The sequence below is a fragment of the Arachis hypogaea genome, chromosome 9 (assembly GCF_003086295.3).
Source record: "Arachis hypogaea cultivar Tifrunner chromosome 9, arahy.Tifrunner.gnm2.J5K5, whole genome shotgun sequence".
NCBI classification, from domain to species: Eukaryota; Viridiplantae; Streptophyta; class Magnoliopsida; order Fabales; family Fabaceae; genus Arachis; species Arachis hypogaea.
In genome coordinates this window covers 119,343,096-119,447,392 of record NC_092044.1, presented here as the reverse complement: position 1 = coordinate 119,447,392, position 104,297 = coordinate 119,343,096, and the positions used below count along the sequence as shown (strand labels likewise).

The 104,297-nt window shown below is 33.1% G+C and overlaps 6 protein-coding genes and 1 long non-coding RNA gene across 11 annotated transcripts; 4 read left to right on the top strand and 3 right to left on the bottom strand.

The window, feature by feature from the left end:
- Positions 1-11,963: 11,963 nt before the first annotated feature.
- On the top strand, positions 11,964-18,501 carry LOC112712645 (uncharacterized). Of its 5 annotated transcripts, none has more exons than XR_003157865.3 (6): positions 11,964-12,173; positions 12,372-12,423; positions 12,555-12,596; positions 12,976-13,094; positions 15,795-15,846; positions 18,254-18,501. It is a non-coding gene; the product is annotated as an uncharacterized lncRNA (long non-coding RNA). The 5 variants fall into 5 exon arrangements; XR_011866133.1 differs by lacking the exon at positions 18,254-18,501 and adding an exon at positions 17,053-17,451; XR_011866134.1 differs by lacking the exon at positions 18,254-18,501 and adding an exon at positions 14,715-14,793 and having other exon boundaries at positions 15,795-16,111.
- Positions 18,502-21,456: 2,955 nt separating this feature from the next.
- LOC112712644 (lysM domain receptor-like kinase 3) lies at positions 21,457-23,373 on the bottom strand. Its single transcript, XM_025765564.3, has one exon. The coding sequence runs from the start codon at positions 23,022-23,024 to the stop codon at positions 21,708-21,710; it is 1,317 nt and encodes a 438-aa protein (XP_025621349.1). The 5' UTR covers positions 23,025-23,373; the 3' UTR covers positions 21,457-21,707.
- A 1,533-nt stretch (positions 23,374-24,906) lies between these two features.
- LOC140175250 (uncharacterized) lies at positions 24,907-28,913 on the bottom strand. Its single transcript, XM_072202213.1, has 3 exons — positions 28,780-28,913; positions 25,980-26,335; positions 24,907-25,680 (listed from the first exon to the last, which is right to left on the bottom strand). The coding sequence occupies exons 2-3, from the start codon at positions 26,322-26,324 to the stop codon at positions 24,907-24,909; spliced, it is 1,119 nt and encodes a 372-aa protein (XP_072058314.1). The 5' UTR covers positions 26,325-26,335; positions 28,780-28,913.
- LOC112709647 (uncharacterized) lies at positions 26,701-28,199 on the bottom strand. The gene is made up of 3 exons (XM_025761529.1): positions 27,552-28,199; positions 27,242-27,467; positions 26,701-27,158 (listed from the first exon to the last, which is right to left on the bottom strand). The coding sequence occupies exons 1-3, from the start codon at positions 28,197-28,199 to the stop codon at positions 26,701-26,703; spliced, it is 1,332 nt and encodes a 443-aa protein (XP_025617314.1).
- A 16,498-nt stretch (positions 28,914-45,411) lies between the features above and the next one.
- On the top strand, positions 45,412-65,346 carry LOC112712640 (galactose-binding lectin-like). Its single transcript, XM_025765561.3, has 2 exons — positions 45,412-45,556; positions 64,443-65,346. The coding sequence occupies exons 1-2, from the start codon at positions 45,497-45,499 to the stop codon at positions 65,202-65,204; spliced, it is 822 nt and encodes a 273-aa protein (XP_025621346.1). The 5' UTR covers positions 45,412-45,496; the 3' UTR covers positions 65,205-65,346.
- Positions 61,515-62,577, top strand: LOC112712643 (galactose-binding lectin-like). Its single transcript, XM_025765563.3, has one exon. The coding sequence runs from the start codon at positions 61,643-61,645 to the stop codon at positions 62,459-62,461; it is 819 nt and encodes a 272-aa protein (XP_025621348.1). The 5' UTR covers positions 61,515-61,642; the 3' UTR covers positions 62,462-62,577.
- A 14,276-nt stretch (positions 65,347-79,622) lies between the features above and the next one.
- Positions 79,623-80,737, top strand: LOC112712642 (galactose-binding lectin-like). The gene has a single exon (XM_025765562.3). The coding sequence runs from the start codon at positions 79,763-79,765 to the stop codon at positions 80,579-80,581; it is 819 nt and encodes a 272-aa protein (XP_025621347.1). The 5' UTR covers positions 79,623-79,762; the 3' UTR covers positions 80,582-80,737.
- Positions 80,738-104,297: the final 23,560 nt, after the last annotated feature.

Here is a 104,297-nt window from a genome sequence, read left to right as displayed (position 1 = left end):
CTAATCTGTAGGACTAAGCCTAGCTAAGTACCGACTTTCACGTAAGAAGTCGGTATCAACCACGACTTGCTCTAAAGAAGTCGGACATGAGATTAGCTGGCAGATAAACACTCAATTCAAATGAGTAACCGCCCCTAAAATCTCTCTAACCGCTTCATAAAGCCATATCTTAACCTCCCTAAGATAATGGGACGGTTAACACCCTAAAGATACGGCACTACTCCAACGGTGGTTATTGGTTCACCACTATAAATACACTGACACCCCTCAGGTATCTCTAAGCCCAATACTCTCTAGACCTGCTCACACTCTTGCTAACTTAGGTATCGGAGTGTCTTTGCAGGTACCACCCCCCATTCATTCACTCACACAAGTCGGAAGGAGGCTCCAGTGTGCGATCCAGCTCGGAGACTACCAACCGCAGGTGACTGGGCCAACAAACGTCATCTATCCTACTAATCTCCGGTTACCCACCGTAACATTGGCGCCGTTGCCGGGGACCCGAGAGATCATCCCTTGATGGCTGACAGATCCCATGAAGAAGGCCATGTGGAAACAGATTCCGAACAAGAGAATCTGGACACAGGTAATAACAATGTGGACTTAGCCCTCCACCAGGAGGTTAACAATCAACAGAGAGAGGGCACCTCCGGGGTAAAAAACCCGAAGGCAAACTCCTCAGACGAGCGCGAATCAGAAAAAGGCGGACCATCCCACGTAACTGAACTAATGGGGTTAGTCCATAGCTGCCTGGAACAGTTAGAACAAGAGCGGGAGCAACAAAAGGAAACGGAGAAGTATCTAAAAGAGGAGATGGAACGGCGAAAAGAGTTAGAAAGAAAACTCTTAAAGCTGGAATCTTTCCTCAAAAATCGCAACTCCCGTGACGAACAGGAAGAGCCACCATTAGGGGGAGAGGATCCCTTTAGCGAGGACATAATGAGGGCTAAAGTTCTGAGGAACTTCAAAAGCCCTGATATGGACCTCTACGATGGAACTACGGATCCAAAGCATCATCTGAGCAATTTCAAAAGTCGGATGTACCTGGCTGATGCTTCCGACGCTACGCGATGCAAGGCCTTCCCGACCACTTTGTCAAAAGCAGCGATGAAGTGGTTCGATAGGCTTCCCCCGAGATCAATCACCAGCTTTGAAGACATCTCAAGGAAGTTTTTGATGAGGTTCTCAATTCAGAAAGACAAGGTAAAACATGCACCGAGCCTCCTGGGAATAAAACAGGAGGTCGGAGAATCTTTACGAGCCTATATGGAAATGTTCAACAAAGCATGTTTGGAGATCCAAGACCTGCCCACAGAGGCAGTCATAATGGGGCTGGTCAATGGGCTCAGAGAAGGTCCCTTCTCACAGTCCATATCTAAAAGACACCCCGTTTCTCTAAGTGATGTACAAGAAAGAGCTGAAAAGTACATCAATATGGAGGAGAATGCCAAATTAAGGGACCTGAGTTGGCGACCTGGACCCCCTCCCTCAACTAAAGAGAAGGAAAGGGAAGCCAGGAAAAAGGAAGAACTCGGTCTCGAGAGGCCGAGAAAATATCACTCTTATACTCCCCTGAAAGTTTCTATAGTGGATGTATACAGAGAGATTTGCAACACTGAAAGACTGCCACTCCCCAGACCCATTAAAAATAAAAAAGGGGGGAGCCGCAGCGATTACTGCGAGTACCATAAAATATATGGTCACTCCACAAACGACTGCTACGACCTCAAGAATGTGATAGAAAAGCTGGCTAGAGAAGGTCGGCTTGATAGATATCTCATAGAGAGGTCGGACAGCCATGGAAAGAGAAAGCGAGAGGATGTGGATAGAAGAGACCCACCGCTGCAAACTCCAGAGAGGCATATTCATATGATCTCAGAAGGGTTTGCGGGAGGAGGGCTTAATAAATCCTCTCGCAAAAGACATCTTAAAAGAGTCTACCAAGTCGGGGAAGAGTCACCCGACCTCCCTACTATTTCGTTCACAAAAGAAGATGGGCAAGGGATAATCCCTGGACACGATGATCCAGTGGTAGTAACTATGATCCTAGCAAATGCCCATCTCCGCAGAACCCTAGTAGACCAAGGAAGCTCGGCGGACATCCTTTTCAAGCCAGCTTTCGATAAGTTAGGGTTAGATGAGAAAGAGTTGAGAGCCTATCCCGATACCCTATATGGATTAGGGGACACGCCAATAAAACCACTAGGATTTTTGCCCCTTCACACCACTTTTGGAAAAGGGGAAAGATCAAGGACTCTGAGTGTAGACTTCATAGTCATTGATGAAGGGTCAGCCTATAATGCCTTAATTGGCAGGACTACCCTTAATCGGCTCGGAGCAGTGGTATCCACTCCCCACCTCTGCATGAAATTCCCGACCTCAGCGGGAATAGCAACGGTAAGAGGAGATCAAAAATTGGCGAGGAAATGCTACAATGAAAGCCTAAATCTGAGAGGAAAAGGCAAAGAAGTCCACACTATAGAGCTCGGTGGCGCAAGGGCCAGAGAAGAGCTGCGACCTCAACCGGGAGGAAAAACCGAGGAGATACAAGTCGGTGGGAGGAAGGAAAAAACACTTACATAGGAGCCAACCTAGGGGAAACCCTAAAACAAGGGTTGGCTGAACTCCTAAGAGCTAATTCCGACCTCTTCGCTTGGAAGGCTTCCGACATGCCCGGGATTGATCCCAAGCTCATGTCCCACAAGCTCTCGGTTTACCCAGGGTCCCGACCTGTACAACAAAGAAGACGCAAGCTCGGCATAGAACGAGCCCTAATAGTAGAAGAGCAAGTACAGGCGCTCCGGGAGGCCGGCTTCATTAGAGAGGTCAAGTACCCAACATGGCTAGCCAATATAGTGCTAGTCAAAAAACAGAATGGTAAATGGAGAATGTGCGTCGACTATACCGACCTAAATAAGGCATGTCCTAAGGACCCTTATCCCCTACCAAGTATTGATACCCTAGTGGACTCCAGCTCGGGGTACCAATACTTGTCGTTCATGGACGCCTACTCGGGATATAATCAAATCCCGATGTATGAGCCAGACCAGGAGAAAACATCATTCATCACACCCAAAGCCAACTATTGCTACGTGGTCATGCCATTCGGATTAAAGAATGCAGGAGCCACATATCAAAGGTTGATGAATAAAGTGTTTTCCCCCCACCTGGGGAGCCTAATGGAAGTATACGTCGACGACATGCTAGTAAAAACCAAGGAAGAAATCGACCTCTTATCCGACCTCTCACAAGTCTTTGACACCATAAGGTTGCATGGGATGAGACTAAATCCTACAAAATGCGCCTTCGCGGTGGAAGCAGGAAAATTTCTAGGATTTATACTAACACAAAGAGGGATTGAGGCCAATCCCGATAAATGTAGAGCCATCCTAGAAATGAAAAGTCCGACTTGTTTGAGAGAGGTCCAGCAGCTCAATGGCCGACTTGCAGTCCTCTCCAGGTTTTTGGCAGGATCGGCACTAAAATCCCTTCCACTATTTTCCTTATTAAAAAAGGGATGCCCATTCGAATGGACTCCGGAATGCGAGGAGGCGTTCCAAGAGTTCAAAAGGTTTTTAAGCCAACCTCCTATCCTAACCCGACCAGTACCAGGAAAAGACCTCGTTCTGTACTTATCCGTAGCAAACAGGGCTGTCTCGTCGGCCCTGATAAAAGAAGACGAGGTCGGACAACACCCAGTCTACTTCATCAGTAAGGTCCTACAAGGCCCTGAACTAAGGTACCACAAACTAGAAAAGTTTGCCTACTCCTTAGTAATAGCCTCACGAAGGCTACGACCTTACTTTCAAGCTCACACAATAAGAGTCCGTACAAACCAACCCATGAAGCAAATCCTCCAAAAGACGGATATTGCAGGGAGAATGGTTCAATGAGCAATAGAGCTCTCCGAGTTCGATCTGAGATATGAAACTCGGACAGCAATTAAAGCCCAATGCCTCGCCGACTTCGTGGCAGAATATGCAGGGGACCAAGAGGAAAAACCGACTACATGGGAACTCTATGTAGACGGATCCTCCAACAAAACGGGAAGCGGCGCAGGCATAATATTAGTAGATGAAAGAGGAACCCAAATAGAGGTTTCCTTAAAATTTGAATTTCCGGCTTCAAATAATCAGGCAGAATATGAAGCCTTGATAGCCGGACTAAAATTGGCAGAAGAAGTCGGTGCTACAAAAGTGATGATATACAGCGACTCACAGGTGGTGACCTCCCAAATAAGTGGAGAATATCAGGCAAAGGACCCTAATATGAAGAGGTATTTGGAAAAAACTTTGGAACACCTTGGGCGCTTTGCAGAAACCGAGGTCAAACACATAACTCGGGATCTAAACAGCAGAGCGGATGCCCTATCCAAATTAGCAAGTACCAAACCAGGAGGGAACAACAGAAGCCTGATTCAAGAAACCCTCCAAGAGCCCTCGATAGCAAAAACAGAAGATAAGCAAGAGGTACTTGAGGTAGTCGGTTTAAACCTCGGATGGATGAACCCCTTAGTCGAATACATGAAATTCGACATCCTCCCTACAGAGGAGAAAGAAGCTAAAAAGATCCGAAGAGAAGCACAACATTACACCTTGGTGAGAAATGTCCTCTACAGAAGGGGGATATCAACACCATTATTAAAGTGCGTACCGACCTCAAGAACCGCCGAGGTATTGGAGGAAGTACATAGTGGGATCTGCGGAAATCATCTCGGAGCAAGATCACTAGCCAGAAAAGTAATCCGAGCTGGATTCTACTGGCCGACCTTGCAAAAAGATACCACAGAATTTGTGAAAAAGTGTCAACCGTGTCAGATGCATGCAAATTTCCACGTGGCTCCCCCAGAAGAGCTCATTAGTATCACTTCTCCATGGCCTTTTGCAAAATGGGGAATGGATTTGTTAGGTCCTTTTCCCCAAGCGCCAGGACAAGTCAAATACTTGATCGTGGGAATAGATTACTTCACAAAGTGGATAGAAGCAGAACCATTAGCCACTATCACCGCTCAAAGAAGTCGCAGGTTCCTCTACAAAAATATCATCACAAGATATGGGATACCTTATTCCATTACTACGGATAATGGAACCCAATTCACCGACGCTACCTTCAGGAGCTTAGTGGCCAGTATGAAAATCAAACATCAGTTCACCTCGGTAGAACACCCACAGGCCAATGGGCAAGCCGAGGCAGCCAACAAAATTATACTGGCAGGACTAAAGAAGAGACTACAGGAAGCAAAGGGAGCTTGGGCTGAAGAGCTCCCTCAGGTGTTATGGGCCTATAGGACAACCCCCCAATCCGCCACAGGAGAAACACCTTTCTGACTAGTCTATGGTGTAGAAGCCATGATTCCAATAGAAATCAATGAGCAAAGCCCAAGGGTAATTCTCCATGACGAGGTCGGAAATGTACGGGGACACAAAGAGGAGCTCGACTTGCTCCCCGAAGTCCGAGAAGATGCCCAGATAAGAGAAGCGGCATTGAAACAAAGGATGACTACCAGGTACAACAAGAAAGTCATTCGAAGAACATTTGCCCCGGATGACTTGGTCCTAATCAGAAACGACATTGGAGTCAACAAATCAGGAGAAGGAAAGCTCGCCGCAAATTGGAAGGGACCATACAAAATCAAGGAAGTGTTAGGGAAAGGTTATTATAAAATAACCGACCTGAACAACATTGAGTTACCAAGATCGTGGCATGCTTGTAATATGAAAAGGTACTACAGTTAAAGCGAACTCTACTCCCTGATGTACTCTTTTCCCAACTTCATGATTTTTTCCCAAAAGGGTTTTTTCTGGAGAAGGGTTTTTAACGAGGCATCATAGTAGAGGCTAAAGGAAAATAGGCTATTTACACCCTTAGTAGCAAGAAGGTACCTCCTCAATTAATAAAGATCTTTTCATCTACAATATCTCTTATAACATCCTTCTTTATTTTTTCTAAGTCTTTCTACGAAACGCGCCGACTTAAGCTCGACAAAACGTGAAAATCTCATGCACCGACCTAGATGGTCGTCAGGATAAAACGACGAGGTACAAGTCGGCGTAAAGAGGTTGTATGAGTTGATCGTAAAAACTCGGGAACAATCCGACTCCTAAGTCGAGATGAGACCCGAGTAAATCGAACTCGGAAATACTCCGAGTAGATAAAAAACGCATCACAAAAATAACCTAAGTCATAAAAACTCACTAAAGCAAAGTTGAGTATAAAGGATAACAAAAAGAGATTGGAAAACCTAAGAAAAGTTTAAAGGCTGCATAAAAGCCCTTGAACGAAAAGGCTCGAAAAACAAGAAAAGCCAATAGAAAAGGTTTTCAGAAAAAGATCAAGAGGGTTTTCGAAATATCGAAATTAGAAAAGCATACATGCATGAGGTAACTTAAACCCTTATCCAAAAAAGGGCATTTATTTTGTTAATCTAAACCCTTATTCAAAAAGGGCACTTGCTGGAATATTTTGTTTACGGCCTTAAAAGGGCAAAGGAAATTGTTCAAGCGTCACCAAATAAATGAGTTTAAAAAAGGGGGGACTCACAGGCCGAGCCCCCATATAGCCATAAAAAATTCATTTTTTCAGAAGAGTAGAAGGATCACCACCACCAGACTCAGGAGGAGCGCCACCGGGACCAGGAAGAGAGGCTGAAGAGGAGGTCGGAGGAACAACTGAAGAGCTCGGAGCGTCTTCAGGACGAGGAGGGGACTCAATAATCCTCTGCCCCCGAGTCTTCAGTTCTGACTCGGAAACAACCACGGGGACAGGAGGATCCACGATAGCACCATCAATAACGACTTTATCAGGATGTAAAGGAGAAAGATCCAAGTCGGGAGCGATAACTCTGACTTGCTCCAGGAAAATTCTCCAAGACTCCTCGGCACCATCAGCAATAGAGTCCTCCAACTCGGCGTACGCATTCCGGGAATTCAGCAAATCCTTCCTCACAGACACAAGATCCTGAAATAAACTCTGGTAACTATCTTGTGCTGTCTTCCTCAAGTTCGCCTCCATAGTACATTGGGCCCGCAGCTTGCTCTCCTTCTCCCGGAGGCTATCTCTCTCCTCTCTCAATTTAGCTACCTCCTCCTTCAACTCCCTCTTATGACCCTGGTAAGCAAGAAGCCTCCCCTCCAACTCCTCAACCTTCGAGGTTACCCCCAAAGAGCTGAGGGGAGTCTTCTCAAATATATCCAAAAGCTTGCCACAAACACCCGCCGCCCGAAAACTCTCCTCAGCCAGAATGGTGAGGTGGTTTCGAATAGAAACATCATCCATGCTTATATGAGAATAGATGTTCTTTCGGACGAATGCAAGAGCATCCGCCATAACCCCACCATCAAAAGAAGAGCCAGACTCTAAAGTCTTACGCTTCTTCTTCTCTGGCTCAGAAAGAAGTCGGGCAGAAGGAAGTGGTCGGGACAAGCTGGAAGAAGAAATCACAATGGGCTAAGAGGGAGTCCCCACGTTTTGAGGAGGAGGAGGAGGAGGAGGATGAGGGGAGACGATTGCCCTGGCACCACCGGCCCTGGCCCGAGATTTTGCCTTAGCCTCCTGAACCCTCTGGTAAGATTCCTGAGCATTCTTCCTTGCCATATCTACAAAAAGAAATAAATTAGCAAAATTTACAAGTCGGCAAAAACTCAAAGAAACAAGTCGGAAATAGGAAATGCATTTACTACCTAGTTGCGACCGAACAAAGGTCGGCGTCCCCTGAAGGAATTTCCTAGTATCCAAGTATGGGACCCTCCCCCACGTTTCTCGAAAAAACCCCACAATGGCCGCCTCCACCTCGTCCAGGTCATCTAGACCATACTTTTCACAAGGGGAGGCCTCCAGCCAATAAAGGGGAAAGCGAGGGGAAGAATGCTCATCCAGGAAAAAGGGGTGGTGACCCTCTACAGCTTGCACTTTGAAAAAATAATTTTTGAAATCATGGAAGGATTCATCAAAAAGAGTGAAAATCCTCCGACCTTGTATGGCTCGGAAGGATACCCATTGTTGTTTGTTGTTTAGCCCACTAAAGGGCTTAGTCATATGGAAAAGAAAGAAGAAAATCCTCAAAGAAGTCGGAAAGTCCAAAGCGTGACTAACAAACTGATAAATCTTCAGAAAACCCCAAGAATTAGGGTGAAGTTGAGTAGGGGCAACTCGACAGTGGTGCAAAACAGATACTTCAAAATCCGAGAAAGGAAGGAAAACACCCAAGCGGGTGATCATACATTCATACATAAAGAAAAAATGAGGTGCCGCCTCATTGACTCTCCCAAAACAAACCCGGTCTTCCGGACCCGGGGTTATCAACTCATATTTTGGCTCGTCCTCCTCCGAAGTACAAAGCCTGTGATGAGTACGAAGATGAGTGATAAACTCAGCGTCGACCAAGGGTTCCTCCCCAAGGACCGTGACATCAACCCATTGAGAAAGAACATCTACAGAAGCCATTTTTTCTTTATATAAAAGGTAACAGAAACCTACAAAAAGAAAAAAGAAAAAGAAAATCAAAAAACACGGTCCCTAAAGAGAGGGGATGCGAAGCCGAAATCTACAGACCAACCTATCCACCCACAAAACAAAAGCATGCAAACATAAGGCATGACGTGAAAGAAGTAAAACTAACCTTCGTCCGAAAAGTGAAGGTTGGAAAAAGCAGAAATCTTCGAGCACCAAAATGCAGCACGAGCAAGGAAAGAAGAAGTTTGAAAGATTGCAGAAACGGAAAAATGAAAGAAAGGGAAAGTATTTATAAACATGCTAAGGGGCATAATGGTAAAAGCGGAGCAGTCATTAATGAGGTTGCATCGTTACCAAAGCCCTCAAATCCCTGAATACTTCCCCAACGGACACGACGCTTGAATTGACGTAACTGTCAAAAACAAAAGGTCGCGAAAATCACGTCGGTTTATAAGACCCATGTTTCCTCCAAATAAGTCGACTACGAACCCGAGTTAAATACTTGAACCCAAGCTCTAAGAGACTTTGGGCTCAAGTAGGGGCACTGTTCATACCCTGGCCCAATGTCAAAGGCCCAGGTCCAAATAAAAGGCCTAATCTGTAGGACTAAGCCTAGCTAAGTACCGACTTTCACGTAAGAAGTCGGTATCAACCACGACTTGCTCTAAAGAAGTCGGACATGAGATTAGCTGGCAGATAAACACTCAATTCAAATGAGTAACCGCCCCTAAAATCTCTCTAACCGCTTCATAAAGCCATATCTTAACCTCCCTAAGATAATGGGACGGTTAACACCCTAAAGATACGGCACTACTCCAACGGTGGTTATTGGTTCACCACTATAAATACACTGACACCCCTCAGGTATCTCTAAGCCCAATACTCTCTAGACCTGCTCACACTCTTGCTAACTTAGGCATCAGAGTGTCTTTGCAGGTACCACCCCCCATTCATTCACTCACACAAGTCGGAAGGAGGCTCCAGTGTGCGATCCAGCTCGGAGACTACCAACCGCAGGTGACTGGGCCAACAAACGTCATCTATCCTACTAATCTCCGGTTACCCACCGTAACATTGATAATTAATTTTAGTATATAAATAATATTTTTTATAAAAGTAATAAGTATTTTTTTAAAAAAATTAAAAAATCAATTATGCTATATATATATATATTAAAAATCAGCTAATAAATTAGTCAGTTTTATAAAATATATATTAAAAATAAATTAATCAAAATATGTATTTATATATAAATACATAATGAATAATTTAATATCTAATTTTTATTTTGTGCACTTAATATTTTGTTAAAATAATAAGAGAAAATGTCTAAGTTAGACAATAAAATTTAATCTAATTCCAAGATAATTCTCCAAAGTTTTAAATTTTTTCAGTCTTAACTTACGGATAAAGTTTGCTAAAAAGATCAACTCATCTTTGTTGAATTAATCCCCCTTGAGTAAAAAAAAAAAAAAAGAATGGATAATATTTTGAATTATAAGTGTTCTCTGTTTAATTTGTTGAAAAATAATTCTTTACTTTCAAGTTAAAGAAAGTATGTAAAGACTTTTTTAGGGTTCCTAACATCTTTTTAATGTAATGCATTATGCATGTCATTGAGTGAGAGCAAAGTAGAAATGGCAACATTATCTAAATTTATGGGTATTTATTTTATTTTTATCCGTTCGAAATAGGTATTTATTTGTCCCATATTGGAGTGGATTTTTAGGTAGAATGGGACGAATTTATATACTATCCACTCTTATCCATCCCGATATATATGTAATATATAATTTTAATATATAATATATATAATATATGTAAAATAATTAGTAAAATAATTAATAATATTATATTATATTTAAAATTTTATTTTAATTTATATTATATATATGATGCTAATTATATAAAATTTAAAATTTAATTTTATTTATTTAATTTTATTATTAAATTTTAATAATTATAGAAACAGAATAAATATCTACAGAAATAAATTAAAATTCAATCTGTTACTATTTATAAATAAAAATAAGACAAAATTTATACAAATTATTATAAGATAAATAAAATTAAATAGAACAAATTAAAAATTCGTCTCTACTCTCTTCGTTGCCACCCCTAAAGCAAAACAGTTTTCATTAACATAGTCAAACTCGTGATAGATATTTGTGTGATCAGTGGTCAGTTGGTCACAGCTGATAATAACTTGACCTAAAATCCTTTGACAATTTTTATACGGAAGATCGCATTAACTCAAAGTGTTGTTCAAATAATTAATATATTTTTCTAACAAAGCGGCTCCAAAATAGTGAGACCTTTAATCTCGAATTGTCAAACCGCTGTTATATTTGGCTTGAGGCAGGTTTGTGCGAGCTTAATTATTTGTCGGCTTGTTTGTGTTTTAAAATTTAAATTACTAATTTTGTTTTATCTGTTGTATTATTTCATCTCATATATATGAACAGTGAATCTAGAACTACCTATTTAAAGGGGGGCTTCCAATTAATAATGTCATTAGTGAAAATAATCATTGAATAAATATCTAAATTAATTTTCAAAGAATTTTATATCAGATAATTTAGACCTCAACAAATTAATCTTTCTATTATTTTGAAATAGGAGTGTGGAATTAATTTATCTTAAGAGTATAATTTTTAGGAATTTAACTCTCTTGTTTATAATAAAATTTGTTAAAAAATTATTTGTTTAATATATATATTAAAATTTAATTGAGAATGACAAGAGAATTAATGTGTACGACAAGAATAAATTTTTAAAGACGTTTAGAAAATAAAAATTTATTAAAAACTAAAATATTAGATATAATTTTTTTTAATTTCGGAGGCCAATTTAGGTGTTTCCCCATGATTATTTGATGATGCACTTGCATTTGCATTTGCATTCATTGAGGGTTTAAAACTAAAAAGGATACGCAGCTGATATTTGTGTCAATTGTACATATAATGAAGTGTTTATCTAAGATGAACTTAAAACTTGGGAAATGAATAGATTCGATGTAATATTAATCTGATATTTTATGCACAACAATACTTCCAAAATATGATAATGAAGATTGAACTATTAAAGACCATAATGACTTTATTCAGCAAATTAAAGTATAGTATCTTTATTGAATCAATTGATTTTATTAATATATATATTACATATATAAGGTCTCCTTTTTAAGTCTCTTCCAATTTTACTTGACATGTACTTTTTTTTGGGTTGAAACAACGGGGCTATATACAGCCCAAAAAAAAGATCAATTGCATATTAAACGGGCATAGCAATTTCTTATTTATTAAAACTAAGATGCTAATAACCTCCTTCTAAGACAAATTTTAAAAATAAAAATTGGGATCTAAATTTAGACTTTTTTTTAACTAGGCAATCAACATATTTATTGTCGTTGCTATATATATTTACAAAAAAAATATTTCAAGATTTTTTTTTTAATAACAGATATTTTTAAGTAAAGTATTTGGGTATTTATTAAGATCTTTCTTGTTATTAATCAAAGAAATGACAACTTGAGAATCACATTCTACCACTAACTTTCTTATTTTCAAATCCCACACTAGATCCATTCCTTTCAAAATGCCCCATAGTTCGGCCTTGTAAGCTAAACAGCGCCCAATCGGAAAAAAAAAGCCGTCGATCCACTTTTTGTCGCTGTATCTAAGGAGATCACCACATCTCCCTTTATCGCCGTTCCTTCCATGGTATAGTCTGTGTTCAATGCAACCCATTAAACTTGAGAACGATTCCATCTGAGTTGAATGGTTTTTTTTAGACTTTCAAAAGCTAAAATCTTCTTCCTGTTGAATGTTTCCCAAATTTCTTCTACCCTCTTTAAAATTTTTCTGCTTGCATGTAAGGGTCTTCGATAACCATTCTCATTGATTTCTCTGTTGCGCCAGTTTCACAGGTTCCAACTAGTGACAATGAAGACATCTTTTCAATTCATGCCTGGTGAGTTCCCAAGTTTATTGTTGAGGTTGAGAGAAACTCAATCCTTCAAATTGATTACAAAGAATGCTTGCACTGCCTCTGGTTTTATCATATTTATCCATATCCTTGACACAATTGGGCAATTTTTGAAGGCATACATTATGTCCTCAGTCTGAGTTCTGTAGCTATGACAGGTATCCTCTCCTCTAAAAACATGCTTTTCTTTGATTAGTTAACAATATGTTATGTAATAGTCTCCACACTAGAGTTTTTGACTTCTGAGGTCCTTCCTATTTCCAAACTTTAGTCCAATGGTTTTCTTGAGATTTTGTCCATTTCTCCAGTGCTTTGTATGTGGATCCAATGGAAAAGTCTCCATTTTTTTATGTGCTTTCAGCCCTTGGTGTCCTCGTCCTATTCAGGGGATGTTGGTGAAGAAGTTATAATCTTTGTCACCATGTCTTTCGATAAATACTCTTTAAGTTTATTAATATCTCATTCTCTTCTGTTGTTAATCCATTCTCAAACAGATAATTTAGTATCTGAAATATTTTGTGTTACAACTTCGAGCAGGTTATTGGTGTCTTCCATCCAGGGGTCTCACAAAAAATTTGTAGAGAATCCATCCTCAATGTGGCAAATTTTATTCTTTGTGTAATCAGGCTAAATTTTGACAAATTCTCTCCATAAAGGTGAGTCCGTACTTCTAGATCTTGGTTGAGTGATTTGTCTACTTCCACTGCAATATTTATGTCTTATAACCTTTGTCCATATAGGGTCTGGTTTTCTACTGAGTTGCTAGATGATCTTCATAAGGAAGGCATCATTCATAACATTGAGTTTTCTCAAACCCAATCCCCTTTCATGTTTCGGACTGCAAAGAGTTTTCCATCATATAGCATGTAGTCTCTTTTTATTTTAAGTGTCTCCCCATATAAAGCCTCTTTGTAGTTTCTCAATCTCATAGAAAATGCTCTTAAGCACTCTCCCATTTTGCATATCAAAATTCATCGTCAGACTAGTGGCCGATTGAGCTAACGTAATCCTTCTCGCAAGGGATAAGCGCTTACTTTTCTACCCTTTTCAGTTTACTTTGGACTCTTTCAATAATGGTCTTGAAATTATCTTTGCCTTTTCTATTGTTGTTTATCATGGCGCAAGATACCTTTTCAGGGCACTGCTCTCCTTGAATTCAATTTTACTAGTGATATCCTATTTGGTTTGAGGTGCTGTATTTTTGGAGAACACTATGGTGAATTTAACTTTATTGACTTTTATCCTTGTCGCTGTGTGGAAGTTATCCAATACTTCTTTAATTTTAGTGATCTAACTAGTAGAAGCTTCTGCGAACAGAAGGAGATCCTCCACGAACATTAGGTGAGAGATTTTTGGGCCATTTCTCCCCACCTTGATAGGGTTTTAGTTCCCAACATCCACTTCTTTTTTAATGTGCTGGGATAGATAATCTATGCAAATTATAAAGAGATAGGGAGATATGGGGTCTCCCTACCTCACACCCCTACTAGGTATGAAATCTTTGGTTTTGCTTCCATTCCACAAACATTGTAACTGACTGAATTGACCCCTCCCATAATGATGTTGATGAACTTGGTAGGGAGTTTGAAATTGATTAGCCTTTGCTTGATAAAACTCCAATTAATTCTGTATTAGATCTGGGTTATTCCAGGAATCCTTGATGTGTTCACACATCTTCCTGCTCAAGAGGTCCTAGTTATTTTTGTAAAAAGCATTTAGACAGTCATTCTCTCCTGGAGCTTTGAGAGAGCTTATGCTATAAAGTGTTTTTTTAATCTCCTTATCTATAGGGGTTATTTCCACTGCCCTGCAAGTAGATAAATTCATATCAGGATAAGGATTTGTCAAAATATGTGAACGAACTCTCATTACCTCTTTTTTGTAAAAATTAAGAAAGTAGTCCACTATGTGATTTTTCAATTGCTGCTCCTTTTCTATCCAATTGCTTTTCTGGTTTCTTAGTTTTAGGATTTTGTTTTTCCTCTTTCTGATGATATTTTTGTAAGGTAGAATCTAGTGTTCATGTTTCCCTCTGTGATCCATTGCTCTCTAAATTTCTATAGCTAAAAGATTTTTTCTTTATCTAGCATGTCATTCAAATTCTTCTGAAAAGATGTCTCAAGCTGATCTAAGAAAGGATTGTTTTCATAGGTGTGGTGTCTCTGGATGCCTGCCAATCTATTCATGATCCCCTTTTTACTTTGAAGATGTTTTCAAAAGTGTATCTATTCTAGTTGTTGAGTTATGTTCTAATATTGTTGAGGTTGCTAATGAAGGTATCATTCTTCTTCTAGTGCTGTCGAAGCAAATTATCATACTCAGGGTGTGTTGCCCACATAAGCTCGAATCTAAAGGGTATATTTTCGTTTCTGTCCATTCCTTATCCCTGAGTAATAAGGAGAGGGTGATGGTGAGAATTGGACCTAGGGAGACCATTAACCATCGGTCCTTGATAGAACAGTCTCCACTAGGGTTTGCAAGGACTCTGTTAAGTTTCTTGAAAATTCTATCCTATCTTCCCATTGCAGCCCTTTCCATGTATATCTCGAGCCCAAAAAGCCCAAGTCAATAAGGCCACAATTATTGATCCAAGCCGCAAAATTCCTATAGGCTCTGGTATCAGTGCTGCCACCGCCTTTCTTCTTTGTAATGTCTTTAATTTCATTGAAATCTCTTATGACAAGCCAATCCTTATTCATATATCCACAGTGTTTTGAATGAGAAGCCAAAGAGTTCTTCTATTTTGGTTTTGAGGGCTGGCATAGACTGTCGTGAGGCACCAGTCTTCTCTCATGAGGTTTTTTAACTTTTGTATGAATAAATTGTGGATGTTATTCAATTGGGGCAATATTGTACTCACCAGCATTTCAGCATATTCAAATGCAACCAGCAAACCCTTGTGCTTCTTCGATAGCTGAAACCCATGTTTCTAATGGTGTTAATAGCATTATCACCATTAATCCTTGTCTCCAGCAATATAACAATGTCAGACTTGTATTGTCTCATATATTCTTTGAAGGTGCACATAAAAGTCGTAGTAGCTGAACTTTTTACATTCCATGACATAATCATCATTGGGAAAAGTCAAAACATAAGGGCTAATTTAATTGCATGCCAGCAGTGTCCTCTCTATTCCATTCCTTGCTAGGCAGAGTATCAAAATCTACCCCTTCAACTAGCTTTGATATTTCTTTTTTAATCTTCGTAGCCACATCGTCTTCTCTGTTTACTTCTTGGTATATGGGGTCAGGTGTTTGTCTTCTTCTATTATTTGTTGTGTGTTTTTCTCTTTATTTATAACTTGTTTAATCTGTTCCTGAGTATCATCATTAACTTCTATCCAATTTTCTTTGTAGGTTGCTATTTGTTAGGTTCTAAGGACATTTATGGTTTCTATTTCTAGCTAAGGTTCGTTGTGAGTCCTTGTAACTGGTTTTTTTATCTTTATTTGGTTTGGTTTGGGAGCTTGTGTTTTTGGTCTTGTTTCCTCTTGTGGCTACTATTTGTTATTTTAGTTGGGGTCTAGCTTTTGATTTCTGTTGCTGGTTTAGGTAATTGTTGTTGTGGATTTTGTTAACTTTGTTGTTTGCTTGTGGTTCTTCAATTTCTTGTTGTGGTTCTTCTACTTCGAAGATACTGAATATTGATTTATTATCTTTCTTTTTTTCTGTGATCTTGCTATTCCTACTCCATTCTTATTGCTCTCCTCTTTTAATTCATTTTTCCCTTATCTGCCTCTGTACCACTATTTAGGGTCCAAAGTTATCCATGCTTTGAGTCATTATGGCTTTTTCTTTTTTCTTTCTTTTGGCTTCTTCATTTTTATCTTATTTCACTTGATTGTTGCCTCCCGCTTGGTCTTTATTGTTGGTTTCAGCTCCCACTTGATTATTCTCGGTATTAAGAATTACATTGGTTTGATCTTCTCTCTTTTTTCTCATCACATAGTTCTTTTGGTCATGATTGGCTTTACCGTATGCAAAATAAATCTGATGCTTTTGTATTTTATATGATAAAATTTTTTATTGACCATATATCTCCCAAATAAAGGTTTGGTTAGATCAACCTCGATACATAATCTAACAAATTTTTCTTTACAAAGATGAAAAGTATTATAATCAACTTTGCTGGTTTTTCCAATAAGATCTCATATCTTTCTCAAGATTTTGTCATTATAGAGTTCTACGAGGAGCCCTAGTAATCCAACCCATGCTATAATTTTATCTATGGTTGTGTTAAGAGACTTAAAATTTGGTTTCCATTGCCTAATAGCTAGGTAGTGATCGTATATTTTTCAGGGACCATCTAGAAATAGCATGATCTAGATCATCTTGAGCATAAAACGTGACTATGTAAAAGTTGTTTCCTAGATCAATAACTTCAATCCCACCAAATCTGCCCCACAAGGCTTCCAACCTCATCTTCATTGCAGTGTAGCCTAGTTTTCTTTCTAACAGTTTAACTATTAGGTACCTCCACCAGGATTTTCATAGTTCGTGTTCCGCGCTTCACTGATAAGAATATTAAAGAGATCTTTTCCAAAGTCCACTACTTTGATTTTCGATTTGCTAGTGTTGTCCTTCTTATTCCTATTTTCTTCTTTTTCAATTTTAGGGGCAATCTCACATTGAATGTCTTTTTTATTGGACATATCAATATATCATCATCTTCAGAGTCAACTAACCTGACCTCAGTCCCAGGTTCATTTCCACGAACCATGTTGACATAAGATCTTCTCCCTGATTTCAATTCATCTTGCATCCAGTCTTCAACTCTTGGGATGAGGATATTGGATCTAGTAAATCAATCTTTATCCCTTTTCACTTTCTTGATGCTTCATTGCAAGAGGTCATACTCTTATTCAGTGGTTTGGTGGTCGTTGGGTATGTTTTTTGACCTTTCATTAGTATTCATGAAGAAGGTAGAAGTCTGGCGATGAGAGATGTACGGAGAGAAAAGCAACCGTCAATTTTTTATCGTAGTGAATCAAAGAGTTATAATTAACTTAACCTATATTTTATTAGTTTTTATAGTTTTATTAAATTTTTAATTAGATTTTTATATTTTTTAATTAAATTTTTATATTATTTTTAATTTTTTAATTAGGTTCTTTTCATATTAAAAATGTTAAAATTAATAAAATATTTTTTTCAAAAATACATTCAATCAAACATCTATTTAGATTTTTAATTATAAATATCTTTAATTTATAAAAAATATTTAACTCTAATATTTTTTACACTAGGAACGACTTAATTATAAAATTAAAAATAATATAAAAATTAAAAAAAATAATTAAACCAAAAAATAATTTTCTAGTATCTGAAGACGAAAGGATTATACAAAAATAAAATATAAATAAATAATAAAAGAGTAAAATACTAATGGCGACTTGTATCACGTGAAACATATATCAAATAACTAAGAATAATATGTATATTCAAATTGACCTGACTCTGAGAGAAATTTTTTTAAATAAATAAAATAAATATATTATTTATTAAAATATATAATTTATTATATTTTTTATCTTGTTTACAGTGTAAACGAAATAAAAATGTACGTATCTTATTTACACTATAAGCGAGATAAGGTACAAAATGATGTGGTCGTATTATATTTATACACGTGGTGTATAATGATTTTATCTCGTTTACAATATAAACGAAATATGTATACTCTTATTTTGTTTATACTGTGGAAAAGATCTATATATATGTATTTCGTCTACAATGTTATTTGAGTCTTTATTACACTAAATCTTCAACCTTTTTTTCACTTCTACCTTTTTCTAATTATATTATCGCATTACTAGGAAATTATGGCGTGTGCCGATGTGCATAATGTGAACATCAACTGATTGAACGCGACATGACACATTTTTTGGGCAATCGACTTTGAAGTTAGTGTTGTTTTTTTATATTTATGTTAAAAAATATATGTGTAGCCTATTTTTATAGAAGTAGTATGCAATATATGTTAAGTGAATGAATATATTGTTAGTAATAATTTAAATAATAGGATATAATTTTGGGTATTATTAAAATAAATTTATTATTTAAATATTTATTTACGTTTGTTTTTTTTTAGACTAAGTTATTAAGTATATGTTTATTAATTTAGTTATTGATTATTTAACTAAATATTTTTAGTTAACTTAATTAAGTAACAAGATGTTTATATTTATTTCTAGTTATTATTATTTAAGTAAATATTTTTACTTAATATAAGTTAGAAGGAGATGGTTTATTGATGTTATTAATCAATTAACTAAATATTTTTATTTAAATTAAATTCTATAGATATTTATTAATTTAGTTATTAATTATTTATTATTTAAATTAATTTATAAGATAAATGTTTGTAGTTATTTATTAAATTAATTTGTTATGTAAATATTTATTGAAAAAATTTTTATTTTAAAATTTTATAGTTTTATAGGTTTATGCATTTTTTGTTCGAATTTTTTTATTGTTTATCAGGTTTTTTATTTGTTAAACTAACATTTAAGTACAAAATAAATGTCTTTTTGTGGAGTCTATTAGAAATAATCCACAGATCGTCTTGTGGAGTCGCATGTCATCTCAAATTAGTAAGAAAAAAAACTACGATTCGATGCTCTCAAATTCAATAATTGCAAAAGCAATAGGAAGAATATTGCTGTTGTCGTTTTGTACCACTGTAATAAACAAAATACTACCATATTTGCCATATTGGTACGTGCTATTGACAGAGATGAATGACTTGCAATGCTTGGATGCCTCCACACAGGCAAGGAAGGTCCAGAATACCTTATCAAACATGCTATAGTCGTGCACCATAAGGTGTCTATCATAGTACGGTACGGCCTTTAACTCACATATTGTTTCGGGACAACAATTTTGCAGTGCTTGCAGCAACCTAGGCACCTTATTACTCATCCCAATTGTCTTTTGTTTCGCCATCCAGACCTTTTTATACGATGGTTTGAAGTGATAATTTTGCCTAATAGCACCTTGTAGTGCAGAAATGTTGACGGATGGATTGGATTGTATCAATGGCAGGATGACATGGCAGATGAAACTATTGTCCAACTGTCGATTGTCCTGAGACATGGTTGGTGCTAAACACGTGTGCGCTCGCTCCTCCAACCTTATGCACCTCCCTAACGAAATAACACATACATGGCTGGCATTTATACAAAATATAACAGTGATAAATGATATTAATTACACCACAGTTAAACGAGACCTCACCAATATCCGAGATTCTGTCGGAGGACAACACGGAGACTCCACGGGCATCCAGTTGCATATTATCGGTAATGAACATGGTACTTTAGTCGGTCCGACTCTACTATTCGATACTCAACACTTCTGTTAATGTTATAATTTTTCACACCCTGCATCACTGCATCTCTACTCTTGAATCTATGATCAACCCAAAACTCCACACTACTGTCTAAGTCGTAATCGTCTTTGTCCGTGTTGAAAAATGGAGTTTTCTGATGCATCGCATCCAAATCCAACGTCTAATTGTGACTGAGTACAACTGATAAGGCCGAAATTGGGTACGGGACAGGAAAAAGATGCCGAACTGATGCCTCCACCGGCGTCTCGAGTACAAACTCCTCCTCCTCATAATCTTCAGAAAAACCACTATCATTGCTATTCGTACCATACTCCTCATCGGATTTCTCACCATCCACGTCCATGTCTTCCACTGGATTCGCAACATGTATCGGTGGTGATGCGAGAGGTGGGTCGTCCTGCACAAAATTCGAGTGGCCAGATCCACCGCCGCCAACATCACCGACCTCTACAGAAAGCTCCATAACTTGTTCTGTCATGATTCTCCCATGGATGTCAAACATGAGACGCACATGCTCGTCGTCATGGAACCAAAACAGACAAAACTAAAATACTCAATTTTCCATCGGTGCTATCAACCTATACCCCACCCTTTCTATCTCTTTTCTCCCGCTACTACCAATGCTACTCAATATCAGACTCTTCAGCTTGGACAAAGTACTAACTCGTCGGGTGCGCAACAGAATGGGATTATCACACTCAAGTATGATCTCAGTGTCACTGTTTCTCATATGTCAATTGGGATATATACTTACAACCACATATCCACCATCACTAGACATTTTGACTTATTTTTCGGAAGAAAAACGAAAGAGAGAAAGACGTGACATGTTTGTGAAGAATACAAATGATTGTATATATTTTTATAGCTGTTGATAATTTGTCATAATGTATCTCGTTTATACTATAAACGATATAATTCTTCACATATTTCATTGAGACCGTAAATAAAATAAATATGTCTAATGTTTTTGTGTCTTACTTTGTTTATAATATAAACGAGATAAAAGATACAATAGATTTTTATAAAAATATTATAAATTATATATATTGTTAAATAAAATATTTATTTTATTTGTTTAAAAAAATATCCGCCTCAGAGAGTAATTAACTAATTATATTGGCAAACTCCTTTATATTGTTGTAATCCAATACATCATCATCCATTCCCCACATCGTTATGGTCTTCTCTAGGGCAAGCTTTGTTAACGCTATTTAGTGTCCCAAACGGCACTCCTTTTTAATTAAATTTGAACGTAGCATGCAATGAAGAATCATTCCATTCAAAGGCAAAACCTGGTTGGTTAGCTCTCTAGATAATATGTCATGATTTTATTATTAATAGGTAAGAATATAAGATGGCCAATATTTTTTAATTAACGTTTATGTATTAAAGAAAAACTTTAGTCTAATCTGATTTTTTTGGTAAAAATTTATATACAATTGTCTTTATATAAAATTAATAGTTAAAAATAGTTAAATAATTTAATAATTAAAATTTTTTAAATAATAATTTAGTCAAATACATTAAATTATTTAATTATTTTTAATTATTAACATCACATGAAAATAATGTATAAAATTTTTTTTAATCACATGCTCAAACGAATTCATACATCTCAATCACACCATAACTCGTGTAATCTATCTAGCATTTACTGTAATATCATGAACCAAAATCTATAGGCTATATGTATAAATAATAATGTATAATATACTATACAAAGTCTTGCTCCTTTATGTCACCATTATGTTAAAAACAAGTATATATACAACTGTACATCTACCTATTCAGCACTTCTATCCATGTCACAATTAGTTTGAAAAAAAAAAAAACCCAAATCTAAAACTCAAATATAATAATAAAAAAATGGAGATTAATCAATTTTTTCAAAAGAAAAATAAATTAAAACGAAAAAATCACCGAGGCGCCAATGAGACCGTAAAGTCAATATCGGTTCCCATTTTCTCAACCCACTTCTGTGATTCCAAATACAACTTGGAAACTTCAACTGCGACCCGACCCATATCGGGTCTTTCATTCGGATCCTCCCCAACACATTCTAGCCCGACCCGAATCATCTTCTCTGCCACGTCAACAGGAAACGAATCCCTGAGCCTCTTATCTACCCACTTCCTCGCCCCGCCGTGCTCCTTCGCCGTCACCCTCGCCGAATCCACCACACTCACCCTCCGATAAGACTCGCCGTCATCGCCGTCGAATTCGAACCTCAACGCCTCATCGCCGCTCAGCAGCTCCAGAACCACCACTCCGAACGCGTACACGTCAGTCTTCTGCGTCGCAACGCCGGTGATCTGAAATTCCGGTGCCATGTACCCCCTCGTCCCCTCAAACTTCACCGTTCGGCTGCGGGACCTCCTCAATTTCTCGATGGAGCCGTCAGAGCCGCCATCAACGGCCTCGCCGCAGAGATCAGAGGTCCCGAAGTGGCAGATCTTGCCTCGGAGGACACCGTCCTCCGCCTCCGCCACCACGATGCTGGAGCTCTTGATGTGGTTATGTACGAATCCTGATCCAGCACAGGCACCGGAATCGGAGCCGGAGAAATTGTGAACATAATCGAGTCCGTGCGCGATATCGGATGCGATCTGCATCCTCGAAATCCACGTCGGCAAGTTCGTGAAGCTAGGGTTCCGGCGGCTGCGTAGGCAATCGGCGAGGCTGGCTCCGGGAACAAATTCATACACCAGATAGATGTAATTGCCGGAGACGGAAGCACCAAGGAGCTTGACAAGACTACTGTGGTGGCTCCGGCAGATCAACGCGAGACGGTGGCGGAGCTCCGGGATGTCCATGAGGCTTCGAAACTTGCGCTGAAAAACAACAACATCTCTGTCCCGAAGGGAGCATCGCCACGAAGAATTGGAAAGGCGGCGGTGGGATTCGGAGGTGAAATTGGCGGTTGCGGCAGCGATCTCGGAGATGTCGTAGATGTGAGGGTTCTCAGGGAGAGTGTTTTTGAGGCTGGAGAGGGAGGCGATGCTGCTTGAAATGGAATAAGATTTGGACCAATCGTTGTTATCTCTGTGGTTGAAAACGTAACTTGTTGATTCGGTGATGGCGACTTCGGAGGAGGATGAAGGGTAGTTAGTGTTTAGGGGTGGTGGTGCTGATGGAGAAGAAGTGGAGGTTGATCGTTGAGGTTGGGTTCTGCTTTTGTTTCTGAATCTGTTCATTGGTTGTACGGCGTTGGTGCTCTTCTTGGACTTGCACATGGAAACCTAATTCAAATATCAAAAGATCACAATTGCACGTTCTTTGTAAAAGGAAATTCAGCAAGGCAGGTTCGTGTTCTGTTTTGCTTTGTTTTTCGTTTCTTCATTGGCCAATTATCGTTACTCTTCTTTCTTCTATCTATGTTGTTCTATGTTTGGTGTGTGTCAACTTGGAACAAGGGACTCGTAGTCTTAGGGAAACTGTTTTGGCTGTTAAGTAAGTCGGTCAGTCAGTCGTGTCTGCTGTCTGCTAGGAGGCTACTCAGACCGTCAGACGTCTAAAACTTTTTTTAAATATTTTTATATTGTATTTTAATTAATTTTTTATAATTTATTCGATGTTTTTTATTCTATATTATTAAATTATCTAAAAAATTTTTTTAAAATTAATAAAAAAATATTTAATTTAAACTAAAATAAAAAAATAATAAATTAACTATTAAATTTTTTTAAAAATTATTTACATAAAAAAATATATCACAATTATCAAAATATATATATATATATATATATATATATATATTTTGCCAAGTCTCTCATGGTCATACCTATGATAACTAGTAATAGCTATAAAATATATTTTTAATAAAAAAATAATAAATATGTTCTATTTTATCCACATTAACTTATAGTTTAAATACTAAATATGGTAATATTTTTTTTTGTTAGTTTTATTTTTTTCTTTAATAAATATATTATAAAATTTAAAAATTTAAACTCAGTCTTAGTTGTATTGTCCAATTCATTGTCTGACCCCGTGCTCCATCCCCTATTCACTGACCTTAATAATCACACAAACCTTCTGAACAAAACTATATCACTAAGGCTTTGTTTGATTGGAAGGAAAGAAATAGAAAGGAAAGAAATAGAAAGGAAAGAAGAGAAAGGAAAGAAATTGAGTGGAATTTTATTTTCTCTTGAGTTGTTTGGATGAAAGGAAAATGAAGAGAAAGAAAAGAAAAGAAAGAGTAATTTCTTTTGTTTGGTTAGAAAGAAAATTAGGGAGAGAGAAGAATAAATTATTAGTAAATGACATTTTTGTCCTTATATTATAAAAAGAATAATTTATGTATATGAATTTATTATTTAATTTAAAATAATTAAAATAAAATAAAATAAAATATATTAATTCCAATAATAATTTAAAGATAGATTATGAATCATAGTTTTTTTATGTTACAATAAGTTTGAATCATACGAAATAAAATTATACATCATATAAAATATCACTTCATGCAATTTAAGACAAAATATAATGCATTGTTTAAATTATTAAAAAAATAACAACTCCAGTCCTATTCATGCAAAGCATGATAGATAGCTAATAGAAATTCTATTGAATTCTCTTCATACACATCAAAGATAAAAAAAGAAATTCTAAAACATGTGCTTGCTCTTTTAATAGTATATATATTTTGAAGGCTCTTTTAATAGTATATATATTTTGAAGGATTTGAAGTTTCATATATTTCATAGCTAACTTATAAATTTGTTACCTTCAACAAGAAAAATTATATCAACAACACAAATTAATCAACACCAAATACTTTGATATCACCTTTGAAATTTTAGCACTCTCAGTATAATCAATCACATAAATTCTTGTACTTCTCAACGGTCTATTAATCAAAGAGCCACTACAATAATACCAATATTATAATATGCACTTCCTGATGGATTAAATATACATTTCAGTCAATAAGCAAGATATATAACTATATATTCAAAATGCATAAGCCTATACCAACCGTAAACCTCTTTTAAGACTTTGATGAGTATATTAATTACAAAATATAGAGGCTTTACTATGATTATACAACATTAGATCCTAAAATCATAAACATGCACAAAATATATATTACCATTACTGATTGCGTTCCTCTTAAATTGCACCAGCTTCCTTCATTAAGTCGTATAATGCACCATGGCGATCTTCAAAGGGAACACCAAAAAATTCTCGTTTTGCTCTTTCATCTCTACAGAGAAAACGATAGCAACTCCAAAAGATCTCTTTGACAACACCCAATTTCTTTAACTCGTTGTACACATCATTTTCAGAGTAAACTCGAGTCCTACTTTGTTCTAAGAATGTAATTCCTCTCTCAACAGCTTGAGCTTGCATCTTGGCAACTTGAATTTGTTCTTCAGCTATCAGAACTTGTCTTTCAGCTAGCATAACTTGTTTTTCAGCTGTTTCCGCTTGCCTTTCAGCAGTTAATGCTTGCTTCGTAGCAACATCAAGTGATTTATCATAATAACTATTCCCATCCTTCAACATATCTGTCAATCCTTGGATACCTTTACTCATTCGTTCCATATCAGCTTCAAATAAACCACTCATTGGTGCTTTACGCTTAGCACCTCTATGATTCTCTTGTGTTCCGTTAGATTGATTTGAGTTACCTAAATTTGGGCTTTCCTCTGCAACAAAGCTAGTTGAATGAGTAGTAGGCTGCCAATCATTCCACTCACAGTCAAACCCCTGATATTCATCATCATTCAAATTAATTGGCTCCTTCATCTTGGCCATACTTTTGTTTCTTTCCTTGGCACTTCCAGCAAGATTTCCAGTTGCTCTGTCTTGACCGTATATAAAATATAGTTTATCATAATGTTTAATGAGAGTTCGCATCCACTTTTTTGCATCTGGTCTTGCCTATATAAAACACCAATGCATATATGTTAATTCAAATATACGGTTTTCTTTCCTTAAGTTGTCACTAGTTTCATAAATAAATATATACAAAAGCAATAGCTTCCTGAAAATCTAGTCCTCACATATAAGTTATTTGGATACATTTTTTAGATGAAGGAAGCATATATTGTGTGTAAATATGACTCTTGTGAAGAATTCTAATCATTTAGAATCACAGGGCAAAATAATTTCATACTGCAACTTATCCTGCGCAAAGGAATCTATAAACTTTAGAAGCAACTTATTATGATACTAATTACCTTAATTAAATCCGCCCAAACTTCAGGTTCAGCGGTAAAGAGTTTGGTATCTGGATTCCATGAAAATCCACTTAAGTTATGAAACAGATCATAACAAACTCCAAAGTGATCCTTCAAAGTCTTCAGTCTATTCTTAAGATTATCTTTACGAAGATGGTTTCCGAACGAAGCTTTTAGAGTTGCAAGGACGTTGTCATATGCAGTTGTTGTAAAAGTACCATCAACTCTGTTTCCTTTGCTACATTCCTCTATCAAAGCATCAAGAAAAGCTGCATCCATTTCTTCGGTCCATCTTAAATTGTCTTTGCTTGATGTGTCACCTTGAGATGCCATCTTTTTTGCCATTAGGCCTTAACCTGAAAAATTAAGAACTAAATTATAAAAACAATCTTCTATAAAATAAATTCAATGGAATAATAATGTAGAAAGTGTTAATAATGAATTCATCAATTAAGCAGGAATATTACATTCAGAAGTAATTCCTATAATACAAGTAATTTAATTAATTTCAGAAAATAATTATCATCATTAGTGAATGTTTCAACTGCACACTATATACATAGTAATGTCATGCTTTTCACGATACTCATGAGAATTACACCTTTCAAAATATTAATTTGACACTTAATACTCATAACAGTCACATGATATTCACACATTACATTTAATTTGGTTCAAAAAATTTCATTCCCCTTCATAAGGATGAAGTATCAAATAAATCTCATCTTTCCATTTGATAGTCAGCCCACATTTGAGCCGCCATGTTATCTCTAAGCGCTGCACCTCGCCTGTAATCTTCATTTACTTCTTCTCTTTCCTCATTAGTGGCTTCTGGATTATTATTTTGTAATTCTCGATCAACTTGAGAAATTAAGTGTTGGTCAGGATCCACACCCATCAAAAAGTTGTGGAGTATAATGCATGCTAGGACAATGTCAACCATAACCTCTATGTCATAATATGGTTCTGTACCACCTGCTATAATTGCAAATCTTTTTTTCAAAACTCCAAATGATCGTTCGATCACATTTCGTAACGAAGAATGACGGAGGTTAAATAATTCATATGCATTTTCAGGTTCACGGCCAGCAAACTCCTTTAAATGGTATCTTACGCCTCGATATGGAGTTATTAGAGCATGTTTAAGCATGAATCCAGCATCCCCAAGATAAAACTTTCCTAAAAAAAATCATATAGAAATACTATACTTTAGATATCACCACTTTATTTAAACATATGAAAGTTTTTTTTAATAGATAAACCTTTTGGAATTTTGAGCCTATCATCCCTTGATAGTGCACTTTTAAGAACTTTAGAGTCAGATGCGGTGCCTTCCCATCCTGCTAAAGCATATGTAAATTTCATATCAAAGCCACACGCAGCAAGTACATTCTGAGTTGGCCATTCTTTTCTACCACGAAATCTAGGTTGATCAGCTATTGGAACCTTGACTCTGACATGTGTACCATCAATGGCTCCAATACAGTCCTATATATATAACTTAATTAAAAAGAAAAATTTTGTACTGTATACTAATTATGATTGTCTACTTCAATGAACAACTAATCATACCTTAAAATATGGATAAAATCTATTGCTATGAAGAATCTCTGAAGGAATGGTTGTTCCGGAAGGTTGCTGAAGAAATTCTTCTTCAAGTGATATTACAGCTCTTAGAACAGCATGAAAATTACGACTGATTGTCTCTCCAGACCGGTGGAAGAAAAATGAAATGGTTCTATTTTTAACATTATGAGCTATAATGTATAAGAATCTAGCTACTTGCTCCTCAACTGTGACATGTATAGTATCTTTGACATGACCGGTTGCCCTTAATTTTGTGCATAACTCTAGAAAGGCATGTGGGCCCATTCGTAAAATATCACGACACCTATTAGTTTCGCGTAACTGTTGTAACAGAGTGGTTCGAATCTGTTCTCTCCCAATAATGTGATCTCTTATGGGTTTCTCAACTTTCTTGGCCATCACATTCAGTAAGTATAACATGTGTACAGTATAACACAGCATTGTTATTGTACAAAGTTGCTTATCCCTCTTCCAATTTTCTTTGAGAACAGTTAATAAATATTCTTGACCCTCAACAGTATATATAAGTCCCTGGTTACCTATGGAAACAGCTAATCTATGCTCTTGATTTTCAACTGTAATAGGATTCCATATTTGGAATAATGGAAAATCATCAAAGAAAATGTTTTCCATGCCGTACTTACAATTAATATTATGCAGTAAAATAACTTCTAATCTTCATCACCAACGTATATTACATGCCCAAACTACAAGAATAATCAAACCATGTTTAAAGAAAACAATGAATGAAAAGCAATTTTTTTTCTACATTCGTAATGAATTTTAGATTTGGATCCTGCAATACTATTTTTCGGGTACAAAAGCCAAAACTTAACGCATAACATTAACAACAACAGAATACCCAATGTGCATATGCAAAAGATTAAATACCCATATCTGAAATAGATAAAACCCTAACATTTTATTTATAACCAACAGATTTAAAAAGTTTTGGATTTTTTAGTATCACAACTTCTGATTTCTTAGTTATGACAGAACAAAACAAAATATAGCGCTCAAATCACAAGGCTGGTAGCTCAATGCAGAAAAGAAGGAATAAACTAAAAAGATAGAGACAGCAATACTATCAGTACAAATTAAAGAAGAAAAAATTTCAAGAACTACCATAGATTTCATACATGCAGAAGTAGTTTCACATATGAAACGAAAAAAAATTACAACTTTTTCACATCAGAGATCGTAAAACCCTAACCTGTTTGTGTAAACTTAGACTGAGAATAATTGTAGTGCAATGTTGATTGTAACAGCAAGATTGAAGAAGAAATACGCTTTGATTCTGTGGTGGAAGTAGAACCTGAACGCTTCTATGTGATGCTCAAAATCGCCATTTTTGCAGAAGAACTCTTCTATTTTTTGTTCTCCTTTTTTTTTATGAAAGGGCAAATATGAGATAATGCTTTTGGGTTTTCTTTTCCTTTCTGTTTTCCGTCCATAGTGGGAGTGAAAAAATTTGAGTGGGACCCACTCTGAATTCTAAACTATTTTAGTTTTCCATTAAAAATTTCATTCCAAACAAACAAGGGAAAATACATCTTTTCCCTCCCACTTCCTTCCTTTTATTTTCTTTCCGTTGGTTTTCATTCGAAACAAACAATCCTTAAGGCTTTGTTTGTTTCGAATGAAAACCAACGGAAAGAAAATAAAAGGAAGGAAGTGGGAGGGAAAAGATGTATTTTCCCTTGTTTGTTTGGAATGAAATTTTTAATGGAAAACTAAAATAGTTTAGAATTCAGAGTGGGTCCCACTCAATTAGCTTGGATTCTTCAGTTCATGTGTGGATTGATAGTTTCACTTATTTTATTATTTATATTTTGAAATAATTTATTAAAAATAAGAAGTATGATCATTCACGGTTAACTCTGTCATTTTTCTGTAATCTCCACAGCAGCTTTTCATTAGTTTTCACTTTTTCTCTTTTCACAGCGGGTCACAAATATCGTAATGTAAATGTCTGTAATGAGCGGTCTTCTACCTCATCGGCTATAGAGGATGCATTAACATCTATTTTCTCTTTTTTTAAAAAAAAAATATTTTATTTTTCCAAATCACCATTTAAATATTTACCCTTATCATGGGCTTTTCACCATGTTTAATCCAATAAACTCGAAGTCAAAGCTCCTTTAAAAATATCAGGTGTCCACAATTAATTGATAAATTCTTTGTAGGCACTATAGCTACAGTAAAATCATGGGTACCACAGAACGCACTTCTCTCTCTCTATATATATATATAACAAGTTCACACTTCTTAAAATTTTATAAATAAAAAAATAATTAATTTATATTTGTATAATATATAAAATAATTATTATATTATTATTATATTATAAATTAAGATTCATTAATTAATTTTTTTTTTATTTTTAATATAAACATTAGAAATAAATAAAATTTTTATAACTAAATGTAGTGTAACAAAATATATATAATATTAATTAGTTCTTAAAAAATTCTAAAAAAAATTTCTTTCATTTTAATAAAATAACTATTTATTAAAATAAATTAATTAATTATTTTCTTCTCATATATAATTTTTTTAAGACATAAAAATAATTAATTAGGATATTGGTTAAGATAATTAAAGTCACTATTTCTTTTAATTTAAAGAAAAATCCTAGTTAAATTTGGTATAGAAATTTCGAATTTGAAAACATTGATAAAAATTATGTTGAATTTTGATTTATTTGATTCTCATTTAAATTAATCACTACATAAGTTAAAGTTCTGTTTTGAAGTTATATTCGAGTTTTAATCTGATTTTTAAAGTTTCAATTTACTTAGTTTGATTTTTTAACTTAGGTATACGTGACTCATATTAGGGTTTTAAGTGTTTAGTTGTAAAAAAAAGTAAAAAAAATTTCAATTGTCACATCAAATAGTCGCTAGAATGTATAATGTAGCAGTTGTTAGTTCATCTCAGCATGTCGTTAATGATTTTGTGAGATAGTGACAAAAATAAGATTAGGAACCAATGTGAGTTATAACTATTAAGTTGAGAGACTAAATTGAGTAAATCGAAATTTTTGAAATTAGATTGAAACATAGTTGTTAGAACCGAACCAGTGATCGAACCGGTCAAGCTACCGGTTCATTGGTTTATTGGTTCAACCAATAAATCATTTATTGAACCGATAAAACCGGTCTCACGTAAATATAAAATATAAATAGTTAAAAACTTAAAATTAAAATTTGAAATACATATATTCACTAATATTTTATGAAAAATCAAGTTTCAACTTTTAAAAATAACTAATATAAAAAACCATAAAATTTTAATACTACAATAGTATCTTATTTTGACACAATAAAAAAATAATTAATTCACAAAGCCTATCATCTAACTATAATATCAGTAGATTTTAACACTAACATCAAAATAAATAACCTTAATCACAATACTAGCAATAAAATAGATCAAGTAAATTAATAAATTTTTAGTGAAATTTATATTTATATTAATAATGGTATATAATTAAAATATAATTAATTTTAAAAATAGAAAAAATAAAAATTAAATTAAATTAGATATTTATGTATACTATATAATTAGTATTTGTCAAATATAGTACTTAGAAGTGCAATGGCTAAGTGGCAAGCAGAGGTTGTTTTTGCTCCAAGGTTTTTGGTTCGAGACCTTGTGGAGACATTTTAAAAATTTTTTCAAGCAGACCAGTTTTATTCCTTAAACGGTGTGGATTTATATGGATATGATCTAATCTATGAACACCCCTAACTACTACTATAGGTTCGTATTTCAATCCATAGTTGTAAAAATCGAACTGGATCGGTTGGTTCGACCGAAAAACTAGTGAAACAGACTAGAATCTGACTAGAGTCTAGTTCAGTTTACTCCTTGGACCATTTAAGGAATAAAATCGGTGTGAACCGGTAAGAACCGGTGCAAACCGATCTAACCGAACTGGTCTGCTTGAAAATTTTTTTAAAATGTCTCATAAAAAAGGTTTTGTATATATCACATAAATATAAACGTTTTTTTTCTATGATCTTAAAAAATGTTTTGTAAGTCCCTAACCTTGTTATCGATTTTTGTAGTGTTAGCCCTCATATTATCAATTTGATTCATATATAATTCGGATGATAAATTATTGGTGACGTGCTTCCTTTTTTTACTGTGATATACTTGTTTATTATTATTATTATGTACATTAAAAAATAACAGGCCAAATTATTGCCATAACATAATAAAAGTATGAAAGTTTATCATTTTTCTCTAACAGAGGAAACAAAATTCTTTTCAATAGTTTATTTAACGTTTAGTAGAATAAAAATAAATTTTATTAGAATAAATTTTAGTACGAGTTTAATATTTTTATTCATCATAAAATATTTATAGAATTACTTGTAGATAAATTTTGGAAAAAAAAACCATGATTTTTAATTTTATTTTTAATTTTAAAATAAATTTTAATTTTTTTAATAATATTAATTTTTTACCGTATATAATTATTCAATTATTTTTTAATCATATATAAATAAATTAATCTTAATAAAAAAATTTTGTGTTATTCAATTATCTTTTTTAAAAAATAATTAATTATTAAAATAATTAAACTTTTCACAACAAAAATAATAAAAAAATTATGAACGAAAAAAATTAACCATCCTGCTAATTTTTTGTATTTTTATTCATATTTTAATTATAAACATAAATATAATTTAACTATATTATTTATGAAATGTGACTATAGATGTAGATAAAATTTAGTTATATTACTTATATATAGTTTCATTGTATTGTATTGCTTATAAAGTTAGATTATAATTATGACAATAGAATTGTTCTTGTATTTTTATATGTGTGATTAATTGGTGGTGTTAAAACATTACTCTTAATTATAAATAAGGTTTATAATTTAAAAAATCAAAGACTCAATTAAAAAGATACGAAAAAAATGATATTAAAATATTCTAACTCTTCAAAATAAAAATATTCGAAATTCAATTAAAAATTATTTAAAATTTAAACTCAATAAAAATTTATATTCAATGTGTTTTGTATTAAATATATTTAATAACCTATTATATCATATTGGTTGAAATTAGTTTTTATAATGTTAATTTTTTAATAATACTTTATTAAAAAATCATCTTTTCAAAATTTTTTAAAAACTAATTAATATTATATATATTTTGTTACATTACATCTTGTTATAAAAAATTTATTTATTTCTAATTCTTATATTAAAAATAAAAACAAAATTTAAATTAATAAATTTTAATCTATAATATAATAATAATATAATAATTATTTTATATATTATAAAAATAAAAATTAATTATTTTTTTATTTATAAAAATTTTAAGAGCTTATTATATATATATATTTATTTTAATAAATATGATATATTTTTTTATATAAATAATCTTTTAAAAAAAATTTAATAGTTAACCTATTACTTGTTTTGTTTTAATTTAAATTAAATATTTTTGTATTGTTTTTTATTGTTTTCTCCCGTGCTCCTCACGGAAACATTTACATGGTTGCGCTTCACACGTGTCTTCTCTTCCCGCCTCCAACTTCCCTTCCGACAAGGCCCGTATTACGAAGGTAACATGAAAGATGCAATGTGATACGTTATAATTTGACTATAAACACTATAAATTAGTTATCAATAATAAATATAAAAGCAAATCATAACGTTTTAATATGTTATTCTCCATTTAAATAAAATATTCGAAAAGTATAAGTGTATAACTATGATACCTCGTTCCAAATATAAAAAAAAAAGTAAAAAATTGTCTTTAATAAACAGATATTATAATTTATTTATTCTTTAATTTAAGAGTTAGAATACTTTTTACAAGTATTTATCCTTTTTGTTCTTTTGGTATCGAAATATAACTTATTTCGACAAAAAATTTGCAAATATTCACTAGAAGACAGGTTATATCGCAGTCACCCTTTATAAGAATAATTGGTACTTATCGTAGGACCGAACGTTTAAAACTTTTCTTTAGGCTCCAAAACTTTTAGATTTGTCTATGGCTAATCAACCTCTTCCAACACCATTTGAGCTTTTTTGAATAATAACGAAATTATAACAAGCCAATCAGCGCATGATAGAAGAAAATTAAAAAATGACAAATCAGATAGTTGAACTCACCAGTACTTAGATAACTAATGATGATGATCACAATGAACAAAACGAAGAAGAAGAAAATTCTAATCTAACTCACGTCTTAAAAATATAACAGACGAAGGGTTAACTAGCCAGTGAAAATGACGAATTGGACCTTATCTTTCTTATAACTATTCTTAATTAATTTTCATTCCTCTTCCTTTTCTGTAAATTTCTTTTTTAAATCATCTATTAAATTCTTCTTCTACTCCAAATCTTCTTTGAAATTCACTAACTCATCAATTTTCTCCAACATCTTTTTATACTTTTCCTCTTGACTCTAATCAATGCTCGCAATGCAAAAACCGAACACCTAAGCTAAAACACATAAAGAGATATAATATAACTTAGGGTTATCATTCATTTTACAAGTACCAAAGTCATACTTGAAGATATTGATTAATCGCAATATCTCCGACCTCATTAGACAAGATCATGTCAGAAGTTGACTGAAGAACTTCATTGGCAACAACCGAAAAAGAAAATTTCTTATTCCACACTGAGAAATCATCCCCACCCATTGCAAAATCGTGCAACCTCTCTTATTTACTTGTGAAAGCAGTAAACTCCTCCAAAGAAATTTCTTTTTCCTTCTCCGTTAAGTCCTCACATATATTTTCATGCATAAAGTCGCTTTTCTTTTTCTTAAAAATAATGTTTATTTTTGGAACTGGTTGATTAACTTCCGGCTCTGTATCCACCTTACCTGGGTTCGATGATGAACTCTCTTTTTCAATATTTTTGGTCTTCAAACGAGCTCTTAAATTTGCTGCTGAAACCCTGACAAATGTTCACCTACAAAAATCACAGAAAAATAATTTAAAAAATAGCACATACTCAAATTATAATACAATTTATAAACCCTTACTAAGATAGTTCACCAAAGACATTTTATCTTCTTTCTATAAAAACAAATTAAAAATGAAAATTAAATTTTCTCTATCAACAACCTCCCCCAGGTAACTTATTATGCATTCATTTTTGGCACTTATCTCTTCTGAACCCAAAATATATTGTGGTTGTGAATACCAAAAGAGAAAAAACTTTTCATTGAGGTGTTCTTTTAGATAAAAAAAAAATCATCTATTGATTTTATTTTAAGAAACATTACATTTCTTAAAAATCTTTGAAAGAGAATTTATATTATTTGAAAATAGTAAAATTAGGAGAGTTATTCAGATTAACCCAAACTCCTTTCTAGACCCCCTTAACTTGAAACAAAGAAAAAAATAACTCCACCGAAGGTTTTATTTCTAAAAATTCCATTAGAATTTCAAAACACTTTAACAAAGTCTAACCATTTAGATGAAGTTGTGAGGGAGTACAGTTCAATTGTTTTAACACATCAAATTCAAACTCAGTAAATGGCAGTTTCAGATGAAACTCTTCTAGTACATAACTGTATAACTGTATATGTAAAAATATTCAAAATTATTTTTTCTATGAAAAATACGATCTACTGCATAGTAACAATTCAACCCGCACCCTAAATATTTCTCTCACTATTTTTGATGCATCTATTTCACTTACACTATCCTTATTCATGAATAAAGATCCACAAATGTTTATATCTTCACTAATTCACTTATACGAACCATCATCATCATCTTTCTGTATTTCTTTTTCTTTTTTATCAACCATCATTTTTAGAGAACAAAAATAAAAAAAAAGATACAATAAATAAAAACTGTAACTCATCTCTTTTACTCATATTTTTATCACTTTTTTTTTTTAACATATTTTTAAGAAAGATAAATTATCTTTATAAAATCCTTCAAAATTTCAAGTAAATACAATGTCAAATTTAATGAAACCTGTTTAGTTCCATCACAAACTCATAATCGTTGCTTCATTTCAAACCAACGGCCCTGATTGCATTAGAAAATAGAACGGTGGCTTTTTTATATTCAATGACAAAACTTTTTTTTCATGAAAATTACTTATTTATTTCCTTTTTTCACTTATTTTTTATAAAGTAAGTTAAATTGGGAGCTCCATACTTATAACTAAAAGCGTTAAGTTATAACTCATCGTTTAAAGCTTAATATGCTTTATCAAATTATCACCAGACTAAATTTAGGGACTATGATATGACCTTTATAACTCGATTATAGATTATAATTCGGCTATAAACGCTATAGATTATTTATCAATATTAAGTACCAAAGTAAATCATAACATCCTAATATATATTATTTTCCATTTAAGTAAAATATTCTGAGAGTATAACCGTGGATACGTCGTCTCAAATATAAAAGAGAGATAAAAATTATCTTTGATATACAGATATACATAATTTATTATTTACTCATTAATTTAAATGTTAGAATATTTTATACAAGTATTCACTTCCTTTGTTTTTGGGTAAAGACGTAAAGTATACTTTTTGCCCCTAAAGTTTGGCAAAAGTTTTAAAAATACCCCTAAGTTTTATTTTGTTTCAATTTTACTCTAGAAGTTTTTGACTTGCATCAAATATACCATCGACGGCTAAATTTTCAAAAAATTTAAGACCAATCTAACAATAATACATGAAAATTATGCTTGATTTGTTTATGTTGAAGGTTATTCTTATGAAATTATTATTGAATTGGTCTTAAATTTTTTAAAAAATTAGCCATCAGAGATATATTTGATACAAATCGAAAACTTTTAAGATAAAATTAAAACAAAATAAAATTTAAAAATATTTTTAAATTTTTTATCAAATTTCAGAGAAAAAAAATATACTTTACCTTTATTTTTTTAATGACAAAGTATAACTTGTTTCGATAAAAAAAAAACTTGCATATAGTTGCCGAAAGATGGACTATATCACAGCTACCCTTTACAAGAATACCATGTTTTCAATTCATTCATGTGGAAATCATCTCCGAAGTGAGTCAAATATATATATATATATATATATATATATATATATATATATATATATATATATATATATATATATATAAAGTTGTATAAATAGAAGACTCTAGTATTAAAATAATTAGCTCAATAATAATTTATATATATATAATAAAATTAAATGTTGTATTGTGTATATATATACAAAGATAGAAAGAAGTATTAAAAATAAAGAGAGGGAGAATCACATTTGTTTATTGTTACAATCTCAATATAATAAAGATGATTAATATTGCTATTAATATTATATGTAAAGAGTAATAGAAAATAGAATTTAAAATACTTATAAAATAAAAGAAGAGAAAGAATTGTAGTAGAAATATAAGGAGAAGAGTATTTGATTGCAGCATAAAAGAGGATTGATTTATTTGTATGAAAAGGAAGGGAGAATAGTATTTTGTTCTGTTGTTATGTAACTTTCAGAGGCTTGGACCTCTAATTATAGATGTACATAGGATAGATTTTCAAATGCTTATTAAAAGCATTCTTTCTTGAGAATACTACACCGCCCTTCATAAATGGACATCCACGTAACAAATCTTATCTCAACAAGATGCAATGTTTTCAATGTTTGCACCAATTTTTTTTTTCTTTTATACCTTTCTTTTATATATTTTTCTTTATATAATAATATTATCACTCTTATGTTCTAAAAATGTCATTCTACACATAATTCTTTTTATATGAATTTGTTTTAATATATCATCAATGTAAAATAATTTTATATATATTTAATTATAAAATACTACGTCACTAAAAAAATAATTATATTTTAATTGTCTGAATGTTATCTAAAAAAAGTATAGTTAATGATTTTATAAAATATTTTATACTATCAATATATTAAAATTTATTTTTTTATATTATATATTTATATAAATTTATAAAAAAATAATATTATCAAAATAGGAGTATTAATATATATTTTTTATGGTATAAAAATGAATGGTATTATATGCATTATTTTTGTTCATACTTTTCTTGTGCATCTATCTTTTATTTTTTGTTAAAATAATTGATAAGAAGGAAAAAAAAGCTAAGAAGTTATTTTTTATTGTGTATAAAAATAGGTAAAGTATTATCTTGGTTCTTAATATTTGAGGTGAATTTTATTTTGGTTTCTAATATTTTAATCGTTCTATTTTTATTTTAAAATATTTAAAATGACATCAATGTTATCTCACCATCAAATTTCTCACTAATACTTAATGAAATTGATGTATTATTAATAACGCTTTTGTTAAAACTACGTTTGTTCAAGTTTTTCTCTTACTTTCACCCTCTCAACAAGCCTAAACTTCACTTTCTATTTCTTTTGCTTCCTTCTCAAACCTCCCTTAGAGGATTAATAGTGTAAAAGGGAGTAGGAGAATGAAATTTAGACTTGTTAAGAGGATGAAGATGAAAAGGGGTTGAGCAAATGTAACTTTAACAGAAGTATTATTAATAGTACATCAATTTTCATTATTATTAATAGTACATCAATTTTCGTTAAATATTAGTGAGAGATTTGACGGTAGGATAATATTGATGTCATTTTAAACATTTACTTATCTATCTATCTATCTACTTATCTACTTCTATCTACTCAATATATTAAAATTGGGTTTGCTTCCAATTAATAAAAGCGATGTGTCAATTCCTCATGAATTTTTTTTCCTCCAAAATAAAAATACTATTTTTCTATATAATGATATTTTTATTATTTATCAACTCCTTTTATTTCTATTTCTCCATTTATTAAATTTTTTTTTTCAATTATTGTTGTTTAATTTACTTTAGGTATAAAGTATTAAAATTTATTAGAAAATATAAGACAATTATTGTTATTATCCTTCGTATCTACTTAATATTCAATTATTGTTATTTATTTTATTTATTTAGAGTAATAATTAATTTATTGGTCATATTGTAATACTATTTGTATATTCTTCATTTCTCTTTAATTCAATTATTCAACTATTGTTATTTATTTTATTTAATTAGAGTAATAATTAAATTTATTATAGTTATAACAAGTCTCTACAATTATTTTTTAAGTATTAATATTATTAGTATATTGGTATATTTTTTTAAATATTGGCATATTATTAGTATATATAATGAGAAATAATAAAGTTTCTCTCATGTTTATTATTTAGAGAATTAATAATTTAGATATAAAATAAATTTTAATTAAATACTAAATTAATTACCTAAAATTGTTTGATTTTTCCATCACATACTAATGTTTAATTTTAATTAATATGTTTTATTTTCTATTTATATCTCTATTTATTAGTTATTGTATTCTTTATATTTACAGTAAATATTAAAGGTAAAAAAATAAAAAATAATATCAATTTGATTTGATATATTAGTGACGATCTTATTAAAATTATATAATTTTAATTTTATCACCTATATGGTACGGATTATTACATTTGTTTTGGGATAAAAATAGAACAATTAAAATATTAGGAATAAAAATAAGATTTATCCTAAATGTTGAGGAACCAAAATAGTACTTTACCCGTAAAAAACAATGGAACAATCAACATTTCTCATAAAAGATAAATCTTTTATTTTTTCTTACTTTTTATCGATCATTTTTAATATTAAAAATAAAAATATAAAAAAAATATACACAAAACTAATACATATACATATAAATTAGCATTTTTAATAGCCAATGAACTATAAATAGTCTTTCTATCTTTATCTACTTTTATCTAGAGATTTCAAGTTTAAATCTCACTCTTAATTTAAAAAAAAAAAGCCTAATATTCTTAATCGCTATATGACATTCCTACACACTATATTTTTTTTCCCTAAATGAGACAAGGAGAAAAATAATCAAACAAAAAGAAGAGAGAAAAGGTTTGCTTTAGCTGTAGCTTTCATGAATCGGAAATCAAAATGTCTCAAACACGAGCAAATTCAACCTTTTTTTTTGGGTCAGGGGACAAGCAAATTCAACTTCTCAAATTCTTTTGAGGGTGGGTCTGCGCCTAAGAGATACAACAACAGGAACGAAGCCCCAAGAATATGTAGGAAAGAGGCCAGCGACCTGGAAGTGGAAAATTACATTTAATATTCTGGGCTTATGGGCTTTAGCTGGGAGGTTGTCATTGAATAGCTTGGGCGTAAATATCACAGAACTAAAGGAGGATGACTTAGGCCAATAAAAAAAAGCGCCAACTCTGCTTCAGCCACTGCTACATAGATTCTAAGTTTCTAACTCATGTCCAAAAAAAAAAAAAACAAAAAACGATTCCAACTAGTGTTTACTTTTTGTTTTTGTCTTTGTATTTTTATTCCCATATCTGAACCTTACATTTTAACTTATCAAGCAATTAACCAACCGAGGTAAGCTCGCTCGTATGGTCAAGTAAGTGTTGTGGATTTAAATTTTATGTTATACATTCAGCAATTTATGTAGCAAAATTTTAAATAAAGTTTTAATCTATTACGAATTAGTTTTTGCTTATCGAGTTAGAGGATACTGTAGACAACAAATAAAAACTTATCAAGTGAACAGACATTTTTCTAATTTGTCATATGTACTTATTAAATACATTTTGGACACAATACTCATTGACACTCATTTGATTTACACATATTTTTTATGTCTAACCATATTTTAATAAAAAGATTTTACCGACATGATTGAACACACTTAATACCATCACGTATCAGCGTATCTAATCTTATTCTTAACATATATTTTTGAAATGAATTTAAAAATAATATATATAATTAATTATTAAAATTTAAATACTTTATATAATTTTAAAAAATATTTAAAAAATTAAAAAATTAATTTATATTTTAATATTAATAAAATATTAAAATATTATTATAATTTATTTAAATTTTTTTATATTTTTATATTTATTGTATTCCCATATTTTATAAAAATTTTAAATTTATATATCTATGTATTTTATACCATATCATATTTCGTATCTTTATTAATATTTGTGCATCATAAATTATAACTAATTTTTATTTGTATAGTTCTTCATTTTTTACTAGTCACGAGGACTACTCTTTTAAATAGGACCCGGCCATATGACCTAAGTTTTTAATGTTAAGACCTGGTTATTATAAATAAATGTTAAAAACTTAAAATATATATTGTAAGTCTGTGATAAGCTATGAAGCATCCATACTTTAATGAGTTATTATATTTGCGTGTTGGGTATATTTTGAATACAATATTTACTGACACTCGTTTGATACACATGTTTGTTGTGTCTAATTGTGCCTTAATAAAAAATAAAAAAAATTTTTGCCGAACACATTTTGACATATCTAAATACCATTACGTGTCAACGTGTCCAGTCTTATTCTTAACATATATTATTGAAATAAATTTAGATATATTATATATTATTATTTATTAAAACAAAAAGAGATTTTAAATACTTGATATAATTAAAATAAAATATTAAAAATAATTAAAAAAATTATTTATATTTTAATACAATAAAATATTAAAATATCAAAATATCAATACAATTTATCTAAAAAAGTACTTTATATTATATTATATATATATATATATATATATATATATATATATATATATATATATGTCTCCGTGTCTTATAAGATTTTAAAATTTGTGTATCGGCGTGTCACATAACACGTGTTATCAAATACTAAATTCATACTTGTATTTTTTCAACTGGGTTCATATGATAATTATGATGAAAAATATTGGAACACTATCAGAAATCTTTTTTATTATTAGTCAATTATTAATATTTAAAAATATAAAATAAAATATAATATTAAATTAAAAAAATAAAATACAATAACAACAACAATAAAGCCTTGTCTCATTAAGTGGGTCGGCTACATGAATCAAACGACGTTATTGTGCTCTGTCATGTATCATGTCTACAGAAAAATTGTTTACATGTAAATCTCGTTTGACCACCTCATGGATGGTCTTCTTAGGTCTTTCTCTGCCTTTCACCCCTTGTCCATCTTCCATCTCATCCACTCTCCTGACCGGGTGTTATGTCGGTCTTCTTCTCACATGTCCAAACCACTTGAGACGCGATTCAACCATCTTTTCCACAATGGGTGCTACTCCAACTCCCTCCCTAATATTTTCGTTCCTTATTTTATCCAATCGTGTATGACCACTCATCCATCTCAACATCTTCATCTCTACCACACTCAACTTATGTTCGTACTCCCCTTTGGCCGTCCAACACTCTGTACCATAAAGTATAGCCAGTCTTATAGCAGTGTGATAGACTTTACTTTTAAGTTTTAAAGACACTTTTTTGTCACATATAAAACCAGATGCACTCCGCCATTTTGACCAACCTGCTTGGATCCTATGATTTACATCCTGTTCAATCTCTCTATTATCAAGTATGATGCACCCAAGATACTTAAAACTTTTATCTTTTCGTAAGATGTTTTCTCTAATCTTCACATCGATATTAGGGTTTTCCCTTCTGAGACTGAACTTACATTCAATATATTCCGTCTTGCTACGGCTTATGCGCAGACCATACACTTCTAGAGCTTCTTTCCATAAGTCTAACTTCTTATTTAGGTCTTCCCTTAACTCTCCCATAAGGACGATATCATCGGCAAAAAGCATGCACCAAGGGACAGGCTCCTGGATATGCTCTATGAGTACTTCCAAGACTAATGTGAAAATGTATGGACTTAAGGATGATCCTTGGTGTAATTCTATACCAATAGAAAATTCATCTGTCACACCACTTTGAGTCTTCACACTAGTTGTGATCCCATCATACATGTCTTTAATTGCACGAATATATGCGATCCTTACTCTCCTCTTTTCTAAAACATTCCATAAGACCTCCTTTGGCACCCTATCATACGCTTTTTCCAAATCAATAAACACCATATGTAGATTCCTTTTATTACTACGATACCTTTCAATCATTCTTCTTAATAGGTATATCGCTTCGGTGGTGGATCTGCATGTCATAAATTTAAATTGGTTCTCTGTTACTTGTGTCTCTTTTCTCAACCTCCGTTCTATCACCCTTTTTCATAACTTCATGGTATGGCTCACGAGCTTGATTCCTCTATAGTTTTCGCAACTTTGTATATCCCCCTTATTCTTGTAGATAGGTACCAAGGTGTTCTTTCTTCACGCATCAGGCATCTTCTTTGACTTTAAAATATCATTAAAAAGCTTGGCTAACCAGTTGATGTTTTTTCCTCCAAGGCACTTCTAAACCTCAATCGAGATATTCTTAGGTCCTACTGCCCTGTCATTTTTCATCTGTTTTAGAGCCCCTCTTACCTCGAAATCTCGAATCCTTCGATAGTAACGGACCAAGGTTCGGAAGAGTCTTCTGTCCTTCATTAAATAACTCATAGAAGTAGCCCTTCTACCTTTCATTAATCTTCTTCTCTTGAACCAATACCTCTCTATCCTTATCCCTTATGCACTTAACCTGATCCAAATCTCTCGTTCTTCTTTCACAGCTCTTTGCGATTCTATATATACCTTTTTCTCCTTCTTTCGTACCCAAAGACTGGTAGAGACCCTCATATGCTCTTGTTCTTTCTTCACTTACAGCCACTTTTATCTCTTTCTTAGCTGCCTTATATTTTTCCCAATTATCTGCATTGCGACTTAAAGATCACTCTTTAAAGCACTCCCTTTTTATCTTTAACTTTTTTTGTACACTCACATTCCACCACCAGGACTCCTTGTCTCTTGGCTCTATTCCTTTAGATTCACCAAAACTTTCTTTTGCTGTTCTTCTAATAACTTCTGCCATCTCCCTCCACATCTCTTCTGTGCTTCCATTCCCATCCCACTTTGCCTCTTCTCCTACCCGTCTTAAGAAGCTTCTTTGTTCCTCCCCGTTCATCCGCCACCACCTCGTCCTTGAGTTCTTCGTATGATATCTTTTTCTCAATTTTTTCTCAATGCGAAAATCCATGACGAGCACCCTATGTTGTGTTGTCAAACTCTCTCCCGGGATAATTTTACAATTAATGCAAAATTTTTTGTTGACTATCTTCAATAAGAAGAAGTCGATTTGAAAGCTTGTCATGCCACTCTTATAGGTTATAAGATGTTTGTCTCTCTTTTAAAACATGTATTTGCGATGAGAAGGTCAAAGGTTGAGTAGAAGTTCAAAATAGTTTTACCCTCGGCATTGATCACCCCGAAACCATGGCCTCCGTGAATACTTTCATACCCAATCACTTCTCTTCTAACATGGCCCTTTAAATCTCCTCCTACGAAAATCTTATCTCCCGAAGGTATGTCTTAGACCAAACTCTCTAAATTCTCCCAAAACCTTATCTTGTGTTGTTTGTTCAATCCCACTTGAGTTGCATAGGCGCTAATCACATGAAAAGCACCTCCTTCCACCACAAGTTTGATAGAGATGATTCGATCTCTCATCCTCTTGACATCCACTACGTCATTCTTCCACTGTTTATCCACAATAATACCAACCCCATTCCTATTTTTCACATTTCCTGTGTATACCAAAGTTTGAAACCAGAAGTATCCAACTCCCTAACCTTCGCACCAACCTATTTTATTTTTTGTAGGCACATAATGTTGATCTTCCTCCTTGTCATGGTGTCCACCACCTCCATGGACTTTCCTATTAGAGTGCCTATCTTCCATGTTCCAAATCCCAACCTTTTGTCACTCTGACCTTTACCTTTTACTTTGTGAACTAGTTTATTTTCCCTCGTCCGTTCACGAAAACGCAGGAACCCTTGCTCATTTAACACTACATCCGAAAATCGATGCAGTAGCTTTTCCTCATTTGACACCATACTCGAGCCATACAGCGCGTTGTTTTCGGGTAACGACCTAGTTTTAGCGCAATAATGTCTTTGATTCATGTCCTGGAATTCGACTATATTTTTATGTTGATTGCCGAAGACCTAACACAACCCTCCTCCTTTATCCGGACTTGGGATCGGCTATATATCGTACCGCAAGTGTAACATAGGCGGAGTTAAATTATAAAATAAATAAATAAATGAATGAATAATTAAAAATAAAATTTTTAATAGTTTTCTAATATCTTTCCTTTTGTAAAATCTAAATGAATATGCATACATAATTATCGGAGAATATTAGAAGATCATAAAATTTATTAATTTTTGAGTATTAGTTAATCATTAATATTTAAAAATATGAAATAAAGTATATTTTTTGTTGTTCATGATATTCTCCAATCCAACAGATCAATGATTAATCTATTACGGATCGGAACTCCATTTAAGAGTCTGCTACTGGTTAATGAGTTGTTGCATGCACAAAGTGAGATTCAAATTCCCAATACTGCTTAAGCAGACCAATAAACTGACCACTCGACCAACCCAAATTAATTATGGGATAAAATATATTATTAAATTATTAAACTAAAATAATTAGATCGATAACTAAGTAATGATAAAAAATAATAGATTCTGATAGTTCTAATATTTTTCATAATTATTTTTTAGTGTGAATAATAAAAGAAGAAAATGAGAAGGAAAAAAAAAAGGAATTTATATATTAATAGAGAGGAAGAGTACACTCAAATGGGTATACATGTGTGTGTGTGTGGCACAGCAATAGTATTGAGCAATTAATTTCATGTCCAATAAATAACTACTGATATGAATATGATACGCCATCCAATATGCATTTGTCGGGCGTATTTATACTTGGGTAGTGTGAGACTGAGGTGGCATTGTTAAGCCCTGAGGTGTTGCCTTCCCATGCTGCATGATATACTCTGTTCTGATATACTTTTGATGGCCTCATGCATGCAAATTCAACTTTTTCCTCTATAAATACACGAACCAAATCCCAGTTGTAATCATCAAAACCATTCCAAACCAATCCTTATCCACCATGAAACCATTTTGTGTTTTTCTTACTTTCTTTCTCTTGCTAGCAGCAAGTAGTAAGAAGGTGAACTCAGCGGTCAATATACAACTCACGAAGGTGACGTCACTGTTCTTTCAAATGGCAATATACAACTCACGAACCTCAACAAGGTCAATAGCGTCGGCCGTGTTCTTTATGCAATGCCGGTCCGCATTTGGAGCAGTGCCACCGGCAATGTCGCCAGCTTCCTCACCTCCTTCTCTTTCGAGATGAAGGATATCAAAGATTATGATCCTGCCGACGGTATCATCTTTTTCATTGCACCGGAAGATACGCAGATTCCTGCCGGCAGTATTGGTGGTGGAACCTTAGGCGTCTCTGACACTAAAGGGGCGGGTCACTTTGTTGGAGTGGAATTTGATACCTATTCCAACAGTGAGTACAACGATCCACCCACTGATCACGTTGGAATTGATGTAAACAGTGTGGATTCGGTGAAGACCGTGCCATGGAATAGTGTGAGTGGAGCAGTGGTTCAAGTGACTGTGATATATGACTCTTCAACAAAGACATTGAGTGTTGCTGTGACCAACGAGAATGGCGATATTACCACCATTGCTCAAGTTGTTGATTTGAAGGCGAAGCTTCCGGAGAGGGTCAAGTTCGGTTTTTCTGCCTCCGGCTCCCTTGGCGGTCGTCAGATACATCTCATCCGTTCATGGTCTTTCACTTCAACCTTGATAACAACAACCAGAAGAAGCATCGACAATAACGAAAAGAAAATAATGAATATGGCAACTGCATGATTTGGTTTCTACAGAAAGACCAGACCTTTGTGTGTTATCAACTTTGTTTGTTTGTGTTTAATTAGGTTGTATGGTTCAATATTTCCACTAATCATGGTCTCACGGTTGACCGTTTAAATAAAATAACAGGTTTAGTTTGGTATTGTTTTTGTGCATGGATTGTGGGTGTGGGATTTTCGGTTGACTCTTGACTCTCATTCATCCTTTCACCAGGCCAATTATATATAAAAAAAAGTCTATGGCCAGCAATTTTGATATTTTTTAGTCAGTACTTATTCATTAAAATAAAGAAAAATAAATAATTTTTTATCGTTAGATATAATTTATATTATTAAAAATATTATTAATGACTAATTAATAATTACAAAATAATAAAATTCTGCCCTAACACTCCTCTAATATTAATACGACTTGTTTAAAGAATCAAGCAACATGTTTACTAAACTTTTGAAAAAAAAAGTTATATGAAATATATTGACAAATAGTTAAAAGGAGAGAATAAGTATAAAAATTAATTAAGTATATATAATCTTACAAAATAGTTTGTAACTTTTGTAATTAATATTTTTTCAAAGTGAATAACTATTTAAAGATGAAAGAGGATATTTTTGCAATTAGATAAGAATTAATGTGATAAATTTTTTACTTTTTAATATACGAAATTATAATAGATTTTTTAATTTTAATAAGTAATATTAATTTTAAAACACATCTTTTAAAAATATTTTCAAAAGTACATCTTTTATTATATATATATATATATTATTTTTTATATTTTATATTTTTTGAGTTAAAATTATTTTTATATTTTATATTTTATATTTTTTGTATTGCTTCCTTCTTTTTTCCTTCCACTTTCATGGCTAGACTTCACGCTAGCCGTCTTCAAACCTGTGTTATTCCTTGGTTTAGTGGGTCCCAACATGCCATGGCTTTGTATTGGAGCAATTGTTCCTCTCATGTCCGATTATACTGCAATTAAAGCAATAACAGTCCTAGAGTCTTTCATATTTGAGGCTTATCTAGATTTTGGGTTTGTCGTCTCTGTTCAAAGCGTTTATAGCAGCTCTGAATCTAAGAAAGTTCCTTTTGAGAGTTCCATCCTTCATATATAGGGTCTTCCACTTCTACCACCATTCCAACCATATCACCGATGGATTTGGCTGTATCTATATTCATGTGTTCAATCGGAATTTCGTGGAGCTGAGTTGACTCCTAAGATAAAGTTATGCTTTTGTTGCAGGATGGAAGCTTGGCTTAGTGATTGGAACTTGACTTTAAGGCATTGGTGAGTGATGTTTGCATTGTGATGATGGCTACAAGGGACATTATATGGAACGTGAGTGGTATGATGGTTGAGAAAAATGACTTGTTAGATTTTAGTGTTGGTTTACGTGTTGAGGAGAATGTCCCTCCATAAGGGAAAAATTTTGAAAGTTGCTTTTTTTATCAGTTCAACTTAGTAACAACCTTTTCCACAATCTTTTTGGGGGATGGGCATGCGCCAAAAGGGTACAACAACAAGAAAGAAGTCCCAAGAACATGTTTAGGAAAATAATTTCACTTAAGGTTCTGGGCCTATGGGCTTTGGCTGGGAGGTTGTCATTAAAGGCATAGAAGTAGAAGTTGGACAACTTGGTAACCCCAATAAAGATAAAGCACCAACTCTGCTTGAGCCACTGATAAGATAGAGAATTAAGTCTGGATATGAACCCTTTTTTAATTTTGTGTATAGAGTGGATGAGTTGTTATATGACCATAAAAAAAATCTAAATAACTTCTTTTTGGTACATAAGGTTTGGATTAACTTTAATAAATTAAAGCCTCCAATAACTTGATATATACTAGCTATTTGTGCTTCTTATTTTACGGAATTAACATATTAAATAGAGACTATTTTATGTGCTTCTTCTTAATATCAGCTACTTGTCTTATATATATATATATATATATATATATATATATATATATATATATATATATATATATATATTATTTTTTGACTTGTTAAAATTTACAAAGATCAAAATATCTCACAACATATACTTATGAGTTTTAACCAAATTGTGTCTATTTCGAAATATCACTTTATATGATGAAAAAGAATAGGGAATCAATGCTTTTTGCGAACAAATTGAGAAATCAACTAATGTTGGTTAAAATACATGATAAATATAAAAAAATATTAATCACGCACTTTTTTTTCCTGTTAAAAATAGATAGCATAACAACAGAATGAATTTTATACGACAAATTCCATAATTATTATTGAAAGTTGAAACCTCTTTAGACCAAAAAAAAAAAAAAAAAAATCAAGTAAATTCTAAACCGGGCCACAAGGTAGTGTACCTGATGTGTCGTAAATAAGATAAGAAATTTATTCCATTTGGCATTTATGTTCTCGTGGCCTATCACTGACTCGACCACCATTTTGTACCTCGTATTAGTTTTTATTTTGGGTTTGGTCTTTTGTGAGTTTGTCTATTAATTTCAAATGTACGACAGAAGCTCACAAATCAAAAAGATAAGAGAGAACCGCAGCCCCACTTCCACAAATTATTATTATTAGAATTTTATTAATTTGTATTTTATATTATAAAAAAATATTTTATAATTTTTTTTATTTTTTAATATATTAAATATATTATAAATAACAAAAAAGTTTTATTATTATATTTTTAGACTATATCCTAAATTAGTTAAATAATCATCATCATCATCATTTCAGTCCAGCTACATATCTAAGTATTTTTGCCAATTAAATTCAATCAAGTTGGTCCAAACTCATAAAAAAATCACTTTCATCAAATCAGCGTGTATACACGTGCGTTTCAATAACAAAAAACATATCCTCCTCCTCCTCATTCTCCTCCTCCTCCTCCTCTTTTTAAATTCGTGCACATAGGTTCTTTTTCTCACCATTATTAAATAATTTCGGTTCATTTTTTAGTTTATTTCAGTTCATTTATGTGTTATTTGAGATTCACCTGATGCTGCTGATAAGTATTGATCAAATCTTTTATTTCTTAAGTAATTTCGGTTCATTTCTTAGTTTATTTGAGGTTCATTTGGATCCAAAAATGAATTCGATGTGTTTGTGTTAATTGAGGTTCACTTGATGCTGCTAATAAGTATTAACCAAATTTTTTAGCAAACAAAAATAAATTATTCATTATTACTTTATTCAATTGCATCAGATTCCACTCTATTCTATTCAATTATCAATAAAAACACATCAAATTTATTTCTGAATCCAAATGAACTTTAATTAAACTAAGAAATGAACCGAAATTACTTAAAGAATAAAAAATTAGTCAATATTTATCAGCAATATCAAGTGAACCTCAATTAGCACACAAATAAATTGAAACAGTTAAAAATACTCAATCATTAACAAAAACACATCGAACTCATTTATGTATCCAAATGAACTTTAATTAAACTAAGAAATAAACCGAAATTACTTAAGGAATAAAAATTTGGTCAATACTTATCAGCAGCATCAAGTGAACCTCAATTAACATACAAATAATGAACAAAAATAAATTAAGAAATGAACCAAAATTATTTAATGATGACAGCAGAAAAAATCAAAACTAACAAAGACGTTTGCAAAATATTAGTATTATTGGTGATGACGATAGCAAGAAAAAGGAGGAGGAGGAGGAGGAGGAGGAAGAAGAAGAGGAGAAGGAGGAGGAGGAGACAAAGAAGAAGGGAAGAAGAAGAATTAACCTATGTGTGCGAATTTGGAAAAAGAAGAAGGAAGAGAAAGACGAGGAGAAAGAGAAAACAAAGAAAGAGAAGGAGAAGGAAATGGAAAAAAAAAGTGAAGGAAAAAAAGACGCATGATTTTTTTTTTTTTGTGACTAAAAAAGACGCATGATTTAAAAAGTTGTTATAATAATCTAATTAAATTTAATTAAATATTTTGTTTGAATGTAAAATTTTATTATTATTATTATTATTATTATTATTATTATTATTATTAAATGTCTTTATGTAAAATTCTTGAAGAAAGATAAATTTGGGAAAAGAATGAAAAAAGGTCAATAAGACAATCACCGGATAACATGAATTTTGGAGTATAATTTTTGAATTTTGAACGTATAGTTTTTGAATTTCTATTAATTTTTATTTTCTGGTTGTTCGATATTTTTTACTATCTCTCTAGTAAAATCATGTGTAGCTAAATATTTATTAAATTGTATTTAGAAGAGACACAGAAATTAAAAAATAGAAATTAAAATTAAATTAAATTTTTGTATTATATTTATTATAAAATATATTAGACTGAATTATGTTTAAATATTATATTTAATTTAAAATAAAAATAAAAATTAAAAAAATAAATTAAAAAATTTGAAAACCAAATAAAAATATTTCTTTTAAAACAATTATTAAAATTTCAGTGCTCTCATCTCAATTCTAATTTCTAAAAATAAATATTACCTTAAAAACCATCAAAATATCAACAATATTAGGCAGGTAGTGTAGGTCTTTCGGTAATTATTGTGTACTACAGCTAACTCCCATAGATTTTAATTAAAGAACAATATTAAGTTATCAATAAAATTTATTATTTTTATTTAATATTTGATCAAAAAATATTTTTATATTTAATTTTAAATTTTAAATTATAATTCAATAATAATAATAAAGTCTTATATATTTTATTATGACCTGAACGACATTGTTGAACCATATCATATATATATTTATTGTAAAATTATTTACACAATTTTTTTATCTTATAAAAATAAAATATTAATTTAAAATATTAATAAAAAGTGTTAACTTTCTTATATTTTTCTTAAGAGATATTCTCTACATCCAAACAATTTTAGCATTTAAGTTCATCTAAGTGATTTTAGGTCAAGCGCTTTTTCGGTTTTCTTCTTTCTTCGTGCTTCTTCTTTCCTGCGCTTTTCTTTACTCTGATACTACGTCTTCTCTGTCTTTTTCTTTTTTGCGTTTCTCGTCCTCCTCATTCTCCTCTTTTTTTTTTCGCGTTCCTTCTTCTTCACGTATTTTCTCCTTATCGTTGTTGTTATTGCTGCTATAATTTTTTTTCTTTTCTTCTTTCTCTCCTTGGTGAAGAAGTAGTAGAAAATGAGGATGAAGAGTTTTGAATTATGCAGAATAGAAATGAACCAAAATTATATTCAGAAATAAACTGAAATCATTAAGTAATTTCAATTTATTCTAAATATAATTTCAGTTCATTTCTGAATATAATTTCAATTCATTTTTGAGTGAATTATTTTGTTATGATTCTTCTTGTTTTACTATCTTTAGAGGAATAAAACTAAGAAAAAGAGAAGAAAAATCAAACAAAAAGGAATAAACAAGAAGAAAAAATTTCTCAAACTTCTCATCATGTCTTTTTTTTCTTGTCTTATTCATCTAATCAAATAAAGAAGAAGAAACACATAATGCTGCAAAATCACTTGATGGATTTGGGTGTGTTTTTTGTTCATGATTCAATTTTGTTTTTCTTCTTCGCGCACGCAGATTCTTCTTCTTCTTATTATCCTCTTTCGTTATCGTCATCACGAACAACACCAACATTTTGCTAACATCTTTATTGGTTCTGATTTTTTCTGCTGTCATCATTAAATAATTTCAGTTTATTTTTTTTAGTTTATTTTGGTTTATTTGTGAATTAATTTCGACTCATTTTAATTTCGGTTCACTTGTGAATAAAAAATTTGTTTAATACTTATCAGCAGCATTAAGTGAACTAAAATTAATATACAAATGAACCGACAATTAACGCACAAATGATCCGAAATAAATTAAGAAATGAATTGAAATTATTTAATGAAGGCAGCAAAAAAAATTAGAACTAATAAAGACGTTTGTAAAATGTTAGTGTTTTTAATGATGACGATAAAGAAGAAGAAAGATGAGGAAGAAAAGAAAGAGGAGGAAAAGAAGAAGGAAAGAAAAAAATATGTGTGTACAAATTTGGAAGAAGTTTGTGTGTGTTTTGTTGGAAGAAGAAGAAAAAAAAAAGAGGAGGAAAAGAAGAAAAGAAGAAGAATTTGTGCAAATTTAAAAGAAAAAAAAGAAGATAGACAAAGAAAAGAAAAAGAGAAAAAATACAGAGAAAAAAAAGAAAAAACGAAAGTGAGAATCATGCTCGTTTAATGAAAATAATTTTTGTTAGTGTTAAATCTATTTAAATAATAAACTTAAATAAAAAATACTTGATATGTAACAACTCTGTTTCCTTAATTAAAAATGAGTGAGTTCCTATGGTTATTGCATTGTAAGATTTTAGGTGGAAATTAACCCACTTCTGCCATGTACCATGTAAATCATGCTAGGTGCGTTATTTAGGGTCATTCGTAATGAATTCCAAATCCAAGTCCCATGTAAATTATGACAGGTACGGCGGTGTTGTTATTTTAAATCTTTCAGCCAGGATAATTACTTATTAATTCTTAATCAAGCTTTTAACTACAAAATATATATAAGAAGTTTGGATGTGTGGTTGAGCGAATGATTAATTTTCTTTTAATTAAGGTTTAGAATTTGTTTAGGTGAGTTTTTAATAAAATATTTTTTTGAATTTTTTTTAAATTTTATAAAAAAATAAAAGTAATTTTATATTTAGATATCTCATAAAAAAAATTTATTTATCAATTATGTTTAAGTATAATAATATAAAATATTTTTTTGTTTATTTATTACGTAAAATTTTTTTAAGAAAAAAGATTTTAAAAAAAATTATAATTTCTCAAAAAAATATTTTTTATTTTTTTAATACTTTTGCTTTTACTATTAGAAATATCAACTACACTAAAAATAAAAAAGATCTTTTTTTTATTAAAAAAATACCTTTTTATATTAACTTAATGACACCTAAATAAACAATAATTTAATAAAACTTTTTACTTTTCAAAAATAATTTATAAAAATTAGTTTTTAAAAATTATTTTTTTTAAGTTGTAGTATCTACATTTATTACATTAAATTAAAAATAATTTTTAATAAACATAAGTAACAACAAGTATATTTAGTAAAATAGTATATTTAAAAATAGTATAATAAATATTAATATAAAAATTAAATTTAGATATTAATTAATATATGATATTATATTATTAAATTTTTTAATTTTAATAAATATAAGCTAATTATAAAAAATTTTTACTTAAATATTTTTAAAAATACTTCTAACTTTTAAAAACAACAAGTACAAATACATTAATCTTTTAATTTATTACACGTAAATGAAGTGCTTGTGATTTTAAAAAATAGGACAATTTTTTTAAAAAGCTTTATTAAATTAAACCTAGTGTTGATATAGTTAGCTTAAAGATATTTTAATCCAACCACCCCCTATTAAAATGTGCTTAATTATAAACCAATAAAAATTTAGTACGAAGATTTTTTTATTTTATTTTATGCATGCAGATGGATTGAATGGCCTTTAATTGTAAATATTACAGTATCACAAACGCATCACTCATACTATATATTTATTAGTTTTTGTCAAATTTCAAACTTAAATGTAACATATTAAAAGACACTAATTTTTCACTTCAACTAAAATTTCTACTGACAGTTATCTTCAAATTAAAAAGATAACATATCACTTCTGCAAATTTTCTGAAGTGGTGGACCAGGGCATATGAAATTTTTTAGATACTTTTACACTTCTATGGTAAAAAAATTGCTATATGCAATATTAATGCATTAGGCATGAAAAGACGTCCATGTTCAATCCACTCGTTATGCTAAAAAGTTATCTTAAAAGGAAGAATTTTATATTAATTGGAAATACTAATGTAAAACGCGTTTTTATATCTGTAGATTAAAAAAACCCTCACGTTTCAATAATTTGCAGATTGTATATATATTCGTCGTACACGTGTCTTCAATTATTGTACCATTGCATATTTAATTTGAATATTAAATACAAAGGGAGAAAATATCTATGAAGACTGAAGTTGATGTAACAATAAACTATAGTCGTCAGTATTGAAATTATTAATAATCAAATATAGTGATGTAGTATATATAAACTTCAATTATTGAAGTCCAATCCTTTCAATAGATTTTAAATTCAAGGATCAATTTACTTGAAATGAAAATAAATAAGTATCAATTTGCGATCAAACTCGACTTATCTCTTCAAAAATATAGATATAATATTGACATGTTAAATATAAAATAAAGTTTAAAATTAAAATTTAATTTAATATAATTCTCATAGTGGTAAGAATCGAATCGGTGATTAAACCGGTCAGGTTACTAGTTTACTAATTTATTAGTTCAACCAATAAATCGCTAGTTCAACCAATAAAACCAATTTTACGTAAATAAAAAATATAAAATACTAAAAATAGTCATAACATTAAAAAATTTAAAATACATATCTTTAGTTCTTCACCAACATTTTAAAAAAACCAAATTTTAAAGTCTAAATATAACTAATACAAAGATAAACATGAAATTAGTTAGTACTAATACAATAATATCTTAATTAAACACAATAAAGATAACAATTCATAAACTAAATCCAAGGAGTGATTTCAAAGTCGGGAAATTACTCTTCATCTGACAAATATGGAGCTACATCCTAATTGGTTTCATTTTGATTTGCATTTTTCACATAATTATTAACTCTATCATCATCCCGATCATCTTCCAAATCCAATTGATCTAGCGTCATATATAATATTTCAGAAATCAAGATAAAAAATAATATAAAACATGTTATAAGGCATACAAAAATCATAGTTGATCATAATTCATAAATAAATAAAAGCATACCAAAATCATATAAAGCTGATTGAAGAGACATATTTGTAAAATGATTTCGTAAAACATCAACTTCTTCAGGAGTTAAAAATGGTGGTGAATCTTCCAGTATCCATTCCAAAAGATCCTCAAATGCATCAAGACAAATTGGATCATAAACTTGCATCAGGAGTTGATCCTTGTTCTTGCGAAAATGGTGTTTCTGATGGTATATTCACAGAAGCCATTCTAAAAGAATATAGAGTAGCAAAAGTATAAAATAATAGCAATCCTAAATTCCCTAATTCCTATTCCCTATTCAGCAAGACAGCAACCTTAAAGGCTTAAATAGTTAAATTCACAGCAACCTCTTAAATAGTTAAATTCACAGCACAAGGCCACAAGCATATTCATAACAGAACAGACAATATAAAAACATTAGTCATAACAGCTTCATATTCATAAATTTTTCAACAAGCATATTCAACACAGAACAAATCAACATAACAACATTATTCATAGTTTCAAGTTTTCAACAAGCATATTCATCCCAGGAATTTCAAGTTTTCACAACAGAATAGAACAACTCCTGATGCACTAGTCAAGGAAGTGCAGAATAGAACAACAAAAAATATTGTGAGAACAAGTTTTCGTAACAGAATAGAACAACTCGAGAAAAGAACATATCCTTTCAACTCCATAACAACAGAAAATATTGATGCATCAGTCAAGAAAGTGTAGAATATATCCTTTCAAGTTTTCACAACAGAATAGAACAAGTTTTCAACAAGCATAGAGCAGAACTGCAGAACAGAGGAGAACTGGAGAACAACATATTCAACTAACCTATTTGACAGAGCAGAAGAGCAAGGCAACGGCGAGGGCGAGGGTGCGGCAACGGTGATGAGAGACAGGGACGAAGCGGAGCCACGGGTCTGTACTCTGTTCTGTTCCTTCAGACTTCAGAGTTCAGAATCAGTGTCCGGTGGTGAGACGAAGGAGACAACGGCGGGCGGCTGGCGGCGGTGGCTGGGTGAGTGACACTGACGGAGTGAGGTGAGGTGGTGACGGGAAGGTTCGCCATTAGGGGATTACGGTTGGGGAAAAGTAGAAACTGATCGGGGTTTGGGGAAGAGAGCACTTTTTTTTTAATAAACCAAAACGACGTCGTTTTGGAAAATGAAGTAAAAAAAAGCTTCCGAACCGGTCAATTGATAAAAAACCATCGATTTTTCAGTTTTCATAAAAAACGGTCGGTTCAATCGATTTTCAACGGTTCTCTTTTTTGACGCCGAGACGTCCGCTTGGGTCACTAATCTTGGCGAGGTTAACAACTCCACTATGGTGAAAGTAGCCAAGAACCCACCTTGGTTAGCTAAGCCAAGGATGCACCTCTTACTCTTAAAAGAGTCTAGAGGAAAATAAGCACACAACTTATTTCAATATATAACTCAATCAATTCAACTCATAAACAAAAGGGGTACATACACATATTTATACTAGTAGGGGAGGGGGAACTTTCATGACTCGGGCGATGTGGGACTAACTCATAACACAATATAATAATATATGATAAACTAGACTACTTTAATTAATATTTCTAATAACCTAATAGATGCTCCTACATCATTCTCCCTGGGTTGGAAAGAGCTTCTGCATTATCCTCCCTGGGTTGAAAAAGGTTCATCTTGTATTGGCGAAAGATTGCATTGGTGAGTGCATTTGAAAGATGTGAAAAGGCATAGCTCAGCTTGATTCTTTTGACTATCTACATGTTGTAACGGAGTTAATACGATCTTCTTGTCATCTTTGATAAAGGAGTATGTATTTTTGAAACCATCATGAATAGCTTGACGATCATATTGCCAATGACGTCCTAACAGTAAATGACACGCGTCCATCGGGATGACGTCACACCATACTTTATCCTTGTATTTGCTTCCCATAGAAAATTGGACACAACATCATCTTGTTATTTTAACTTCATTCTCTTTTTTTAACCAATGCAACTTGTAAGGATGAGGATGTAACTCGGTTGGAAGCTTCAGTTTGTCTACCATATAATTTGAAACAACATTTTCACAACTTCCGCTGTCTATAATAACCTTGCAAACCTTCTCTTCAATAGTGCATCTTGTGTGAAAGATGTTGTGGCGTCGCCAACTCTCGTCTTCTATTACCCTTGCAGTATTCAAGTTTCGACAAACTACTAAAGCTTCTCCACAATCGGGTGGAACTTCTTCAATAGCATAGTCAACCTCACCTTCCTCCTCTTGCTCCTGAATTAGTTCTGCATTAACCTCTTCCTCGACAAGAGTGATAGCCCTTCGGTTTGGACAATCAGCAGCAATATGCCCAAAACCTTGACATTTGAAGCATTTTCTACCTGATGATACACGCTCCTTGTTGCCTTTAAAAAATTCTGTCTTCACTTTTTGTTGAACATCAAGGATGACTTTTTTGTCCTTCGGCGACTGAGTGTTATTCCTTTGTGTCTTTTGCTTTTCAATCTTTAATGACAACCTAATGACATCATCCAAGGTCCAATATGGTTGCAGCTGAACGACATCAGAAATTTCTGTGTTCAGTCCTCCAAGATAACGAGCGATATGATTGTTTGTTCTTCAGGCTCTTGAATGTCACACTTCATAAGCAGCTCTTCAAATTTCATTGTATATTCTTCCACAGATAACGACTTTTGCCTCAAATTATGAAATTTGATGAAGGTGTCTTGCCTGTAATGTTTAGGAAGAAACTTGCGCTTGAGCTCACGACGCATTTTATCCCATGTCTTGATCTTTCTTCTTCCTTCTCTTTCTCGCTGACGCTTGAGATTCTCCCGCCAAACTGATGCATGCTTCTTCAACTTGATTGCTACAAGCTTCACGCGCTTGTCGTCTGGAATGTCTTTCAACTCAAACACTCTTTCCACTATGCAAAGCCAGTCGATGAAATCATCAGGTTGGAGTCTCCATTCAAACTCAGGAATATCAATTTTGATTCCTAAGTCTTTAGCTTTTGTGTTGTTGTGTCGTGCTCTTCGTGTGGACAAATCTTCAGACGAATAAGAATAATGAAATGGATTTCCATTATCCTCTTCGCTAGAAGGACTGTCTTCAGTCTGGTTTCCATGATTATGTTGAGCAGCATCATATTTTGCAAGTTGCTCTTACAACTCCTTAACTTGACGGCGTAATTCCTCCACTTCAATTTCTTGAATAGTTCTACACTTTGGAGCCATCTTTTACTACTATGCAATATGCTTAGATGTTGATGTTGTGATGATGATGAGGATGCACAATGATGATAATGATGGAAATGAACAAAGATAAATCACCAACAGAAATACCACCAAAAGAAGAGAAAAGAACAATATTACCCAAACTTCGCAGCAGACAATCCGTTCTGATACCAAACTGACGCCGAGACGTCCGCTTGGGTCACCAATCTTGGCGAGATTAACAACCCCACTATGGTGAAAGTAGCCAAGAACCCACCTTGGTTGGCTAAACCAAGGATGCACCTCTTACTCTTAAAAGAGCCTAGAGGAAAATAAGCACAGAGCTTATTTCAATATATAACTCAATCAATTCAACTCATAAACAAAAGGGGTACATATGCATATTTATACTAGTAGGGGAGGGGAAACTTTCATGACTCAGGCGATGTGGGACTAACTCATAACACAATATAATAATATATGCTAAACTAGACTACTTTAATTAATATTTCTAATAACCTAATAGATGCTCCTGCATCATTTTTTATCCGATTATATTATTTAACCGAATCTATTAGAAATTCGGTTCATCGATTTTTCGGTCGAATCGACCGATCCGGTCTGATAATAATTCTAATCTAATTTAATTTTTTCGTATTTATTTATATTATTTGAATAATGTAATACTAGTCAATTTTCTATTTGTTGTATTAAAATATAAGCTCTTAGTATTTTTCTTAATTTAATCCAGTCCAATATTCATGTAAATGAGGATTGTCTGGATTGGTGTGCCGGTGATGACACTAGTGTGGCTAGTATTATTTGCGATAATTAATAAATGTTAAATAAGACAAGTTCTAATAGTATTTTTTGTCTCTCTAACATTACGGACACCGCATAATATCGAGAAGTTAAGCTACGATGATCAATGTCTGATCAATGTCTGACGCCCAATCAGCATCTGCAAAGGAGAAAATTCTTATTAAGTCCGTGCATGGATGAAAGATAATTCCTTGATCCGATCCAATGTCCCAGCTAGATATCGAAAAACACGCTTCATTGATTTTCAATGAGCTAGCAGATGTGTTTGCATGAATTAGCTTAGTTTGTTAACTGAGAAAGCGATTTCAGGTCTTGTTAGAATGCAATATTACAATGCAACCATTATGGAACGGTAATGAGTTGGATTTTCATATGCTTCATATCCATGATTAGAAAGCTTCTTTGATGTGATCATTGATGTTGGGGCAGGTTTGGCATTACTCATTCCTTCTCTCACTAAAGAGATCTTTGATGTAGTTGAATATTCCTAGATTTTTTAGAGAGAAAACACTGTTGAGTTTTTTCATGAGCTGAGCTATTAGCTTTTGATCATTGCCTGTAGCCAAAACATTATCTACATACATAAAAATTTATATATAGAAGACGATGAATGATGAACAAAAAGATAGGGGTCAATGGGGGTTATTTATCTAGAATATGGGGGAATCCCCTGTAACTCAATATCAATTAGCTTTCTAGCTTTCCTTCAATACTAGATCCCGTGTAACTTAGAAATCATACTACCAGCTGTATGGCCTGTACCTGCAAGCCCGTAAAAAGGGTTTTGGGTAAGAGATTCGAAGGGTTTTGGCCAAGGCAGCTTATCTTCCTCTAGCGGATAAAGTAGCTAAGCCCTAAGAAGCTAGATAGTTAGTTTATGGCTGAGGTTGCCATAGAGGAATCGAAGGCAGAGGTAGAGCTAAAAGACTTAAACGAAGCTAGCTCGGCGTCTAACTCAAACCTGATTGATGATAAATGAAGTGCTTGGCAAAGACTGTATATAGCTTATTTAATTTGCATACTTGAGGATTGTCATTCACAAAGCCTGGTGGTTGTTTAAGGTTAATAGTTTTGTTTAATTTTTCATTCAAAAATGAATTGTTAAAATCATACTGATATATAGGCCAATTAGAAAAAATAGATAAGGTTAAAATTACTCTAATAAAAGCTAGTTTAATCAGTGGACGGAAGACCTCATAAAAATTCACTCCTTCAATTTGATGATTGTGTCCATGTAACCAATCTTACTTTATATATAAGAACAGTGTCATTAGGATGTTTTTTTATGAAAAAAATCCATGTAGATCCAATACTATTTTATTGTTATCCCTTTTTAAATATAATTTTTTTTTACTATTTTTCTTTTTTTTAAGAAAAATTCTCATATATATATATATATATATATATATATATATATATATATATATATATATATATATATATATATATATATATATATATATACCATGAAGAAAGAGTAATTTTTCGGCATAAATTTATGATTGCAAATAAATAATTAAAGGAAAAGAATATATAATATAAAAAAAATTAACTAACATGTATTTTAATAGCACAAGTTAATATTAAAAATTAAATTTTTTTAATAAAACATATAGAATTTAAGTTTTTAATTCATATATTATGTATTTCTTAAAGTAAAATATTTAATTTTAAAAAACATTATGTACATACAAAAAATTAAGTATTATATATTTTTATAAATTATATATAATTTAATTTATATTTAATATATTTTATATTTTAATATGTATTTTATACTTAGAATAAGTTGAGTAAACATTTAAAATAATTGTTAATTTTATCTTATGAGAGCCACTTAGATAAAGACATTTAAAACATCTTTTTTTAAGATGTTTTTAATAATTAAAATTTAATATATATGATTAATTAAACCGTGTTATTTTTATCAAAATTAGGTCAGAAAAATTAATTTAATCGAAAAATAATAAATAAAATCTTTAATTAATTTTAATTAATATTATTTTTTTAATAAAAAATAATTATAATATCTTTATTATAAAAAATTATTAAAATATTTTTATTATATAATATTATTTTTGAGAATCCTAAATTATAACTCTTTACTTTTCCGTTGTTATAGGATTAGGATTTAGAGTTTTTAAAATATATATATATATATATATAAAATAAAAATATTTTAGTAATTTTTTATAAAAAATAATATTAATTTAATTCAGTTCAAGATTTGATTAACTATTTTTTAGTTAAATTAATTTGTTTGACTTAATTTTAATAAAAATAATACAATTTAATTGATTATATGTGTTAAATTTTAATTATTAAAAAATATTTAAAAAAAGTTATTTACGTAAATGGCTCCCTTATCATATACCTCTCATATTAAAAGGATATAATCTTTTTTATATATATAATATTTAGATTAAGATTAGTTTGATTTTGATGCCATTTTCTCCTCTAGTGGGTGTATAAATACATGAACTCCCCCCACTGGCAATCATCAAAACCATTCGAAACCACTAGTACTTAATATTGAAAATCCTCACTCAAATAACTCTCCCTCCCACCATGAAACCATTTTATGCTCTTCTTACTTTCTTCCTCTTGCTTGTAGTAGCAAGTAAGAAGGTGAACTCAGCATCCGAAACTGAAACAGTTTCCTTCAGCTTCAACTCTTTCGCCCAAGGTAACCCTGCAATAAATCTCCAAGGCGACGCCACCGTTCTTTCCGACGGCAATGTACAACTCACCAACCTCAAAAATTCCTATAGCGCCGGGCGTGTCCTATATGCCACGCCCGTGCGCCTTTGGGACAAAGCCACCGGCAATGTTGCCAGCTTCGTCACCTCGTTCTCTTTCCAGCTGACGGATCTGGAAGGTTATAATGCGGCCGACGGTATTATTTTCTTCGTCGCACCGGAAGATACGCAGATTCCGTCCGGCGGAGTTGGCGGCACCTTAGGGGTTGCGAGCTCTAACGGCGTCGGTCAATTTGTTGGTGTAGAGTTTGATTCCTACTCCAACTCTGAGTTCAAGGATCCACCCTATCAACACGTTGGAATCGATGTGAACACTCTGGTTTCGTCCAAGACTGTGGAATGGAAAAGAGTGAGTGGGTCAGTGGTGAAAGTGACTGTGATATATGATTCTCCATCAAAGACACTGAGTGTTGCTGTGATCAATGAGAGTGGCGATATTAATACCATCACTGAAGTTGTTGATTTGAAGGCGAAGCTTCCGGAAAAGGTCAAGTTTGGGTTTTCATCTGCTTCGTCGGTTGGGGGTCGTCAGGTTCATCTCATCCGTTCATGGTCTTTCATTTCAACCTTGAAGACAACAACAAGCATCAGCCGCAATGGAACAATAATGGATATTGCAACCGCATGATTTGGTCTACGCTAACTAGTACTTTAAAATAAAGAAACAGACCATATGTGTGTATCAGTATCGACTGTGTCTGTGGTTGGACGGTTGATTACTTAAATAACAACTTTGTTAGATAACTTGGTGCATTTAACTGTAGCTAATTAGTAATTTTTTTATTTTTTAAAAAAACATGAATTTAGATTATTATAAAAAATACTTAAAATTAAATTAAAAATTTAAAATTTTAAAAATATTTGCTCAATTAATTTACATTTTAACTTATCAAAAAATCATCCACGTCAATTTTTTTTGTGTCAACTTGCTCGATTAAGTAAGTATTGTGAATTCCAATTTTACTTTGTTCATGCAGCAAAACCTTAAATAGAATTTCGATCTGTCACGAATTAATTTTTGATTTATAAAATTGAAAAATACCGCAACCAACAAAAAAAACTTATCAAGCAAAAAGACACTTTTTTTAATTCAATTCAACTAGGTATCCTTTAAAAATGGTATAATATTCAGCCTTTTATTACAATAATTTAAAAAATAAATAAAATAAACACATCTAAAAATTATAAATAAATTTAGTGTCTTTTTAAAATTAAATATACATTTAAAATATAAACTAAATAAAACTAAAATTTAAAATTTAAATTTAAATTTTAAATTTCTGTTTTAAATTTAATATATTTAATTATTAATATATTACGATTTAAATATACATATAAAAATCAAATTAGTTAAAATCAAAATTCATTTTTCTATGTTGTGAAATACTCATAAACTCGTGTTGGCGCTGCTATTTCTTGGTATATAAATGGAAGCAGGCAGCTTGGTATCAATTCCTTGATTCCTCTTCTCATTAACCGCTCTCTCTTTTTTTTTTTTGCGTTTACAGTACTTTTTACTTTTTTTCTTCTCATAGATATTTTATTCTATTTTATTCTTTTTTCATTTTTTTTGTCATTTTAAGTTTTATTCTGTTGTTTTTCTATTTTTTTCATCACTTTTAAAATGCATTCTTATAATTTTATATGTGTTTATATTGTTTATTATGTTTTTGTGTACATATATAAATTTATATTTTAATTTTGGATATGTTTACACGTTGTTTATTATGTTCTTATGTATATATATAAATTTTTTTACATGAATTTTGGATGTGTTATAAAATATTTAGAGTGCATTCTTATAATTTTAGATGTGTATTTAAATTCAATTGTTTCTGTTTTTAATATATAATTTAGAACTACAATCACAATAATTTAGATGTGTTAATACATAATTTTAAATATATTTATGTTGTTTATTTAATTTTAGATGTGTTTTTGACATGAATTTTGAAGTCTGTTTATGTTATTTTTTATTTTTTTCTCTATTAATGAAAGGTAACATAATTTTGGATGTGTTTATGTTGTTCTTGTTTTATTTTTTTTCTGATTAATTAAAGGCAATATAATTTTGAATGTGTTTGTATTTAATTGGACCAGCTGAGCTTATAATGATATTCTTGTTTTAGATGTGTAGATAAAATACTAATGAGTTTTTTTATATGAAGCAAAAAAATCTTACTATATGAGAGAATAATATGGTCTCTACGAAAGAAAGAGAGAAAAAGTGTAAAGAGATCGGTGAAGATGACGTTATGAGAGAGGGAGATAATAAGGGAAATGCTTTATTATAGTGATAAAAAGTTAGAAATTTTTTAGTTAATAAAGTTTAAATTAAAAATGGTTCTTAAAAATAGGAAATATAATTAATTAAAAAAATTAAAATAATAAAATATTAAATTTAAAGACTAAATAAAGACTGAATTTTATTGTCCAAAAAACATTTTCCTTTTTAATTTACCATGTATACATATCATCACATTTTAAATACAATATTCACGAGCACTTCATTTAATTTACGCGTATTTTCTATGCTCAACTATATTTTAATAAAGAATTTTTACCGACAAGATTCAAGACACTTAAATACCATCGAAAATAGTAAGAAGGTGAACTCAGCGGAAACAGTTTCCTTCAACTTCAACTCTTTCAGCGAAGGAAACCCCGCGATAAATTTCCAAGGTGACGTCACTGTTCTTTCAAATGGCAATATACAACTCACGAACCTCAACAAGGTCAATAGCGTCAGCCGTGTTCTTTATGCCATGCCGGTCCGCATTTGGAGCAGTGCCACCGGCAATGTCGCCAGCTTCCTCACCTCCTTCTCTTTCGAGATGAAGGATTTCAAAGATTATGATCCTACCGACGGTATCATCTTTTTCATTGCACCGGAAGATACGCAGATTCCTGCCGGCAGTATTGGTGGTGGAACCTTAGGCGTCTCTGACACTAAAGGGGCGGGTCACTTTGTTGGAGTGGAGTTTGATACCTATTCCAACAGTGAGTACAACGATCCACCCACTGATCACGTTGGAATTGATGTAAACAGTGTGGATTCAGTGAAGACCGTGCCGTGGAATAGTGTGAGTGGAGCAGTGGTTCAAGTGACTGTGATATATGACTCTTCAACAAAGACATTGAGTGTTGCTGTGACCAACGAGAATGGCGATATTACCACCATTGCTCAAGTTGTTGATTTGAAGGCGAAGCTTCCGGAGAGGGTCAAGTTCGGTTTTTCTGCCTCCGGCTCCCTTGGCGGTCGTCAGATACATCTCATCCGTTCATGGTCTTTCACTTCAACCTTGATAACAACAACCAGAAGAAGCATCGACAATAACGAAAAGAAAATAATGAATATGGCAACTGCATGATTTGGTTTCTACAGAAAGACCAGACCTTTGTGTGTTATCAACTTTGTTTGTTTGTGTTTAATTAGGTTGTATGGTTCAATATTTCCACTAATCATGGTCTCACGGTTGACCGTTTAAATAAAATAACAGGTTTAGTTTGGTATTGTTTTTGTGCATGGATTGTGGGTGTGGGATTTTCGGTTGACTCTTGACTCTCATTCATCCTTTTATCAGGCCAATTATATTATGCCCAGATTCAATAATAAAGTCTGAAATATTAATTTAAAGTTTGCATGTTTTCCATAAATAATGACAATAAATATATTAAAAATTTAAAGTTTGCATGTTTTCCATAAAAAAATCAATAATATTAATAAGGTTGTTTAAAGAATCAAGCTACATGTTTACTAAATTTTTGAAACAAAAATAAATGAAATATATTGACAAATAATTAAAAGGAGAGAATAAGTATAAAAATTAATTAGGTATATATAATCTTACAAAATAGTTTGTAACTTTTGTATTTAACATTTTTTCAAAGTGAATAACTATTTAAAGATAAAAGAGCAAATTTTCCCAAGTATGTTATAGCACTAAGTTTGAAGCATAGGCTTGGGTTGGGGTTGAGACTTATTGTCATACCTTCGATTGTGTTCAAGACCTTAATTAACCATGTTTGGGAACTAGTTCAAAATAGGATAGTAAAGTCATCCAGGATGAAAAAAGAAACTAAATACAGATAGAATGGGATAAGGTAGTCCCTTTCTCATCCTCCTGGAGAATGCTAACTAACTATGAAAATGGATAATCCCATAACAAAAACTCAAAATCAAGATCAGTACTCTTTCTGGCCAGGCAATTTGCACACTTATTGCCTTTTCTATAGTTATGTACAAAAAAATTCTCCAATTAAGCTTTTTCAGCTCACTAATCCTTCTAATAAGAGAATTAGGGTGCCTTTCTAGTTTTCTTTCCCCATTCAATAACTTCACCACTCCCTTTGAGTCACATTCTACCATTATCTTCTTCATTCCCAATCTCCTTGCCAGGTTCAGCCCTTGTACAACGCCCTACAATTCGGTGATGAAGGCAGAGTTTCCAATCGTGTGAGTGAAGCCCGCAACCCACTTCCCATTCTCATCCCGCAGGAGGCCGCCGCAACCCGCCTTGCCCGCATTCGCCACCGACGCTCCATCCACGTTAAGCTTCAGCCAGCCCTTTGGCAGGGGTTTCCACGCCACCCGGCCCAGTCTTCTCGCCCGCACCTTTCCCACCAGGTAAGCTTTTTCAAAAGCTTTGTTAATTTCCTGAATTTCTTTGATGATTTCTCTGTATGGCTGGATTGGTCTTCTATAATTGTCTTCATGATTTTCCTTATTTCTCCAAAACCAGATTTTTGAGCATGTAACCATGTATATATCCTTCCAATCTATATTTTGATTCTGTCCCAATTGTTTTCTTAGGTTAGCTTCCACCCAATCTCCCCAATTAAGACTGAAGAATTTCTGTAATTCCATAGGATTAAGAAAATTAACCCAAATTGTTGACGCTTTAGGGCAATCTCTTAATAGGTGTAGAAGATCTTCTTGCACTCCTTGGCAAACCTTGCAGTATCCATTACCACCAAACAATCTTGCTATTATCTGGTTTGTAAGAGTTCTCTTATGCATAACAGTCCACATGAAAACCTTGACTCTTTGGGGGCCTTTCCAGCTCCATAGGTGACTCCAAATAGTTTTATTTGTTTTGCTCCAATTGTTTAGAGCTTTATAGGTCGATGCAATCGAGAAATCTCCATCCTCATTATGCTTCCACCCTTTTCTATCCTCATCTGCCTCAAAATGAGGAGGGTATGTTGCTGTAATTTTCTGGACAATCTCTTCTGGCAAATAGGTATTGAGTTTTCTCCGGTTCCATTCTCCATTCTCTTCCACCCATTCTGAGACAAGGCTATTGCTATCTGAAATCCGTGTTTTGGCACTTTCCTGAAGTGCTCCTGCCCCTTCAAGCCAGTGATCATGCCAAAATCTAGTACCCCTCCCATTCCCAATAAACTTCACAGTGTTTGCTTGAAAAGTTGGCCACATTTTGAGAACTTCTCTCCAGAAGCTTGAATCTGTGTTTCTACTTTGCGTGTCGTCATCAATTAGGTTTCCATCACAGTATTTGTGCTTGAGGACTTTCACCCACATCTGCTCTGGGTTTTCATCCATTTGCCATAAAATTTTGATAAGGAAAGCATCATTCATGGATGATAACTTCCTGAACCCCAATCCTCCTTTGTGCCTTGGGAGACACATAGTCTTCCATCCAATCAGGTGCAATCTTTTTTTATTTGGTTCGTCTCCCCATATGAAGTTTCTCTGAAGTCTTTCCACCTCCCTACAAACTCGCTTAGGTACCTTTTCGTGCTGCATCTGGTAGTTCAGAATAGGACTCATAGTTGATTGTGCAAGTGTTAGCCTTCCTGCCAAAGAAAGACACTTAGTCTTCCAGCCTTTAAGTTTGCTTTGAACCCTTCTCACTATATCCTTATACCTCTCCTTTCCTTCCCTTTTGTCAGAGATGCTCGCTCCCAAGTATTTGCCTAGCTCTTTCTATTCTTTAAATTTAGACAAATTTAGAATCTCCTCCCTTGTGCTTCCAGTCGTACCCTTAGAGAACACAATGGCAGTCTTATCTTCATTTATTTTCAACCCCGAAGCATTACAAAATGTTTCCAAAACACATTTTATTGTTGCCATTTGGTCTTGTGTTGCTTCTGCAAAAAGAAGGTTGTCCGCAAACATAAGATGGGATATTTTTGGTCCATCCCTACCTACCTCAATCGGCTTCCATTCCCCGTCCAGCACATTCTGTTCTATGAGGTGCGAGAGCTTGTCCATGCACATAACGAACAAGTAGGGCGAAATGGGATCCCCTTGTCGCAATCCTTTTCTTGGAATAAATTCTTCCGTCTTATTCCCATTCCAAATAACATTGAACGATACCGTACTCGCACATTGCATTATAATCTCGACCATCTTTTCTGGCAATTTGTATTTAGTTTCTTGTTTCTTTTTTTTGGGCGTTTTAGCCCCGTTTAAATATAAAAAAAAGGCATCCAGGATGAAAAGGAGGGTGGGAAGTTTATGGGATTGGGCTTCTGTTTGGGTTAGGTAAGGTTATAGGTCATATGTAGTATGTACACTTCTGTTGTGAGAGACAGACTGAGTTGATTCCTAAGATAAAGTTGTGCTTTTGTTGCAGGATGGAAGTTTTGCTTAGTGATTGGAACTTGACTTTAAGGCATTGGTGAGTGATGTTTGCATTGTGATGATGGCTACAAGGGACATTATATGGAACGTGAGTGGTATGATGGTTGAGAAAAATGACTTGTTAGATTTTAGTGTTGGTTTACGTGTTGAGGAGAATGTCCCTCCATAAGGGAAAAATTTTGAAAGTTGCTTTTTTTTTTATTTTTGGGGGATGGGCCTGCACCAAAAAGGTACAACAACAAGAAAGAAGTCCCAAGAACATGTATAGGAAAAAAAATTGCACTTAAGGTTCTTGGCCTATGGGCTTTGGCTGGGAGGTTGTCAACAGCTTGGGCGTATAGGGCATAGAATTAGAAGTTGGACAACTTGGTAAGCCCAATAAAAAAAAGCACCAACTCTGCTTGAGCCACTGATAAGATAGAGAACTAAGTCTGGATATGAACCGTTTTTTAATGTTGTGTATAGAGTGGATGAGTTGTTATATGACCATAAAAAAACTAAATAACTTCTTTTTGGTACATAAGGTTTGGATTAACTTTAATAAATTAAAGCCTCTAATAACTTGATATATACTAGCTATTTGTGCTTCTTATTTTACGGAATTAACATATTAAATAGAGACTATTTTATGTGCTTCTTCTTAATATCAGCTACTTGTCTTATATTTATATATATAAACTATTGTTTGACTTGTTAAAATTTACAAAGATCAAAATATCTCATAACATATACTTATGAGTAGTTTTAACCAAATTGTGTCTATTTCGAAATATCTCATAACATATATGATGAAAAAGAATAGGGAATCAGTGCTTTTTGTGAACAAATTGAGAATCAACTAATGTTGGTTAAAATACAAGACAAATATAAAAAAATATTAATCACCCACTTTTTCTTCCTGTTAAAAATAGATAGCATAACAACAGAATGAATTTTATACGACAAATTCCATAATTATTATTGAAACCTCTTTAGATAAAAAAAAAAAAATCAAGTGAATTCTAAACCGGGCCACATGGTAGTGTACCAGATGTGTCGTAGATAAGATAAATTTATTCCATTTGGCATTTATGTTCTTGTGGCCTATCACTGACTCAACCACCATTTTGTACCTCCTCTTAGTTTTTATTTTGGGTTTTGTCTTTTGTCTATTAATTTTAAAAGTACGACAGAAGCTCACAAATAAAAAAGATAAGAGACAACTTCCACAAATTATTATTATTATTATTATTATTTTGTGCTTTATATATATTATAAAAAAAATTTATAATTTTTTTTATGTTTTTAATGTATTAAATATATTATAAATATTAAAAAAGTTTTATTATTATATTTTTAAAATATATCCTAAATTAGTTAAATCATTATTATTATTATTATTATTATTATTATTATTATTATTATTATTATTATTATTATTATTATACGATAAATGACTGAATGCCTTTATATCGAAAATTTTTTTTATAAGACATAGATGTTGATCAAGAATATCTTTTCATACACATTGTCCGTGTCAAAATTCTTGAACAAAGATAAATTTGGGAAAACAACGAAAAAAAGTCAATAAGACAATAACCGGATAACAAGAATTTTGGAGTATAATTTTTGAATTCGGAACGTATAGTTTTTGAATTTCTATTCATTGTTATTTTAGATTCTTTCGCTCAGGATAATTATTAATTTTTTTTAAAGTTAGGAGTGAGATTCGAATTCGAAATTTTTAGATGAAAATAAAGAAATTATGTCATTTAAGCTATAATTTATTAATTAATTATTTATTAATTCTTAATCAAGCTTTTAACTACAAAATGTATATGTAAGAAGCGTGGATGTGTAGTTGAGCGAATGGTTAATCTTCTTTTAATTAAGGTTTAGGGCTTCTTTAGCTGAATTTCTAATCAAATATTTTTTTGAATTATTTTTTAAAAGATTTTATAAAAAAATAAAAATAATTTTATATTTTAATATTTCATACAAAAAAATTTATCTATCAATTATGATTTGAGTATAATAATATAAAAATATTTTTTATTTATTTTACGTGAAATTTTTTTAAAGAAAAAATATTTTAAAAAATATATAAATTGTAACTTCTCAAAAAAATATTTTTATTTTTACTATTACTAGAAATTTATTAAATACGCTAAAAAATAAAAAACATTTTTTCATTAGAAAAAATATTTTTTTATAGCAACTTAATGGCACCAAAACAAGTATTTAGTTTGGTAAAATTTTTACTTTTCAAAATTAATTTATAAAAACTAACTTTTAAAAATTAATTGTTTAAAAATTGTAGCATTTACATTTGTTAAATTAAATTAAAAATAACTTTTATTAATAAGCACATGTAACAACAAATGCATTTAGTAAAATAGTATATTTAAAAATACTATAATATATATTAATATAAAAATTAAATTTAGATATTAATTTAATGTATGAGGTTATATTATTATATATTTTAATTTTGATAACTACAAGCCAATTTTAAAAAGTTTTTATTTAGGTACTTTCAGAAACTCCCTTAACTTTTAAAAACGACAAGCACAAACACATGCACTAACCTTTTGATTTACTAAACGCAAGTGAGACGAAATGCCTTTTCAAAAAAATTTACCAAATTAAATCTAATTGTTAATATAGTTAGCTTAAAAAAATTTTAATCCAACCACCCACTATTAAAATGTGCTTAATTATAAACCAATAAAAATTTAGTACGAAGCTTTTTCTTTTTTATGCATGCAGATGGATTGAATAATGGTCTTATAAATTCTAAATATTACAGTATCACAAACGCATCACTCATATATATTTATTAATTTTTGTCAAATTTCAAACCTAAATGTAACATATTAAAAGACACTAATTTTTCACTTCAACTAAAATTTCTACTGACATTTATCTTCAAATTAAAAAGATAACATATTACTTTTGCAAATTTTCTGAAGTGGTGGACCAGGGCAAATGAAATTTTTGAGATACTTTTACACTTCTAAGGTAAAAAAAAAAAATAAAAAATTTGCTCTATGCAATATTAATGCATTAGGCAAGAAAAGACGTCGATGTTCAATCAACTCGTTATGCTAAAAAGTTATCTTAAAAGGAAGAATTTTTATATTAATTTGAAATACTAATGTAAAACACGTTTTTATATCTGTAGATTAAAAAGACCCTCAGGTTTCAATAATAATTTGCAGATTGTATATATATTCGTCGTACACGTGTCTTCAATTATTGTACCATTGCATATTTAATTTGAATATTATAATGCAAAGGGAGAAAATATCTATATGATGACAGAAGTTGATGTAATAATAAACTATAGTCGTCAATTATTGAAATTAATAATCAAATATAATATTCTGGTGATGTAGTTTATATAAAGTTATAAACTACAATTATTGAAGTCCAATCTTCAATCCTTTCAATAGATTTTAAATTCAAGGATCACTTTACTTGACATGAAAATAAAAAAGTATCAATTTGCGATCAAACTCGACTTATCTCTTCAAAAGTATAGATATAATATTGACATGTTAGATATAAAATAAAGTTTAAAATTGATATTTAATTTTATATAATTCTAATCTAATTTAATTTTTTCGTATTTATTTATCTTATATTATTTGAATAATGTAATACTAGTCAATTTTCTATTTGTTCTTTTAAAAATATAAGCTCTAAGTATTTTCCTTAATTTAATCCAGTCAAATATTCATGAAAATGAGGATTGCCTGGATTGGTGTATGTGACGGTGATGACACTGGTGTGGCTTAGTATCATTTTATTTTTGGCCGATTATTGCACAGGATCGTTCTCCCTTGCTTTCTTTGATGCTTTGATGAAGTGAAATAAAAATATTCTTTATAAAATAATATGATCAGATAATAATAAGAATGTAACACATGAAGTGTTTTTGTCATTTTGTCAAAGTTTTCTTTGTTAAGATTTCAAGCTATTCATGAAAGATGGTCTAATAATTTGGGATTTTATTGATTAAGATTTTTTTTTCAAAACTAGTATTTTTATTTGTAATAAAATTACGAGAATATAAATCTTTTAAAATTATGTTAATTTTATCCTGATATTATAGATTATGTCACAAAAAATTTATAAAATTAAATTATTTTTATAAAAAAGTTATAGGGGATAAAAGTCTCAGTCGACTAAAATGATTAGGATCTTTGTAGATTATAAAAAATTAAATAATATGATTTTTAGTTATTATTTTTATGTGAAAGAGTTTAGTTTTTTTATTAATAATTAATTTTAACATTTGTTTCTAAAATTTAATGTGTATATTTTATATTTGATTAAGTGTTAAGTTTATTGCACAAATAGAAATAATTAATTTCTATGCTTGATATTTAAAAATAATATTTTTTCTTTATTGTGTATATAAAAATATAATTAGATATTAGTACAAAAAAAATATATTGATAGTTATAAAATTAACTCAAAATTTTTTTAAAACAATTGAATCATTGATTCTAACTTTTAATCACAGTATTAGTATTCTCTCCAAATTATATGTAATAAATATTTGAAGGAAGAGAAGTGAAAATATAGATTAAAAAATAAGCATAAAAAATTTAAAACTAAATAAAAAAATATGCATATATTATTATTATTTAAATTATTATTTGAATTATATTATTTTGTTAATTTTATTTTTTTAGAACATAAAAATAGAGAAAAATAGAGAAGGAGAGAGAAAAAGAGAGAAAGAAGAAGAATGATCGAGAGAGAAAGTTTGTTAATTTTGGAAAGAGAAATTTTATTTTAATTTATCAAATTACTAATATAAAATATAAAATATAAATTATATATAGAGTGAAAAAGGTAGAGAAAAAAAAAAGAGCGAGGTAGATAAGGGAACGTAAAAGAGAGTTTATTAATTTTGGAAAAAATTATTTTCTCTCAATTTTAAAAAGAGAGTGTCATGTGACATATTTTGGTTATTAAATTAATTATAATATATAATATTTGATATAGTTATATTTTAATTTTAATATTTTAATTTAATTTAAATACAATTAGAAAATGTCATGTTACATATTTTAATTGTCAAATTTGTAATTAGTCATTAATAATATTATATAAGAGAGATAGAATGGATGAAGAAATGAGAGAAATAGAAAAAAAGGAGTGAAAAGAGGAGAGAATTCTTTAATTTTGAAATGAAAGATTTGATTTCAACTGGAATGAGGGAGTGGCATGTGGTACATTTTGGTTGTAAAATTAATAACATATAATAGATAGTTATAAAATTAACTCAAAATTATTTTTTTAAAACAATTGAATATTGATTCTTACTTTTAAACATAACATTAGTATTTTTTTAAATTATATGTAATAAATATTTGAAGGAAGAGAAGTAAAAATATAGATTAAAAATATAAGCAATAAAATTTTAAAATTAAATAAAAAAATGTATATAATAATAACATTATTATTATTTATTTGAATTATATTATGTTGTTAATTTTATTTTTTTTAGAATATAAAAGTAGAGAAAAATAGAGAACGAGAGAAAAGAGAGAAAGATAAAGAAGAAGAATAAAAGATTAAAAAGCTTCTCTGATGTGATCATTGATGTTGGGGCAGGTTTGGCATTACTCATTTCTGCTCTCACTAAGAGATCTTTGTTGTATTTGCTTTGAGATAGATGGTAAGCTCCTGAGAAAAACTTTACTGCTTCAATATCCAAGAAGTAGTTGAATATTCCTAGATTTTTTAGAGAGAAAACACTGTTGAGTTTTTGCATAAGCTGAGCTATTAGCTTTTGATCATTGCCTGTAACCAAAACATCATCTACATACATAAAAATATATATAGAAGACAATGAATGATGAACAAAAAGATAGGGGTTAGATCGAGTACTCTTAAAACCAAATTGTGCAAGGATTGATGATAAAGTAATGTACCAAGCTTGAAATGCTTGGTAAAGGCTGTATATAGCTTTATTTAATTTGCATACTCCAGATTGTCATTCACAAAGCCTGGTGGTTGTTTAAGGTAAATAGTTTTGTTTAATTTTTCATTCAAAAATGCATTGTCGAAATCATACTTACAGGGCGGAGCTACATACATAAATAGGGGGGCGGTGCCCCTTAATTTTAATTTTTTACATGTAAATTATATGTAAATTTCAGTTTAACCCTCTTTTAAAATTTTATTTTAGTCTTATTTTATTGTGTAAATATTTTTGACCCCTCTAATATTTCTTCTAACTCTGCCCCTGCATACTAATATATAGGCCAATTAGAAAAAAATAGCTAAGGTTAAAATTACTCTAATAAAAGCTAGTTTAATAAGTGGACGGAAGACCTCATAAAAATTCACTCCTTCAATTTGATGATTGTGTCCATGTTAACCAATCTTACTTTATATCTAAGAACATTGTCATTAGGATGTTTTTTTATGAAAAAAAATCCAATAATACTACTTTATTGTTATCCCTTTTTAAATATAATTTTTTTCCTACTATTTTCTTTTTTTTAAGAAAAATTCTCATATACACTATGAAGAAAGAGTAAATTTTTCTGCATTAATTTATGATCGCAAATAAATAATTAAAGAAAAAGAATATATAATAAAAAAGATTTAACTAACATGTATTTTAATAGCACAAGTTAATATTAACAATTAATTTTTTTAATAAAACATATATAGAATTTAAGTTTTGAATTCATATATTATGTATTTATTAAAGTAAAATATTTAATTTTAAAAAAATTATGTGTACACAAAAGATTAATTATTAAATTAGCTATATATATATATATAATTTACAGAAATTATTTTCTTTATGAAACTCTTGTTGGTGTATTAGTCGAATATGAGTGAAGGAGGTGTTTTGTCGGAGGATGGTGTCAAATACAACACGCCATAGACGTGGTGTCTGAGCAAGTTTGGCGGCGTGGCAGCTCTCCGTCAATACACCGGGGCATAAGCACAGTCAACACGCAGGGGGCGTGTTGATGTGGCGACAAGACAGAACACAGACAACATGTAGAGGACGTGTTGCTGTGGAACCTGTGAAGTAGTGCAGGTCGTTGTTGGGTTCCAAGACTGTAACAGCATCACGCGAAAAGCATGTTACAGACTTGTTTGCATGCAGGGAACATCTCCCACTCCAGTAACCAGTGCCCTAACACTAACACCCTTTATAAATTTAGTCTTCTTCTCCCTCCTCCATTGAATTGAAGCAAACAGAGAGTATGGTGAAGGTATTTAACAAAGAGAGCAAAAAAAGAAGAGCGTTTGAGTGTTAAAAAAGAGTGTAACGTGGTAGTTTGAAAAAAAAAAAGTAGGAGTGTGTAGTGTAGCGTGAGTAGTGGTTTAGAAAAAAAAAATTATTGAAAAAAATTTGTAGTGATTAAAAAAAATGGTACGTAATTATACGGCGTCTGATGAAAAACATATTATCAATTATTTGGAGCATTCAATTTATATAAGTTGATAAATTTTAATTTTTTATGTACTTAAGTTTTTTAAACATATATGAGGATTAATTTTTTGTATTTTATGAATATGTTAAAATAAAATTTGCATTTGTAAAATATAATTATATCTTGTTTTATATATAATTTTTTTTAGTATCCTATATCTTATTTTTATTTTTGAATACATAAAAATTTTGTTATGATTAAAGTAATGAATAAATAAATATTTTGATCTTTTTAAGGAAAACTATGCCAACATGTATTTTTAAAATATTAATAATAATAAATAGATAAATATATATAAAATATATATTGTTGTTAAATAATGAAAAAATAAATATTTTGACAAATAAATATTATTAAAAATTTTATTTACTTTGGAAAAAAATCATTTATATTTATTTATTTAAAAAAAGAAGTGTGACAATAAATATTTATTTATAATAGTTAAAGAAATAAATAAATGTTAATATATAATTTTTTTAATTACTTTTCTTAGAATAGAATTATTTATCCGTGTGTGTAACTAACAATTTGAATATTAATAAATACTTTAATAAATAAGATATTAAAATAAAAAGGTGAATATTAATTGCGATATTTATATTGATGTTGATGTATTGTTTGTAAGTATTATTATTTATTTAAACTAACAAATATATTTTTTTGATGCAGCCTAATAGGAATTTGTTGGTGCGTAAACTGGATCTACCACAGACATGGAATCCGATGGTCGAAAATTATCTATGCGCTACGAGATTCTACCACGTCTCTAGGATTGGGGTGATACGAGAATTTCACCCCATGTTAGCTACGCTTGTTGAAAGGTGGAGGTCTGAAACTCACACCTTTGTATTGCCGGTGGGTGAGATTACAGTGACATTAGAAGATGTCGCTCATATATTTGGCCTACACATTGATGGAGAGCCTGTGAGTGGATGGACAGATAGCAGTAAAGACTTCCTGCAGAACCAGAGCATCGCAATATTCGGTCGTGAACCAGAAATCAGTCATTCTTCAAAATCCTATATAAAGTTGGGCTGTGTTCGACGTATCAGAGACGCAGAGGCGTTGGACACTGAGGAGTCCATTAGGAGATATGTCAGATGTTAGATTTTTTGTTTGTTAGGGTCGACCCTATTTACGGATAAGTCGACCGCATATGCCCACGCGAAGTATCTACCGTTGCTTCGCGATTTCGAGCGGATCCAGCAAGTAAATCACGCTTGCGTTCGTGAGTCTCGGCACTCTTCCGCATAAAAGTTCATTTAACCTATAATATGTTGCTCGGACGAGCGTCAACATATGTAGATTACAGGCACCCTTCAACACTGAGTTAATGCACTCAACAAGGTTCGTTGTCATATGACCCCATCGATGTCCCTCGTCGAAAGCCAATACCCAATGTCTGAGTCCAATGACATCGCGCCACCTGGCATATGCCTCACCTCGCTCTTCCAACCTCTTATAGTTGATGTTGTACTCCTCTACTATTCTTGAATACCCTATGTTGACAGCAAACTTTTGCAAGTGAGGGACTTTGGATGCCCTGAGGAAGTTGCTGCCGATGTGCCTTATACAGAACATCCACCATGCTCTTGGATGTTGCCAGTCGCCTCCGAAATAATTTACTGCTGCCTGAATTGACTCATGCCGGTCTAAGACCATACCCACATCGTCTATTCTAACAACATGCATTCGCAGATTCCTAAGAAAGAAGAAGTACCACGCATTAGCTGTCTCCCCTTCCACCGAGGCAAAAGCGATAGGCACAATATTTTGATTCCCATCTTGTGCAACAGCGACCAAAAGTGTACCTTTGTATTTTCCGTGTAGGTGTGTGCCGTCAACTTGAATTAGGGGCTTGCAATGCCTGAATGCCCTTATGCATGGATTGAAACGCTAGAATACGCGATAAAGTATTTTTACACCGTGCGCCTCCTCATTCCCGTTGTAAGTGGTCGTGTTTCTATTTGGACAACTGAACTAGGCATCTTCTGAACCATGATCGAGAGCCACCATGGCAAGGCTTGGTAAGAATCCTCCCAACCACCAAAAACTTTCACTATGGACTTCTACTTTGCCAACTAAGTCTTTCGGTAACTGATGGTATAGTTGAACCTTGACTGGATTTTCGCTATTATAGATTTTACCTTGATGGACGGGTCTGTCTCGATCAATGGCGTTATAGCCTCAACAACGGTATCCGAGTCCAGCTTTGAATGATCCTATGAAATCATTTCCATTGTGTACGTGTGCTTACCGTTATATCTGCGGATCTCCCAACAACTTTTTTTCCATATCAAACTAGCTTGGCTAAACCAGTCGCACCCACATCCATACATCTTGCATTTTGCATAGAACGTCTATGGCTCAGACTCATGCACATCGTAGTCAACTCCTTTAGAGATAGTGTAACTTCTAATGGCTACGACGACCGACTTTCTAGAACTGTATTCCATTCCAATTCGGAACTCTCCGTCCTCAGGATCAGCAACGCTTACAGAAAGCAGAAATCATCGTTCATTAATCAATCCAAAGTTTAAATTAACAAAACCTTATTATTCAGTCATCACGTACCTATGTTTGCATATTCCAAAAATTCATGTGCGTGCATGGAGTTGAGATCCAACTCACGCATAAAAGGTGGCACATTCATCAGTTTACTTCTCGAGGGATGAACCACTACATTCTCCACTACTATCTTAACTTCTACATCACCATCCTTGTCTTCGTCGCTAGCTTCATAAGTGGCTTCGAAGTCGTCTTCACTGTCACTATTCATTCCTTCGTACACTGCATGTCTATCATCCTCTGTATCTAAATCATTTTGTATTTATCCCTTCTGCCTCTACGGTTTCAAACTCAACATACAGCTCAATCTGTGGCTGTCCCATCTGACTCTGTCGGTGAATTTGAAATATATTTTGCATACTCGCTTCGTCAGTGATTGGCATGGTATCAAACTGTATTAGTCCACCAAAAACTACAACCGGATTTCGGTACAGAATTCTGCTCACTCTCATTAATATACCGTTCTCCATGCTTTGACAGAGACCGTTCCGAAGCTCTATAAAAGTCATGGTGCATGGAACTACAAACAAAAACGAATTCTGGCACACAAAACTCACTCCCTCATGAGTATTCCGTATTATCTCACCATTACGATATACCACCAAGTTTGCGATACCCTCCATTACACTACCAACACACTCAGAGAATGCTCAAAGCACACTCTCATTCGGAATGAAAATGATACCAAACTTGGTCTTATATAGAGCGGAGCATTCAACATGCCCCCACGTACTACATTCCTCAGCCAATCACGTTTTGCCACGTGTCATCACGCCTCCGGCCTGCTGACTTAGCACGCCCCCCACGTGCTTGAAGCTTCACCCAATCACTCTTCGCCACGTGTCAGCACGCCCCTGACATGCTGACTCACCACGCCCCACGTGCTGCGTGGTTCTTCTAACTAGTCTCTGCCACGTGGCCTCCACGCCCCCATGTGGTGCCTGTAATACGCCCCCTGCGTGCTGGGCCTATCATCTGACATGTCCATCCATGTGTAAATATACTAAATTTTTCCATTTTCAATCAAAACATCTCTTTTTACTCGATAACCAAATTATAAGTTGAGTGAACATTTAAAATAATTGTTAATTTTATCATATACCTCTCATATGAAAAGGATATAATCTTTTTTATATATATAATATTTAGATTAAGATTAGTTTGATTTTGGTGCCATTTTCTCCCTCTGGTGGGTGTATAAATACATGAACTTCCCCCACGGGCAATCATCAAAACCATTCGAAACCACTAGTACTTAACATTGAAAATCCTCACTCAAATAACTCTCCCTCCCACCATGAAACCATTTTATGTTCTTCTTAGTTTCTTCCTCTTGCTTGTAGTAGCAAGTAAGAAGGTGAACTCAGCATCCGAAACTGAAACAGTTTCCTTCAGCTTCAACTCTTTCGCCCAAGGTAACCCCGCAATAAATCTCCAAGGCGACGCCACCGTTCATTCCGACGGCAATGTACAACTCACCAACCTCAAAAATTCCTATAGCGCCGGGCGTGTCCTATATGCCACGCCCGTGCGCCTTTGGGACAAAGCCACCGGCAATGTTGCCAGCTTCGTCACCTCGTTCTCTTTCCAGATGACGGATCTGGAAGGTTATAATGCGGCCGACGGTATTATTTTCTTCGTCGCACCGGAAGATACGCAGATTCCGTCCGGCGGAGTTGGCGGCACCTTAGGGGTTGCAAGCTCTAACGGCGTCGGTAAATTTGTTGGTGTAGAGTTTGATTCCTACTCCAACTCTGAGTTCAAGGATCCACCCTATCAACACATTGGAATCGATGTGAACACTCTGGTTTCGTCCAAGACTGTGGAATGGAAAAGAGTGAGTGGGTCAGTGGTGAAAGTGACTGTGATATATGATTCTCCATCAAAGACACTGAGTGTTGCTGTGATCAATGAGAGTGGCGATATTAATACCATCACTGAAGTTGTTGATTTGAAGGCGGAGCTTCCGGAAAAGGTCAAGTTCGGGTTTTCATCTGCTTCGTCGGTTGGCGGTCGTCAGATTCATCTCATCCGTTCATGGTCTTTCATTTCAACCTTGAAGACAACAACAAGCATCAGCAGCAATGGAAAAACAATGGATATTGCAACCGCATGATTTGGTCTACGCTAACTAGTACTTTAAAATAAAGAAACAGACCATATGTGTGTATCAGTATCGACTCTGTCTGTACGGTTCCATGTATACTTTCTCTTTCACTAATCAACTTGTGGGCGGACAGTTGATTATTTCAATCACAACTTTGTTACATAACTAGGTGCATTTAATGGTAGCTAATTAGTAATTTTTTTTAAAAAAACATGAATTTAATTTATTATATAAAAAATACTTGAAATTAAATAAAAAATTAAAATTTAAAAAATATTTAAAACTAAATAAAAATAAATATTTAAGATATTATAAAATAATATTCAAATTCTAATAAAAAATATTTAAAACGTAACAAAAAAAACATCTAAAATTTATTAAAAAAGTATTTTAAATTGTTTTAAAAAAATAAAAAATATAATAAATTAAGACATCTAAAAATATTTAAAAAATTCAAAAATTAAAAAAATATAAAGCTGTTAAAAGAACATTTAAAATCTAAAGAAAAGACACTTCTAAAATATTAAAAACAAAGAAACATCTAAATTCTTATAGAAAAAAAAACTGTAAAACTAGTAAAAAATAAAGAAATTACTTAGATAAAAATGGTTAAAATATCTTTTTTAAATATATTTTATAATAATTAAAATTTAATATATATAATCAATTAAATAGTATTATTTCTATTATCATAATTAGATTGGACAAATCGGTTTAGCCAAAAAATTAATGAATCAAATTTTAAACGGACTAAATTAATATTTTTTTTATAAAAAATGACCCAATAGTTCTGTTATAAAAAATAAATAAATTACTCACATACATCTAAAAGCATGACACCTACTTTTTTTCATGATGAGTTTTACGATATCTTTTACTATAATGTCTAAATTGTTTAACTTACTTTTAAAAGTAAAAGATAAAATATTTAAAATAAAAAATAAAATATTTAAAATTTATTAAATATTATTTATTTACTTTTTTAATAAGTTAGACACAATTTCCAAAGCATTATAGGATTCACCTTCTTTCATTATATGGCACCTAATAAAATTTACACCACAAATCCCCATTAATCATAACATTGATCCTTTCAATTCATTCAATCACGTCATGGGCAAGAAAAAGAAAGAAAGACCGAGAGAGAGAATTTGAGCTTCCATGAAATCGTAACCCTCACCAAAGTTTCTAACTTTGATATTTTGATATCTGTAATTCCAATAGAAAATTTAATCTGATAAAAATATTTATATTCTGTTTTTTTATATGTTAATATTATTTTTGTTTGGTAGAAGTTGACAATAACGTAACTCCTTTTTTCTTTAAATTTGGCCAATTAAAGTTCTAGGAGGTATAGACAATTTCTGATATTTTCTTTTTTAGCAACTCGGTCAAAAAACTTCTTCAAAATTTTCGTTGACTTTAATTTTGTATGGAGGTAGAAGGTTTGTTTTTAAAATTATAAGTTTTTAATTCATGAATGCTCAAAAGCTTAATGAGTAATTGCAAATAGTTTATGACTATCTAGACTGGTTGAATAACGAATTTGTGTTGAATTTGTGATTGTAAAAATAATTAAATTTGATGAATATGTGGTTGATTTTCTTAATGTTTGAGAATTGTCGAAATTGTGACTGTGAAAAAATTATGTGTATACTTTGGTAAAATAATGTAAGAATTGAGTACTGGTTTGGATTGAGATAAGTTAAGCAATGATGGAAGTAAGCAAGCCGTGAGGGTGGTGAAGTCTATTTTAAGCAGAGGTTCAACCAAGTTTTCATAAAAATATACAAAAAAGTAATTTTATTTTGGAAACCTGATTTATACGCTTATTTTAAAAAATGACTCTATCTTAGAAAAAGATTTGGTTTACATATTTACTCATAATTGAGAAAAGGATTTTTGTATTAAAAATTTGACTTATTAGAAATGACTTTTGAGAATTAAAAATAATTTGAAAGGGACTTTTGAAGGGTGATAAAGCCTGGATTTTAGAGGAAATGCCGTAGAAATTTTATAAAACTCCAAGTCTTGTTTAAAGCTTTATCTAAAAGAAAGTTGAGTTTAAAACTATATTATTTGCTTTCGGTTTGTTAAGAAAATAATAAATTATGCTATGATTTTAAATTGTGAGGAAAAGCATTTTGTTTTGAGATCTTTTATTAAAAAACTGAATTTTTTTAATTAAACGTTAAAGAAGTTTGGGTATATGGAAATTAAAGGTTTTAATGCTAAGATTGAAAGTATACCTATGTGGTGATGTGGAGGTAAGAGTGATTGATTATTTGGTGATGCGGAGGTATGTGTAATTAAGCGGTGATGCGGATGTACGTTTAATAATGTAGGTGATGTGGAAGTGTGTATATGTAATTGGTAATGTAGAGGTATAATAAAGAGAAAGAGAATGAAAAGTGCTAATGCGGAAGTGCCTGCCTGACTGATAGCCTAAGGTTGTTAATACGGGAATGTTCGCCTAACTGATAGCCTGTTTCTACCGTGATGTCAAGATATCCTAACTGACATACCCATGATGATACTTGCATTGTGCCTGATTGACACGATAAAGAAACCATATTCGGGGTTCGCCCCAAGTAACGTCGGGTTGCAGGTAGACAACCGACGCGTGAGCTCATCTCCTGCTTAGGACAGACATGCATCATATTATTTGCGTATTTACATTTGGTTGTGTTTTGCTTATTGTATTTTCTTTGTGATTGTGCTAGTTGTCTTATTATGTCTTGCTTGTGTGTTCAATTGGATCTTTGGTACTATTAGTCTACGTATTAAAGTGTTTAAGAATTATTGTTGTAAATGAGTTTTGTTTTAAGTTCATAAATTTTAATGAAAGCAATTAATTGTCTAAAGTAAAATTAGAATGTATTTTCAAAGGTTTGAGAAAAGAATAGTTTTATCGAGTAAAGTCAATTATTCACATTTTGTTCATTACTTTTACGGCATTCACTTTTCCCTACTAAAAACATGCGAGGACGACGTTCTCACCCCTCTACAGATATTTTCTTTCAGCAACAGGTTCAAGAATCCCTGACGTGGAGCCGCGACTGAACATCGGAGCTATATGTAATTATGTATTCGTATTTTCTGTAGTTGGTTTAGCCTTAGACTTTTTTCTCGCTATTTATTATCTTTTATTTTTTTAGAGGGGTAAGACTTGTATTTGAGATTCTTGGAATAAGTCTATATATATATATATATATATATATATATATATATATATATATATATATATATATATATATATATATATATATATATGTGAGTATATATATTTTTGTGATTAAGAGTTTTCAAGTAAAGATCTTTTGATTTTTTGAGTAAAATTTTGGTTCTTGTTCGCGAAGGCTCAATATTAAATAAAGATAGTATAAAATAAAAAGGTTTAGAGATAAGTAACGCCTAAACTTTTAGTACGATTATGAGGTGCTAAAAGTTAGGGTGTTACACATTTTTTTCTCAATTTCAATTATAATTTCCATCATTTTATTTTATTCTATCATGAATTATATTTATTGGTTAGGATATTGATGTAGCTTATTAGGTGAACAAAAATGTTTGATAACAAAAAAAAATTAACTAAAAATAGTCAGAATTTGTCTAATTTAAAATTTATTAATGTTAAATAAAATAAATTTTAACTTTTTTTTTCTTCTTAATATTATCGTATGTAAATTGATATATTATGAATCGATGATGTTATTCAATAATTTCTGTTTTGAATCATAAGTATTTATAATTGTTTTTAATACTTTTGAATAATTGACCAACATTTATGTACAGAATGCTTCTGATACGATTTGAGAGGAGGATCGGAGACCTGCGGGTTGGATCGGATGTTGGGTTGCCCAGATGGTGCGGAGGGGAGGTACCTGCAAAGACACTCCGACGCTCAAGTCAGAATAGATCTATGAGGTATAAGGTGTATGGAATGAATGAATACCTGGAAGGACTCAGGTCCTTTATTTATACGTGTTTGGTGGTTTATCTTATCTTATCTTATCTGGCTAGGATAAGAGTGATGTTTTGAATTCGAAAGTTGGTTAGGAGCTCCTAGAGGGCCGGTTCCCGGGCTTTCAGCGGGGCGAGTCGGGTTGGCCCGCTTTGCTTGGATCCGGGGTCGATCGTGGACCCGGGTCCGTGGCTCGGGTCCGTAACAGTTGCCCCCCGTAGCGGGAGAGCGACTGTGGTCGGTTTGTCGCTAGGAATTTTTTAGGGCGTTTTCCCGTCGTGGACCGGTGTCGACTTGTTTGTGGCGTGGAAGTCGTTTGGTCGGTCTCGTTTGGTAAAGGGCTCGCCTTGACCGTATTTAGGGTCTTCTGACGTGACCCTTCCGTGCCTGCTGCACCCGTCGCGTCTTTTGAGGTGTAATTGATTAGTTTGCTTTTCCGAGGGAGGCATTTATTGAGGGGGTGTTTTCCTTTTTTGCCCCCGCCAGTTTTTATTGCGTCCAGGGCCAGTTGTGTCTTTTCGCCTTTTTTGAAACCGTTTTTGTTTTAGCTTTTATTTCCCTCGTACGTTTTCTTTTCAAAGAGAACTCTTCATTTCCTGGAAAAACTGCTTAGTGGATTTTTGCTTTCTGGTGCTGTTTCTGCTCTCCTCATTTCCCTGTATTCCTTCGAGTTTTCTTTTACTTTTATCAGGTTGGTATTTTCTTTTTTGCTATTTCTTCCATATGTTTGTTTGTGTGCCTGTTTTCTGTTTTTGCCATGTTTTGTTCTGCCTGCTTTCCTTTTGTTTTTGCTGTGTTTGGCGTATTGAGTTTGGGGAAGGGGCTGAGCACCGCCATTTTCTGCTTTGCTTTGTAGTGGTGTTTTAGGTTTTTGTTTTTCGTAGTTGTGTCGAGTTGGTGGGCTGATGGTGGTGCTCTTCCCTGTTTTAGGTATGCAGCGTCGGAGAAACGAGAGTGTGGGTGCCCCTATTGCCCCTTCTAGGGGCGTCCCCAATCGCTATGGTTGGGTGACTAGCGATGTGTGGGGCGTTCCGTCGCGGATGACGGAGGGTGATCTCCAACGGCTCCGCGATCAGGGGACAATTTGTGGTGGCGGTGAAGAGGAAGGGCGATATGAGCTTGTGCTCCCTGACGCGGATGAGCGCGTCTGTTATTTAAACCTCCGTTCTCCTACCGTGCCGGACTGGATGTGGGTCTATGAATCCATGTTTACTCGGCTCGGAGTGCGGTTTCCCTTCTCCCCGTTTGTTCAGGGTCTACTTAGTCGGTGTTCCGTGGCACCGTCTCAGCTTCATCCGAACAGCTGGGCAGCCGTTCGGTGTTTTGAATTGGTGTGCCAATATCTCGACCTCCCGGCTTCCGTACCCGTTTTCCTTTTCCTTTTCTTGTGCACTCTTCCGACTAAGGAGGGGAAGCACAAGAAAGGGTATATGTCTTTCCGAGCTCAGCCTCATCGTCGGATTTTTGGTTTGTTCGAGGATTCCTTTCACGGGTTCAAGTGGGAGTATTTTAAGGTGCGTCCTGTTGAGGGTCACCGCCCGTTTTGGCTTACTTTGGAGGGCGAGCGCCGGTTTCCGACGTACTGGAATTTCGGTGCCGGGCCGTCGGTTTTGACTAAAGTTTCCTATGATGATATGTCTCGGGAGGATCAGGATATTGCCAGTGTTTTGTGGCATTTGTTTGGTGAACGTCCACTGAATCCTCGAGACGTTATGGGGGATCCTGAGGCTTGTCGGACATATATTGGTGTGTTTCCGTTTTTTTTTTTTAACTCCTCTCCTTGTTTTTCTTTTAGTTGAGATGGCTGGCGGATTGACGACTTTGGCGAGGTTGAAGGCCGCGTTGGTTCGGGAGGAGGGGGGTCGTCTCCTTCGACTCCTGTTTCGGGCCCGGCTGTGGATTTCCAAGCCATTCCTCAGGAGGTCGTTTCGTCGGGAGCGCCTACTGGTGTTGAGGTTCCTCCTGGATCGCCTGAGGTTGTCGTGATGACGGCTGCCGAGGCTTCTCGGAAGAGGGGTAGAACCGAGGAGCCGGGTAGTGAGACTTGAGGAGGAGGGTTTGATTCCTAGCGTGATGGACCGTCGTTTCGACGCTACGGGCTTTATTGATCAGCACTTAATGCCTGGGACAGAGTCATTTTTTGATGGTTGTGACGTCGCTGGCCAGGCTAAGTCGGTTTACCGTGCTCTTCTTCGCTCTGCTGTGGTTGTTCGGAAGGCTGAGCCTATGATGGCCCAGGTGGGTTTGTTGGAGAAGAAGCTTCGGCAGGCCCAGGCTGATGTGACCAAGTTAAAGGAGGAGCTTGTGACGGCCAAGACTGCGAAGGAGAAGGCGGAGAAGTCATCGGAGGATGCCGGGGCGGAGATTCTCCGACTTGCCGGTGTTGAGACTTCACTTCTTTCTCAGTTGGCTGAGGAGCGGAAGCGTTCTTCTGATGCGAGTTCTCAAGCTGCCTTGCTTCTCGCCGAGTCTGAGACTTTGAAGGCCGAGGTTGAGGCCCTGAAGAAGGAGAAAACGGCTTTGTTGGCTGATGCCAGGGATGCCGTTGCTGCTACCGAGGAGACGATGAAGGCGCATTTTTTGGTATTGGCCCCTGGCGTTGATGTGTCCGTAACGGGAGCTTTCAAGACCGTCCGTGAGGGTCGGATTGTTGACATCGAGTAGTTTTTCTTTGTATCTTTAGATTTTGAACTGTGTTTAAACTCTTTCCAATGGCTCGAGGGCCGTGACTTCGTTTTGTATGATATTTCTGACCATTTTTGGGTCTCCGTATTATCCGTTTTGGAGTGTTTTATTTGGCCGTTCGGGCTTTAGGTATTGTTTATCGTAACCGTTCGTTTGGTTGGTTTTTTGGATATCCGTGTGTTTGGGCCTGGGGGGTGATCAGTCCTCCAGTGGTGGCCGTGTCTTTGTTTCCGTGTTTGAGAAACGGTAATGGCTTGTAATGGAGATGAAATGGAAGTAACTTAAAAAACTTTACTTAAATGGTTGGGCCTCGTTAAAACCCTTCGTGAGGGAAAGAGTACCCGAGGTTCCAAAATGATACAAAAAGGAAAAAGAAGTAAAAAACGAATGGTGACTTTTTAAAAGATAAAGGGTGACTTATTTAAGTGTAGTATCTTCGTAAGTTGGCTGCGTTCCAAGTCCTTGGTATCTCGCTGCCGTCTAGTCGTTCGAGTTTATACGCTCCTTTCCCAATTATGGCCTTGACTATGTATGGTCCTTCCCAATTGGGGGTGAGTTTTCCTTCTCCTGGGGTCGGAAGGCCGATATCGTTTCGTCGTAGGACGAGGTCGTTGTCCGCGAATTCTCGTCGGATAACGCCGTGGTTGTACCTTGGGCTATGCTTCTTTCTTCGTCCACGAGATCTCGTTCTGCTTCTTCGTCGTTACCTCCGACCGTTCTTCTAGGGCTGGGGTCCCCGATTTCCACTGGGATGACTGCTTCTACACCGTATGTTAATCGGAAGGGCGTTTCTCCCGTGCTCGTTTGGGGTGTCGTCCGGTATGACCATAGGACTGATCCCAACTCGTCTGCCCATAGCCCCTTGGCTTCGTCAAGTCGTTTCTTAAGTCCTTTGACGATGATTTTGTTGGCGGATTCCACTTGTCCGTTTGTTTGGGGATGTTCTACCGAGCTGAAGCGATGGGATATATGCAATCCTTCTAGGAGTTCTCTGAATCTCTTGTCTGTGAACTGGGTTCCGTTGTCGGAGATGATGACTTCGGGGATTCCGAATCGGGTAATGATTTGCCGCCAGACGAATTTCCGACATTGAGTAGCCGTGATGGAGGCCAGGGGCTCGGCTTCAATCCATTTGGTGTAGTAGTCTATGGCGACGATGAGGTATCTGAGTTGGCCGGGTGCCGTGGGGAAGGGCCCGACGAGGTCGATTCCCCAACTGCCGAATGGCCGTTCAGCCGATATGATACTGAGTTGGTGTGGGGCGGCTTGGTGGATATTGGCGTGCTTTTGGCATTTGTCGCAGCTTTTTGTGAGTTGTATGGAATCTCGAATGATTGTGGGCCAGAAATAACCGGCCCTGACGATTTTTTGGGCTAGCATTTTTCCTCCGATGTGGTGACCGCAGCAGCCTTCGTGGATCTCGCGGAGTATGTATTCCGTCTCCCCGGGTTCTATACATTTAAATGGGGCTGCGAGAATCCGCGTTTGTATAGTTGTCCCGCTATGATGGTGTAGTTGGCGGCTTCTCTTTTTATTTTCTTCTCCTCTTTTGGATCTGGTGGTAGGACTCCGTCGCGGAGATATTGTAAGATCGGGTACGTCCAAGACTCCCGGTTTGAGGATGTTAGGTGTGCGTTGATTTCTGTTGATACCGAAGGCGACTTAACGACCTCCTGGATTAGCGATCTGTTGCCGTGTCCTGACTTCGTGCTGGCTAGCTTGGAAAGTAGGTCCGCCCTGGCGTTTCGCTCCCTGGGAACGTGATGTATGGAGACGTTTTCGAATCCTTCTTTTATTTCACTTACTTTTTTGAGGTATTGTTGGAGCAGGGGGTCCCGGGTTTGATAGCTCCCGTTGATTTGGGAGCATACCACCTGGGAATCGGTGTTAACTTCGAGTACCTTGGCGCCGACTTCCCGAGCTAGGTTTAGGCCTGCCAAAAGGGCCTCGTATTCTGCTTGGTTATTTGATACCGGAAAGTCGTATCTTATTGATTGTTCAATTGTGATCCCATTTTGGTTTTCGAGTATAATTCCGGCGCCTCCGTGAGTGGAGTTTGATGAGCCATCGACGTGTAGCTTCCATGGTTCGGGTGTCAGCTTGGTCGGAGTCATTTCGGCGATGAAGTCGGTCAAGGCTTGCGCTTTGATGGCGTTTCGGGGTTCGAACCTGATCTGGAATTGGGATAACTCGATGGACCATGCTAGCATTCTTCCTGCTAGGTCGGGTTTTTGTAACACTTGTTTGACCGTTTGGTCGGTTCGAACCGTTATGGGGTGAGCCTGGAAGTATTGTCGTAGTCGTCGGGATGCCGAGAGGAGTGCGAAAGCCAGTTTTTCTAGTCGTGAATAGCGAGCTTCTGTGTCTTGTAGCACCTTGCTTATGAAGTATATGGGCTTTTGTTCCTTTTTCTCGTTTTCCCGGACGAGTGCTGCTGCGATTGTTTCTTCCGTTATGGAGAGGTACAGGTATAGTGTTTCCCCTGTTTGAGGTTTTGCGAGGATTGGAGGTTCCGTTAGGACCTTCTTGAAGTGTTGGAAAGCTTCTTCGCATTCTGCCTCCCATTTGAAGGGGGTTCCTTTTTTCATAAGTTTGAAAAAAGGGATTGCCTTTTGTGCCGAAGCTCCGAGGAACCGGGATAGTGCGGTTAGTCGGCCGGTGAGCTTTTGGATTTCTTTGAGGTTTTTGGGACTTGTCATCTCGAGGACGGCACGGCATTTTTCCGGGTTTGCCTCAACTCCGCGTTGTGTGATCATGAACCCGAGGAATTTTCCTGCTTCCATTCCGAAAGCGCATTTTGTTGGGTTGAGTCGCATTTGGTGCTTTCGCAAGGTGTTCATTATGAGCTTTAGATCGTCGGTTAATTGTTCACCGGATTCCGTTTTGGCGAGCGTATCATCTATGTAGACTTCTATTTTGTTTCCGGTTAAGTTGCGAAATATTTTGTTAACGAGTCGCTGGTAGGTGGCTCCAGCGTTTTTCAAGCCGAAGGGCATTACTTTATAGCAGTAGGTTCCGTCTGGGGTGATGAATGCTGTCTTTTCTTCGTCTGGTTGGTGCATCGGGATCTGGTTGTAGCCGGAATATGCGTCCATGAAGCTGAGGTACCGGTGTCCGGATGCTGCATCTACTAGTCCGTCGATGTTTGGTAGGGGAAAGGCGTCTTTTGGGCATGCTTTGTTGAGATCTGTGTAATCAACGCACATTCGCCACTTCCCGTTAGACTTTTTAACTAATACGACGTTGGCTAGCCAGGTCGTGTAAGGGAGTTCTCGGATGAAGTTGGCTTCGAGTAGGGCTTTAACTTGTTTTTGGACCTCGGTGGCTCGGTCTGGTGACATTTTCCGTCTTTTTTGCGCCACGGGTTTGGCTAGGGGGTCTACTGCCAGATGGTGAGACATCAGGTCGGGACTTATTCCCGGCATATCGGCTGGTGTGAATGCGAATAGGTCTCTGTTTTGTTTCAAAAGTTGAGAGAGTTCTTCTTTGAGGTCGTGTGGGAGGTTTCTGTTGATGAACGTGTATTCATCTTTGGTTGGCCCTATTTGTAGTTTTTCCATGTCCCCTTCTGGTTCTGGTCTAGGTTGGCCGTCAAGCCGTGCGTCTAGGTCGGCAAGGAATATTCCGGCCGCGTCCCGGGATTTTTTCCTTAGGGCTAAGCTATTGTTGTCGCATTCGGCTGCAACTTCTCGGTCTCCGTGAATGGTTCCGATGGTGCCGTCATCGGCTTTGAATTTCATGAGAAGGTATTTGGTGAAGATGACTGCCGAGAAGTCGTTGATTGTTTTTCTCCCGAGAATGACGTTATAGGCTGTGGAGTCTTTTAGGACGACGAATTCGGATAGGATCGTCTTTCTTTGGTTGCTTGTTCCTATGGTGATGGGGAGAGTGACCGAGCCGTCTGGTTTGAGAAAGTTATCTCCGAGGCCCGTGACGCCGTGGCGATGCGTTTGGAGGTTGTCGTTGCGGAGCCCGAGTTTGTCGAAGGCTCCTCGGAAGAGGATGTTGGAGTCGGCACCTGTGTCCACGAGTATTCTTCTTACTAGTCCTGTTCCGATTCGGGCTGATATGACGAAGGGGGCATCTCCGGCCGAGGTGCCGTGCTGGCAGTCCTCGGGTAAGAAGGTTATCGTGCTGTCGGCCGTGGTGACTGGGTCGTGGTTTTTGACGGCCATTATCTTGAGGTCTTTTTTCATTGTTAGTTTTGACTTGTTTGGCACGTCCTTGCCCGTGATGACGTTCACTATGATGGTCGGGTCTTCTTCGGTGTTTTCTCTGGGTGGTTTTTGAGTTCTTGGGTTGCGTCCTTCTCTTTCTGGTGATTTGTCTCTGTCGGCGCGCCTTGGTTCTCTGATGATTTTGACGAACTCGGGGAGTTTGCCGTCTCGTATGGCTTGCTCAAGAGCGTCTTTAAGATCGTAACAATCTTGTGTTTTGTGGCCGTATCCGCGGTGATAGTCGCAGTAGAGGGTTTTGTTTCCTCCTGTCCTTTCCTTGAGTGGTCGGGCTCTGGGGATGATGCCTCGATCTGCTATTTGGTGGTATACCTCAGTTATTGGTGCTGTTAGGGGGGTGTAGTTGGAGAATTTTCCTATTCTTGGTGGTCTGTGGGTCGGTTTAAGGTGGTCTCGTTGGTTCTCTTTGGGTGGTGGGTTATGACGGGGAGTCGGGTTGCCGTGTTGGGTGGCGGCGTGCTGCCGCTTGTTGGCAGCGACGACCTGGCTGACTTCCTCGTCGTTGATGTAATCTTTGGCGACGTTCTGGATTTCGTGCATGGTCCATACTGGCTTGGTGGTGAGATGTTTGCGAAAATCTTCATTCATGAGTCCGTTAGTTAGGCAGAGGCTGGCAACGGAGTCCGTGAGTCCGTCGACCGTCAGGCATTCGTCGTTGAAGCGGTCGAGGTACTTTCTCGTGGATTCTTCTTGCCTTTGTGTGACCCCTAACAGGCTGATGGGGTGTTTGGCCTTGGTGATTCGGGTTGTGAACTGGGCCATGAATTTTCTTGTGATGTCGTGGAAGCTAGTTATGGATCCGTTCGGGAGGGCGTTGAACCATTTGATCGCCGGCCCGGCAAGGGTTACTGGGAAGGCTCTGCATCGGACTGCGTCGGATGCTCCTTCTAAGTTCATTCTGGCCTCGAAGGCCGTTAGGTGCTCTTGAGGGTCTTTAGTTCCATCGTATTTCATGTCGGTAGGTTTGTCAAAACCTCTGGGGAGTTTTGCTCTTAAGATTCCTTCCGTGAAGGGTGTAGCTCCCATTATGGTATGGTCGCTTCTCGTGCGTTTGGTGCTTCGGTATCGCCGGTCTTCGTCTGAATCATGTTGACGATTTAGATCCCGAGAATCGCTGCGATGGTGTTTCTTGTCGTATCGTCGTTCAGGCGATTTCTCGCGTCGGCGGTTGCGTGAGGTGCTGCGATCATCTCTCCTATTGTGTTGCCGGATTGGCGACCTGCCATGGTGAGATCTTGACCTGGAAGTTGCATGGCTTCCATGCTCGTTATTGTGTTTTTCTTTGTTGTTTAGCTTGCCTTCAAGTTCTTGGACCCGGAGACAGAGATCCTGGATGATTTGTGCCGCTTTGTCCCTGGCTTTCTCGGGATGTTGTGGGTCCGTCGTGACGTGTTCGTTTGCGTGGTGGATGGTGCTTGCTATTTTTGCTTGGTTTGTGGCTTCATGGTGTTCTGAGTTCGGATGACGCGGTTGGGAGTCGTCCTGGCTTGATGGGTTGTCCTCCAGGATGCCCTCCATCCGGTCTGATTATCGCAGGTCCCCACAGACGGCGCCAATGTACAGAATGCTTCTGATACGATTTGAGAGGAGGATCGGAGACCTGCGGGTTGGATCGGATGTTGGGTTGCCCAGATGGTGCGGAGGGGAGGTACCTGCAAAGACACTCCGACGCTCAAGTCAGAATAGATCTATGAGGTATAAGGTGTATGGAATGAATGAATACCTGGAAGGACTCAGGTCCTTTATTTATACGTGTTTGGTGGTTTATCTTATCTTATCTTATCTGGCTAGGATAAGAGTGATGTTTTGAATTCGAAAGTTGGTTAGGAGCTCCTAGAGGGCCGGTTCCCGGGCTTTCAGCGGGGCGAGTCGGGTTGGCCCGCTTTGCTTGGATCCGGGGTCGATCGTGGACCCGGGTCCGTGGCTCGGGTCCGTAACAATTTAAATGATTATTTATTTACAATGACTTGGGAAAGAATTTGTAAATAGAGTTAGTTATTATGAACACCAAAAATTAGAGATAGTCAAACATAATTTTTGTGACTAAATTCAAAGAACAACTTCCTTTTCTAATGTAATTTAGAACTAAGAGATTAGTACATATACATGATTAATGAGCGTTGGAAGATCCCAAATATTTGAAAACTAAATAATAATTTATTTGTGATTTGTTATATTTATTTATGGTTTTATTTTTGAAAAATTATTTTTATCAAAAATAATTAAATTAAAGTGATGAGACTTTGAATTTAAAATTAATTAGAGCTTATATATTTTTCAATACAATTGAATATTTTCTTATTTAAAATTTAAAACTTTATTAATAAAAAAATAATGAAAATTTGTTAATTTAATTTAAATATTAAAATTTTGAATTTAATTTTATAAATAAAAGAAAATTAATTTAATTAGAATAATTATTTAAAAATAATTTGTAAGTTGATAAATAAATAGTATTCTCAAAAGAAATTAGGTTTGACTATATTTGATTTTAAATTTCTACTCTATCTCCTAATTTTATTAAAATTCTCAATTTTACCATTACTTCTCTTTACCGAAAATTAACCCTAACCTTAACACAACACACTCACCTCACTCCCTCTAACCTTAGCACCACCATCCCTTTTTCTCATACACCCTCACCCACGAAAAATGAAGAAGAATGGAAAGAGAGAAAAGATGGCTCAAGGAAGAAGGAGAAGAGAAGGAGAAGGGGAGAAGGAAGGGAACGGTGTTGGCAGGGTTGGGAGCCACCGTCGCCATTGAGCACAAAGAGAAAGAGAGAGGGACCGTGCGAGAGAGACAGTGACACGAGGAAGAGGAGGATTGGATAGAAGGTTGAGGATTCCATTCGATTCAAATTCTAATTACGGTGTGAACGAATTAGTTTGAGGATTCTCTATCGTTGCATCACAGTTTCTCTCTGATTGTGAAGTGTGGTGGACACTATATCCCAAGAGTGTGGCGGGCACTATATCCCAGATAGTGCTGTCTCCAGTGAGATGGTAGAAGGTTCAGGATTATTCCCTTCTATAAGGTTGAGGATTCCTTTCTTGTTGTTCCTCTTTGAGATGCATGATAGAGAAACAATGCCCAAGTTAGCTATTGGATGTGTCAGATCTAGCAGTTTAACCAACACGTGAGCTTACGGCCAATAGGATATGCATGCATTATACTGCATTTTTTTTAAATTGATTGGGTCTGCATAATTACTTAATTTTCCTAATTGATATTTTGTTAACTGCTAATTTTACTATTTGTTGTAATTATTCTCTATGTGTAATTGTTTGATTGTCTGTCTAATTACTTGTGATTGTGACTTGTTGGTTCGGATTATGATGGAGTGTTGTGGTAAATTTTGGGCCGGAGGGCGTGGTTGATTTGAGTTATATGTCTTGATGTATATATTGTGGTGTATCTTTAGGATGAAGGCCGCGATTAAGTAAGTTATATGCCTTGATAAGTTTGGTAAAATTGTTTCTTTAGTATATAGTAAAATGTTACGGATTATTGTTGAGATTAAAATTTTGTAAATAAAATATGAAATTGGATTTGAGATGATTAATTGTTATTGTTAGAAAAATTGTATGAAGATAGGATTTTAAAAATGAGATTGATGAGGATTACAACTTAAATTTGATATAAATTAGAGTTTTGATTATTTTTTTGTTTTGGATGAAAAATCACATGATTTAGAATTAGTGAGTAATATGGCCAATTATTTAGATTTAAGGAAAGAATAGTTTAGCAAAAAGATTCATAAAACAAGCAATGATCACTGCTGTAAAACAAATTCTCTTTTATATATCCTTTTATGACAATTTTAAAACCCTCTAGTGAGACTATGTGGTTAGATTCTCACCTCTTACTACCTTATCTTTTTCAGAAAAATGGACGAAAAGTCTATGAAGATTTTACCGAGCATTTAGTTGTACTTTAATTGTTTTATTTTCTTAGATATTCTTTCCTCGTCTTTGTTATTGTTATTTATATTTTGTAAAGAGGGATAGGAGTTGTAATTTTATGCTATGGCTTTATATATTTATATTTTGTAAAGAGGGATAGGAGTTGTAATTTTATGCTATGACTTTATATATATATATATATATATATATATATATATATATATATATATATATATATATATATATATATATATATATATGCTTGTATAATTATTCTTGTGAATGTAATAGTATTATGATAATTTGTATGTATGTACTTGGTTAAAGAAAAATATTTTTGATTTTTCGAAGAAAAGTTAATAAGGAATTGCAGGTAAATGCTCTTACTTATTATTATTATTTATATAAAAGTGGTCGTAATAATCTCGCTATCAAAGTGGCCAGCCAGAAGCGTAACCTTCTGGTAGTAAGGGTGTTACATTATGGTATTAGAGTAGTCTTTTCTGTAGAGCCTGAGGAATATAATGACTATGCTTCAATTGCATACTCTAAGCGTCTGTCATATTGTAAGTTTTGTCCAGATGACGAGAGTTAGAATTTTATGCACGTGACTGTCTATTGATTAACTCTATTAGTTTACCGTGAACATTTGATGATATTCAGTTTAGCCAACTTAATGCTATTAAATTGTGCATCTGGGAACACTATTAAATTATTATAGGCAAAGTAAAATCGATAAGTAACAGTAATGGCTAAGTTTGGAAACATAGGTATTCTTTTTCGATGGGTTTTGACTTTTGAGTTGACAAATGTGTTTTAATTGTACTCTTAGTTATCCTTTAGATTTTTGAAATCACAACTCTTGACTGTGCATTCCTCTACATGAACTATGTAGCCCCCTTGATGTGATATGAACGTATTTTGCTGTGATGTCTCATAATCTATTGTATTCTCTCGAAGTGTTTGTCTCATACCTTTTTAAAGATGTTTTGATTGATTCTTATACAAGATTTTTCTTGATTTTGCATTTTTCTTTGTGGACGATACAATCCCTTAAAAAACTCCAAACTTGTTTGGTTGAATATATCTTTTCTTGTAATTTTCTCCTAATGTTCTTGTTTGGATTCTCTTTGAAGAAATTTTGATTCAATTCTTCTCTTGGTTGAATGTATCCATAACAATTTTTTAATTTTGATAAGGTCGTTTTAAATTTAACATGCACTCCTTTATATGAAGCTTTGAAACTTTTTTATGTAGTTGAAATTTGTTTATTTGTAATGCACCACTTATTTTTCTATTGATCTAGAGAAAAACTTTACCTCAATTTTTTTTTTAAATAAAATTTGATTTTCTTCTAACTTTGTTGCAAATTTTATACACATTTTTTTATTTGATTATGTATCTAAATATCTTTCAAGATTTTTAAAAAAATATATTTTTCTTTAGACCTATTTAATTTCTATTTTACAATCCTTGCACAATTTATTGCAACTTGAATCCGTATTGACATAATGCCACATTTAGGCTTTTGTTATTTCCTTTAAAAAGTGTTTATTTCGTACCCTTCCTTTAGAGTATGAAGATATTTTTTCCTCAAGCTTTCCATTTTTTTATGAATGTTTCATTCGATTGTGTTCCTAATTATTTTTCTTGAATATTGTAAACATTGCCGTTGACTTTAGTCATTTTTTCTTGTGAGCCTTGTACTTCTTTGGTTTAGCTTGGACTTATTCCAAACTAACGCACTCTTTTTCCTTTTCTTGTTCCTATCAAAGTTTTTTGATTCAAAATTCTTTTTTTAAGATGGCATGTTGATTTTCTCTCTAACATACTTTATTATTTTTCTATATCCTTGCTTACTTGAGATTTCAACCTTTTTTCTAAATTCTTGCGAACACCGTTCTTAATTTTTGTTCTTCTATTCCTAAGTTTTGTATCCTTCAAGTTAACTCAAGCTTGTATCGGCGTAACGTACGATTTTTAGATATAACCATAGATACATTAGTTCTTTATGACACTAAGTTGTGGAGCTTTGATTCTCGCAAAAAAAATTTGTTGATGTCAGATTTATGATTGGTAATAGATTTACGAAGTGATTGATGAGATTAAGAACCCTCAGATGAGTTGTGAATTTAAGCTATGTTAAAGTTGGAAAAGTTAAAATCTTAAGACTTGACGTGAAACTGGTTATTACCATGGATATATTGGATGTGTGCGACAGAATAGAAAGGGAGATTATGAAATAAGAGTGTACTTGGAGAGTGATAAATGAGTTGGAAATTAAAGCGCCTAGTGTTTAATTAGTTAAGAGAACAAGAGTATTGGCATGTTAACCACATTGTTTTAGCATACATTTATCTTAAAAAATTTGCATCCTATTATGTTTCTTCCTCAAGTTTTAGTAACGTGTTAAAACTATGCAATATTTTGTATATTAAGTTAATTTTTGAAGACAAAAATTTTTGTAGGTGGGACAGAATGTAAGACACTAAATTTTTGAAAATGAAATAATAAGTTATTTATGATTTATTATATTTATTTATGATTTTATTTTTGAAAATTTATTTTTACCAAAAGTAATTAAATCAAAGTTATGAGACTTTGAGTTTAAAATTAATTAAGACTTATATAATTTCAACACAATTGGATATTTTCTTATTTAAAATTTAAAGGTTTAGTAATTGAAAAATAATAAAAATTTGTTAATTTAATTTGAATATTGGGATTTTGAATTTAATTTCATGAATAAAAGAAAATCATTTTTGATTACCTCTAATTTTAAATTAGAGTACTTATTTAAAAAAAAATTGTAAATTGATAAATAAATAGTACTCTCAAAAAAAATTATATCGAACTATATTTGGTTTTAAATTACTATTCTATTCCCTAATTTAATTTTATTAAAATTATCAATTTTACTATTACCTATTTTTACCCAAAATAAACCCTAACCCTAACTCAACACACTCACCTCACTCCCTCTAACCTCAACGCTGCCTCTCCCTTTTTTCCACTTACCCTCACCCATAAAAAATGAAGAAGAAGGGAAAGATAGAAAAGATGGCTCGAGGAAGAAGGAGAACAGAAGGGGAAGGGAAGGTGGATGGGGATGATGCTAACGGGATGGGAGCCATCGTCACCGTCGAGCACGAAGAGAGAGAGAAAGAAGAGGAGGGGAAGGACCGTGCGAGAGAGAAGGTTATGCAAGGAAGAGGAGGACCGTGAGCCGTCGTGCTCATCGTCATCGTGAGAAGCCATTTCTGTCAGCGTTGCAGGTCGTCATCGTCATTGTTGCTGAGCTGCTGCACCGCCATTGAGCCGTTGTGCCACCGCTGGAGCTGCCTAGAACCATTGCTGCCGTCACCAAGAACCGTTGTTGAGAGGATCAGAAATGGGAGAGGTTGCTGTTGCGGGAGTCACTATCGGAGGAGGAGGAGATCGTGATTCTGGTCGCGGAAATCGACGCTGACGTTGCTGGAACCAGCACCGGAGTTACTGCTGCTTTGTTTCGTCATTCGTCCTTAGTTACAGTAAGTATTTTTATTCCAGGACCCTCGCCGTTAGTATTTTATTATAATCTGTTAAAAATTTTGAGGTAATAATGTCTCAAAGTCGTGCTACTGTGCTTGCATGCTGCGTTTGTGGTTGTCACTGCTGCGAGGAGTCATCGGAGCTGCTAGTATTGTTGTTGTTGTTGTGTTTATGTTGTTGCCGTTGGTTCAGTCGCGTGGTTGAGTCATGATCGACGTAGGGCAGTTTTCTGAAAAAATGCTTTTATTTCAAAAAATTGTTATAAATTGATATCCATGTGAAAAATGTATTTTTCTGTAATTGTGCGATTCTTATGGATTGAATTGGGCTGTGCTCGATAAATGTGTTTGATTAAATGCTGAAATAGAATGTGGCTGCCTTGTGTGACTAATTGGTGAAGTTGATTTGTCTGTGGTTATGAGCTGTAATTGGTTTACTGATTGTCAAAAAAGGTTTGATTGAAACATGATTATATAGAGTTGTGGTTTTGATTATAATCTTGGTTATGTTTGATTATGATTATGATTGAGGTTGTGGAGATGGTGGTTCGTCCTACCCATGGTGAGGACGGTGGCTTTGTCCAGCTCACGGATAAGCAAGTTGATGTTGAGAATTTTCTCTCTTGTGTTATGGTAGAAAAGTGAGGTTGAGAATTTCCTCTCTTGTTACACCGAAAGATTGGATAGAAAGTTGAGGATTCCATTCGATTCAATTTCTGATTATGGTGTGAACTAGTCAGGTTGAAGATTCTCTATCATTGCATCACAGTTTCTCTCTAATTGTGAAGTGTGGCATGTACTATATCCCAAGAATGTAGTGAACACTATATCCCAAATAGCGCTGCCTCCGGTGAGATGGTGGAAGATTGAGGATTCCCTTCTTGTTGTTCCTCCTTGAGATGCACGACAGAGAAATAATCTTTGGGTTAGCTATCGGATGTGTCAGATCTGGCAGTTCAACCGACACGTGAGCTCACGGCCAGTAGGACAGACATGCATCATACTATATTTGTTTGAAATTGCTTGAGAATGTATAATTACTTATTTTGCCTAATTGATTTTCTGTTAACTGTTAATTATACTACTTGTCATAATTTTTTTCTATGTGTGATTGGTTGATTGTCTGTCTGATTACTTGTAATTGTGACTTGTTGGTTCGAATTATGGTGGAGAGTTGTGGTGAATTTCGAGCTGGAGACCATGATTGTTTGGGTCAGAGGCCGTGTTTGATTTGAGTTATATCTCTTGATGTGTTGTGGTGTATTTTTGGGTCGTAATCCATGATTGTTTAGGACGGAGGCTGCGATTGGGTGAGTTATATGCCTTGGTAAGTTTGGTGAACTTGTTTCTTTGGTATATAGTGAAATGTTACAGAATATTGTTGAGATTGAAATTTTTGTAAATAAAATATGAAATTGGATTTGGGATGATTAATTGTTATTGTTCAAAAAGTTGTATGAAGACAGGATTTTAAAAATGAGATTGATGAATGTAACAACTTAAATTTGATATGAATTAGAGTTTCGATGATTTTTTGTTTTTGATAGAAAATTGCATGATTTAAAATTAGTGAATAATATGTCCATTGGTTGAGATTTAAAGAAAGGATAGTTTGGCGAAAAGATTCGTAGGACGAGTAATGAATCTTTTATGAGAATTCTAAAACCTTTCTGGTGAGACCGTGTGGTTAGGTTCTCACCTCCTACATCCCTATCTTTTTCAAGAAATGAACGGGAAGCTTGTGAAGATTTTACTAGGTATTTGGTTGTACTTTAATTGTTTTATTTTCTTAGATATTTTTCTCTCACCTTTGTTATTGTTATTTACATTTTGTAAAGAGTGATAGAAGTTGTGATTTTATGATATGAGTGTGTGTATATATTATTCTTATAAATGTCATAGTATTGTGATTATTTCTATGTATATATGTACTTGGTTAAAGAAAATATTTTTGATTTTTCAAAGAAAAGTTAATAAGAATTGCAGGTAAAGGCTTCTACTTATTATTATTTATATGGAAGTGGTTATAATATTTTTATTATCAGAGTGACATAATCAAAAGCGTGACATTTTTAATAATAAAGGTGTTACGAGTGTTTATTGATCTTGAAAAAGTCTTGAAACTAACTAAGAAAATTAGTTTTTATAAATTCTAACGAAGAAAATTGAGTTACTAAATTAAATATTTTTAATTTCATAATGAGGTGAAGCCAAATATCTTAACAATTATAATTTATTGCATACAAAAAAATTTTACTAATTGTTTTTGTTATATTTATATTTCTACTGCATTTTTTGGCAGACAATCGAATCAGTAACATAATCAAATTTTATCGATCCAAATAATAGTTAAAAAAAATTGGTACTTGATACTTTTTTTATAAATAATATTTTATTCGTACATTATTTATACATCTAATGAAAAAATTGATCAGTGAATAGTATTGATTCAAATGCAAGACAAATAAAAAGATATTAACACCAAACCTTTTTTAAGAATATTTATTCAAAATAGTCTCCAAAAAAATTTAAAGTGAACATTTTGATCCTCCAATAAAAATTAATTACATAATTGGTCTCAAACATTTTTTAGTATCAGACGAATTGATCATTTTTGACATTGTTCCGTTAAGTACTAATGAAACAATCTAATGTGTCACGTCAAACTGATGACTTAGCTGTTAAGCGCTACATGTTATATTAGGACAAATTAGTCTCGTTTATGCAAACTATTTATCAGGTAGATAGATCCTTAAGAAAATCTATATTAAACAGATAGGTCCCTAAAAAATTCATATATCAGACAAATAGATCACTAATCATTTCATTTAACAGTCAGCTAAACTCTTCTATCTGCTCAATATCAGATTTTATACACATAATTCTATACTATTTCATAATCGTTTGTCTTATACAAATATAGTAATAAGTATACAATTATTCTCACAACACTACAAATGTAATCACAACAATATAAATATAATTACAACAATATAAACATAAACAATGCAAATATAATCACAACAATACAAATATGTTTAGACCATATTAAAATTTTTTAACACAAGTATGTTTTCTTGTTACACACATCTCTAATTTTTTTTGTCTCCATATATAGAATGTAGGCCTATTTTTATATTAAGAATTTTTAGATCATATCAATACATCTTTTTGTATGCATAGTAACCAAATTCTTCAAACATTTTCTTCAAATGAAAATAATTCACTAGGTCAAGATTCAACCTAAAAAATTACTTTACATTAAGACCTATGAGCCTAAACATATTTGTGCTAAAGAATTCTAATATGGCCTAAACATATTTGTATTGTTGTGATTTGTTTGCATTGTTTATGTTTATATTGTTGTGCTTATATTTGTAGTCTTGTAAAAATAATTGCATACTTGTCACTATGTTTGTGTAAGACAAATAACTGTGAAGTAGTATTGGATTTATGTTTATAAAATCTGGTTTTGGAGAAATGGAATAATTTAGCTGACTATTAAATGAAATGATTAGAGAGACCTATTTGTCTGATATATAATTTTCTTAGAGACCTATCTGTCTCATAAATATTTTTTTAAGAGAGACTAATTTATCATAATTTAACACGTGGTGGTTAACAACAGAGTCACCAACTTGACATGACATGTCAGATTGTTCTGTTAGTGCTTAACAGAGCAGTATTAAAAATGACCAATTTGTTTGACACCAAAAAATGTTGAAGACTAATTATATAATTAATTTTTATTGAGGACCAAAACATCTACTTTAAAATTTTTTAAGGACCAATTTAAATAAATACTATATTTTAAAAACAAAGATATCATAATAACAAGTTAACAACAAAGTAAATTTTAGTATTTGTTTGGATGCTATTAAATTATTAATTTTTTTAATAAAAGAATATTATTTTTAATTTTTAATATGTGTGGCAAAATTTTAATAATAAAATAAAGTATTAAAAGAATAAAAATATATATTTTTAAAAATTATAATTTATATCTTCTATTAAAAAAATTTTATTTAAAAAATATTTTTAATATAATAAATAAATAATATTTTTATATTATTATACGTAAATATAATTATTGAATAAATAGATATTTTTATATAAAATATTTAAATATAAAATTACATATATTTTTTAAGTTTTATAAAATAGATTATCTAAAAAAATATTATTAAATAAAAAAGTATTTTTTACATGAAATATCAAAATATAAAAATATATTTATTTTTTAAATAAATCTTATAAAAATAGATCATTTAAAAAAACTTTTCGAATCAGGTCATCCAAAATTCCAAACAAATCCTCACACGACGAATTCTACAATTATTATGGAAACTCTTAAGACCACAAAAAATAAATAAATAAATGAATAAAAAAAATTCTCAACCGGGCCACACAAGCTAGTGTACGTAGATCAGAAATTTATTCCACTACTGTATTTGGAAAAACGAATTAAATCATGTTCCTATTGCTATCTCTCAACATTTATGTTCCTACTGATATCTCAACCACCAATTTGTTCCTCTTTAATAATCGTTCTGTAACAATTAATAGAGTCGCTCTAAATACAATAATATTGTCTCCCTAACTCTAAATAATATAGCGGTCAATAAATACAGAACATCAATAATAGAGCGGTCAATAATATTACTGAAAGATTTATCCTTAGCACTATTGTTGAGAGAGTGATGAAAACAGAGAAGACAAGGAACTCTGCAGAATCTAAAGTTATTTTATTTGTATTTTTAAGTAGGTCAATTAATAGATGTAAATTTATACAAAAAATACATATATTTATTTTAATCTATACAAATTATTATTTAATAATATTAGTAACACTGTTGATACAAACATATAGCTATTTTTCAACCACAAAAACATAATCCGTACAAAATAAATTTTTACAGTAGTGTTTTCTAATTAAGTATTATTTATTTTATTTTATATTTTTTAATTATTATTAGGGTAATTAAATAATATTAGATTAATAAATATATAATTATAAATGAGTTAAATAAATTAATAAAATATAAATTAAACTATATATATAAATTTATATATAAATACATGATAATTATTTTTAATATATATACACGTAATATTTTTTAATAGAAAATACTACAACATCCATATTTTTTTAGATCGCATAAAAATATATAATATTGCATAACTCTCATTGTTAGTCACCGATTATAACATTCGAAAAATCTTCATAGTAATATCTAAAATTATTTAATTATACAAAATATTGTTGGGCCAACTGTGGAGAGTTCTCGATAACCGGAAAAATTTTGGAGAGGAATCAAGGGAAAGAATATAAGATGAGAAAACACCACATCCAACTCAAAACCTTAAGGTGTCAAGTAAATGGGTCTCTCATCTTATAAACTCCTC

What these genes read in the sequence shown, in the direction of transcription:
- LOC112712644 (XM_025765564.3), bottom strand. Translation starts at nt 23,024, where the DNA reads ATGTGCAAGTCCAAGAAGAGCACCAACGCCGTACAACCAATGAACAGA.
- LOC140175250 (XM_072202213.1), bottom strand. Translation starts at nt 26,324, where the DNA reads ATGGCAAAAAAGATGGCATCTCAAGGTGACACATCAAGCAAAGACAAT. An exon ending in TTTGGGCGGATTTAATTAAG is followed by an intron (nt 25,681 to 25,979) that starts GTAATTAGTATC and finishes TGTTTTATATAG; the next exon opens with GCAAGACCAGATGCAAAAAA.
- LOC112709647 (XM_025761529.1), bottom strand. Translation starts at nt 28,199, where the DNA reads ATGGAAAACATTTTCTTTGATGATTTTCCATTATTCCAAATATGGAAT. An exon ending in GATTTTATCCATATTTTAAG is followed by an intron (nt 27,468 to 27,551) that starts GTATGATTAGTT and finishes TTATATATATAG; the next exon opens with GACTGTATTGGAGCCATTGA. An exon ending in TAGGCTCAAAATTCCAAAAG is followed by an intron (nt 27,159 to 27,241) that starts GTTTATCTATTA and finishes GATTTTTTTTAG; the next exon opens with GAAAGTTTTATCTTGGGGAT.
- LOC112712640 (XM_025765561.3), top strand. Translation starts at nt 45,497, where the DNA reads ATGAAACCATTTTGTGTTTTTCTTACTTTCTTTCTCTTGCTAGCAGCA. An exon ending in TAGCAGCAAGTAGTAAGAAG is followed by an intron (nt 45,557 to 64,442) that starts GTGAACTCAGCG and finishes AATAGTAAGAAG; the next exon opens with GTGAACTCAGCGGAAACAGT.
- LOC112712643 (XM_025765563.3), top strand. Translation starts at nt 61,643, where the DNA reads ATGAAACCATTTTATGCTCTTCTTACTTTCTTCCTCTTGCTTGTAGTA.
- LOC112712642 (XM_025765562.3), top strand. Translation starts at nt 79,763, where the DNA reads ATGAAACCATTTTATGTTCTTCTTAGTTTCTTCCTCTTGCTTGTAGTA.